This window comes from Rhipicephalus sanguineus, chromosome 2 (assembly GCF_013339695.2).
Source record: "Rhipicephalus sanguineus isolate Rsan-2018 chromosome 2, BIME_Rsan_1.4, whole genome shotgun sequence".
Classification (NCBI taxonomy): Eukaryota; Metazoa; Arthropoda; class Arachnida; order Ixodida; family Ixodidae; genus Rhipicephalus; species Rhipicephalus sanguineus.
This window is the reverse complement of record NC_051177.1, coordinates 170,866,663-171,010,841: the sequence shown is the minus strand read 5'-3', so window position 1 is coordinate 171,010,841 and position 144,179 is coordinate 170,866,663. Positions and strand designations below refer to the sequence as shown.

The 144,179-nt window shown below is 45.4% G+C and overlaps 1 protein-coding gene across 1 annotated transcript; it reads right to left on the bottom strand.

Annotated features, from left to right (window-relative positions):
* Window positions 1–42,376: 42,376 nt before the first annotated feature.
* On the bottom strand, window positions 42,377–129,850 carry LOC119382033 (protein O-mannosyl-transferase TMTC1-like). Its single transcript, XM_037649773.2, has 18 exons — window positions 129,081–129,850; window positions 92,810–92,987; window positions 90,996–91,069; window positions 79,852–80,061; window positions 75,318–75,396; window positions 69,190–69,293; window positions 68,249–68,450; window positions 66,724–66,899; window positions 54,584–54,751; window positions 54,138–54,251; window positions 53,080–53,223; window positions 50,307–50,518; window positions 49,584–49,719; window positions 48,395–48,539; window positions 45,627–45,764; window positions 44,169–44,291; window positions 43,307–43,384; window positions 42,377–42,890 (listed from the first exon to the last, which is right to left on the bottom strand). The coding sequence occupies exons 1-18, from the start codon at window positions 129,788–129,790 to the stop codon at window positions 42,762–42,764; spliced, it is 3,120 nt and encodes a 1,039-aa protein (XP_037505701.1). The 5' UTR covers window positions 129,791–129,850; the 3' UTR covers window positions 42,377–42,761.
* Window positions 129,851–144,179: the final 14,329 nt, after the last annotated feature.

The window sequence follows — 144,179 nt, the reverse complement described above, 5'->3', positions numbered from 1 at the left end:
TTAGCGATCTCTTATGTTCCAACAATCTCTGGTTAATGCATCTGCCCGTCTGTCCTACGTAGAAGCGGCCGCAGCTGAAAGGGACCTTATACACCACACTCGTACGGCAATCAGTGAATTTGTTGGTGTGTTTTACGAAACAATTATCGGTCCGCTTCTTGTCTTTTACTCGCTCATTCTTCCTCTGCACAGCGGCGCAAATCTTACCTAGCTTATTGGCAGCCGTGAAAACAACATTAACGCCGTATCTACTTCCTACTTTCTTTAGCCTGTGAGATATGCAATGAATGTACGGAATACCTACGACACGTTTCTTCCTATCACTTTCTGCAACCATGCTCGGACTTAACACAATAGACTTCTTTAAACGCTCAGCGACCGTGGCCACTGCATCACGAGGATACCCTACATCTAAAAGACGCGTAACCTGTGCGCTAAAGCTATCACTCATTTTGTGCTCACATGACTTGGTGAGGGCTGACTTAAGGCAAGACATGGCGATGCCGTTTTTTACAACCTTCGAGTGCTTCGACGAAAAATTTAACAGCGGTTTGGAAGATCTAGGAGAATACTGCCAGCACACGTGGTTCTTCTGGAACGTTAAGGAAATGTCTAGAAATTGTATTCCATTATTCTGAGGCACCTCTTTAGTGAAGCTCAGCCCTCCTCCGTTTAATTCAAATTTTTCGCTCACGGAAGTTACCACCTTTTCAAAGTCCTCATCACTACAAAAAATCAAGTAGTCGTCCACATAACGAAAAACCTTAATAACCGAATTACCTAAGGCGCCTTCCAAAAGATTGTCAATCTTGCTAAGGTATAAATCACTAAGAACCGGAGCAACCTTAGAACCAATACATATCCCTGATTTCTGCACATAAACGCCTTCCTTCCAACCTACCAGCGTCGACTTTAAATACATGGAAAGGATTTCTAGAAATGCCCCGGTAGAAACACCACATTTATCGGTGAAAACCGTCTGGTCGCCTTGTTCGTTAATACATTCATTGACACATTTTAACAAGTCCTTATGCGGCAAAGAATAACATAGGTCTTCAATATCCATACTAAAAGCTTTACAACAGCCGGGGTTCTCCTCTGAGAGGAACTGAACTAGCGCCTGAGAATTACGCATACGAAAAGGGTCTGAAAAACTCAAAGAGGTTAAGCAGTTCTGCAAATAACTAGATACAGCGACTTGCCAGGTGCCTTGCTCTGAAACGAGTGCTCGAAACGGAATCTCGTTCTTATGTGTTTTGGCTGAAAAAAACAATTCTAAAGTAAGTGATTTAGCCTTCTTGACATTACAAGCTATTCTCTCAAGATTATGTCTTAACAAAAGGTCGACAGCACGTTGCCTAACTACCGAAGGCTTAAGTTTTACCGTCCTAAAATTCTTTTCTATGGCTGTTAATGCTTTTTCTGAGAACAAACTGTCCGGCATAATTACAAAATACCCTTCCTTATCTGAAATTACTGGCCTGAGTTTCTTCTCGACACAGTAATTAACCAAAGGCCGGATAGGATCAGAACACTTGAGATGCATATTAGAACCCTTGATGCTAGCAACGCAGTCTGAAATGCAGTGAGAACGCTCTTCTTCAGAAACAAGTCTAGTGATTGTACGCGGTAAACTTAAAACGTCTATTGGTTTCAGGTTCGGCTTAAAACAGTATTTAGGACCTAAGGCTAGGGTTTTGCAGTGACTATCATCTAAGGCAGCTCCTCCAAGGACTAGCAAGTTATTTTGCGGTGAAACAGTAGAAATAATCTTCCTCTTACATGGTTGAAGTTCTCGAAGTTTTACCCTCCATATGCATTCCGCATGCTGGTTAGCTACCCTCATCCAGTCGGCGTATATCTGCTTCTGGCGGCGGTCGTCACGTGAAGTCGAGCAACGGACCTTGAGGCATTCCTGGTAAAATCTCACTTGACGCCATGATTCCGCGGTCAATATGGCACATATCCTCCTGGCATGTAAGTGCACGCCAAAATTCGATGAATGCGCAGTGTTGTACCGGCATAGAAATGAAGAAACGCGCCTGATGATTGAAGCATGGCATATCGAGAATAGTGGTAGCGCATGCGTGAGCCAACCGTCGATTAACTTGCATAAAGATGAAATCAAATGCCTTAACAGTTATCTTCTACGTAGACTGCCACGCGTGCCGGATTGATAGGTTCGCCGGTTGCGTGGGCATGCTCAGATAAGTTTTCGTGCCTTCTTTCTTTTCAGCCGTTGTGCGTCTCTTCAGTTGTTAGTCGGCGTTTGTGGTGTCCTGATCTCTTTCTTGTGTCCGTGTTTGCACGCCCTGTCTCTTTTTAGAATCACCATATGCGGTGCCGACGTATATGTTAAGTACTTTAGCTACCGCGAAGGTTGAATCATGATCATGGGCGTTAGTGGTCGGTACAGAGATGTGCCACTAGGCGTCAACGTGAGTGCGTCCACATAAAGCGATGCTATATCTGCCAAACAACAGTAGACATTGTACGAGCTCTCAGATACCAGTGCACTATAAACAATCAACTACTTCTGTGACGACACGTTTCATTTTCGTGTTATACCGATTCCTATGACAGAGGGATCAGCCATCTTTTGTTTAACTTCGCTACTCTTCTGTTACCACTCTTCCTCCCGGGTTGAGTACTCTCGTAAACAGCGAAATACTCATCCAGCAGATATGCTGCCCAAACTAAGAAGAGTCTCCATGCGTGCAGCTTGAAAGCAAATGATCCTATCAGGAGAGAACTTCGCTCTTGTCAGTGGTTCGCATGTGCTGCCCCTGACTTTTACTGAGGCGGTCGCTTTATACCCTCAGGTCTTACCGGGAGGTTGGTAGTGATTATGCAGAGAGACATTACTGGTTGAACAAAAACCAGAAACACACTTCGCAGTATTTTGTGTGGCCCGAATAACATAACGTCTGCGGCCGCGAAAGTGTAACAAAAAGAACAGGCCTAATAAAGAAGCTCCTCTACAAGAAAGAATTGTTCGGCAATTGCGTGCAGTCAACCGCGAACAAGGAAGTTCGGTTTTTGCGCCGTTCAAATCGCTCTGGTAAGTCTCTTCTCTATTTTTGTAAACGTCTAGAATTCCTCCAAAGTTAAACTGTGCGAGTGTTCAGGGCGGACGCAAGAAACACGGTGAACTTCGAAAAGAAACATTTCGTAGAGTAAGGGAAGAGCCCCGGCAAACACAAGAAGGATTCTTCCCTTCAGAATAGTTTCTTCAGCGTAAAAGAAACAAGCAAAGGCTCACGGATCCGAGGAAAGGCTCGCGGGCCCTAGGCGAAAGTTCGAAAACAAAAAGTGAGGCACTTGAACAAGCGTTCGGAAAGAACAAGAGATTTTTATCGTCCATGGGCGTAGGTAATGACGTTTGATAGCTAAATGATGAGATCAAAACTCACTACACTGAAGACGATAGAAGAAACTTGAAACTTGAGCCATAAGGGCTTTCCAGTCACGAAGTCTCGGAAGTAAAAAAAAAGCTCAAAAAGTCGTCGTTACAAGAAAGGCTTCCAGAATGCTGGCTTCCTCGCTGGACATCGTAATGTTGGTCTTCAAAGTACTGACAATTCCAGACGAAAAGCTTGTTCTTGATGCGTGTTTGTTCTTTATTTCCACCACATTGCAGTCACCGGGCTTTCATTTTTTTAACCCTATGAAATGCTTTGGACGTAAAAAACGGTGTACGAAGAAAAAGAAGTAAATTAATAGCCTATAATCTTAAACGCATAACAAAAGAAGTCAAGCATTCAAGTGTTCTTTGATTTTAATGCTAGTTTACGTGAAAAATGGTAAAAAAACGCTCTTATATTTTTTTCTTTCTTTGAAAGTGTAAGTATTGAAAATTCCGCATCCGAATACAAGATTGAAATTATTCCAGTATTGTACAAAATGTTGTAAGCTTTCAAGCACACTGGAAGAATACCTCGAGAGATTGCGAAGTACGTAATGTAAAACAAAGGGCGGCACGTGTCTTCATCTGCATAGGCCTAACCTAGTCGGCGCCATAGGGTGTACCTACACATATACAATTTTAATCTGGCAAAATTGTCGGCATCTTGGTCAATGTCTCATCATAAGTATGATGCCACTACCAAATAAATTATGTTCTGACGTCTTGTTCTGGTTGCTTTTTGAGGACATCGCATGACATCGTTGCTTGATCTAAAGTCGGGTGATCCCGGACAGGGCTGGGCAGAGATGCTTTGAAATTGTATCGCGATACGATACAAGATACTCGGGCAAGAAGTATTTGAGATACAGATACAGGATACTGCGGCAGTAATCGTATGCGATACGATACTGTGCAATTGTATCTGAACATACTTCGATACATTCGCGAATTCGTTTTTGTAGGTCTATACCGGCTGATCAAAATTAAGCTTTATGATTTGCTTACAGTTAGGCACTGGGAGGTATGTGTAGGCCACCTCTGCAAATAAGCTGTGCGGTCAGGGGTACGCAGTGTGACATGGTAATTATCACTGTCAGGATAGGAAAACTATCCTTTCGCGAATTCGCGAGGACCCGTCTCCTTGCCTTTCAGCGGCCGAGGCATTCCCTTCGCCCCAGCATCACCCCGTTTGTGTACCCGACACTTTACGGGAACAAGTGACAGTTTCCTCGATTCCGAATAACATTAGTCCACTCTACCACGGCTAAAGGCTAGAGCGAGACTACTCACTAAACGTTTCGGCGGACACCATGACGTCATTTACATGAATGTCGCCAAGTGCGATCATGGACACATTCTAACGGCTGTAAATTACTCCAAACACTGGATTATAACAATCTCAGCCTCAGTGCGCAGCCATTGTTCGAGCACCCAATGCAATAGCTTTAGCATTTAGTCAATTAGCTTTAGCAGTTAGCGGGAACTCGATAGCAGACATGACATACTCGCAAGCGGCCTGCCGAATATTCATAAAGGCACGTCTACCGCGCATAACCCTCAAGCTACTAGGCGAAGTAGACTAAGAAAAAAAAGAGTCAAAAGAGGGTCACGGCCGCGTGACTCTCTTCGGATGTTCATTTGACCCGTTTTGGAAGGTAGATTAACAGAAAGAGAGTTAGCATTACAGCTGGAGTCACGGGACTCTCCTGAAGCGCGTTTCGATTGGCTTCCGTGATGAAGGCGCCGTCGTATGTGCCATACGTATCGCGCGTTTGCCGTTCGGCGCCGTTTTGTCGCGATGGCTCGCCTCCCTTGCCGACGGAGCCAGCCGGGCTAGCGCCGCGCCTCGGCCTCGGCCTCCTCTCAGTTTGCTCGGTCCTTTGGAATGCGTTGCGTCGGTTGCGCGGGTTGTGTCAGTTGCCTGTCGTGCAGTTTTGTGTTCGAACAAAAGTGCGCATCTTCGGTGGCGTTGACTCCAGGCTCCGTGCTCGAATAAACGTTTGGAGTGCGGAATATTCATGGAGCTGCTCGACACGGAGAACATGCGCCCGTTAACGGCGAGTGTACTGCTTTCGTAGGTACTAATTATACAGCTTTAGCTGGGCGTCTGCAAGAGCTCTGCGGAAGTTATCTGCGAGCCATTTCCAACAGCAGCCTGCGTCCGCGGGGCTGTTGCGGATGCCGAACTAAAGCTGTCAGTTAAAGGGTTGACACCGTTATGCGCGTTGTTGTACAAGCTCCCATAAAATGAGCGATGCAAATAGTTATCAAGGGTCATTTTATGCTGATCGCACATTGTGTCTGCACTGCTGTAGGTGCAAGATGTCGTTTTGAGATGCGTTTTACTCTACTTCATAACATTTCAATCAACCTTGAGTGTACCTATCATTTATTCACGATTCATGAATGAAATAAAGCCGGGTTGCCTTCGATGTGGGCTCCCGAGATGTAATCTACAACATATGCTGTGGCAATGCTCCATGCTGCGCGCGGCTGCAGGGTCTCCAGCCCCTGAAGAAGAATGGACCACTCTCCTCACCAGTCCCCAAGAGGACGACCAATTTCGGGCTGTCCAGAGAGCCCACGACCTGGCCGTCGAGTTTAACCTCCCGGTCCCGTCGTGGACGCGGCCCGCGGACGAGCCCTGACTCGCTCTTCTCAGGACCAAGTAAACTTCAGTTCAGTTCAGTTCACCTTGAGTGTGCAGCGTGCTTGCGCGCTTGGGAACGTGAAAAAAAAGCCCGCCTACAGAACGCTTAGACGCGCTATATATTCTGGTTTTTCTTGGCTTAAAGACGGTAGTTTCAGTATAGTAGGATGCTTCCAGCACGTACGCGTTGACACGCCTCGCCGGTAAGGCGAAAAAGCTAGAGCCTTTCGATGGCGCGCGTTCTTGCGGTCGCAGCCGTGCACTTTTTAAAGACGATAGCCTTTCTTGGGAACTTAAACGCAGAAATCTTGGTCTGTCTTTCTGTCTGTCTGCCTTTCTGTTTGTCGGCACGTCACTCGAATCAGCCACCCGGCCAAAGTTGAACCACTTGCCCAAGGGCCAGCCATCTTGAACGGCTGACTAGGTTCATACTTGTGCACATTGTTGATCGAAAAGGAAACATTACGCATATCTGAGGCGCCACATCACTAGGTAACTATTAGGTGGTGTGTTCCTTTAATAGAACATACATAGATACGTAATTCTAGAGACCCTAGTTTCTTAAGCTGCGCTGAAAATGCGACTGCGCTGAAACTTGCCTTCATCCGTGCCCTCTGCACGAGCACATTGTTGTGTTTCGGTTTCGGTTCAATTTTGCACTGTACGAATGCCATGGGGCGCCGCTCTGGCATTCCTGTTTTACCCAGGTGACGTGTAAAGAGCGTGGGGAGAATACTCGTTGAGTGCGGACGTTTCTTCTGCTTCGGCGCTTCGCGCCAAACCGCGTGTTCGTACGTGTTCGGGCTGGCTGGCGTCCCCGCCGGTCGCGTTGGTCACCGCCGGTCTTCGCCTGCTGCTGCACCGGGACTACCAGCCTGCAACACAGCACTCATGTTTCCAGACGTATTGCCAGATGGCCTTCATATCTCACGCAGCGCCTCTTCTATCGTCTTTAGACGACATTTGCAGGGAAGCACGCAGATACGCGGCCAATTTTTTTCTTCGTTTTTGTTTGCTGTTTTCGTAGTTTGCCAACAAATGTGATGATGCTATAGCATAATCAAGTGAGCTTACGGGATTGTGAGAGTTATGTGCGCTAATTCTAGCATATGACATGCCTCATCTCGACGTAGACGGCGTCCGCGCGCACTGGGTGTCGTTCGGGCGCTCGTACTCGAATGTGTTTGCTGAGTATTTAAGGATGGGTTACGTTTGTAAAACATGCAGTCAGTAACCCCTCACGGCGTGCCCCTGGGTGCCGGAAGATGTGCTTGGGTGTCGGAATATGCTGGCGCAAAGCCCTGCTTATTCTGAAACCAAATTTTTAAGCGATTTCTAAAAAAAGAAATGCTTTCATTCGTGCATAGCCGGTGCCTATTGCAAAGCGATGTTCCCGCTGCCTTTTACGTAAAAATTTGGTTTCGCTGGGAAATTATTTCGAACGAAACTCTCGTGTAAGATGTGTACAGTAATGGTTTGTTGAACAAAGGGTGGTTTTAGATACAAATAAGCAGTGTGTATGTTGCGGTTATTCCCAGAATCTCGAATCACTTCTCCCGCTTCTTCACTCTAGTTGACAGCCATATTCGGGGAAACGAAGGTGTCGCTTGGTCTGGCGCCTCACCGCTCGTGATGGTAAAATCAACAGCGGCGTTCTCCCCGTCACCCGAAAGAGGCCGTCTGTCCTACATTTCCTTCGGTTGGACAAGACGACGTAGGAAAAGAGGTGAGTGGCACCCATGCAAAGGAGCCTAAACCACTTTCGTTTGTTGTTTAAAAGAGACTCACATTATCTTGTGTTGCAAGTTTGTCGCCAAGTGACTTGTTACAAAAGCTACTATTTGCAAGTTGTGTTTTAAACGATAACGGCAAAAAAACTTGGTTCCTTACCATGCCTGTTTGCATTTGTTGTTTTGTTGTGAGCCTTCATTATGTCCGTGTGAACTACTTATTGTGTAGATTTTGCAAACATTTACTGCAATTTCATTTTGTCATCATAATATCACCTTCTGCTTTTCAGATATCGTTTTTATGGTGCTCACGCTGAACAGCACCGCCAGCCTAGCAAGTCACAAGACTGATGCCTCCAGCCGTCACCACTTTTTGATTTATTCTTGATTATAAGGAGTAAAGATAGAAACATGATGCCGATTTCTGCAATTTATTTTGCACCACATAACACTATGCACATCAGTCACACATTTTAGTTGGCTATACTCATACAAGCATGTAAATGAGGAATACCTAAACTTCCTAATTGGAAATCACAGACCATCTTTCCGCGCTTTCTATATTTGCTGCGAAAGGTATGTTGTTTTGACGAGTTTTATTCAAAGAATGCTATAATTGAACTATTGTTTTTTTGCAGTCGCTGGGCAGAACGGCAAGTAATATTGGACTTGCTTAAAATTAATACTTCACTATTTTCAACAGTAGTCGCGCAAAAGTAGAGCAAGGGTCAAATGCGTTGCTTAAAATAGTTGTGGAGTCGCTTGACGCTTCGGTGTGGGTCACTTGACCCTCGTAGGAGCGTTACCGGCAAGAGTCGTCTGACTCCCTGTAAGTGGTAACGTGATCATTCGGATAAGAGTCCTACCACTCTTCCTTGAGGGTCAGGGAACTCTCCCAGATCGCGCCGACACTGATCCACCAAAAGAGTCACCGTGACTCTTTAAAGAGCGTCCTATATACGTGGCAAGTCAGAACTATCCGAAAAGAGTCACGTATACGCTTTTAAATGCGAAGCATTTCTTAGCGAACCTCAGGCACTTTGGCCGTTTCTATCTACGTATCTATCTATCTATCTATCTATCTATCTAGCCGCCTACGTCTGGGCGCTCTCCTGGTCGTCTCCATAACTTGTAATATACCACAATTGGCATAGCGGGGGATCAGTGTATGACGAACACGATTCACTTTCAGTCACGTGTGGCACATACAAGCAAATCAGGGTTAATGTTACGCGGGTATGTGCCACAGGTAATACAGAGTCTCAACCAACACAGTAACCTCGAAGACACACACACTGACACGAAAGGAAAGTGATAATAATAATGGTTGGGGGTTAATGTCCCATAACTACGATATGATTATGAGAGACGCCGTAGCGAAGGGCTCCAGAAATTTTGACCATCTGGTATTCTTTAACGTGTACCGAGATCGCACAGTACACGGGCATCTAGCATTATGTCTCCATTGAAATTCAACCGCCACGGCCGGGATCGAACCCCGACCTTCGTGTCAGCAGCCGTGCACCGTAACCGCTACACCACCACAGCGGACGCAAGGAAAGCGAGGAAGCTGAAGACAGAACACCACTGGAAGACGCTCAACTACCATCCACTCGTCCGCGTGGTCCGCAACGTGGACCACGTGGACGAGTGGATGCTTCCTATAATAAATCTGCCGAGAGGCTCTCATCATTACCGGTGGCTTCATTGATTTATCATGACCCAACAACGCCTGGTCCTTATACTGCGTGAAAGACGGCTTGGATGTGAACAGGGCATCAAAACACCTCGCTGCCACATCTACACTCTTAATCAAATCCTGGCTAACGCATGCCCTGTAGGCGGGACGCTTCAAAACTCAGGAAAACTCCCGGCTATAGTAGGCTTTCGAAAAGGAATTAGCCATGACAAGTGTATATAAAAAACGTGCACGCTTCACCGCCGCCTTATAGACGGCCTGCAGTATTAGTCGCGCGTCGGTGTGGGCCGCGTAAGTGAGAATCCTGGCTACAGATCAGCGTATGCTCCCGCGTGTTATAACTTGTCGGCGCAAGCGTCGGTGTATACGCATGCGCTGACAGCGTCAGCCGCAAAGGCGAGCTATGCTGCGAGGAGGTATACGCATGGAGCTAACTACGCGCTCTCTCTTGCGTGCGTGAGAGAGAATAGGGGCTGCAACATTCTCCATTGCACTCCGCTTCTGCTGTTTTTGCGCAGAGAAAAGAAAGGAAGGAGGTAAAAGTGAGAGTTCGAAGATATTGTGCGACGGGAAGGGGGTTGCGTTTTTGGCGCGAGTGGTTAGTTTTAGCGCGTTCCACGACAGCGGCGGATGTTTAATAGGTTGGTGTGGTTTGTTGAGCGTGCCGCGTGAGCCGGTACTCGGCCGCCATGGAAAAAATTCTCTTATCTCAATATTAAGGGGTGTTGCGATGACATAGCGACATCCCCTTGCACGTGCCAAGGCTACACGCAAGCAGTTGACGCAGGATTACACGACGCTTTCGCGCCATTTCTGTCTCGCTGGTGCGCACACTGCGGACACAGCCCGGCGCATCGTACCCGCCTGGGTGAGTGTTCTTTTTTCTTCACATATATGCTCGTGCTGTTAGCGTTCACATTGTTGCATGCTTGCGCTGATATATATGAATGATGGTATTGAGCTGCCAGAATATTCTATTGCCGTCTTTTGAAATAACTATACGAGTATGCGTACAAGTAACTATACCAGTATATGAGTACTTATCTTTGTTGTAATCGTGATCCGTCTCTATAGTCGCGCACGTGTTGTCGTGCTGATCGAATTTATTGTGAACTCTTGTAGAGTTCAAAGGCTTTCGTCGCTCTTGGCAGGTGTCACTGAGATAATCAATTCGTGTTGCTTGACAAGCTGTGTAATTTTAGCTCTCGCATGGCTTCTTATCTTTCGGCTAGTAACTGTCCTCTGCATTTATGGTCAATGATACAATGCGGCAATCAAAGGAAGCATATTTTTGCTAGCAGTTGAATGATGATAGGACGTCCTTTCATGGTAGGTCGTTATACTTCGCATTTACATTTCTTTTTTTTTACCTTTGGGAAGCGGAAAAGTTTTCCCCCAATCAAAAAGTAATAAAAATGCACTTACGAGTACCGAAGACGTTAGTACCGTTTCATTGGATCAGGCGCTCATAGATACGACTAGCGGCATCTCTTGTTTTTAGGAGGAAAAATCTGCAATTTGACTTTCTGAATAGCGAGTCTTTAAAACGCTTTTTTCTGGCTAATTTCTAACAAGTTTTAAAGCCAGCCTCATTCATGCTCATGAATACATTTGCGTATTTACTCTGCTCCTTCACTGATTTCTGTGGTTTCGGGTCACATTTGCCCATTGGTCTTATGCAGTGCCAAGTGAAGTGTGGACAAGTACATCAGTGCATCATGCACCAGCGGTGGTGCCTGTGCAAATTGCTGATCTCGATGAAGGTAAAGTAATGCGTCATATGTAATTTAGACGTTATCTAGTTGATGGCATTTTTGTTCTCTCATCCATCATTTCATGCGATGCAACAGCGATATATAACCGTGGTTGTATAAAAGTATTGTTGTTTTCGTTGGCAGCTTATTATTAATGTTGGATTGCTCATTGTTAATGTTATTACAGAGAAGTGAAGTGCGTACAGCAGTCGTAATAAGGGATATAATTCTCGTTCATCCTCGTGTTAGTATACACAGAATTTGAATACGTTTGGAGGTGACAAAACCTTCTGACACAAGAGCCAGGCGCACAGTTTTATCGAGCAACTGGCCAGGAGCTCATACCTTGCAGGGTCTCCAGCAGCAGCAGCAGCAACACCGGCCGTGGTGTTGTTTACAATGCCGTAACTGAGCATACGATCTTTCTTCTTGTGTTTTTTATTCATTTTCTCTTTTTTTGCGTTTCACTCCCATCTAAAAATCTTATTTACTTAACGAATGAATCGTGAGTCTACTGTAAAACTGCTTTCCTTGTACGTGATTCTCATCAAATTACGACTGTGCTATGGTTTTCACTTGCAGCCGACATTCGAAACAGAGCTTCACTTCTAAAAAAACTGGAAGTTTCATGGAGAAGCTCAACAAAGTCAGTCATCAGACGTTCAATGCCCGCATGTATTTATTTCGTGGAGGTCGACGAGTATTTCTGAGGAACTAATGTTAAGCTTTCTTTCATAACTGTGGTAAGTTTATGGTTAAAATACTATAAGAAAGCTTCATTAGCAGCTTCTGAAAACACTTTTGTAATTTCCAACTTCTGTGACACTATTTATTTAAACAAAATTCGACAAGGTGTACAACAGAATGAGAACAACCGCTTCCCAAGTAGAAGTTTTTTTGTGATGGGCGAAAAGGGCAGGTGATCTAAGAACATAACGTCGAATGTGTCTTCTTGCTTTTTTTTTTTCGTTAGGATGACATGCCAGCAGCCCGCCCATCGCCTGACCCCGGAGTTTTGGAGGGAGTACAACAACAAGCCTTTCTACTGCGATCAAGTGCAAGAGAATTTGAAACGTTCGGTTGGCACAGTTCTAGAGAAATTTGTGCTTGATGATGTACGATACGATTATTTTGTGCTTGACAATGTACTATATTAAGGTCCTCACGTACCCAACTGGGTATGCTCAATGCTTCGTCTTGTGCAGAGTGCAATGAGAAATACCCAGTTGTTTCCCAGGTGTTTTGCCGTTGGGAAGCTGCTGAAGCAACATTGAAATGATCGAAAGAAATGATCAAAAGCACCAGAATATCGGATGTCACGTTTATCGTTTCCATCAGCGCTGAGCATTGCTTTTAACGCTGTTTGTATTTTTTACAATAAATACTTATTTTTACACGTGAGTAGTACCTGGTTCTCGCATGCTTATACACGCTAGACACAGCAGGTACTGTTGAACTATGAAGCTGATAGGGCCAGTCAAGTCATTCTCAACGAAGATGATTCCGCTGAACGATACATTTACGAGGAACATGGTGCATCCATGCTTTAACCGCCGTTACTGAAAAAAAAAGAATGCGAAGTTTTATACGTATGTCTAAACACACTTCATGCTTATAGTTTCCAAGTTACTTGTAGTGGTTACACTAGGTAACCATCAAGGGGAAAGTGAGCGTAAAAACTCTCCTATGTGATGTAGTCGGTTCACGTTAAAAAAATCCCAAGTGGTTAAAATTAGGCACTATTAAAACTCGGTACTCAGAGCTTCGTGTGCACAGTTTCTTGTGTTTGTTGCCACTGCGCATCTGTCAAAGACTAGACACTGGTATACGCACGTTACTTTCCGAATACGGTATAGCGTACGTGCCCAGCCAACGCAACGTCTGCGTACACAATTCTAAAACTCCATTAGCCAACAATCAACCACTACACGGCGTGCCATTTGACGTCAAGGGAGTCCGCATTAGGGATACCGCAACCTGACTGCTTTCTTGGTTCTTGTGCATTCCACAAACACACAAAAAATAGTAATGAAGACGCTGGATAGGATCAATGCGGGATTAGTGAAGAGACCTTCGCCCTCAAGTGGACATAAAATAGGTTGGTAATGATGAAAAACAAAATGCTTCCTTGGACAAATGCTCGAATCGTTTGCCGTGAAATGTATATATCTAATTTAATGTTCTACTATTACTAACCGCATGCTGTCGAAATCAAATGCAGGCTGTAGAGCTTCCACGAGGTGTTCTAGATTTCGCAATACCATTCACTCTTTTCTCCTAAATCCATGTTAAGCAGTGACTAAGTCTGGAAAACAATATTTGCATACTTAAATTACCGTCCTCTGGAACGTACATATGTGACAGCGCGAAGTGCGTACGCCGGTGGGTGTACCTCGTAGTAACATCGCTCCATTGGCCTAAAAAGTTCAGAAATTGTCAAACACCCTCATGTTCGACAAATGGCCACTCTACGTGAACTTTCTTGGGATAATATATCATAGTTTAGCAGTTTACGTTCCTCGTGACGACTGCCAAACTGAGGCGAAACCGCTTTGTATGTGCGCAATAAAAAAAATTTAAAATCCAGCTTGCACCAAAAGTTGCATCCTTCATAGACCATACGTTGTCTTTTAGCATCTGCGCATAGCTCTGCAACACTAGAACCTATTACACGATGGTGTCAAATTCATTTTCTATTAATGCACCACTATACTACGTTCTGGATTTCTGGTGTGCGCAACACCTCTCAGTAATCCGCACATAAAAAAAATTAAGTGCGTGTACACGTAGAAAACCCCAGAAGGCTATCCCATGCACTCTATAGCACAACAAACTAACAGTCGCGTGTACACTTAAAAAACCCAAGAAGGCTATCCCATGCACTCTATAGCACAACAAACTAACAGTCGCGTGCGCATGCAAATGCAGCTGTGTGGATGTAGCTCGCCAATTTTGCGTGTACCGCCGTATTAATCGCTGCGAAATATGCCAAAAATTTATTGAAAGGTGAAACTTGTATAGAGTTAGGCACTGCATGCCCATGAAGGTGCCTTTCGCACAAATACTGCGTATAGTACATTGCATGGACTCGCGCTTCCAGAAAATATTCCAGTAAACTTATGTGAAAAATATTGTATCATCCAGTGTGACTTTAGCGAATTCTCCGCTTTGAGACGAGTATGAGGTGATTTAACTTGCGCGGCGGGACCGCTATACCCGCATGAATCGAGATGTTCTAAAAAATATGGCCACTGATGGAGTCGTAACAGAACGTCGCAAATATTTCGGCGATAACCACTGCCGGATATAAGATCCTGTTCATGTTAGCAGCCAATTCCCGCCTGCGCACTGCGTGTCAGACAACGGCGAATGCCGAGCCGCCATGTCTTTGGCGTGGACAGCCCACTTCACGAGTCACGTCTGTCGCGCGAGTGTCGTCCAAAGTAAGCGCATGTGAGAGGCATTTCTTCCGCGGCGCAGTCCGCCGAGCGACCGCGAAGCTGCATGCAGTCAGCTCTACCTCCTCGCTTCCATGGTCGACCGAAACGTGGGCCGCACTTTCTGTTGAAGCAAAAATAATATCTTCGGGAATAGTGTCATTCGTTTGAGGGGAAGCGACGTGCACTATCCAACGTTTAGAACCAAGATGAGTTCCTTTACAAGTGAAGTTCATCTGCAGTGCCTGCGCGGCACACCGCACCTGCTCGAGCGTGTTCGCATATTATACATACTGCCGACAATACCACGGTTATCAGCACATGTTCATCTCAGTGTGCAATTATTACGCGGAGAGGGTCGAGCCAACAACGGTAAGAAGTAAAAGATCCTGGCGTATGAGCGTGAGCGCTTTGTTCTGAAGCACCGTCGACTACGGCTTCGAAATAAACTGAATAGGCTTAGTGACGATATCGGCTACCGGCCCGGTAACCATCGGCGGTGAAGCGGCCAGCGACGTTACTTAGAACACGGCTAATCTCCGTCGTTGCTACATCGTTGCTACGGCTACGTCGCTGTGCGGTTGGCACGGATGGATTCCGAGCTCACGTCCCACGGCAAGCGAATCTTGACGTTGAAAACTCGTTCAATCCACGAAAGGCAACAGGCTGGCGGCTTACGTGAACAGAACTGGGGTATTACGAACGCTAAGATTCCTTAAATGTCACTGAGGTGCCAGTGCCAAATATATGCGGAACAGTTTTATCTTTTATACCAAGCACGCAAATTCGCTTCAAGTATCCTCCGAACAATAACTTGAGTGACCCCGTATATATTTTCACGAATGTCATTTAAAAAATGTCTCCTTACGTATCAGTGAACGCTGCATGTATAATAACGATCTCCACTGCACTAATACGCCAGTGTGTAGCGACCTATTGGTACATATAAACCCCCGTTCTTTTACAACGCTGTCGCCGCGGCGTGATGTGGTATAGTGGTTAGCGTAAGCGCTTGCTGATCGAGTGTTCGCGAGTTCGAATCCGCGAGTGTTGTGAATTTTTCTGTGGTTTACTTCTGAGTGTAATATGTGTATATGGATTATGTATGTCATAAAATATGTGTCTAAGCCTCCAAATCCCCGATTAGAGCTTAAAAGGTGGCTTAAAATCAATTTTTGTTTCGCCGCTTCATACACCGCCTATAGCTAGGATGTGCCGTAGTTGGGACACACCGTAGCTAGGCTCACGCGGAGCGAGGAGATCTCCATAGCCGACCTCGTAACTAGCCGGGATTCGAGACGAAAAATCTCCGGCCTATTTGAGTCCCGCCTATGATACGAGCCGCTGAGAAAACTACTACGCCGCGGGACGGCTACGGGCGGCGCCGGCTACAGGTTGTGCCGGCTAAACAAACAGTCTATAGGCGTTAGATTTTTCGTCTCGTTTCCGGGCTATAAACTGCAACTTTAAGCAGGACATGATTAAGAGTGTAGGACAGGCGACGTCATAGATCATTTCATCGTAAGAGGCATCCAGGATTTACACCAATTTTACTTCACCTCGCACTTCACTGCATTTAGACCCCTCGTAACCGCGATCACGAACACATCCGATTAACAAGTCCGGTCGAACTGCTGGGGCTCGCTGATCACGGTGATGATGACTTTGTTCAAGAACTGTCAAGAACCCCTTTCATACGTGCGCACGGGTTCATGAAACGTGCGCGCGTTCTCCATCATAACGGACAAGTATGAGGATAACAACTGTAGAAATTGCAACTGTGACTGTAACGTACTTGCAGTGCGCCAGCGCGCGCCACTCGGCTGTGTACATATCTAGGGAAACCTTCCTGAATGAGGCTTAGTTGCGAGTAACGCCTGCCCTGTGCATCTGTGTTCCTTCTTTGTCTTGTTCGGATTTGCGCTATTCAGTATTGAAGAATATTGCTGTTGGCATTGTTACGTAACTGTATGTAAACAACTGGTTATAAAATATATATGCGACTCTTCAACATATGAGTGTGCGTATGCCACTTCCACATTTCTCTAGCGTCATTCGGTAACGTTTCGCCCAATGTGAAAATTAACCACAGTCACCATCTCGCGCATGCTTCGCATAACATCGATTCCCACGGTACGTGGGATCTGCCGAATTTTTTTTTCTTAGAGTGTACTCCGCGTTTCACACAGCATTACATGGTGTCCGGTACACTCCGGAGTGCCAGAAAACTGACGGGCGAACGCACTAGCTCGCGAAATAGCGAACCGAGCAGACGATGCCTCGAGTAAAATGCCAAAGGACCACAACCCGCACGACACCCTGGAGCACCAGCATCGCGAACGACAAATCTACATGTCTCCGCATCCGCAGCTCGGAGTAGGAGACGCTCGGAAATACAAAAAAATCAAGACAAAAAATTCGGCAGATCGCACGCCTTGTGGGAATCGGTTTCATGCGAAGCAGTCAGCGAGTACTTCTGTGCCTCATATTCCGGCTTTGAGCCAAGCATTACGAGGTGGATCGAGGTGTTTTATTGCAGTGGTTCTGTACACATCGTGGTCTTACCAGCCACATCGACAACACTGGCGTTCAAAGGGTAACTACATCAGTGGCGTAGGCAGAAATTCTTTTCGGGGGGGGGGGGGGGAGCAGCTCCTTGATTTCACATGGGGTCTGGCCAGATAAGAGTGGTCGAATGTCATTTTGTGCTCCGTGCCCCATGGGGAAAAGAGTTTCGGGGGTAGGGGGGGGGGGGGTCACGGTCCGGTGTGCCATCCCCGGGCTACGCCACTGAAATACATGTCTATTCAAAGGGTAAAGGGTGTGACGTAACGTCAGCACTCACGTTACAGTACATACGTCAGTATTATCACAGCGAAGTGCACTTTACGGTGCGATAATTTGAACATCACAGATAACTTTAGTTAGCGTTTTCCTCCGGAGTCGAGCAACGCTTGAATACAGCTTGCTGAATCATAGGAATACAACTTTGATGTTTATTGCTCTGCTATAAAAGCAGAGTCCACACTGGAACCACAGATGTTAACCTGACATGACGCCTGCATCCTAGGAGTACATATGTAGTCTTTATTGCTTTGTTATAAAATTAGGTAGGCAGCACCACAGCCACAGTTTACTTTACACCAACATTAAGCCCGGCCAGGGCTGGGCAAAGATACTTTGAAATTGTATCGCGATACGATACAAGATACTCAGGCGAGAAGTATTGGAGATACAGATACAAGATACTGCCGCAATAATTGTATCCGATACGATACTTGGCAATTGTATCTTAAGATACTTCGATACATTCTCAAATTTGTTATTATAGATCCATACAATGCAGCAGCAAACGCCTATACACGAAAATGTCTCCTTGAGAATTTCTTAACTGTGACCTATTTTGTTTCACTTGAATGAAATGTCAGTATCTCAAAAGCTTTGCTCTTCTTGCTCAAAGTACATTAGTTTCCTTCCAAAACAACTTATTGGAGCTTGTTTTAGCTTCTTCACAGGACAACTCTTCATACACTTCGCTGACAGCGGTTCTTGCTTGTCATTTTGCAATTGATGGGAGTCGCTGCTCAGCCTGTCGACCAGCGAGCGGGTTGCCATATAATCACAATAACGCCAATAAGAAGCCTTCGCACGACGGCGCAAATACCGGTGTGGAATTTTAGCTTGTCCGTAACAGACAGTTTGCACAATACCGTATATCCAGACAGGTGTACAGCAGCTACAACGCAGGTAGCGACTTTTTTTTTGGGGGGGGGGGGAGACATGGTGTTTACGGGTCTTGCGACCGTTCGCTAGCGGCCCGGCCGGCGGAACACATGACTGTCTCCGTCCCATTTATTTTTATTTTCTAAATAAGTATGTTCGTGAGCTACAAAGACATGACTGGTCTCAAGCATTTCTTTCGTGAGGAACATGTGGTCACCATGTGCTGAAAGATAACCGTGGAACAAAAACTCTATATCTCAATCCGCGTCCAGATTTCACTCGTTATGTACATTGGTATCGACGGTTTCACGAATCCTCACTCCAAATCCCCTTCAGAAATGACTTATATATGAGATATGGGAAAGGCTTCCTTTCAAATGGCAACGTCGTTTTGTTCAAACTCTCTCCGACCCCAGCAGCTTCACTGTCCCGACCCTTAAAGCTAAATTTCGCGACTGTGGCCCGCCGGCTATAAGCTGAGCTTGAGACCCCTGGTGTATACGTAGATGACATAAAACTGCAATGAATTTCCATGTTCTACTTAGCTGCTGGCGTAAGGGATTCTTTGTTGATATACTCACTAACGTGCAATCTTTTAGCAATTTTTCTTTAACGAGAGAACATGTTCAGCACAGAAATGTATCAGACTTATTGTATAGTCGCACAATGCGTCGAAGGACACCGCCTCTATTCGCGCTATTGCCGCTTATAGCTCCCATTACGTGGTGGTTAGTAATAAGACAAATATTTAAGAAGGCCTAAAACAGGAAAACAAATTTAAGTAAAACAGAGAGGTGGTTGTGTATCAAACATTCACATTGAATGAGTACAGAAACGCGATACAGACGGCGCACTGAACAGCTATGAGCATGAAGTATTGTCAGCTTACCTGTTTAGACAATAGAACATTCAGTGCCTATGGAAAATTGCCTGGAACAGCTCGTTGGGACGCTCATGAGTAAAACGCAGCATTCAGTAAAACAACATTTCTCTAATCCCCTTCCTAACATTTTAAGATGGCTCCTAATGATTTCCATTATTATAATGCAAACTCAATTTTGCTATCTTCTTAAGCGGTAAGCAGAATATTTTGTTCTGTGTACTCAAGGCACGCCCACATAATAATATATTTGTTTTCAAACTCGCCTTGGCAACGTGTAAATGTGTAAACAGTAGTAGAAATAAAGCAGACAGAAGAATAAAGCAGCGATCTTTTTGTGGGAGCGCGTTACAAAAGGCATACTGCAGTGACCAGACTGGAAAAACAGTGCAGAGACCTGGTAATGTATGTGATGCAAAATGACACCTAAGAAAGCACTTGTGCTAATAATCAAATTATGATTTCATAAATTCTTTGAATAAACGTAGATGGAAGTGATTTATGAAATTATGATTTCATAAATTCTTTGAATAAATGTAGATGGAAGTGAAAAATACGGTACGCCAAGATATTTTCTGTTGAGTGAACGCTTGCTCTATTAGATCTAGCATCAGTACCAATGGTGCTAAAGTTGTTAGAATCTTATTTGCATATAAGGTAATTCATTGCATGCAAGTCAAAACTTACATCCACGAGGTCCTTCAAATCGCTGATAGGTAAAATCCACTCTACGCAAAGCAACCCCATTCTTGCGCGCATCACATTTCGTTACGGAGCAAGACGCAAGAGAATCTTCAATAACGACACTGTAACAACATCAGAATTTGCGCGATAGACGCCGCACGCAGTTGAGTACGCGACGCAGGACAGTGGCTAAGAGCAAGTGTCGCGGCACTGGCGCAACTAAAAAGAAGAGAAATCGAGAAAGCAAAAGGTACGTGGGCTGGTCGTGGACGACCGCGTGCTAGTGTTGCTGATCTTCTACCCTCACTGGATGTCCCTGGCGTAAAAATAAAATAACCTCACTCCCTTTAGACTTATTCAGATGGCTTAGTGGCACCAGTACCAGCTTGAGAAGCGGATCTTGGCCAGCGAATAATGTTTCGCACGGTTGTGTTGCGATAGAACTATCTTGTATCTTAAGATACACGTTACATTATCGAATGTATCGGAAATACAGATACAGATACTCGTCTTTCGAGACGTATCGCGATACAGATACAAGATACCCTTAGAGTATCTAAGATAGTATCTAAGATACATGTATCTTCGATACTGCCCAGCACTGAGCCCGGCATAGGCTGTTATTACAAAGCAGTTTCTAGACCTGACCTGGCTCTGTGGTAGAATACCTGACTGCCACGCAGAACGCTAGGGTGCGATTCCTGCTGGGATCTTAATTTTTATTCTTTGCATTCGTCGGGTCAACGCTGACGGTGTAGGTTTCTCTTAACGCTCTCGCATTTCAATTACGAATGTCTGCTCTCGCCGTTCGTGGGTAGATATAAACTGTCAATCACCTGCGGCGCATGCCCATTCACCGCGGCCCATGGTAAACGGGTATGTGCTACACGTGTCTGGAGGAAAGGGTTTCACGACGTACGCGACAGGATTTTCACGTTGTTCGTGTTAAGACCAGAATTAAGCTGACCAGCATCCTGGTCAGCTTTATTGTTAGAGCGACAGGCCCGGAAAGACGTCGGCCGCGTGTTCGATCCCCGGACCAAGACTAATTTTTATTCAAGACGCTTTTCTTCGTGAGAAATTCATATGGATTCCATTGTGGCTTCGTGCTATAAATAGGCAGTTGTCAATTATCCATTTTATGACCCTTCTGTCACCTCGCAGGATTCCACAGAAACCGTTTGCAATCACTCGTTGAACTTTCGAGGCAAGGAACCTCTGTCTAATGTATGTACAACTAATACCTTGTGAATAAAAAAAATGATGGAATACAATCGAGTGAAAACAGTAGTGCGAACGATTCTGATGGCAGAGATTTTACGTTAGAGCCAGCTGGAGGATAATCATTACTCTTTCATTGCTTTGTTCTGAAACACATTTGTTGCCCCGACAGCCTCTTTCGCGCCGGGCATACAACTCTATCTGATTCCTTTCAGTGTGGGCTGCGTTCGCTACGGTAAAATAAAATCTACAGAAGAGGATACGATTCCAAATCCTAAAGAAACTGAAACAAAGGAGCCTCCATTCACGCTTCGCGAGAGACAGACTGCAAACGATAAAAAAGAAAAAGAAAATGGCGGACCAAGAATTCTTCCAAATTTACCGAACGGATACAGAAAGAACAAACTTCCATATCTATTATTCGATAGAGCCGCAGAAGGGCCCGTGATAAGTGACCATTCATGGGCCCCACCTATTGCATCGGTGGCGAGATGGAAGACGTGGTTCCATACAATCGAGATGAAAGGACTAGTGTGCAGTCACCAAACCGCTCGCGCAGTGGGTTTCTATAGCGAAGCGATGGAATCTAAGAGCGACTGCCGGGACTTTTTCCACGAGGAATACTCCGCATTTCCGTCGTACTTTCTTCTGGTGTCGCGAATGTGGCAGGCCGGAGAAATGTTTTCCCACTATTTTCTCTCTGTCTTCTTACGTCTATTCACCTTTCTGTGTTTTCCAGTGCTCTGTCGACTTTTGTTTCCGTTGTCGATACTCACAATAGATTGAAAGAATGATCGTATCGCAGTGGGGTGGAAAATAGTGGTTCTTTGAACGACGAAACCACTTTATAACCGCTGGGCGTCTTTGCGACAGGCTTCCGCGTGAGGCTGCCTACAGCAGTTGAGTCTATGAGGAAAAAAACAAATACAGTCAACGCTATAGATTAAGCGGGGTCGAAGTCAGCGCCATATATAAGCCTTACTTCAAAAGAAGGCGATTGTTTTCCACACCATCGAAGGAGCCCTCTCTGAATCTGGCGCAAGCGCGAATAGTAACATTGTTCTTGGAGAGCCATTGTGCTACGCAACGGACTTTTACTCTCGCCGGAGGGTACAGCATATCTGAAATCAGTGCAAAGCTTGTGCTCGTTTTCTATTGATCCTCTGCACTTTAAATATCAAATTAAAACACGATATTGTGGTGGGTGGCTAAAATATGGCTTGCAACACTCGACGACGCCTTTTGTATTCTCACGCGGTTTCTCGACGGCTCTGACTTCATTTCCCTCCATCTCTGTCTCTCGCTCTAAGTTTACTTTTTCGCCAAGACGTAATTCCGGCTTTACTGCCGTGCTGAATATAAACATAGACGCACGTGTTCGTTCAGGTTACGGAACTGGCTGGAAGAGGGCTGAGTGTTTGTGACAATGGTTAATTTAGTACGAGAATACAAGGAATGCATTTGATAGAATGCAGACAAACGTGATAATACAAAAGCAACCCAAGCGTCTCCGCATGCCCTTCCATGAAGACAAAAGCTGGATATGCGAAATTTACAGCAGCTCACAGAAACGTTCGGAACGCCGGACAGCTGGCCCTTCGCCGCCATGCACGCCGGTGCTACAGTAGAACCATTATCTGCGCGTGCGCGGTCTCCTTAGCAAGACTGCCTCAACTCCCTAGTGCATTAGGATCGGCGTTGCCTTTCGCCGACATGCTTGCGTTAGGTGCATCTTAGCGTTGTGACAGAAAGGCTGGGCGGATGGGGTGCGACGCTTTTTGTGCGCGCGCATTGTGGCATACGCGCTCGTGCGTTCGAGATCATGGGTACCTTTTACCCATTGTTCCGCTTGGCGCCAATTATCTCTCCGCCGCCACTATCATGTAGGGAAAGTGTACTTATGGTGCGAGACTGCGACTAGCGTTGGCAAAGCTCGGCGTTTTGCTTAGCGCTAAGAATCAGCTATAACGCTAGTCTTTTGGCGCAAGGCAACACTAATATAAATGCACTAGGGAGTGGTGCTTGATCCCTCGGAATATGTGGCGCACGCGATGACGTTGGCACTATTTTGCGCCATCGGCGCGCTCCGTTGGCGAGCGGCTTTCTGTCCGGCGTTCCGAATAATTCTGTGAGTACCTGTGCATTTCTTAATTTCGAAATCCAGCGTTTCGGGGGTGAAAAGAATAAAAAACAAAGAGTTCATGCGGTGAACTTACGGTAGTTATAAACACGGCGCAAGGGAGGCTCAAGCACGAGCGAGCATTACTCAATGTAAGGAGCTAGGAAAACATTTCTTTTTAGATACGATGGCAGTTCATCAGGAAGGAAGCATTCGTTGATAAGGAACGAAACGGGTATTATGCGTCTTTTGTGGTAAAAATCTATGCTTAAGATACCGTAGTAGATTGAAATGACTTTATTGCAGCCAAAAATACTTTTTATCCCTTTTGGGCAAAGTGTGCTCTTATGAGAGAGAAGGGGGCGAGAACGCTTTATTGAAAAGAAAAATGGCCGTCACGCGTATATTTTCTAACTTCCTATTCTTTTAGGAATGTACGAACTGCTGTGATGTCTATTCTACTTCCTCGTGTCTGTCTTGTTTTGCGCTACCTTTATTCTTTTACGGAGCTGTACCAAGTGGCACATGTGCACGGATTCTTCTGTTGTAGTAGAAATCTCTGGCTTGTGGCAGTTTTGCTTGCAACGTCTTCTTCCAAGTAATCCATTCGTTGTTAATGACCCTAAGCATCGATACTTTGAAAAGCTTATAGCAGGCGTTATCTAGAAAATGGCGAAACCTTTCTCGGACCTGTGCAAAAGGTAATGGCGTAATCCAGGGCGATGAAAAAACAACTGGACAGGAAATAGCGTCACGAACGAACGACGCTCTTTGCTGTCCTCTTGTTTTCTCTTCGCCTTGCGTTGCGTCATTAGCTTTTGCACAGTATGAACCAACTCGCTAAACAACATGTTTTATTGAGCTACATTTCTTCGACCTCTCTATAGCCATAACCATTTTTTAGTGTTCCTCGATGACAATGTCCCTGTGGCTACGACACAATCTAATGTGCGTCGTATACCTGCGCCTATAGCGCACATTCAGCGCTGCGAAATTCAGCATCTGTGCCTAAATGGCCACGTGTAGGGAGCTGCAAAAATGATAGCGTGTCTGTGTAGCTTATGAAGTGCCCAAGAATAACTCCGCAATATCCTTCTCAGTAATCTTTCGGTTTAAGCTTCCGCTGCAGCTTTGGCCACTGTGATCGTTTCCTTCCGCGTACTTCCGCACATTGCAAAAATATTTCTACGACATGAACCCTTATAAATGTACAGCTAAAGACGCGCACTATCTACAACTTGCCGCGAGAGTCTCAGCTTTCAAGCATTGTTAGCGGGGTATGATGAACAGCACAATCTTGAGATGGCGAAGACGAAAGAAATTGTGTTAGTGCTCTGAAGAACTGAAGCGAACGAAGCAAAGAACTGAAGTGAACAGAGAAATGAAAAAGGAAAGGAAAATCCGATGTGAAAAGCGGTTTCCCGAGAAAGAATCGAGGAGGCTGCGGTGCGCACTCCCTAGGGGCCGACGCGGGGCCAAAGAATGCGGCAATCCCGTCTCTACTCGCTTGGCTGACTGCCCGACTCGAGATTTGATGCTCGTCTTCTCTCTGTGTGCCGCGTGCACCGTCTACGACGTACACAAAGCACTGGATTGTTGCCGGTGCTTCTACGGCTGCTGCTCAGGAATACCGCGCGAGGGCTCCTCCATCTCGAAATGGAAATATGGAAACCTCAGAGGGTGAGCGGACCGTCATATCACGATGCCCGGCGGAGTGTTTTCGATGCTGCAGGAACTGTCGAGGAGGAAGCGCTGTGCGAGAGAGATGGCGTGCATTGTCGCGAATTGATATCGTAGAACCTTTATAAAGAATGTTTTTCGAGTTGAGATTTCGAGCCCTTTAAGAACAACCACGTTTTCTTCTAGCGTTGAGCATTGATGTTGAGGTTGTGTAAAGTGCTCATCCGAGTGTTTTCTTTTATGAAATTGTAGAACACAGGAAGTCACAAAACTCGGGAGCCATTCCACTCTTACTGCGGGTGACCAGAAAAAACGGTTTAGCGCACAACACGGAGGTGACAGAGTTTCGAACCACAGCAGGTCAAGCTCGCTACAATTAACTCCAAAATGACTGTCTAGAAAGTACCCTTTCAATTTCTGACTACATCCGAAATACCTGCCCGCCAAATCCCTCTTCCATTTAGCGTAGACCCCTCTAAGGTTAACAAAACACGATGTGGGGCTGGTTTGTTTTCCAGTTGAGCGACATGTGCCTTTTTGCCGCGGTGTGCGTCGTCTTGCCTGGCTTGCCGCATGCGCTCGGGGTTTGTGTGGCACATAAGATAGCGTTCGCCACCCGCGTGTTCCCTTCCTCATTCTTAGCGGACCAGTGGTGAGTGTGGAGTTTGCCCAAATGCAGTTTCCCGAACGTTTTTTAACGTGGATGTATCCCTCATTTTTAGTAAACTACTAAAGCATAGTGGGTTTTACCGAATTTCTGTGGCACACAGGTTTCAGTCGCTGGACGACGCACATGCCGCAGCCATACACTGCTGCGTCGCAGTAGAACACTCTTTTATCGCAGGTCTTTCAGTCGTTTAATCATTGAATTTTGCAGTCTTTTCATTGTGCCTAGATGTACCTGCTGGCAGAATCAAATTAATTCAACAGAGAATTAGGCCAAGGAAAGCATAGCGGATTATATTTGTCTTTTAATTGTTGTGCAATAATTTTGACGTAAATACAAATGTACTTACGTGGACAAAAATACCCTTTCCGTCGGCAAAATCCGAACCCGCAAACTTCGACTTACGCGTCCAAAGCACTACCTATTAATCTAGAACGCGAGGCGCTTCCCCGTCCACTTTGCTGGGTGTTTCTGCATGTGCAGTCCCTTGGAGTATCAGCTAGCGCCACTCGTAGCCGAGGCGGCGGGTGTAGAACACTCGGTTTGCCAGAGGGCGTCACGTGGCACGCTAGCTTTCCTCAAAGTGGTAGCTCACCAGTAGACTCTCGTGTACACTGAGACATTAAATCGGTCGGGACGGCGCCCTCGCTATGAATTTTGGAACTTTTTTTCGAGGAGTCATTTCTTTGTTACAGTTTACCCAATGAATCTAATACATGTTTATGCCAAGGAAAGTATCGAGGACACTAACTTTTTGTCATTTAACTTTAGCGTAGTAATTATGATGTAAATTGAAATAAATTAAAGCACACCGAATATCATTTCCGTCGGTGGGGTCTTATTGTATCTGCTATATATATAAGTATTAGAGGTGGCACTACAAGAAAACTTCATTTATTACGTCGACGTTTCGGCCAGTGCCACCTTCGTTCTTTCCGGACGGCCAGAAGGACGTCCGGAAAGAACGCACATGTATACACAGGAAAAGCGTGAACTAACAAATGTCACAACTGTTACGTCTCTGTGCTTGAGCAACGCGCTGCAAGCGTCGACAATGGAGAATCAGAGGTTCCTAAATATTTCTTTTTATTCTAAACTGCGGCGCATGGTTACACTGCTTGCAAGCATGCCTTTCACTTATTGTGGCTTTCTATGCCCACTGGCATTTATTCTTGTGTGGTGCCTTAAACAACATTGCTAAGTGGGCACGGTGGAAGCACGATGACCATGCATTTATCAAACCCCTTTTCGTTCTTTGTACAGACCGTGCTTGCCATCAGCTTGATCCCCTCGTCAGGCGGTACACGTGTGAACCGCTCTGGGCTGGGTGTAACGGAAGTTATCTTCGACTAACATACTGATACACGGAAGAATAATGCAGCCAATCTGAATATGCGCATCTGTACTGCACCATTCGGAAGACTACTATCGCAAACCTCGTCGACGTCACCGTGCGCATCTGGTATAAGGACAGTTGCCGCTACTAACTGGGCACGTGTGTACGGTGGAAGAACGGTCACCGTACATCCATGAAACCCCTTTTGGCTCTTTATACAGGTGAGAGACAACCGTTCAATTTACTGCTACAAAAGCAATAACGTGTGTCTGTTGCTTCTACCGTGCCAACGGTCATTGATCGCATACATGTTTGCCGCATACCATTGTTTTGTTGACTTGTTGCGGTGACGTAGAGAAAAACTCGGGTCCTAGCACGGAAGAAATGCTAAGGTGGTTGACGAAGAATATGAAGGAAATTAAAATGATCATGAGTGCTAGTAGCCTGGAATTGAACGAAACTACACAAAAGCTGACCTCAATTGAAGCCAAACTGGACAGCCTTTCTTCTACGGTGTGCGTTTATACTTTTAGAGTTGATGACCTGCAGAAGACGCTTGGCCAACTCATTTCGGAGGTAGGCGATCTAGAGAACAGAAGTAGAAGAAATAACCTTATTGCATATGGTATTACAGAGCCTCGGGGAGAACAACTCCAGAATCATTGCAAGAAGTTGCCAAGAAAATATTGCATGATATCTTGATCATAACGTTTAAATTGATAGCATTCATCGACTAGGGAAGCCGAATCCGAGCAAGTACCGTCCAATCAGTTTTAAGTTACTAGACACGAGAGAACACAAGAATGCTTATAATATCCGTGTTACACAGGCAAGTAAACCGCAGTTACGACCAACCACGGTTACCCGCGTTGAACCACGGTTAGCGCTGACCAGGGTTCGCCGATGTTACATGGCGCACAAGCGTCCTCGGTTAAAGCGGATAACGCGTCTGGCATGAATGGCTCTGCGTCTCGCGGCAGTCCGGCGTTCAACTCGGCTATTATTGGACAGATTTAGTTGAGCGTCCACAACAACGTACGGACGCAGCCTGCCATAGGAAATGGCTGGCAGGCTGCGTCCGTACGTTCTTGCGGACGCCCAACTAAATCTGTCTATTGCCGCGTCGACTTTCGCATTCCTTGAGGTCTACGTAGATGACGCAAATTGTTTTCCCAAAGCCTAATCAGGCATTCTGGGGTTCGTGCAGGCCAATTCGTTCGTTTTTCAGGAACGCTCGCGGCGTGCACACGTCCTCCACGGAGGCCGCCATTTTCACGGTTAACGGCCAAACCGAGGTCGCCAAACTCGGTTTGGTACAACCGCGGTTAGCGGCATAAACACGGTTTCGCATACCGTGTAACATAAGCGAACCGCGGTTACGCGTAACCGCGGTTACACTAACCGCGGTTTAGGCTGTCTGTGTAACAAGGGTATTAAAGATATGGCGGATCCATCCGTCATAGAAATCAATATAACACGAAAGTGAAACGTGTCGTCAGAAGTAGTTCACTGTTTATAGTGCATATATATGGGAGCTTGTACAATGTCTACTGCTGTTTGGCAGATATAGCACCGCTTCATTTGGACGCACCCACGTTGACGCCTAGTGGTACATCTCTGTACCGACGACTAACTCCCATGATCACGATTTAACCCTTGCGATAGCTGAAGTTCTTAACATGCACGCGGACACCGCATACGGTGAATCCCGCGCAAAGATGGCAACAAGCTCATAATAAACACTGTTACTCGATATGCAGTCCTCCAAAGCTTCGTGAAACGCGAACACAAACGCTACGCGCGTCGTGTCTTCCCTCTAGCCTGGCTGTTAATTATGACGTGGCGTGCAGGGAACGTGGTGCGACAGCCAGGCAAGCGTCGGAGAGCTATTTTAGATGCGAAGTATCTTAAGGCGGAGCTCAAATCCGGTGGTGGTGTGCGGCGTGACCACCCTTACTGCGCATGCGCATACACACTCCACACACCTCCTCTTCACTCCCCCTCACCATTGCCCCTGTCGTCTACCCTCTCCCATTTCCCCTCTCCCCTTCCCCCTGACTCACCCTCTCCCATTCCCCTCTCCACTTTCCTTCTCCACTCCCATCTCTCATACCCCTCTCCCATACCCCTCTCCCCCTTTCCACTCTACCTCTGAAACGCGGGCTAGACATGCCGTAATTCTCTCCTGCGCAACGCCGCGATGAGCTCGAGCGCATGCGCGTCCCCTCCCCTTCTCTCTCCTCTCCTACGCTGCTCCCTCTCGCCCGCCTGTCGACCACGTTCCCCGCTCACCCTGTGAGAATTAACGGCCAGGCTAGATGGAAGATACGACGCGCGTAACGTCGCTCTTCGCGTTCCACGACGCGAGCTCGGTAGCATGCCCAACGATCGCCAACGGAACGCGATCGTGCAAGTGCTACGGCTTCGCATCTACTCATGGTCCCCTTTGGCGGGAAATGGTGTAATTTTTTCGATATGGATGGATGCTATGAGCGAGGTTTGGGCTAAAGCCGCCTCCTGGCGGTGTTAAAGCTTTGACGAAATTACAGTTCAATTGCAAACGCGCCGAGTGAGACGGTCGTAGCAACGGGCCGTTTTTTATGTTATTTTCTTTTTCCAGCGTGGTGGCACATATGTGACCGCCCCATTATAAATGGGACGCTCATGGCATCCATCTATTCAAGAGCTCTGTGAGAGGGAAAGTGTGAAAGATAAAAGGTGCGTTCATGTAGCCTCTGCAATGTGTTTGGCGGTAGCTCGGTGGCCTAAACGCCCGCCAGCCATCGTCGCGGACCGAGAGGTCATAGGTTCGACTCCTGTCAACGGGGAACGCTTCCTTATAGATTTTTTTCTTTGCCATCTAATGGCGCTCATTTTGCTGACGTATTTCCGTCTAGGTGGACCCTGGCATAAAACACTTTCGTGTTGAAATTGTAGGAAGCTTAAAGGTATCAACTACAGCTGGAATACGAGCGGAACACCAGGTCAAAAACCTCGTTTTCAGGCACTCTGGTTCTATTATACCTGGAATGACACGATTCTTCCCTCTGTGTTGACTGACTGTGGTGACTAAAAAAACCACACAACGTCAGAGTCACCCTGCGTTACCCAGAATACGTTTTCGATTAATAATGGTAATGCAAGGAGCACTTTACCTAAAATAGCTGATCTTGAGGGCCCTCTTCTAGCATATAACTCAGACGGTGATTACTGAGACGTGTCTTCTGGATAATGTTTCTTATGGGCACGTCGTGCCAATTTCGCATAAGTTTGTTCACCACGACCGGGGAGCAAGGGGCGGTTTTGTTGCAGTTGTGCTGAAGAGAAACATTGAGTGCACGATGGTGCCTCGGAATATCAGCGATGAAATGTTATGGATTCGTGTTTGCCTGCGCCAGTACACTGTTCTCGTTGGTGCAATTTACAGACCACCGGATGCCGATCTTTGAATTCTGGAAGCACTGCATGACTTCATGTGAGCACTGTAAGCGCAATGCTAACGTGATCGTGTGCGGTGATCTCAACCTTCCCAATATTACGTGGGCCTACTGAGTATTTCGTCATCACGTCAGCATTCCGAGTTGATGCCAGATATTGCTTTTTTGTTTCTTCTGAAGCAGCATGTGATTCTGCCTACGTGTGTTGCAGCTACTTCTAGCAAAGTTATTCATCTTATTTTTTTATCGTTCCAGAAAAAAATTGTGCTCTAGGCTACATATCGTACTTTTCTGGATTATCAGATCACGGCATCACCCTTTTTACTGGTCACACGAAGGCCTTGAGGGTAAAAGCGAAAATGTAATTACAAAATTTCCGAGATTTAACCCTACTGAAGACCAGATTGTGCGGGACCTCATAGAAGATGATTTGATATTTTTAAGTATAAGTATGCTGCTGGAAATTCTGCTGTCGATGACTTGTGGAATCACTTCAAGACTACTGTGAATGAATGCATTAGCAATTCTGGTCCTACTGGGCAAAAAAGCGTAACCGTCTAAATACTTGGGTCACTCCTGAAATACTAAAATTGAAACGCCGTGTCAAGCGTTCATACTGCTAGCCCGTCAACAGAGGTGGGGTTTCGCTACAGTTGCTACGTGACCAAATACGCGCAAAGATAAAGCTATCCAAGTTCCTATTCGTAAGCGTGGGAATGCATAATTTTCTTGTGAGCGGCACAAAAAAGTTCTGGCTGCACCTAGCGAAAAAGATCCATGACAGTAACTGCATAGTCATTGCATTTAACAACTACTTTTCGCGTGTGTTTACTTGTGCCACCACTTAGCCCCCATTAGATTTGAAAACTAGTTTTGCTATTCCTGATATAGATATCAACGAAAGCGGCATCTTTTCGGCTCTACTTGTATTACACACGAAAAAGGTATCGGTCTGGGTGGTATACCGAATAAATCTGTACGTAAATACGCTTAATGGTGTCCAAAGTATCTGCATATATTTTCAGTAAATATCTACGGACAGCGGAAATAACTTTGGATTGGAAAATAGCAAAGGTGGAGCCAATGTATAAAACTGGCGACGAACTTAGAGTAAACAACTGCAGCGAAGTTTCGCTGCTATGCAGGTGTAGCAAAGTATTGGAGCATTTCGTATTTAAGGATTTCATATATAAACGCTCGTTCCATGTTGTTCTTCCCTGTTATGTATGGCTTTTTTCCGCGCTGTTTATTATCATTGAGCGTCTCTGTTCTTTCTTAGAGGACAACAATTGTTTTCTAGTAATAAACATGGCTTCGGCGCGGCTTATCTACCATAGCGCAACTCGTTCACACTGTAAATGATCTAATGGTAATACGTGACAAGGGCCCACAAGTTGAAATGACTTTTCTTGGTCTTGAAAAAGCATTTGACCGTGTGCCACACGGCAATTTAATGTTGAAGATTTGATGCCTTTTTGCCAACCGTCAGATACTACAGTTGCTCGACTGGTATCTTAGGCAGCAAGCAATTTGTTCTCATAAGCAACTCGGATTCAGATTTTGCATCAGTTCTTTCAGGCGTTCTTCAGGGTTTGGTGCTCGGCCCATTACTCTCTTTAAATTATATTAATAATTTACAGATTAAATCATCAGTGCGTTGCCGTATATTTGCAGACGACTGCGTTGCATAGGTGCATATTCAGTCCGATGAAGATCAATAAATACTAATCAACTTCTGAGGAGCGGTTAAGAACTGGTGCTCAATGTGACAGATGCGCCTAAACGTTTCGAGGTATGTTCACATGAGAATTACACGCAAGAACATGCCGTTAGTCCACACCGATAACATTCCATTAACTTCGGCAAACCAATCTAAATATTTCAAATTGTATATCATTTCTACGTTAACCTAGGGTAGTCATGTGCAATCTTTGGTCAGCAAAAATTTTAGAACTCACTCAGACTCACTCAAGAAATATATTTTGCTGTGAGAGCTCACTCGGACTCAGATTCCCCGAAAGTTTCCTCAACCGAACTCATTCAGACTCAGACTCACTAAACTTTTTAGGGGCGAAGCTCCTTAAAGTGGCACCCGTTCGTCCCCATCGTAGTGCGTAACCAGTCTTAACGCTAGTACCAGATCTTGACCTCCAAGGTGGTGCCGGTGGGAGATTATTCCTGTGCGTTGTTGAACAACAAAAAATTCGCAGCGTGCGCGTTAACTAAAAGCCGAATTTTTCTGTCTCTCATTCCCCATTAGCAGCCATTGGCATGTTCCAGTAGGAAACGTTAGTAGAAGTAGAAGTGTAAGTGTTAGCTAAAAGCCGACTTCTTCTGTCTCTCATTCCCATTAGCAGCCATTGTTTACCTCCAAGGTAGTGCCTTGTGAGATTTCTCCTGTGCGTGACTAAACAATAAAAATTTTGTTCAAAACGCCGTTGATTGATGAAATCCAACGAAAGACGCCAGATGTTTTCTAAAAGCAACACGAAAAGACGCCAGGTGTTTCTAAAGCGAAACGAAAAGACGCCAGCTGCTTAACGAAAGACGCCAGATGTTTTCTAAAGCAATGGTTTTCTAAACAATGAAAATTCACATCGTACATGTAAAATTAAAGTGAGCTGCAAGTCGTCATAACTCTCATCGAACCTTTAGTATAAACGCGCCCGATCTCACGTCGGTGATGATGTACTGGGCAGAATTCACGGAAGATTCACGGTTTACCGATGAACCTCCGCCCACTCATCATCATTCACTCCGTGGATATGCTGTGATTTTTTTTTCAACCGGACTCACTGGGACTCAAACTCACCAACATTTTGCTCAGCCGGACTCACTCAGATTCAGACTCAGGGCTTGACCTGAGCCTGAGACGACTCATGAGTCCGCTGGCGTGAGCTATTTCGATCATGGTGTAAATGCTCTTGAATGCCAATACCTCAAATAATGGGTGCTGTGCGATACGCCTTTGGGTCCTGTACCTTAAAATACTAGATTTCAGGGGTTTCAATCTAGTAAGAATGCTTTTATGAAATATGCGACTCACACGGCGCATCTCTATTAAGAAAGTTTCATGAAAGAGTTGGGAGGTCATGGCACCTCCCCCCCCCCTTGCTCACGCCTCCTCTGATCAATAAACATGGAGGTGGTGCGTATGAACGTTAGTGCGTTGAGACGTGTGGGAATAGACCTCAGCACGGCCGCTAAATAAAAGAAATCACAGCATATCCACGGAGTGAATGATGATGAGTGGGCGAAGCTGCGGAGGTTCATCGGTAAACCGTGAATCTTCCGTGAATTCTGCCCAGTACATCATCACCGACGTGAGATCGGGCGCGTTTATACTAAAGGTTCGATGAGAGTTATGACGACTTGCAGCTCACTTTAATTTTACATGTACGCTGTGAATTTTCATTGTTTAGAAAACCATTGCCTTAGAAAACATCTGGCGTCTTTCGTTAAGCAGCTGGCGTCTTTTCGTTTTGCTTTAGAGACATCTGGCATTCTTTCGTTTTGATCTTAGAAAACATCTGGCGTCTTTCGTTGGTCTATTTCATCAATGAACGGCGTTTTGAACAACATTTTGATTGTTTAATCACGCACAGGAGAAATCTCACCAGGCACTGCCTTGGAGGTAAAAAATGGCTGCTAATGGGAATGAGAGACAGAAGAAGTCGGCTTTTAGCTAACACTTACACTTCTACTTCTAGTAACGTTTGCTACTGGAACATGCCAATGGCTGCTAATGGTGAATGAGAAACAGGAGAATTCGGCTTTTAGTTAACGCGCACGCTGCGAATTTTTTATTGTTTAACAACGCACAAGAGAAATCTCCCACCGGCACCACCTTGGAGGTCAAGATCTGGTACTAGCGTTAAGACTGGTTACGCACTACGACGGGGACGAACGGGTGCCGCTTTAAGGAGCTTCGCCCCTAAAAGAGGTGCGGCCTGCCGAATGGGTGCGTTTTCAATGGGGGAACGCGTGACATGCAGAGTTTTGAGACGCTACCGTGGCGGCGCTGCACATCGGTATACCACGTCTGCTAGTAAGCGAATGCTCGGGGCGTTGGCTCAGGCGAGCGTATGCAAACGCTCTTGCTGGAAATGAGCAGCCGTACGCTTGCTTACGAGGTAGAAAAGGTGCGGGTTTTTTGTTGCGTTGGCTCTATCAATGAGTGCTTAATGTGATTGGACATTTCTCCATAACTGCGATGCCCAAGACCTGTCGCCGTGGTGGAGATCGGTAACTGCGAAGAAGTCGCACATTCACTTCGTTCACTACAAGCAGTACGACTTCAAGGTAAAGCGCATGGTGCTGCGACCGACAGCCGTGCCGACCATATTTTCATCTTTTCCAGCTTACAAGCTAGCCGCGTTCTCATTGAAATGTAGACCACTTGTTCGTGTTCTGCCTACTCCTTCCATATCGAACAGCAAACTATATTAACTAGACGAGCGCCAAAGCTCAAGAAAAGAAGTTGTCAATCCCTTGCGTGCAGAAGTTGCTGAAACATAAAGCGTGGTGAGTGGAATGACGTCGAACGCGGAAGGATTCTCTGTACTGGACGACCGCCTACACAGCCCAGCCGTGGAAGACAGCGTTAAAACGCGAGAGTTAAAACCCAATGAACCCTCAGTACGGTGTGCAGTGCTGTGTGTCTTTCCGCCATTTCTTGTTTTCATTTTTCATCTGCGCTATTTCTTCAGGACGTGAGTACGCGCCAACTCGCCCAACTTGCCATTTTGGTAGAATATGTAATGTAACTAAAACCAATGCACGCAGCCGGCTGGCCGCCGGTGTGAGCGGGTTTTCTTTACCGTTGTGCAGCGCTGCGGTGGCTGGAGCAAGAACTAGCGCTGTCACCGGCGCAAAAGAGCGTTCGGCAGGCCGCACCTCTTTTTTATTTAGCGACCTTGGTCTGACTATAAACGCAAGCCGATATAAGGCTGATAGTAATGCAGATAGCTGAGTGGATAGGATCACAGGTCGGTAATTAAGGGTGGAGATCATTCAGACTCACTCATGAAACATATTTTGCGTTTAGGGCTCACTCCGACTCACACTCACCAATATTTATCTCAACCGGACTCACTCGGACTCATACTCACGCAAATTTTCTTCAACCAGACTTACTCGGGCTCACACTCACCAAAATATTATTCACCCGGACTCACCCAGACTCAGACTCACAGCCCGATCTGAGTGAGTGAGAGTGAGTCAACTCATGAGTGAGTTTGCCGACCTATGCTTGCAATACATCGTTTCCAAGGCTTTGAGAGAACTTTACATGCTTAGAAATTCTATGACGCATTGCATTTATAAAAATGAGCCTGTATCCCTCACGACATTCGTTAAGCGGTTATTAGAATATATGGACGTAGTTTGGGGCCCGCACACCAAATGCGATATCGATTGTCTTTAACACGCTCAGAAAACAGCGCAAAGATTCATCTTTAACGCCTATGGCGGGCATCCCGGCCGCTCCGGCCGTATTTTCGACGTAGGCGGAAATGCTCGAGGCCCGTGTACTTAGATTTATGTGCACGTTAAAGAGCCACAGGTGTTTGAAATTATCGGAACCTTCCACTACGGCGTCTCTCATAATCAAATCGTGCTTTTGAGATGTTCAACCCCAACAATTAATATTATTACTATGGCAGGCATGTATCTATTACTAACCTTAGACTTATAAGTGGTCTTCCCACTTTAGAATCGCGCTGGAGACTACACGGACTGGAAATGCTTGAAAATATTGTAAACAGGAAGATCAGAATGGGCTTCACTAGTTACATGCAGTATCACAGAGCAAGGCCATCGAGATGGAAGCACAATAAGACGATTGTACGACCATGAGATAAAACAAACACATATCATTCTTCGTTTTTTGCTCGAGCCTTAGCAGAATAGAATTAGCTTCCATGAGACGTCGTGGGCCTATCATCGCTTGATGCTTTCACAACTGCCATACATCTGTGTCATACTATGCAGCTCTTGTTTTTTTTTTCTTTTGTCTTTTTTTTTCTTTCTGTATTAGATTTTCAGCTCGTAATGTATGCGAGTAACTATTTCTTTCGCAGTATGCTTCCGTGGGAGGAAACTCTTCTTTAGTTCACTTTCATAAGGTTTGTTTCGTTGGCTGTTTCACTCAAGTTACCAACTCTTTAGTAAACTTCGAATACGTTTTTCGGATGCTTAGTCGCCCGCTCCTGAATGTGTTTTTGTACATCTACGGCCTAGCTCAGCGTATTATTGTAAATGCTCCTGGATTTGTTTTTCATGCTCGCGTCTTTAGTTCACATTCGGGCACATATGATTTTATTGTTGCTCATATGCGTTTTTGCTTTAATGAGCTCTTTTTTATTATCCGTTTGTCAACTTAAACGATTGTAATGCGTAACTATCAACGATATACACACTGCTGTCATGGCTCCCATAAAACAGCCGGCAGTATCTGATAAATAAAATGAGAAATAAATAGAGTGTGATTTTATTTACCCGTATATCATGTATGTCTCGTTATTCTTGCATGTTTCAAATTTCGTATTTCTCGTACATCGCACAATATTTCTAGCGTTTTCGCTAATAAAATTTAGTTGAAGTCAACGCCTCTGTTGTGTCCTTTCATGTGTCCTCATTCATTTTGTGATGTGCAAATATGTCGAAATTACTGACTAACACATTTTTATGCCTGGCGAGATGCTTTGCATCACCTTTCCAGATATAGTCACTTTGTTAGTGAATCTCCCATACACTTTAACCAGAAAACTCTTCTATTCTCGCCCAGAATTGCATTACTTTATGAGTAAAGCGACATTTACATCTCAGTAGAAGTAATTTCAAATAAAAATGCTATTTAATAGTGCTGACAACACTAATTATCGAGGATAAACCGTCAACTTCACAGCCTTCGAACGAAATTGACGCTGATATCATATTTTTTATTAGCTTGATTTCAATGCTTCGTCATCGATGTCTATTGTTCTATGTGCGGTTGGCAAGATCACTGTAAGTAGACAATAGCTCTTCGATAAGTAAGTTGTTCTAGATATCTCATGTAGAATAGCTCGGACAAGAGCTAGCTTTTGAGGCTCGCTCTCAAGACAGGCATTGGGCCGACATATAGATATGGGGACGCGCTCTAGCAACAAAACAAAGCGGTAACCAGAAAATTCAAGCGAAAACATAACAGGATTTCATGAAGTCTTCACTTTTGTTTCTAAGTGTGGGACAATATGACAGCATGATATATTGTACAAACTTGTTTGTGCTCAAATAACACTCAGACATTCACTTGTGAAACAATAACTCCATCAATGACACTCTGGTACACGAGGTGGCAGACGAGCATACATACGGATGAGAAAAACTGGTCACGTGAGTTTGTTGAGCTATAAAAAAAAATGTACAAAACGGAAATGCAGTTATTTGACGGTAAGAAAATCTAGAACTTCTCTCGCAAACAGAAAACTATACACAAAACCTCAAAGGGCTCGATGGCATCATTCCTTGTGGTCAATATAAACACTACTTCTGCTGGGACGATTCCGTCTCGGCAAGCAATATTATTGATGAACAACTTGTTCTTACGACATTTAACGAAACGATTCAAAAGGCGGAAAACTGCTCTAGAAAGACAACCATTGCTAGTATCTCGTAAAGTAAGGCGACGCGAATAACGGCTCTTTCAAGCTCAGCCAGCAGTGATGGTGCCGTTATGCAGCTATTGCGGAAGGAAGGCAACGTACTCAGTACGCGAAATATTTTTCGTACATTAAACATCCAGAGTACATAATCACACCACGAAGGTTACGGCGAATTAAGCTGCGCGACAATAGCTTAACGCTGACCACAATCTTGGAGAGCATGTTTGCACAAAGGGCATGTAAATACAATGTTAAGCCAATGAAGTAACACGGACGACAATTTTTGTGCAATCTCACAAGAAATGCGATGACATCCTAAGTACACTGACCAGAAAGTGCTGGCATAGCCTATGGAGTAGTGATGCAGAACTATCGATGGTACTATCGATATCTGAGACTATCGAACTATCGATGGTATAAAATACTATCGATAGCGCTATCGATAGTGTTGCTATCGACAGTATGAAATCAAGAGCGCGAACTCACTGCAGAATAAACTTGGTTCCATACATTACATTCTTGAGCCGGAGGAGAAGGCTGAAAGGCAAGAATTGATTGACATGCTTGTGTTCTTCCCCAGAGTGCTTTGCTGATTCAGCTGTAGCGGAAAGGAAGCCGTTACACGTGGTGAAACCGCGCGGCTTCAAATTTATATTACATTTTATTATTTCAAAAAAAAAAAGAACAAGAACTAAGTTTGTTATTTGTAAGGTGTAACTGGTTGCTTTTAGATGTGAATTTATTGATGAACATATTCCGCCATTTTCACTGCCCATATAATTAAGCGAAGCTAATAGCTATCGGAAATATTTTGGCAATATGGCCGCCCAGCAACAACATCATTATTCGCACCACTATCGATAGTATTGTCACGTGGTTGTGACGGTGAAAATGCTGCAGCAAGACTGGGAAATACGGAGCTCTTTATTTGGGCGAGCTTCTGCCAAGAAAATCAAAACTCAAAATACAAGCGGTACACGCTGCGCACTGATAGCGGCGAAAAGGGTCCGTGGCCGTCGATTAATCTGATCATCAGTGGAACACATCGTCTTTTTACACCAGTCATCGAACCTTCCAGCCGCTGGTGCTCGCGTAAGCTGTCGATAAGCTTGAGTATTCACGTCCGGCGCGTAATCTTGACAGAATGACCTCAAACAACCGTAAAGCTTCTCAAACTTTGCGGCGCGGTCTGCGTCAAACTTTGCTAACTGTTTTTGTGGGTGAAACCCGAACGCATCACAACAATGCAATAAACACGCGTGGGAGTAATATCTCTAGTAATAATAACGATGGTAACTACCAATTGCACTATCGATAGTTTTTCGTTAATAGAACTATCGATAGTTTAAAAAACGCCAGGCCTGCGCTGAAACCGCAGCACAGTCACAGCGAAAGCAGAAAGAGCGGTGTTTCAAGAGCCCGCTGTAAGCTCTCTTGGGGCTACAATACACGTACGCTAGAAAGGTACCCACTATGCCATAAATCAGAATTTTTGTGAAGTTGGGAAGCACCTACTAAGCCATTAATCGTCATTCTGGGGAGAAGCGAGGCACCAACTACACGTCTGTACGGCATTATGTGCACTTTGTTGAAGCGACGACTGATGACGATGAAGAATTATGGCTCAGCCCTTTGTAATGGGTTGGAAGCTTTAAACGGCCCACCAGTTATGTAATTTGCATCGGGTGACGCCCGGTCGCTATTTCCCTCTCCCGTCATGCTGTATAACATATGTTGACGTGGGAGAGAGACGGGGGGGGGGTGACTAACTTTACTGAGACCCCGAGGAAATGGATCATGGGCTTATGGGCTTCCTTGACAACCAATACAGGTGCACTTGCGAGGAACCCACTACGCTCTAAATCATTGTAATTTTACTGAGACCCCGAGGAAATGCATAATGCGCCTATGGGCTTCCTTGGCAACCAATAGAAGTGCACTTGCGAGGAACCCACTACGCTATAAATTATTGTAATTTTTGAGAAGTAGGGCAGCAGGCACTGTGCCATTTTTCGTCATTTTACGGAGAGCCGTGGTACCTGCTAAACGCATGTAAGGCGTTATGTGCACTTTGTTGATGCTGTGCCTGATGACGATGAAGAATTATGACAGAGCCCTTTGTAATGGGTTGGAAGCAATCAACAACCTACTCGTTGCGCAATTCGCATTGTGTAACGCCTGGTTACAGAATTCGCGTTGTGCGACGCTTGGTGCTTACTTTACTCTTCTACCACGCTATATTGCATATGCTAATGTGGTTCCTTCCCGACATGAAGCCTGTATAGGGCCTTTTTGCAAAGCAGTTTCAAGCACCGGCATGGCTCAGAGGTTGAATACTGGGCTCGCACGCAGAGGGCCCAGGTTGGAACCTCGTTCCATCCTGGAATTGTTTTCTTATTTCGCTTTTTTTTTTCTTATTTCGAGCGATACTGGTTACGGACAACGGCGGCGGCGGACAACTACGGCGCCAAAAACGGCCGGTTAAATGATCTCATAACAGCTTTCGCTGTAAAACAACTGTCGATGCTATCGATAGTCAGTTTACCGACAGTTCTGCATCACTACTATGGAGGCCTATGTGCTCCTCCCTATCACAAGTTTGAACTTGAGCAATCATTCATTTCTCCAACTCGCCATGTTGAAGTAAACAGTCTTCCGTGACCATACGTTCTCCTTCCTTTGCGATGCCCCCAGCTCTACCAATGCAGTAAGGCCCCTGCCATGCATTCAAATCACCAGTGCAAATTCACACAATATGATTTAAACGTCTAGTAAGGGTTGACGTGTCCCACGACATGTGTTCATTTTCACACACTATGACATCACAAGGTTGTGAGCTTCCCATGTCAATTTGACAACCAGGCAAGCTGTTCTTCGCAGTTAAATGAACTGAAAATTGCGCGTACCTAACTTCTACAAATGATACTGGAGCTGCACCTGTGTAGCGCGGCTCTTGTGAGAACATTTGGAGGCGGCGTAATTTAGGTAGGCATATAAATTACTTTATTGAAATGTTGTCATTTTTTAATAAAGTTGCTCTCTCTGAACTAAGCGCTGGTTACGTCTAGTGAAATAATGAATTCAGAAGCCTTCATGAAACCAATATTTAAACGCGCTATATATTACTATTTATACGCAGGTAGCACAAAGTATTATGCATAACTGTCACATTTAATGCTGGGCGCTCGATACAGCGGAGTGTTCGTAATTGTCAGCGTGCTCTGTAGAGGTTCACATGACCTCACAAATGTAGATATTTGCAGTTTCATGACTTGAAATTGGTTTCGTACCATCCAGTTTTTGCGGAACTGGAATCATTGTACAAAGCGAAAAAAAAAGAACACAACAACGTTCTACCTTCAATTCATAATTTAGCCAGAACATAATAGTAGGGAAAACAATAGACAATTCGAATAGAACCTTCACATGCTAATAGCACAAAAATCAGAATGGCGCGAAGGTACAACAATTCAAAGAAAAGGAAATTCATGATAGAATCCAGTAGACATTTCTTTCAGTAGCTGAGCCCTTCTTCCGCATCACATTCCTTTAAACGGAAAACCAGTGAATTCACGGACACCTAGAACGGGCAAGCACACTTCATATTTAGACGCACTGCACTGCGATGACGACACCAGACATTACATTTTGTGATATCCCCGTGTACGCTTCCGTTACAGCATTCTGAGTTCGCTTCAGTCGCAAGCGTCCGTAGGTAGGTGACACATGACATCCAGTTAAGCAGCAACCACATCTGAGCAAATCTGGCGCACTTTGAGAAAGTCACGTTGCAATGTCGCACGCAGTAACATGAGAATCGGAAATCTAGGCACGTTTTTGCATAGTCTTCTGCCACTGTTCGAAGAAGTGGTATTTTGCTCTACAGTAATCTACAGAGGTTGTTATAATGAGGAGGTCACACAAGTGGGTTGACAAACATGGCACAATCAGTGAGCAATAGATTCGTATGTTAGTCTTTTTTCTTTCATTTTGACATAGTCTAAGGCCTACATGACTAGGGAATCGCAGTCAACATTCACTTTTGTCCACATTCGGTTTAAAAGCCCACAGCATTCACTTAAAACTTCCATTAATTCGGGACTCCGTGTAGAGTAACTTTTCGAGAGTAACATTTTCCTTGCCGAACAGAAACAAAAACAGCAAGTCCAGAAAAAACTTCAGAAGTCCTGCAATAAAGAAGTATTCTTAACTTCTAAAGATGGCACAGCAATTCGGCGCGACACCATCAGAGATCACACCACGAATTTTTCAGAAGCAAAGGTACCACATTGGGTTTCGCCAAATTGAAGCAGACAGAGTTACACGATTCCTGTGAAACACATTTAGATAGCTCTCAGCGTTTCCACCAAGAACAGCAAGGTTCACGGTACATTTGGAGGTGACGTTATCAGCACTTCGGAATGGGACGGGATGCTCCGATGCACAGTTTATGTAACACATACACCAAGAACATTTGAACTTCTAATGATAAGTCCACAAAGAGTCATTCTACGTTGCGACTGAATTAACCGGAATGTCCACACTCACGCTGGCAACGTCTGCGAAACGTAGAACGCGGTACACTGTGAATCCAGTCCAAAAGGTGCCGCGGCAAGACGAATCTCTCTACGCAAGAAATGCGGCACCATAAATGCATTTCGACGAAGCGTCAGCAGTAAGCGCAGTCCAGCGTTAGACGCAGTCGTGGAAAGGCCTAGTCATTCGCCGCCTCAACTTGGCCATGTTGTCTAGGATGAGCTTGTTCTTTGGGTCGAGTGACAAGGCCGTTTGGTAGTGCCGAAATGCAGTTGGGTAGTCACTCTGCAAAAAGAAAACAGGTATGCATGTCCCGATGCTATGGTACCAAAACCTATTGCCATTTTCACTATAAACTGTCACGCAAGACGGACAGAGAGAGCAGGGGGAATGCATAAAAATATGAAGAAAGCAAAAAAATGTGTAGAAACGACACGTTATTCTGCTAGCTTCGGCAAGTAACTTCTCCTGAGGCCACCTTTACCGCTGTCCGGGGCCCAGTGCACTTTGCCTGCGTACGATTACGAGACCATAGCACCTGCAGCAGATGCAGCTACAGCAAGCCGATCAATACGAGCGCTTGCTTTCCAGAATATGCATTGTCTTGTTAAATCACTTTTACATGTTTTATAGAATCGCTAAATACACGCAGGCTTTTTAAAAATGCAATGTTGTCGAATACACGCAATATGAACACTAACCTCTAAGTGCCTGATCACGGCAAGGTTCAGATGAGCATGAGCAAGGTCAGGATCCAGGCGAATGGCGACTTCATAACTCTGAAAGGTTGGACATAATTGAATTTATAAAGTTCCTCTCTTTTTTATAGATGTTGTCATGTGGAAATCAAATATTTGCAGTGGTAACAAGAGGATTTATAACACCTGCTTTAACATCAATACCTACCCTCCCGCCTGGGGAAGAATATTCGTACGGAAGTGGGATTTATTCGATATCTATTCGCGATTTTTTCGGACCCACATGCACAGAACGTTCTTCGACTTCCTTTACATCATTTATTATACAACACTATAGAGCTAACTGATAATAAGAAAATGATACTAATTGTGCCATGCAGAAAGCCATAAATCCTGAAATGGTTGTATTATTGTAAATTTTATTACGTTAAGAACAATGATCATAAGACTGCTGAAATATATATTTAGTGCAACATTACATGTTATTGTTTATTGAGGAAGTTTACATTCCTCGAACTTTAGGTTTGTCCGCACCGTGATAGCAGAACATTATTTAATTTTATGTCGAAACACAGTAAAGCATCATGATATATCTGACACTAGATCATGTTTTTCCATTATTTTCCTTTATTGGTTTCTCGTGTATTTACTCCTAGCTTCTTGATGCAAAGCTGTATCAAAGTGAGTGCAACGTTATGAGCTATCGCAGAGTATACGCAAGCTAACTGAGATAAATCAGATGCTTATGTGAAAACATGAGTTTTACTTTGGCTTTCGGAGAATCTGTCATTCTTGCAAGCTGCTTTCGCATATGCAAACCTGCCTTAATTAATTGAATAAGGAATATCACATTCATTGTGCAGACCTGTGCCGACGAGGTGATGTCGCCTAAGTCCTTGAGTATGTCACCATGATCGCTGTGTATTCTTGCACAAAGCACGTCATCAACACCGCACAGTTTCAGAGCTTTCAGTATGTAGTCCAGTGCCTGCAATATTATAAAGCATGAAATGCCCTCTTATCACTCACGTTTCGCATTTCGAACACAAGTACGAGGACACTCCGCAGTTCATCCTTTTATTTTAAGCGAGACAGTTTAGGAACTATCCGTGTATACATGAAAAAAGTACTTTTTAATAGACTGGCTCAGCCACGCCACCATAACAGCAACTGCAGCGTACGTACGTTACGAACAGTTGAAATTGGAACAAGTTAGGGCTAACTAAAACGCTTCCTTTTCTTTTTCCTTTCATTGGCAGGCGTAACGTTAACACGTTTCTTCCTTGCATATCAATTAGGGAGGCTTACAACATGTCCGAGAGCCACATGATTGGCGGCGCAAGGTATCATATGCCAAAATTGTTTTGCCTCGTGGTTTTTTGTTCGCGTCTCATTTGTGCATGACTGTACACGTGTAGGTCATGAAACACGCAATGCATGATGTTGAGCAGCAAGAAAATTTTTTAGGCGTAACGTAATTTGTACATTTGTAACATAGAGCAAATCCGAATTATAAGCGTTGGTAATTATAGCAATAACTGGAAGGAGGAAACGTGAAACAGCAAGGTGATGTGTGCATTGTACAGTTGAGGTATATTAACGTGTAAAATTTAATTCCACATGCACGTAGCGTATTTTATATACCTTTCTCATGGGGTAACTGAAATTCTTATGTAAAGACTAATTCGTATTTTAAGCCTGTATTGTGTTCTGTGCAACAGTACAGAAGTGGTAGCCTAGGAGCAGATACCATGAAAATAACGGAACAATACTCCATCAGCAACCGCAGATGCTTCGGAAGCACATCTGATAAAATACAATGCCATCCAGTGAATCACAGCTCCATCAAAAAATTGCTGTGGGAATATTGCGACTCAATGTCCCAGTGTCAGCTATTTTACAGGTAAGTTAATTATTTTCAAAATTAAATGCTACAAGTAGTACTTGGCGTCTACCGTAAATGTACCATAGACGTTCTCCATTTTGCTCACATTTTGTACTTAGACGTTCCCATGGATCATCTTCATATGCCCCGTGAAAATTATCTGCGTGAACGTCTGAGTGGAAAACATCAGCTTTTAAAATTCTAGTAAAGAGTCATGATATCTCAGTGGTACAATGGGTAACATGGGTACAGGCATTGCTGGATTACCTAACTAAGGAGAACCAGCAAGAGCCGGTTGCACACAGCTGCAAGCATTGCTATATTAGGAACGAATAATGGCGAAGCACATGTATGCTATACGAGGACGCCCGGGTTCTGGCATCCTGTTACAGACGAGCAAACAATTCATAAAGCAGTGTGACATATGGTAACAGCTACCTCGACGGTGCGGTTGATGTGGTTGTACAATAGCGCAGCAGTGTGCAGGGCTCCTCTGTCGGTGCTGTTGTGTTCAATGACATCCAGAAGGAGGTCCTCAGCCGCTCGAAAACTTCGAAGCCGAATAAGAAGCTGAGCCTGAGAATGAAGAAACAATAAACATTATGACGCTTCCTGCTTTCTTTAGGCCTTTTTGTCTAGGCCTGAAAGGTTGTGAAGGAAAAAATTGTAGCGCAAAGCAACACACGGACAGACAGAGAGGACGGGACTGGCGCTATTTTTTTTTGTCGCCAGTCCCGTCCTCTCTGTCTGTCCGTGTGTTGCTTTGCGCTACAATTTTTTCCTTCAGAAGTCATGAACCAACTAGCCCAACAAAACGTATTACTGAAAGGTTGGTTTGCCTTCCTGTAATCATGGAAGTTAGAAGAGTAGACACAAACGCCCTCACTCATTTGAGAAAGCCCTTTTTATATGTGTAAGAGCTGCACGGTTTAAACGGTTACGGTAGCCCTACCACCTCTACAGAAACGCACATGCAGCGTGTCCCAATATATACGTCGAAAGAAAGTTTGCGCAAACCTCGACAACTTTGTGTGCGAGAATGATGTCTCACGTTTCTAAACTTATTCCCCTATCAGAAAATTTCTGCCACATAATAGTGATTTTGCTAATCTCTTCTGCTTAGCTGTCCCATGCAAAAATGTAAGTTCGTCGAATAGCAAGTAAAAATGCCTACCACCCTGATAGACTTACGTGACATTGCACAACTTCTAACAAGCAAAGCGATATATAAATACATATAAGCAATGAACTCTCACTTGAGTGAACTTCAAGGGACTCTGAGAAATAGTTTATTTATCTGAAAGTTCTCTTAACTGAATATTCACTAGAATACGAAACAGCATGGGGCACAACAGATGTAAAATCAAAAGTGTGAAATGCAGTTCATTTTGAAAAGAATTCTGAAATTTTCGTTTGGACTAGCGTCCTTAAAGCGCGAAAAGAGATAAAGCTGTCGAGATAGTACGTTTCTGTGCACTGCATCTGGCAAAGCTTGCTGCTGTGGAACGAAGTCCTGCAACTTTCTGATATATCCTACAGCCTCGGCTTGAGATACAGGATTTGAACCTGCCTCGGCCATTACAACTTCTTCGTCGCATTCTTCCTTTTTCGGTTCCGGACGAACACTGGAAACAATTTCCAAATCTGATAGTTCTGCGGAGATACTGAATCGCACGTGGCTCGTTTTCGTCTGCCGCACGGCCGCTTTGCCTCGGCGGCGCTGCATGCACAAGCCATGCTGCACCGCCGCCGTGGGTGGGCAATGTGCGAGCGGCTCGCATCGGCTACGCCCGTGCTGCAGAGCGCAAAGTCCGCAGACAAAGTTCGTTCAAAAGAAATATTCACTATTCGGAAAGTCGTTCAACAGAAGAATTTTTACATATAGTGCATAGAAAACCCACCGGGGATTTTGTAAAAGTTCGTTATTCTGAAATATTCGTTAAACCGACGTTCGTACAAGTGAGAGCTCACTCTATTTGACTTCATGTGCCAGTAGAACTCTCGAGGACAGGCTCGTCTACAAATTATGCTCCTTCAGTGGAACCCCCCATAGGTATTTTGCGGCTTTCCTACATTAAGGTGAAAGCCTTAAGTGCTTCATCAACGCGAAAATTGACAGTCGGCGTCCCGCGGCGTTGGGGGCAACACGAGTGATGCAAGAAGTCACGATCTTGTGATGACGTCACGACATGGCATTATCATGACGTCACAGGTCACCACAATTTGTGACGTCATTGTGACGATATCATGACGTCACGTAACGTGACGTCACACGATGACGTGATCGCATGACATCGTAGATTGGTCAAAGGTGAGCCGATAACTGAGGCAGTGCAGAACCAGGTGAGGTGCCTCCGATCCTGAAGGAGGAGGAGGAGGAAAGGAAAGAAACGGAAGGACATGCTGTGCAAAACCAAGTGAGGTGCAGAAAGCTTTCGGAAAGGGACGGGGCAGGATCGGGGCAGGATGAATGCATTGAATGAGAAGAAAAAAAAAGATGGCTTTCGCCTAGGAGCCGCCTTAGTGAGAACGCATAAGGGACCTATGAGTTTTTCACGTGGAAGAGAACTATAAATCCTATATCTTCCAAAAGTGAACTTATTAGTTTTCTGTCAAATATCAAGCCGAATGGTAAATTGTAAGAACAAAGGCGGAAGTGTTGTTTAACTAACATAGTAATGATAATTGGTTAGAAATGGTATTTTACTTGAAATACGTGGCGCAAGGTTGCAACTGAGAAGAAACAAGAAGAGACAGTAAGAACGCCAACTTGCAACTGCCAGTAGCATTTTCCGTCACAATTCACCTAAACGGCATGTCAATTTTGTGCGTTTTTACATTGAAAAAGACTTCCAAGGAAGTATTTTTGCATTCGGAAACTGATTTAGCAAGATTGGCTAAATTAAAACTCTTGCACTTTACTTCCTGAATAACGGTTCTCCTCTGCGAAAAGAAGTAGCTGGCGCTGCCTAAAAAGAAAGCAAAAAAAAACGGGAAAGGCAGGGATATTCACCTGTTAAGAATAGCCGATATGCTAGTCTACACTGGAGAAATAGATAGGGGATTTTGAAAGTTGGATGAGTAACGAAGGAGCGTGAGAAAGGAAGAGAGGGGCAACACTGCCTGAAGCCTCCAACGTCTACATAGAAGGTGTTAAAATTTTTTACTTGCACAAATAAAACCTCTGTTCGCGGTGCAACACTCACATGGTGAACCTTGTTGTCGCGGTTCTCGGGGAAAAGCCGATCGATTTCTTCAAATAGCTGCCTTGCTTCGTCCAGGCGACCAGCATTGACGTAGAAAAGGGCGAGGTTGTCCATCACCTGAGGATCTGGCTCAACAGCAAGGGCCCTTGCCGTTAAAGCAGAAAAAAAAATTATTATCAACGTCAGTGAATGTGTGAACGGTCGGCCAGGATACCTAATGTGTGTTGTTTGTATGGTGCTGCTTACCAGCAACATATCTGTAATGATGCTGCTTTTGATAAATGCACAAGCTGCTTCGACTAGCATCAGCTCCACGTCTGCTATACGCTGCCATTTATTTATAGGGTAGAAAAGCAACACTGGCAAGGGGCCTTGCAAGAAGAATATATAGGAAGTGAAGGGGGAACGAAATGGATATGTTAACGGCATAGATAAATTTTCCCTGTGACGATTACGACGTCATAGAACGGTAGAAATACCTCAGCAACTCGTTCGGTAACATGGCCGGCGCGGATATGAGAGTGACGTCATGCAGTGTTGTCCACCTAAGTACGACTGAAACACTCTTGAGAACGTTAATGCCCAAGCCCTGCTGTACCGGCAAACTCACCGCTATTCGAATGAGTAAACTGCAGGAGCCAACATCAACACGCAGATTTCACATTGAAAGCAACCATGAAAGATGAAAGTAAACTGCAAGGGAGCATTAGGTCAGGCAGGCAGCCTTGGAAAGCGAACTCTGTGTATAGCTGTTCCATTCACTTTTCTTCCTCTCCCGTTATGGGCTCATCGAGTGGCTTTTGATAACCACCGAGTGTGTGCCGAGAATGGGTGGTTGGCCATAGTTTTGAATTGACGCTCCCTTGTTCGGCCTTGTCATAGCTTAGCCTATGACAGGCACGCTTGTGAACGCAATTATCTGAGGCATTCCACATATGTATTCTCACGATGTTCTGATACGTGGTTCACGTGGTTCCGTTGCGGCGTTTTGGCGTAGTTATAATATACGTGGTGTTAAGGAACGCGCCTAGCAATTAATTGTGAATTTCGCACTTAGGCATATCCCAAATTTTCTGGTGATCTCTCAAGTCACTCTGGTAGAAAACGATCAGAAAAAGAATAAAGTTAATTATTTGACCGAATTCTGCGCCTTGGTGTGGGTGGTTATAAGCATGATCTTGTAGCTTACCTCTTGTAGAGGCTCTCGGCTTGCATGTTGAGGTTCATGCTGCGAAGGCTTCTAGCTGCGTTAAGGAGTGCCACAGTGTGGTTTTGCTGAAGGTGTAAAGCTTGTTGGTACTGTGCCACGGCCTCTTCACTGCGGCCTGCGCAGAAAAGACAGTGAAGTTACCTGAACAAGTGCAAGAAAAATGCAGCTTGGGCCCCAAGGAATCTGAGTCAAGTTGGCTACCTTACATCTGCGCCATTATTCCTCTCATAAGAGAACCCGTCTGTAACTTTAAAGTTTCGTTGTTTCTTTTTTCAAATTTTGTTACGTTCGCACCTTGAGCGATGCCTGAGGGCGTGCAGACTCCGAAAACAGAGCTTTCCCCTGTACTTCGATGCGCACCGTTCTTTCCTCAATATAATTAGTGCGTGAATATTTACTCCAATGTAGAGGACAAATTAAAGTGCGCGCTTTTTCTTGCATAGCTCTCTCATTCATTTCTACTGTTATTACTACTTCGACTTTCTGGCAGAACTGTGCCTAATTCTTCTCTTTTTGTTGAGGAAATGCTTTACTTTACAAGGTTGAAACGTGACGCCGTCACAGAATGACTGCTCGGAGGAATACTCGGCATAACACCTTAAATTCACAGACCAACTTCAGAGCTAGACATAATAACGCCAATTACATAAGCCTTAGACATATTTAAGATTCATAGATGAGTCGTTGCGAAGCCGACCTCACCGTGTGACTGAAGGAATGTCCCGTAGTTGTTCCGGGCGTCCGCATTTCGGTCGTCGCTGCTTAACGCCATCCGGTGCAGCCTCTCGGCCTCGGTAAGGTCTCCCTTTTCGGCGGCGAGTGCAGCAAGTGAAGAGTACGCCTCGCAGAAATCGGGCTCCAGCTCCACCGCGCGCTCGAGCAGGGTCTTAGCCACCTCTTTTTGTCCTCGTTTGCTGTAGAAGAAAATCCACGGTTTTGTTTCTTTCTGTGCTTACAAATTCTATACTAATTGCCCGATAGATTTACTTTGAATGCAGACAATCAGTCAGTCTTAGTCAAGATTAATATAGCGGTAATATCAAGCCAAAAGGAATGTGACACAGAACCCACGGTTGAAGGTTACGGCACAGAACAAAATGCCAACAAAGTACCACAAAGCCCCTTCCTGTCAATTCATTTCGACTCATGCTCGACAATCTGTTCGTCGCATGCTTAAGCTACGTTCAAACTGGTACCAGAGTTTACGATAAGCTTACGGAATTCGCGGCAATTGGCTAGAATACATACGATGCCCTTACATTCTTATTAGAGGGATAGCTTTGCTTCTCCCGGCACAAACTCAGAAAACGGTATTGTGCATGTGTTTGGTTCTGAGCAAACGTCAACTTTTCTCCTCTTTCTCCTCACACTTGCGTCGTCACAGCAACAGACATGCGCAGTGCCGGTTTTTTCTCCTCTCCTGCGTACGCCTCTCCTTCGGTCGGCTAGAGCCGCGAGTCAGCGGGCGCGCGCGCCTCGGGAGCTGAACATCTGTCACGTGACTCTCGTGCCGACAACACGTACGGAAATGTAGACAACGTGCCGCTGCTTGCCGCGCGAGGGCGCCGACGCACGGAAACCACCACGGCATGCTTTCCACAGTAGTTGCTGCAATCGCCCGACAAGCTGGATATAGGGAAACCATAGAGTTTCATACAGTAACCTAGAGAGAAAACTGGCACTACGATCATTCAGTCAACATGGGAATGATGGGGAGTACAGTCTTCGGATTCGATAGCGTTAGCTAGCGAACAGTCTACAGATCTTTTTCTACAGTTTCAGTTTCGTTCTTCGCACTGCGTGGGTAGGGGGTGCGTTACAAAGCACTCAAGCAGTGCATTTTTGTTCAAAGAAGCTGAAGACCACTAGGTCTCTTGGTTTGCTGAGACGTTGCAGCTTTACAAGCTGTATTTGACAGTTTTAGCAAAGCGTCGTCCACTCACCTCAGCGCATAGATGCAGCGTCCCATGCCAGAGCAGGAAATTAGGTAGAGTTCACGTTCTTTGATAAGCGTTACTTGTCAAAGCTCTTTCAAATGGAGTGCAAAACGACGGCGAAGCTAAGTAGACGCACAGTCACGCTCCTCTGACTCGACTTCACAACAAAACTAGAGATGCATTGGGGGCAGGCCACTTGGACAGACGCACCTGTTATCGCAGCAGACGATGCATTCCGTGTTTCTCACTCAATACAGTACTATTATATTCATAAATAGATAATGCGTAATTTCGAGGGAAAAAATTCGGCAGGTCCCACGCACTGTGGGAATCGATGTAATGCGAAGCAGCCAGCAAAGAGCTGCATACATCGCCTTGTTTGTCTTTGAGCCAAATGAAATCATTCATGTCATGGCACCTAGTTCACAATATATCGCATGTTTCCCATGCACGCATGGATGCTCAGTATGGTACATACCATGCTAATGAAACGTATATTCTGGTATATACAATGCATGCCTCTGGGCATGCTTTCCGCATCGGCTGATAGCACGTGGTATGGGTACCCTGCCAAAGCCAGGCACTCTGTTTGCTTCAGAAAGCTTGAGTCAACGGAGTGCTGGCATGACTAATCATGAACCAACTCGCCCAAGCAGCAGTTTTAGCAAATTTCCTGAAACTTGGTAGCCCCTGTCTCCTCAGAAAACAATGTACTTTCTTTTCACCGATTAGAAACTACGTGGGCCCTAGTAGACGCCGTGAAAATCTATGACGTCACGGCAAATGCTGCGGGGACTTGAATGTGGCGTCGCCATTCTCATTTACTTTTTACGTGTTTTCTCGCTTACCGAGCGTCTTCTCGCAGAAAGCGTGGTGTTTTTGGTATTGCGAAATAGTAATTTACTAATACAAAAAATTATTTTTTCTCTTTATTGTCCCTTTAGGACCTAAAGATATGGCGCTTTTATTGTGCATAGAAAACAGAGGCTGACTAGCGGAAAAACTAGCTTACTTAGCACACATGGCCTACGATTGAAGCAACCGTATTCACAGTTCCAGGAGCTTTCGCATTTACAGTCTAGCAAGACAAATTCGAGGCCCGCTGTGATATCATTGGCTAAGTCCACTGTAGCTGTGTTTCGTTCGGAACGCTGGCAAGCTTGCTGCTGTAAAGTAGTTATAAAAATATAGAAAACCTGCGTCTAGACGGGTAATTGTTCTTGTGAGCTGAGGTGTAAAATACGCCATACTCACAGTTGAATTAGAGGGTTTCCGATTACTGATGTAACATGTAATTTCCGTTCAGCATAAAATTAAACTTCTGTTAGGATTTAAAGATACCTGTATTATTGCAAATGCTCGCCAAATTGTTGAGATGTTCGCAGTAACCTTGGATATAGTGACAAAATTTTGTTCTGGTAGTGCTGTGCTTACGACGCAGTGTGATTCCTCTGGACTTAGCGTACTCAAAGGTGGTTCCGTGTGACAACTTGGCTAAGATAATTCTACATTTTGTCAAGTGGAAGAGTGGCACGAACCTGTAGATATTAGCGAGGTTGAAGTGAGCCCCTGGGTGGCTCGGATTGACATGCAAGGCGTACCGGAAGTGTTGTTCCGATTCTTCTGCTGACGTCAGAACAGTGCCCAAGTTATTGTGCGCGCTGGCGTGCTCTGGCCACAACCTGCGAAAAGGAGACATGTTACCTCTATGTCCACTCTAATCATGTGTGAATAATATTTCTTTTTAACACGAAAGTGTTTTATGCGGGGGTCCCCCACGGCTCCACTGATGTATTTCAGTCACGGATATGACTTTGTAAAGTATAAAGTTCGCGCTCATCCTGTGTAGGTTCCTTCCGTGCGTCCTTTCTGCTTGAGCAGCGCGTTGCAAGTTTCCAGCTGCTTGTCGTTCTTCGCGTGACATTACAATTTGTTGCTTTAGCATTCATTCCTTCGCCGTTGGGGTGAAAGAATGCCCAACAAACACTCAACTACGTCTGTGGAGACACGTTTCACTTTCGTGTTATGCCGATTCCTATGACAGAGGGATCAGCTATGTTTTGTTTATATCAGTTAACATTTACATATTAACAGTTCATAAATAGTTAACGTTGTTGTGAGCGCGCGAGAATGCCCTGATAAGAGTAATGTAACACGGTCCCTTACGCATTCACCTCAGACGACTCAAAGCGAAATCCATCTTTTTCGTCTGTTCTACACCCTCGGCCGCTCCCCCAAATGCTTTCTGCACATACTGTGGTTTTGCAGTGCGTCTAGCAGCGGCCTACCTTTGACAAAGGGACCATGCCATGTGATTACGTCATCAAGTGACATCATGTTATGTGATATCGTATTTAGGTCATGATGACATCACAAGTTTTGGAGATCTGTGACGTCGTGGTGTGGTCATAAGGTGGTGTCATAAAATCATTATGATTTTTTGCGTCACTCGTGTTGACGCCGCCGCCGCCACCGACTGTCACTTTTCACGTTTGATGAAGCATCTTAGGCTTCATTACGAGCAAGCAACGCTTTAGGCTAATTATTCCTACTTGTAAGGAGCGGCGTGCAAAATACATATTAGCAAGGCACTTACTCGATAGCTAGCCTGTAGTGTTTAATGGCCAGGTCAGTGTTACCGATGTCCTTCTGCAGATTGGCGTAGTTGTAGTGCATCTTTGCGTTTCCTGGAAGGTCCCTAATGCCCGATCTGGAATAAACATAGTACGTTGCTCATCTATGTACAGTCATCACCGAGTAGAAGCGCGGCATCTAACCTTTATGCATGACAACTGATACGCGTCATTGCTCCAAAAATCCGGTTCATGTTGCTACGATTTTACGGGTACAGGTGATGACGGCTGCTCGGGCACCGAACAGTTTCTCAGATACCGTGATCTGTAGAGTTCTTTGGTAAGTATATTACTAAACCCTAACTGACACGTTCCATTGCGTGAATACCGTACATAGATCTACACGTGAGCACAGAAAGGAACGCCAATCCTTGTTCGACAGGCGAAACAGGATACAAATTAAACTCACTCGAATAGGGCTTCTCTGGACGCCCAGGCAGCGTTCCGATTCCAGGTGCGTGCAGCAAAGAGCAGCACTAGAATGAAGCAGAGGCTCGTAGTGCACCACCGAAGCGCTGGAGAGCACCGCGTGTGCAGGCGGTGCAATCCTTCGGCTACAAGCAGAGTCACACCGATGCTGCAATAATGAGTATTCGAGTAGAGGGAAATCAGGAGCTTCTAACAGGCAAAGGAAAAACAAGCGAGCTGGAAATTATCACAGCAGGTTTATGAAAAAAACATTTATTTCATCAGTAATGTAAACCTAAGAAAATGAAAAACCAGTTATGCCCGCTGAAAGCAAGCTGCCTGCTTATTAAAACTAGCACAACGCCGCAGACAGGCTGTGGAGAATTTCGCGTTCCTATGCTCGAGTAAGCGGGTTCGACTTCAGCATTTTATGGGGGCTAAGTAAAAGAACACCCATTTACTTAAACTTAGGTTCATATCAAAGTCTCCTGACGGTCAAAATTTATGCGGAAACCAGCTCTAAGGTGTATCTAATAATAATATCGTGCTTAAGGCTGTACTTTTATCTGACTTTATTGACGCACGGTAATTTGGTGTGGAGTTGAAAGTATTGAAAGGCACAGGCGCTCGTAGACTAACTTTGAACGCTGCACAACCGGCCGCTCGCCAGAGGAGAGGGCCGGCGGAAAAAGACAACACTGATATGCGCGCTTGCGGTCTCCCTAGCAAGCAAGCCTCACTTCCTAGCGCATCTAGAATGGCGTTGTTGGGTGCCGAAAGGGAACCGCTTCATAGCGCTATGTCGAGGTGTCTGGGCGCATTGGGCTTGTAACACGCTGCGTGCTCGCGCACTATGCGCCGTAATCAGACAAGTGGTGCCGAAACGCTAAGAGGCGCCGAACACAAAAGATAAAGGCGTCCAAACACATGATCGCGCACGCACACGCGCTTATGATCTAACGCGCGCGCACGCGCGCACGCGCGCACGCAGCGCGCCATTAGAGAGTTTTAGTTTAGCGCGCGCAAACCTGTACGTACGCAACGGCCTGCGCGCTGCGTACGTTAGAGTTGAGGCTGTCTCCTACATTTTTAGTTTACCGTACGCAACAACCGAAACGTGGACTGCGTCTAGGCGTCAACACGTTCGTCTCGGCGTGTTTTTCTGCGCCATCCAGTGGCTAATAAATAAACTACAATAGCCGATCATAGTTGACACAAGTCAAGGCACGAGACAAGGCAAGATTTTACGATGGCGCAAATTTTGTTGAGGTGATCTGTGGTGAACGGTGACGGTTGGTACGACTTGTACGAGGCGAGCAGCAGCGAGGGAGGAAAAATGCCTGCCAGCATCCTTTCGAATCAGCGCCTTTTGGCCACTCTTTCATGGGAAGAGATAGACGATTTGATGCTCACAAACCGAGAGCGGTGGCTTTTGAGGGGCGACTGCAGTCTTGACGACATCGAATATCTCCTGCATCTTTGCAGCGATCACTGTCCACTGCACTGGGTCCGCGAACGGATTCAAGCTACTCACGTAGGCAAGGAACTCCAAATCGAGGGCAATTCCGAAATGGACGCGGGATTTATTCGCTGCCATGACCGCCGTGCCGCTTGTGCTGCTGTCGGACGCAGCCATTTTGCTTGTCTCGACCTGTCGAGATCTCGCGAGAGAAGCGCCCGTAAGGTACGCAACGACCGTAGCGGGCGCAACGTAAGCGCCGAGATCTAGCGTGCGCATCTCTTGCGCGCGCAAACGCACGCATCTCTCTTAGGTTCAGCGCATGCGCAGTCTTGCTCTCTCTCACCCGTTGCGTGCGCAAGGCCGTTGCGCGCGCTAAACTAAAACTCTCTATTGACACCATCTGCCCAGCCGACCTTGTCACAGCGCTAAAAAAATCTGAAAAAAAATCACGCCATATCCACGGAATGAATGATGATAAGCGGGCGAAGCTCGAGAGGGGGAGATCATCGGTAAACCGTAACTCTCCCGTGAAAGTTAGCCCATTACATCATTAGAAAGACGTAAGACTGTGCGTATATTATACAAAATCAACTTTTATTTTGTTCTTGTTCGTTTGTTGTTTCGTTTCTTCGTTTGTTCTTTTCATTTCGTCGTTGTCATGGCGGCTGGATTGCGAGGTCCCTTCATTATGACGGCTTTGTAATCCGTGAAATGAAGCGAAAGAGGTTCTTGTACTGGCTGCAGTGGGAAGTTTGCAAACACTAAGTCTATGCACGTCTCTCGGATCGTGGTAGGTTGCATATGGATACATTTGAGTGCGTATTTGGAAAGCATGTGCTGCACGATCCAGTTGGCAATGAGGTCCACGTTGAAGTCCCCAACCAGCACAAACGGACGATTCTTGTACTTGTTGTCGTAGTCACGTAACGCAGTGTCTATAAACGACTTGACGTCCCCGATAGACAGGTTGGTTGCGAGGTACCCGGTCATGACGGCGACTAGCAGACGGCGACTGAATCGGTGGACCGGTGTTTTGACGCGTGGTGGCGATTCCGGGCTCGATTGTTGGCTCCGCGATGGAGTGCCAAGCATACGCCGCAACTCCACCAGGGTAACGACGTCGGATCGACGAGGACACGGAGCACGACAAACAAACACGCTTTGTCCATCAGAGAAAGAACTGCAACGTCTTCTTCGTCCCTGCGCTGGGCCAAGAACACTCGCGCTGCTTCGTTGCCATCACCACTGGCACATACGCGTGGCATAGGCGGTCACGTACGAGCTAGGAGGGACAAACCCATGGCTTTAGGAGCTTCGCCCCTAAAAAATGCCCCCACCTCCCCGAGGGAATCGTGAGGAAATGCGAATGCATTTCTTGCGCCGAGAGTACACGGCGTAGTAATTTTAATGGCATAAATTAATGACGAGACGAGGATTTGTACCGTAACCATTTATTTACACATTCATCAGCACCTGTTTGCGTTGTCATTGTACCTGACGGCCATAATCTCAGCCTTGCGGTCGCTAAAGTGTACAGTCAAAGGGTCTCTGAGAAGCGAGGACTGCCGTTGCTGTCGCAGTTCTTCGCTCAAGGGCAGGTATCGCTTGAGGAACGCGTCCACACCGCCCGCTCGGCGAGTGGCAACGGCGCGCGCGCACGCAGCAGCGTCGTACCGCCGAGCTCCCGCGATGCGAGCGCCCTCACAAGCCAGAGCGCGCTCCTCCTCTCCACTCACTCTCCGCTACTCCGACCGCACCACCTGCTCCGGTTGCTAGGGGCGAGGATAAGCGCGAGCGCCCGCAGCTGTTGCTATGGGAGAAGGAGTGAGAACGGAGAGATAACACCTGCCGGCGTGCGGACACCGACAGACGCCTGACATGCCCCGACTAAGAAATGCATTCGCATTTAAAATTGGTTGTAGCACTGCGGAGGCTACGCGGCTGCTTAACCAATAGGAAGGACGGCAATCTTGCATGATATACTTATTCGCGCGGCGTCGTCTGTTCGGCATCCCGATAGGCACAGTGCAGTGGACTTCTACAGCGTGATTGCAGCGCCAGAACGCACAGACTCGACGGGCTCGTACAAAATGGAACGCGATGCGCGCGTCTCCCTCCCTGCATGAGGAGCAGACTGTGGCCGGCCAAGAAAGGAACGCGTGCGCGCGTCCGTTTTCTGCGTGCCCCTAGCGGCCAATATCAGCAAATTTGGAACGGGTCACTTCAAGCAACGCAGCTCTCCTTGGTCGAGTGCACATACGCGTCGGGCAAGTGAACCGTGCACACGGTAGCAAACAACGCTCTTCACGTCCGGCAGCACTGTGTGGGCAGCAGCAGTACCGTAAAAAAAGAAAAAAAAGGGGACCTGACAGCACCCATTGAAGCTGGCTCCTTCCACTTCGAATTTATAAATTCGTGGTGCACTGTGTCGCCTGTACGTTCCAAACCGAAGCTTGTGTTGCGCTATCTTTGTGTCCAGCTTACTCTTCGACGGCAATGTATTCATGTATATTTTGCAAGGTTTGCCGAGATTCATACTAAAACTCTCGGGCACAAGGCTTTGCGGGCGTGGCTGAACAAACAGGTTATCTTGTCTTGTCTTGTCTTGTCGCCTAGATCTTGGCTCATACCCACAAGGGGGATTGGCCACACTGTACTTTATAATGTAAATGGTTTACACAACGCTTGCTAAAAAGTAACAAAAAAGAGAGAAATTAGATAAGAACTATAATAACATTAAATCTTTAGCGTTCCCTCTTGACTGCTTCTTTCTTCACTGCCGAGTATTGGAGCTTCATCTATGTGCTTAGCAGCACAACACTTCACTTGTTGCAGGCAACAATCGACGATCACGCGTTCATGTCCTGGCAGCAATAAATTGTGGCGACGGGCAATGACAAGTCACTTCGTTAAAAGATCGCATTGCCGTATCAGAAACGGTTGATTGCAGACAGGCTCCCGATTGAGAGAATCAAGTTTCGAAAAACGGCACATACAAACATAGGCGTGCGCAGGGTTCCCCATCAGGGTGGGGGGGGGGGCGAAGGTTCATCGCAATGCCCCCCCACCCTACTATGTCAATGTATGGGGTAGATTTTGCGCCCCCCCCCCCGTCTTAGGTGACTAGAAGTGTCAATGTACGGGACAGATATTGCGCCCCTCACTTAGGTGATTAGGCCTGCCCCCCTGTGCGCACGCATATGCATACAAATACGCGTGCGACCGGCGAACCTTCGAGGGCGTCATTTTTTTACGCTCGCAGGCACCGTTTTTTTTTACAGCGCCGAAATCTGTGAGTTATAAAAGATTCGTTTAAAGATGTAAGTTCAACTTTGTCGATACTAAATCTGTGCAAAAAATTAAAAAACTAACAGAGTTCTTTATGCATTCGCGTAACACGACTCGAAGGCGAAAGCCATGTTTTTCTTCTCAGTCGATAAATGTTGTTCATGGCCTGTTCATGGCCCTTCTATTCGAGGTTCCCCTGACGTTGTTACTAGTCATATATGACTTTAAGCTCAGGGGAACGGTTGCCCAGATGTTGTTTTTCGTCATATGTGACTATAGGCTCAGGGGCACTTTTTCCCTTGAGTGTAACGGCCTTGTGGTCCGTAAAGTAAAAAGTTAATGGCTCTTGCTGCAAAGGTTGCTGCTTGAAGTTTGAGAATGCGATGTCAACGCACCCGTTTCGCTTCGACTTCGCGAGCCCGCCGCTCGCGAAGTCGAAGCGAAACCCGCCGCTCGCTGGGGAGCGGCGGGTCTCTGGGGAGCGGCCTGTCTCCACGACGCGACGCCGGGGAGACAGGCGTAGTGGGTACCTTGCATGAATGACGATGATTTATGGCGTCGTGGGTACCTTGCATGATTTATGGCGCGAATTATACTAGAGCACGCGCCCCAGTTCAGCGAGCGCTCTATCACACGTCCATATGTCAGGTGTCAGGCAAACATTCCTTTCTGCACACCATGCGCGAGCTCTCCGCTCGTGCGAAAACTTCGTTCTCTTCTTTCTTCCATATATCTAGTGGCACTGTTTTCTCAGGCAAAATTCGTTTCGGCACACCATGCGCGAGCTCTCCTCTCGTACCAGCACTTCGTTCTCTTCTTTCTGGCACGCGGGGCACTGGTCACGCCGGGGGGACAGGCTTCGTTCATAAGCTGCTTCGAGAGAGAGAGAGAGAGAGGTTTATTTATAGAAAGGCAGAGAGGTCGGCCTGAGCGATAATATGCTCTAGCCTGCTACTCTACCCCGAGGGTGGGGAAAGGGGAGAAAAAATCACAGCATATCCACGGAGTGAATGATGATGAGTGGGCGAAGCTGCGGAGGTTCATCGGTAAACCGTGAATCTTCCGTGAATTCTGCCCAGTACATCATCACCGACGTGAGATCGGGTGCGTTTATACTAAAGGTTCGATGAGTTATGACGACTTGCAGCTCACTTTAATTTTACATGTACGCTGTGAATTTTCATTGTTTAGAAAACCATTGCTTTAGAAAACATCTGGCGTCATTCGTTAAGCAGCTGGCGTCTTTTCGTTTTGCTTTAGAAACATCTGGCGTTCTTTCGTTTTGCTTTTAGAAAACATCTGGCATCTTTCGTTGGTTCATTTCATCAATCGACGGCGTTTTGAACAAAATTTTTATTGTTTAATCACGCACAGGAGAAATCTCACCAGGCACTACCTTGGACGTAAACAATGTCTGCTAATGGGAATGAGAGACAGAAGAAGTCGGCTTTTAGCTAACACTTACACTTCCTCTTCTACTAACGTTTCCTACTGGAACATGCCAATGGCTGCTAATGGGGAATAAGAGTCAGAAGAATTTCGGCTTTTAGTTAAAGCGCACGCTGCGAATTTTTTATTGTTCAACAACGCACAGGAAAAATCTCCCACCGGCACCACCTTGGAGGTCAAGATCTGGTACTAGCGTTACGACTGGTTACGCACTACTACGAGGGACGGACGGGTGCCGCCTTAAGGAACTTTGCCCCTAAAAAGAATGATGGATGACGATGGTAAGTAAGAGAGGTGAGTATGTACAGTCCCGTCTAGGTCGTGCAGTGCTATAGCCGCGCATCCAGTCCAGTGGCTTGTAGGAAAGCTGCAACCGAATCTAAAAAGAAACGCGCCGTTGCTTCGACCGTCCCATTCGGCGCGTTTCCAATAGAAGTCTCGCTCATTGCCTCACTCATAGCATACATCCATATCGAAAAATAGTTTTCCGACGCTCGCCTGGCTGTCACACCGCGTTCCCCGCTCGCCCTGTGAAAATTACCGGCCAGGCTAGAGGGAAGACACGACGCGCGTAGCGTTTCTCTTCGTGTTTCACGACGCTTTCAGTGAGTGCATATCGAGTATCAGTGTTTACTATCCGCTTCTTGATGCCATCTTTGCGCGGGATTCACCATATACGGTGTCCACGTATGTGTGAGAACTTCAGCTACTGCAAGAGTTAAATCATGATCATGGGCGTTAGTCGTCGGTACGGAGATGTGCCACTAGACGTCAGCGTGAGTGCGTCCACATCAAGCGGTGCTCTATCCGCGAAACAACAGTAGATATTGTACAAGCTCTGACATACCAATGCACTATAAAGAATCAACTACTTCTGTCATGACACGTTTCACTTTCGTGTAATACGGATTCCTATAAGAGAGAGATCAGCCATCTTTTTCACTTGAGAGCTCTCCGGCATATTTAAAACGCTAGTGTGGCCTGTAGGCTTAAGATATAAAAGTGTAAATGATAATTTCAAATCGTCAGTATGACATACCAATAAGAGTACATTGGGTATTGAAGGGTTAATGTAGATGTATGTGTATTATTGAATGATTTTAAAATATGACTAGAAGACTCGTCGGCGCATGTTTTCGGTTAGAGTTCGACACATTCAATATATCTAAAAGAAACACACCAGGATTATTTTTACAATTTTGCATTACTGCGAGTTATCAAAGACATTACTGCGCTGAAGAGGTAATTGGGCGACCTAATAAAAGCGTCATTAGAAAGAACGAAAAAAAAGAGAAAAAACCTAACGAGAAATAAACATTCGCATTAAATTTCTCTCGCTAAAGCATAAGATACACATACTACAGACTATTTGGACAACTGCTTCCATGGTAACGCCATGATGTTAATCGCGAACATTACTATCATCCTACGCTATAAAGTCAACTTAACAAAGCTTAAACAAGCAATCGTGTTTTTATACGATATTCTTTGTTCTGCTGAACACCAGTCAACAGAATACAAAAAGACCACTTCACTCCCACGCGATGAATTGATGAGAAAATGTTTGCGACTACATTTTTTAAGTATGTTTGTAGGAGATACACGAACTAAGCAACCAACGAAGCGCAAAATGAAGTACTAAGTAAACAAAAAAAATGAAAAATTTGATAACGACTTGAAGCGAATTATTGCAGAAGACTCGTTGTTGCCAATGTAAAGTAAGAAATACCAAATCGATAAGTGAACTAGCAAAATAGTCGTGCATTGTGTCAGGTTGCCAAACTGATGCGAAACGCAGTAATTGTTTCAGAGTAAACAAGAAGAACGAAGCCGCCTAGCAATCAGGACAGAGCAGGGGGGTGGCTTTAAGCGGTCACAAACTACGTGGTGTAAAATAAAGACTGAAACAATATCAGTGAAGAAACATACAAAAAATATCATAAATTCTAAACAGAAAATTAGGCGCGTTCACCCGCAAGCCGCGTCCGTCTTTGTTTAAGACAATAAAACAATCACCTGCGCGATGGATAAAATGCTGCAGAAAATATCCCATAAGAAAGAAAATCATGCGGTGGGCAATTGCCGCAAGCGAATAATTCTGCTGCCGAGAGTACACAATGCATTCAGAGGAAATGGCTCAGAAGCGGTTCACGAAAAAAAAAAAAAACGAGTGAACGCAATGGCACCGAATGACCATTGCGGCAATTTGCTGCAGCAGAGATTCAATTAGGTGAGGACTCGCCACATGTGGAAACTTTTAGGGGCGAAGCTCCTTAAGGCGGCACCCGTTCGTCCCTCGTCGTGCTCGTAGTAGTGAGTAACAAGTCTTACCCTTTGACCTCCAAGGTGGTGCCGGTGGGAGATTTCTCCTGTGCGTTGTTGAACAATAAAAAATTCGCAGCGTGCGCGTTAACTAAAAGCCGAATTCTTCTGTCTCTGTAGAAGTGTAAGTGTTAGCTAAAAGCCGACTTCTTCTGTCTCTCATTCCCATTAGCAGCCATTGTTTACCTCCAAGGTAGTGCCTGGTGAGATTTCTCCTGTGCGTGATTAAACAATAAAAATTTTGTTCAAAACGCCGTTGATTGATGAAATAAACCAACGAAAGACGCCAGATGTTTTGTAAAAACAAAACGAAAGAACGCCAGATGTTTCTAAAGCAAAACGAAAAAGACGCCAGCTGCTTAACGAAAGACGCAAGGTGTTTTCTAAAGCAATGGTTTTCTAAACAATGAAAATTCACAGCGTACATGTAAAATTAAAGTGAGCTGCAAGTCGTCATAACTCATCGAACCTTTAGTATAAACGCGCCCGATCTCACGTCGGTGATGATGTACTGGGCAGAATTCACGGAAGATTCACGGTTTACCGATGAACCTCCGCAGCTTCGCCCACTCATCATCATTCACTCCGTGGGTATGCTGTGATTTTTTCGCCCGCCTCATGCCGTATAAGGGACTAAAAGAAAAAGCTATACATGTAAATATGATTCTGAAAAATAAACTATTCAATTCAGTTCAGTTTACGCTCCTTTGCAAAGAGGCGCTCTATACAGCGACTTGTCCGAATACACGTACAATAAATGCCGGCAAGGCATTTGCTGCGTAAACCTAGTACAGGAGCTCACAGGATGATTCGGAATGCCGTACAGGCAGCCGCTCGACGGCGGAGTGCTCCGCAGGAGAGGCGCCTGGAAGGGCGGGGGGGGGGGCACGTTCTCCAGTAGACTACTATGTGCCCCCACCCCATCCCGCCATAGAGCAAACATAATCAAAACCACAAGTTCCCGCCTCCATGCTCCCCCTCATCGCGGGTGCCCCCCCCCCCTCCCCCAACTCGCCTCGCACTCGCAGTAATATAATCGTGGCGCCGGCCTTGGTGTGCCATTGGAAAAATAGTGCCACGGTCTCCTCGTGTGCGGTCTCAAAGCTAAGGAGAGGCCCTCTCCACCTGAGCTGCATTGCAAAAAAGTGTGGCGCAAATCACGTGCTTTTGCGATGGCTACTGGGATTCCGTAGTCGCGCCGTCGTCTCATGAGTCACCACCGATATGACAGTGTTGTTCACAATGGCGCCCATGTAGAGTTGCGAATTAGCATTTTTATGCAATGGTTGCGTTTCTCTGATGACGTATAACGTCTAGGAGGCCTACAGTGAGTGTTGGTCTTCACGGTTGCGTGTTTCCTCCACTCAACATGCCGTCGTAAGAACTTGTTTTGGAAGCCCGTGAGAGCTTCGTCGAAAAGGCATGGCGCTGCAGATTCGGTGTTCTTTGGCACGGTGCGGTTGCGCCTCTCAGCGTTGGAGGGCTATAATTCCAAGTGGAAAACACTGACACTGCCAAGAGCGTCGGCTGCTCGGCGCTACGCGAGATCGCCTGCTCGCCTTGTTCGTCGCGGCGCTAGCCGCGCATGCGCGAGCTCACCGAAACGCAGCCAACCTGGCAAGAGGGAGCCCTCACAACCGGCTTCAAAAAATGTGACGTGACCGCCTCTCCTTTGGTTCCCCTCCTCCATGCCTTGCTCGATTTTCCATCTGGACTAGAATTGTCTTGCGCCAAAAGGTTAGCCCTAAATGTCCCTTAGCGCTGCGACAGATGGGGTGGTGGCGCGATGTGTGGGCGCGTTGGATCCTTAGCATTCGCATGTGCGCATCCGTGTTCTTCGAAGCCTTCTATCATTTGTTACGTTGGGCGTCATTTATGTTTTCTTCAGCACTCACCAGATTGGTCGTTGTATTTACGCTGCACGACTATGACACCGGTAAGAGGCACCTAACATAAGCCTTTTCATGTAACGCAACGGCGTTCTACGTGCGCTATAGGTGCAACGCTTACTTGTTAGCGATAACGCGCACGCGCAGACCATGGCTGTATTTTTCCGCCAGTGCGGTCTGCCGGCGAGCGGTCGCCTGTCCGGCGTTCCTAATTATTTTGCGAGAACATGTACGTAGAAACGAAAAGCTAGACGCAGAAAGACAGGAAGATTGGCCATTTGATTATGATTCTTCGCACGGTATAAAATAGCACAAAAAGAAAACAGACGCGGAAAAAAGTAATAAAACGGCAACACAGCGCTCTCTTGTGCACCGCACATTGTAGAAATGATACATACATAAACGTATATATAGCAAGCTCTAATGCATCAACAGGCTGCCACGTAATAACACTGAGCGCCTTTTGCACTCAGTCAGGCACAAAGAGTTTGCCGTATATTCGAGTGCATGTCCACGCAACACATTTAGTTAGCTCAGATGCACAGAAAGGTTTAAGAAAGCGTTAGAACATAAGGCTCTATACATTACTTTGTATGATATCTGTCCAAGTCAAGACAATCCATCTGCACACGTGCTGCTGTTTTAACGCAGACGCGTCATGTGAAAACGGCGGCACTCGTTCGCACAAAACGGACACTGTGGGAGGCAATGCATAGAAATTTCGGGCGGGTGTTAAAGAGGCTAACACTACGTTGACCATTTCATTGCTTAAGCATTACAAGTATCGTCGTGACCGAAAATTGTGCGAAAAGCTTTCGTGAGTGGTCCGTTCACAGTAGCTGAGCCCACCAACGTAACACATAAGTAGTCCAACGAACGACTAAATAAATACAAATTAAGTAAAATAAGAAATACAAAATTATTCAATGAAAATTTCAGTTTCGTCGGCGAAACACGAAGCACTGATGGTCATAGCAATGTAACAAAGCACCACCGCAAAGTGACGATCGTTGTTTTATCCGTTTTTTATATTGATGTAAACATTCCCGCAATACTTTATTTGTATTAACGTCACATGACATGCGAACCCGTTCACGAGCTCTTCCGTGGGAGGGTGATGTTACAACATCTCAGAGCTTACGCGTTTTGCACAAACTTTCCTCGAAATTGGGAACATTGCAGAGTTGCCTGTAAAGGGTGCTTTGTTCAGCTAACGCTTTTATTGTGGGGAAGCTGTCTATCGTTGGAGAACTCTGTTTTATAATAGGAATATAAGAAATAAAGAAAATCCCCACCGACATTTAACATACGCAGTACGCACGGAATGGAAAAAAATATATATATCACATTTATAGGTTTCCATAATTTTCTTTTCTCTGTAATCATTATATATAGATTTGATAATTATTTAGAAGCTTCTCTGTGGACGTAGCGGCAAGGTCTTAGCCTCAGAAATATTAGTTTACACTTGAAAATCATGCGGAATGTAGGAAAATATTATCTGAAACTTTTTTTTGTAGCAAGCGGCTTTTTTTCAAATAAATTAGTTATTAGAAGGTTGTTTTTCACGAATTCCATTGGATTAAGACATCGCGCTATTTGAACAGCCTCCGTCATAAGAAAAAAATACACACAAAAAGATGCTACACCTATGAATTACGCTACAGCATAATTGATAAAAGTTTCGTCGCAGTTATAATACATGTTCCTACAGGTAGCACTGTTACTTACCTGGGAATGTAGAGAACTCTTTCCGCTACAACAAAGCCGACGGTGACGAAGAGATTGGATGCCGGCAGGAAAGGCAGCGCGGTCAGCAGCAGTGGCACTAGTAGTCCCCATGAAGGCTCGCCCGGTCGCTCGACGTTGTTGTAGTAACAGAACTGCTCTCTTGCTCCATCGGCATTCTTTATGGAAAAATATGAAACGGTACGCGGTCGTTCAAAATGTTCGCCCTAGTTTATGTACTGCTGCTAACAGCAGTGCACGTAGTGTATCTGACGCCAGTGAGCTTTGCATGAACTCCCACACGTACGCAATAAAAAATGCCCCCACCTCCCCGAAGGGAATCGTGAGGAAATGCGAATGCATTTCTTGCGCCGAGAGTACACGGCGCAGTAATTTTAATGGCGTAAATTAATGACGAGACGAAGATTTGTACCGTAACCATTTATTTACACATTCATCAGCACCTGTTTGTGTTGTCATTGTACCTGACGGCCATAATCTCAGCCTTGTGGTCGCCGTTGGCGTTTCACAGCGGCGTCTCGAGCACACATTTCTTCTTGAGAGGCGCCCAGCCAGCGGACGGGAGAGTGGGGCGCAGGGAGGAGAGAGAGCGAACGGCGAGAGAAGGAGCGGCGAAGCACTGCCCCCAATGCCACCTAGAAGAGCGGTGCGGAGCCGGCGCGCGCCCGCGCAAACCGCGGTGAGGAGGCGGAGCGCGCGCAGTCACGTGGGGTGTGACGTCGCTGCGCCGTTGCTACAGACGCTCCTCTCCGCTCCTCGCGCCGTTGCTATGGGACGGCGGATTCAGGGTCGCTTATAAAGTGCATTCGCACTTAAAAAACTTTAATGAACATACGTACCAAGTTTTAACACCATACTTCGAGCTTTCCAATTCATTGTCGTGTCATGTAGCAAGGATGTTGTATTTGAGTCTATTTTAAGATGATCATAGTCGTGCGCCTCAATATAGGATCTTTGTTTTTTAACAGTACATTAAATTAGAACTGCAAGCTCGGCCAGTTGGACGTGCTGCATGTCAAAGACTATATACAAGACAGCATGTACATGTACTCAAAGATTTGTATCATTCACGGTTGGTGTGAACAGCCACCTATCGTCATTACTTTTTTTTTCATTTATGACAAGCTGTTGACCCTGTGCCCCTGTTCTTGCTTTGTTTCATGCTGAATGCATAGAATTTCTGGTAGGTCTGGAGAAGTAAAATCACTCTACTGGCTTTCTTATAGTAATTAACATTAATTTTCCCACAAAGTGAAGCGTATGACGGTCTCAATATTGAACATTTTAATGTGTTCGAAGTGCTTGTGAAACAAACGCTACAGTATTGAAATTTCTGCGCGCTTAAATATGGGGCGATGTTTAGCCTGATACGTGATCTTATAACTAATGCGACCACCACACAAGAGTAGCGTACTCAGAACTCCAAGCAACCGGAAAAACCCGTGCAGTCAAAGGTCATTTGCTAGTGCATTCAGGAAAGCAACTACGAAAGGTAATTTCAACTCACGCTCCGTTTCGTGTTTGAGGGGGTCAAAGCCCGCCAGGCGAGAGCTAATAGCGAGGCGAATATCGCCAGTGTGGCCAGATTCCTGGTGTCGAGTGGTGACGTCACTAGAGGTATACTGCCCATCTGCCAATCGTATGACAGAGTACGTGGACAAAGCACCAGCCAGGCGTTGAAGGCGCATAGGTAGCTGTACGTCAGCAGCCTGTCATGGAGGAAACAAAATAACGAAGATGGTCGCCTGTCTGCAAGTATTTTGTTAACGCTTCACTTTTTCTTTTATGCAGAGCTCTGAAAGCGTTCTGTTGTTCCTTTGAAGTGGATTTGGCACTTACTGGATCTGATTTAAGCATCAACGAATGGGATGTAACTTTTGCTAAATAATTATTCTTGCAGTTGATCACAATTAAAATACCTTAGTTTCTTTTATTACCCAAAATCTATGCAATCATTGAACGGAAACAACAACATATTTCACAAAAGTTATTGGGGAATTGCCGTCTCTCGAGAATTCTGTATTTGTTGTTTCCGGAACCGTAAATGTTCTGTGCAACATTTCCTTCTTCGTGTTCATTACTGCTTTTCCTGTGCGACTTTCCTCCAGTAGCTTATCTGTATTGAAAATTCGTGTTCCTTGTACGGGACAGAGAAGCCGTTTTTCGGGATATTTCGAGACTCCCTTTTGAAGAGTAAGTTTCTTCCTTAAAGTGTTCATGAACAAAGCAAGCTATGAAAAAATGCTAGCCTCCCTTCATAACAAAGTACGTTGAGCGTTCTAATGGCAGAGCACTGATCAACTCGCTATGATATTTTATTAATTGAAGGGTATCGAGCCCTTAATACATTTATTAGTTCAAAGCCATTAAAGCAATTCCATTCAAACTACCTAATTTAAGACACTGTACGTATAACTACTACTAGTCCAGTTTCATCACTGTGGTTACCTGGTCGTGCGCATCGACGAGAAGGACGCTGGGTTATCCATCTCGGAAAACTCGGGGAAGCTTCCCTGTAATATCCATAGCCTGAAGCATAAGAGCAATGTCGTCTGTAGAAGGAAAAAAGACAGAAAATAATACAATGGGATTTACAGGCATGTGCCTTTTTTGCTCTTGTTTTCGCTACTAATTGCATCGGACACTTAACCACTTAGATAATTTCGTGGAAGAAAAACGCTTGTCATCCACCTAACAGCAGCTCAAGGCCCTACAGAAAAGCAAATGCACGTTTTTCGAAAAGTAAAACTTGGCAGCTAGAGACAAGGTTGCCCTGCTTAATGGAGGAGCCGTGACTTGGTGGGCGAGACGCTTCTATAGTTCCGAATCTGCGACTTCTAAGGCGTATATTATGGATGCTACAAACCCTAAACTCTTACTACGGGAATCTTATGGCCTCATTTTTGCAAACACCGTCAACACTCTTTGCTGTTTGCTGACAATAATAATAATAATAATAATATTTGGGGTTTAACGTCCCAACACCACGATATGATTATGAGAGACGCCGTAGTGGGGGGCTCCGGAAATTTCGACCACCTGGGGTTCTTTAACGTGCACCTAAATCTAAGTATACGGGCCTCAAACATTTTCGCCACCATCGAAAATGCAGCCGCCGCGGCCGGGATTCGTTCCCGCGAGCTTCGGGTCAGCAGTCGAGCGCTATAACCACTAGACCACCGTGGTGTGGTTTTTCCTGACAACTAATAGACAGTTCTCGTTTTATGACATTGTATTTCCTTACGCAACACGCACATATAGAAGCCTCTACAATGCGGTATGTTTCCCTGTGAGCATGCAGAAAGAAAGAAAGAAAGAAAGAAAGAAAGAAAGAAAGAAAGAAAGAAAGAAAGAAAGAAAGAAAGAAAGAAAGAAAGAAAGAAAGAAAGAAAGAAAGAAAGAAAGAAAGAAAGAAAGAAAGAAAGAAAGAAAGAAAGAAAGAAAGAAAGAAAGAAAGAATGAAAGAAAGAAAGGCGTGAATCATCTACTGAATGACAAATCTGCAGGCTTTTGCTTCCGAACTAGAGGCGCTAGCAACAGCACCCGGGTGAAACAGAAAGCAGGAAAGAAGGAAAACATTAGACGTGAATGCCGGCGATGTGGACAACTGCTCCACTCTGAGTATGACGTTATCGACCAGCAACTTCCGGAAGTAATTATGCAAGGCTCTCACATACAGGACGTACAAGAATCCAAAGCAGGCATGTATAAATAGACACAGAAGCACAGACGAACGGATACTCAGAAAAAAAAACCGACAAAAAGAAATGATTAATGCTTTGCTTTGTTCCACCACTTCAGCATAGCGCGGTAACCTGATCGATGTGAAACGATGCCTTCATTTGTACCTGGTGAAGAAGTTCCTTGCCTATTGATCGGCATTCACTGCTTATGAAAGGTTGAAGGCCCCCCACATGAAAAGAAACCGGAGCGCTCATTTTGCGTAAATTATTCTTGAGCACTTCACTAGCGGTGGTGACATTTCTCTGCGAGTTTAGACGACATCGTGCATACAGGTACGGAAACGCGATATGTGTGTACATGTTAGAATAAATTGTCATGTCATGTCCTGTTTTTTTTTTTCGTTGGTGTGAGTTAAGAAGTTCAGAACGCGTTGAAAACATGTCCCGACAACGGCTGGTGATACCTAGTAGAACACGTTGTTGGCCTAGTGTGTTACACATACTTGGAAGTGGTATCCTTTAGAGCGCTGCTCTAGGATGCCCGTTCCTGCGTTGAGCGGCGTCGCCGTCGTCGGCGTAACCAATACAGCGAACGAGAACAAAAGAGAGCGAACGCGGAGCGCAGCGAGTCGATATATTAGCGTCTGCTATGCCTCGTGACGGCTCGCGCTTCTTGTGACAGCGCAACGCATGCCTCTGGCGCACAGGCACGAGAACGTGGGTTGACCTGCGAGGCTTGGAAGAAGACGTGCGTAGGTCGGAGGGACACTGTGTGTGGAACGCTCCAGCGGACTCGAAGATTTTGCATGTAGTTTCCTGGGCAGAAGTTCGCCCATAATAAACAAGTTTTAGAGCGAAACTCTTGGGCGCGCTTTCAAATCAAATCAAATCAAATCAAAATGTGTTTATTAAGACATGTATACAAAAATGCGTACATAATATTTGGACCAATAGCCTGCGTGGCTAGTAGCTGGTCCAATAGAGAAAATACATAAAAGTTAGCAACGCACATGATTGGTCATGAAAATGATTGGTTTTATACATATGGAAGTTTCAGTGATGTACAATCTACGTACGGAAAGGTGATTACAATTCATTAGACAAGAAAAAGCGTTTGCAAGAAAGGTTGAAGTTACGCGTAGTTTTTATTTCCAGAGGTACAGTGTTCCAGGTTAGAGCTCCGAAGAATTCTAGCAATCGTTCGCCATAAACGTTGTTACAGGGAGGAAGATTTAAATTTAACTGACTTGTTTGTCTGGTGTTTGCACGCGGGAAGTTGAATATGGTGTTAGGTAGTGGAAAGTTTGTGTACAGTATTTTGTGAACTAGGCAAGTTACCTTATAATTTCTTAGCGCCGTAAATGAGAGAATGTGAAGATCATTGAATAGAATGCCACTGGGGTAATGAACGGGGGAAAATGTTATTATTCTTAAAGCACGTTTTTGTAACTGGAGTATAGGTCTTAAATAAGTTTTGTATGTTAGGCCCCAGGCCTCGCAGCAGTAGCCAAGGTGTGAATGAAACAGAGAAAAATATATGCAACGAAGTAGAGAACGAGGAAAATATTGGCGGGAACGGACCAGTGCATAACAGCTAAAAGCTAGTTTTCTACACACAGCATTGATCTGGTCTCTCCAGTGCCCCCCCCCCCCCCAAGTGATGGTCAAAAAGAATTCCTAAGTATTTGAATGAGTCGACCCTATTGAGAGTTTGGTTGGCCAGAGAAATATTAAGGCTGCTGTAGTTCACTATTTTCCTGCTTGAGTGAAATACGACGTACTGAGTTTTCTCAGTATTTATGGCTAGCCTGTTTTCTGTAAACCACTTATTTATTATTGTCATTTCTTTCGATATAACGTCTTGCAGCGAAGGAAGTGAGTTACCTGAGTAAAGTAATGCTGTGTCATCAGCATACATTAAGACTTTTGTGAACATAAGAGCTAGCGGTAGATCATTGACGTATAAAGAGAAGAAAATGGGACCCAAAACCGATCCCTGTGGTACTCCGCATGTGACGTCAGCAAAAGTAGAGCAATGTTTGTTAACTACTACTTGCTGTCTACGTGCGTGGAAATAGCTCTGGATGAATTGAAGCGCGTTTCCAACAACTCCATAAGACTCTAACTTTTCGAATAGTCTAGCATGAGAGATTGTGTCGAACGCCTTCCTTACGTCGAGAAATATTGACACTGCAACGTCCTGCTTGTTTAGAGCGGTGTTAATGAATTGTGAAAGTGTTGAAACGGCGGTTGCAGTAGATCTACCTGCAATGAAACAATGCCCTGCTGCGGGCAGATAATGTTATTGTTCTCAAAGAATGCATTTAGTTGTTGAGCGTTGAGCGTCGTCGTAACCGGCAGAACAAACGAGGACGAAAGAGAGCGAACGTGCTGGCTGAAAGACGGCGATAGCGAGGAGAGCGCGAGAAGGAGGTAACGACAGTGGCGAGGCGACAGGTTCTGCGGCGGCCACCCGCCATCGTGCGGTCGCCGATGACGTAATCACTAAGGTATGCGGCGAGCAGTCGCGCCTCAACTGCTCGTAAAATCAGAGCACCTAAACAGCTGCGCTCTGAATTCGCATTAGGCAGTATCGCAATCGTCGGTGAATTTTTTTTTTACTTTCAAGCTGGTAATACCTACTACGATGCATTCCCCAATCAATAACTTATTACCTTTATAATACTAGCCTTAATAGCGTCGATAGCGCGTACAGAAAAAAAGCTTCTAACATATAGAGCAAGCGACATTGGTAACTTCCACGTCAGAACAACGTGACAGATTTAGAAAGGATCGCATTTCTGTATAGTCGACGAACCCTTCGCGAACTGCCTGTCGATTCAGAACGCGAGCTGCAGATAAGGGCCTTCCATCTCGTCACGTCGTTCGGGCCTTTTCATCAATGTCTGCCTCATGGTAACGCACCGTGAAGGCCTGCAGCGACTATATGTTTTCGAATTCGTTCGTTTTGTTTTCGTGTGTTGTCCCTCAAAAGTAATGTGCTATGGTGAAATGCAAAGGCGGGTTTTTTAGTTGATTCTCCGAATCGACGTTGCCTAGTTACAAATGAATGTTTATAGCAAACTGCTGTGTTTTTTTTACTTCAACGTCTGCGCTCGAGGCTTCGGAAACACCTTCGCCTGTGTGATATGTTCTTCTTTATCATTCAATCATGCTATCCCTTATCAAGGCATGTCGTTGGGCTAGTGAGTTTATACTGCGCAAAAACATAATGAAGCAACGCAACGGAACAAGAAAGAAGAAGGACCGGAAAGATTTCAGGAAATGCTGTGGCTATCGGATTCGATGTTTTTTCAAAAACTTGGGAAGGCACCATGGCAACCGATAGCTTCTTCGACGGTGGCTATAGTAAATGGCGTTTCGGAATAGAAACGCAGCCTCAAACTCTGCTTTATCAAATAACTGAATCAACGTCTGTACTCATCGCTATTGTACCCACTTGCGCAGTTCGAGCAACGTGCATGCTCTCTTTAATGTTCCATTGCAGCGCATTGACAGGGAAAGCCTTGCCCTGCGGCCCACAACCCAAACTTCTGCATATGATGCTATGTCGAAAACAAATCAGTCACTTAGTAGGGTTAAAAACATTGGTCCCATGCTAGATGGAAAATATTTTGATCTGTTTACTACTTACATTCGAAATATTTATCTTTTACAATGGTGATAGTAGGTTAATAGTTAAAACATCCCTTATACAGGTGGACGAAAAAGCTGGAAGTGTGCTTCTATACCAAAGGAAAGTGAGCGAATCGTGGAGCCATTTCCAAGGATATATAAGCGACCGACGTGCACGCGTACGTTCCATGCTTCGAGCTTTGCGAGCTCCTTCTGGCCATACTGTCATCCGCGTCCGGGCCGCATTTACTAGGGCGATTGGAAGGAGTGCCTGAGGAGCGAAAGAAGACAACATCTAGCGCTGCGACACATTTATGTCAGTACGTCTACGTGCGCCATTGCACATCGCAGGCAGTTCGTATTTCCATCTGCGCAATATCTAAGTGAGAGAACGCGCGCGTTTGTCTGCGAGTGTGTGTGTGTGTGTGTGTGTGTGTGTGTGTGTGTGTGTGTGTGTGTGTGTGTGTGTGTGTGTGTGTTCGTGCGTGCGTGTGTGTGTGTTCGTGCGTGCGTGTGTGCGTGTATGTGCGTGCGTGCGTGAGTGCGCGCCCACTGTTGTCGTTGCTGCTTGCTTAGCTTTGTCGTAAACCATTTGCCTAAATCCATCCGTGGCCATACGCTTATGTGCGCATAACACGGGTATGGGTACACAAGTGTATACGCACGACTCGCGCATATTCCCACGTATGTTTTAAACGAGCCTGGCTTCACTTTTGAGTTCCAGCACTTCGCTGGATGGGCGAATTGCGAAAATAGGCAAAGCATTTCCAGTGTTTCATTGCTAGAAAAGAACGGCTCAGGTTTCTCACGTTTTGCTGTCAGTCATACATACGGATTATTTTTAAATAATCTGAACAATATGAAATGGTCAAAGAATAACAAACAAAGCCTATGATGCAGCCTCTAGCGATCGCCTCCACATGCGCTCGGCGACTGTGTTGCACAGCTCTACTCGTGAAGATCAACATTGGGCTGCCCAAAGGCCGAGGAAACCGTCAGGGCTCAAGAAACCTCAGCCGTCACCTAGGCGGGACTTTATTTCCATCCCACAAACTCGCAGGATCTTTATATAAAATTCTTTGACCGACCGACAGACCGAGTGAACACTGTTTTGGCGTGAAGAAGTTGCAGCGTCACTACGAATGCAGACGTCCTGCAGTCTACGGTTTCAAGTTTAGTATCCCTTTTTTTACTAGACGTTCGTTGTACAGTGTGCCTTATAACGCAAAAAAAAACATGAAGAAAAGTGCAACTCACCAATGACGCGAGGACGATAACATCGCTATCCGAGATGAATCGGTAGACAACGTCTCGTATGCAGTGGCTGTAGACTGGCCTGAAAGTTGGAGGTACGTACTTTTCATGTGCTTGAAACTGGGTTTGTTAAATTCTACGCGTTCTGTATTTTTCATGAAGACAAACCAAAGTCGCCTGGATACTGTGCACCATTGTAGCTCAGTATTTCAGCGCGCCGGTTACGATAATCTTAGAGAGCAGTATGGGTTGAACTGTTTGGCTTGTGGATTCAATTCAATTCAAATCAGTTGTATTTTCGCACCTTGAAATACAGATGGATGGGTTGTGCATAAAAGCTGCGCAAGGGCAGCTGGACGTGTGCAGAAGCTTCATGTTTAGCAGGGGAGCAGTACTAGATCTTAAACAATTGAAAGCAGAAATAGGTACCAAGGAATCACCAAGGAATACACGAAATAGAAATATGTATAGATAATTAATCATGGTGGCGTAATTTTACCATGAATCAAAGAAAGCAAGGAAGTCTGCATCCTTCCAATGTAGGTTCATTTTGAAAATTTTCATTCGGTCACGAGCAGCAGTTAGAAATTTAGAAATCAACAAGCTCTGAGCTCTCCAAAGCTTCACTGAATAAGTTCCCAAGGGTAGAGTGAAGCCTTGAGAACTACGTAGCGATGCTTGGTTATTGGCACGCAGTATCTTAGTTAAGATATTTATTTACCTGAGCCAGTGAAATGTCTTCTATTAAGAACATTTCCAGTGCACTCACTTGTCTTTAATGCTGTTAATTATAAGACCTTTTTAGTCAAAAGAAGGAGACACAAGAAACGAGACAGGTTAAGCGTTTCCTTTGGTCTCTAGTTTCTTTTGAGATTAAATGTTCTACTAGTTCGACGTAGCGCTCCGCGGAACTATCCTGGTAGTCACTTCGCAACATTAAAGTAGGTCGCTAACTGTACCACCCCATCTACGAGAGTGAAAAAGTGAAAAAGAAAATGACCATTTTCATAATACTCTGGCGGCTAGCGAGACGATTCAGAAAAACGGGCAATCGACATAAACTTCGATATCTTGAACGTGGTTGACTGAAGCTGGTGCATATCGACGTAATCTCCTGAGAGACACTAACATACGCCTGGTTCGGCAAACTGGGAAGCATTGTAACGGGAATAAAGCGCCATTAACTCTTATTTCCTGCCCTCGTTCTCCTTCGCTGTGCTTCTAGAACCGAAGAGGCACAATTTTAGAAGTTATTACGGAAAACGATTACGCCATCAGTTCCAATAGGCGCTGTAGCAGCGGTTTTCGGAAACGTATTAGCCAGCATCATCCATTAAGCTGCTAAGTTTTGTTAGCTGCGTGTATATTTTGAACAGCGAAGCTGTTCAGCAAATCGTCCTTGTTCACACCGTACTGAAAAACTATCATCATCATAAACGCGTATGCACCACACAAATTGGGCAAATCCCATTGCTCACCTCTGGTCCAGGCAGTAATGAAGAAGAAAACTATCATCATCATAAACGGGTATGCGCCACACAAGTTGGGCAGATCCCATTGCTCACCTCTGGTCCAGGCAGTAATGAAGAAGAAAACTATCATCATCATAAACGGGTATGCACCACACAAGTTGGGCAGATCCCATTGCTCACCACTGGTCCAGTCAATAATGAAGAAGAAAACTATCATCATCATAAACGGGTATGCACCACACAAGTTGGGCAGATCCCATTGCTCACCACTGGTCCAGTCAATAATGAAGAAGAAAACTATCATCATCATAAACGGGTATGCACCACACAAGTTGGGCAGATCCCATTGCTTACCACTGGTCCAGTCAATAATGAAGAAGAAAACTATCATCATCATAAACGGGTATGCACCACACAAATTGGGCAAGTCCCATTGCTCACCACTGGTCCAGTCAATAATGAAGAAGAAAACTACCATCATCATAAACGGGTATGCACCACACAAATTGGGCAGATCCCATTGCTTACCACTGGTCCAGTCAATAATGAAGAAGAAAACTATCATCATCATAAATGGGTATGCACCACACAAATTGGGCAAATCCCATTGCTCACCACTGGTCCAGTGAATAATGAAGAAGGAAACTATCATCATCATAAACGGGTATGCACCACACAAATGGGCAGATCCCATTGCTCACCACTGGTCCAGTCAATAATGAAGAAGAAAACTGTCATCATCATAAACGGGTATGCACCACACAAATTGGGCAGATCCCATTGCTTACCACTGGTCCAGTCAATAATGAAGAAGAAAACTATCATCATCATAAACGGGTATGCACCACACAAATTGGGCAAATCCCATTGCTCACCACTGGTCCAGTGAATAATGAAGAAGAAAACTATCATCATCATAAACGGGTATGCACCACACAAATTGGGCAGATCCCATTGCTTACCACTGGTCCAGTCAATAATGAAGAAGAAAACTATCATCATCATAAACGGGTATGCACCACACAAATTGGGCAGATCCTATTGCTTACCACTGGTCCAGTCAATAATGAAGAAGAAAACTATCATCATCATAAACGGGTATGCACCACACAAATTGGGCAAATCCCATTGCTCACCACTGGTCCAGTCAATAATGAAGAAGAAAACTACCATCATCATAAACGGGTATGCACCACACAAATTGGGCAGATCCCATTGCTTACCACTGGTCCAGTCAATAATGAAGAAGAAAACTATCATCATCATAAACGGGTATGCACCACACAAATTGGGCAAATCCCATTGCTCACCACTGGTCCAGTGAATAATGAAGAAGAAAACTATCATCATCATAAACGGGTATGCACCACACAAATTGGGCAGATCCCATTGCTTACCACTGGTCCAGTCAATAATGAAGAAGAAAACTGTCATCATCATAAACGGGTATGCACCATACAAATTGGGCAGATCCTATTGCTTACCACTGGTCCAGTCAATAATGAAGAAGAAAACTATCATCATCATAAACGGGTATGCACCACACAAATTGGGCAAATCCCATTGCTCACCACTGGTCCAGTCAATAATGAAGAAGAAAACTACCATCATCATAAACGGGTATGCACCACACAAATTGGGCAGATCCCATTGCTTACCACTGGTCCAGTCAATAATGAAGAAGAAAACTATCATCATCATAAATGGGTATGCACCACACAAATTGGGCAAATCCCATTGCTCACCACTGGTTCAGTGAATAATGAAGAAGAAAACTATATTCATCATAAACGGGTATGCACCACACAAATTGGGCAGATCCCATTGCTTACCACTGGTCCAGTGAATAATGAAGAAGAAAACTATCATCATCATAAACAGGTATCTGCCACAGAAACTGGGTAAATCCCACTACACACAAGTTCCACTAAAAAGGAAGAAGGCAACAGTTAGCCCAACAAATGGCTGCGAAGCGACTGCGGCGAGCCGAAGACCCCGACTACGTACAAGGAGAGAATACTAGGGAACGGGAAAGGCAACGGCGCGTGCGCGAAGACCCCGAAGCGATGGAAGGCCTAGGCCAACGACTACGTGCCCCCAGATCTATGAGGCGTGCGAACGCTTGGTTTCAGCGCGAGGTTCTGTCTCTGGTGTTTCGACACCCTTGTCGTGTCTGTGACTCTGTGTGCTTTAAATCGAACCTGTCTGCGCTGAGACTCAACGTAGAAACAACCTAGCAGCACCTACGTAAAGCCTAGCTACGACCTAGAAGCACCCTACAAACAACGTGCATCACCTATCTAAGGCCCAGAAAGAGCCTAGAAGCAACCATATTAGTCTTCAGAAACGTCCAGTTTGGCTGTTTCAAGCCTTGCGCGGATCAGTGCAAGCTTCGCCTGATTCTTTTCAATTATCTTCAACCTCGCCTTCTAGCGTCATTTCGGAATTTTGCAAAACGAATGGGTCTACATGCATCTGTCGATTTTTCTCTCTAGATCGTTCGCCTGGGTACCTGCTTTTCCTACATTCCGAATGCTATTGCGTTAAAAGTTTAAATAATCAATAATGCTAGGCGCCAGAATTTTGGGACGGACGTCTCATATCAGGTACGGATGTCTCATGTCTAAAAGTTTTTGCACCAACTAGCTCGAACAGTCACGTTTTCAAGTTATCTTGGATGCCCGAAGGATTTTTTCAAATGTGCTCTTCTTAACTAGTAGCATGAACTTCGAAGAACATCACGACATTTCATGATTTATCCATGTAAATATATTGATACTGAACGCTGTTAAGACATGTGATGCACAGAAACATTGTAAAAATAGGAGGCTTTAAAGAACGTCGTTTTGTATACCGCCCACTTAGTCACTGTCGCTTATCAATCATGGTTGCCGATATGAGCCACTTAGTAACTGGAGGCGATGCGGAACCAAATTAAGGGCGTATCTTTGATCAGCCTGAATAGCGTCCACAAGTATATCACCCTGTCATCTCAGTGCTGACAGAATTTGTACTAGAAGGCGAATTTTTTTTATTATATCACAAGAAGCAGAGGAAGAACTTACCATCTTCGACGGTGGGCTTTATGTAACGGCGTTTGTAGCTCCGGGCGCGCACAATCGACAACTAGCGTGTGTATCCTGAGAGCCATGCACAGTGGCAGTACGGTGATGCCCTGTTCCTTGGAGAGCAGCGCACACACAGACAGTATACCGCAGGTTGCCAGCCACTTTGTCCTTCCATGACGTCCTTCGCCATCACTGGAACTTTGGTAGCTGTGAAAGAATATTTGGAATGCGCGTATATGACTTGCCATCAATAGGGCGATTTGTTGCTGTTTTATACGAAACCAAAAATATTTCGTACCATTTTAGGATTGCTTTCTGTGTACGAATTGTGCTTAGAAGATTTTGGGACGGCGGAAGTGTCTTTCACTTCAGGCGCTTATTCGCAATGCTCTAACGACCATTGGCCATCTTTATTTACATAAGAGAGTTTTACATGCCGCGCAAAACCAGCATAGGTACCAATAATTTATAATGTTCCTGATGATCAGAGGCGCACCGTCCTGCAATGAAGAACATTAGGCATGAGCTTAGTTGATACCCTTGCTGTTGGATTGTGTGTTGAATTTGTGTGATGCGTTGTCAGTGCGCGCCAAGATTTATTTTCGTGGAGCATCAGAACAGGTCTGGAGAAACGGATGTAGTGGGTGGTGTGTTTATATATGAATACAGTCACATGTTCTCGAACACAAGAAAGATATATCTAGAGCTCAGTGTAACAAGCGTGCGCGAGAGAAAACAGCTTCAGCGCCATTGTACGGCAGGAGTGAGAAGAAAGAACAGCGTTGGGCTTACTTGAGCCCAGTCAAAATGTAATCGATGCGACCAGCGGACGATGCGTGTGCATGTGACGATATGCAATGCATATTGCAAGTCTTAACAAGATAGTATACATCCTTGAATACTCTATATCTGGGCTTCGAACCTAGTAAACTTGACACCTTCATCTCCGCGGGTCATCTGGTGCCGCGATTGGGCTGCAATGTGCATAGCTTGGAAATATAGCTGCATCATTCATCCAACAAGATTGTTTCCAAGCCGGCTTCATTCCAACCAAATTACAGCGACTGCACAAGCACACACACAAAAAAAATTAATTTCTTGAACAAAGCAGGATGCAATTCGCCTTTTATCTTGAAACAGGGTACAGGTGGGATTGACGTGAAGTCCATCAAAGTATCGCCACAAGTATGCACGTAAGGATTAGCATGACAGTACCAGCTCTAAAAACGGGGTTTAACACATTCATAAAAACGGGGTTTAACACATTCATAAAAACGGGGTTTAACGTCATACCTTAATGCATTCAGGTATGACGAGCACTAGGTAGTCATCTACCGCAGCATTGGATTATCATCTCTTAGTGCGCCATTCACAAAAGTCCTAAATTTGCTACCGGAGCTCGTAAATCCGCACAGCAAAAACCTCACTGTAGTGTCTAGTTAAAAAACAAAACAAGCAGAACAATGAGAACGCTGAAAAACCTAGTAATATTGCTTTTCAGTGAACTTCTTTAAAAAAATTAAGAAAATGAAATATTAAAATATATCGTTCTTTTCCGAAGCACAACTGCACAGATTGTTTGATTTAAATAATTTCGCATCGGCCTCCTATTCCCTTTCCCCACTGCAGGGTAGGAAACCGCATGCGTGCCCAGTTGAACTTCCTGTCCTTCCTTCTCCTCTTCGCTCTCTCTTGGCATCACGAGACGCCTCGTTACAGCACACTTATGTAAAACGTCCAGATTATGCTTTGCGCTTGCATATCAGCTTGTGGGACGATGTCCTTTATCAAGAAAAATCGCAGCCGCTTGTCATTTTTAAATGAACAGCACACTGTAGGTTGTATTTCAATTTCAACATGTTGTAAGCGCCGTCCTTCTTTCTGGAGCGCAAGCGCAAAGTGGTCTCACTCAAGAGAGCACATGAGACTGCGCTCATACGCAGCTTGCGCATCTTCTTCTCCGTCCTCCTCGTTTCAGAAACAGACACAAAAGGAACTACAAACGATAAAGCTTGGTCTAAAACCCCCATAACCGGCGTTTTCACGAAGAGCGGAGCCTACCCTTTCGAAACCCAAAACTTCCATCCAGAATTAAGGAGTCCATTAGGGCCTCCTACTCACGCAAGGTACTGTTTCTAACTAGCGCTGCTGTTTCCCCGCTGAACGTCTCCCCAAATCAATTGTACTTTATATAGGGAGCAGGCGGCAACGCGCGAAACTGCGGCGTCAGCCTCTAGAACCAATTAGCGAGATTGCTGAAACAGCACGCGCCTACGCCGCTTAATACTTTCGGGGGTGTTCTTTTCGAAAACAACGTGCGCGCGCACCAGCAGCATTGTTGCCGCGTAAGTGCTCCGAACATTCACCGAGCCCTACACAGAGTGCCATTCCTGTTAGACGGCAGAGCCAGACAAGCACATGCGGCGATCGAAAACGTATCGTTCAGCCAGCAACTGGATATGAACGTTTCAAAGCGTTTTTATGTCAGTTTTGGGTTCGTTCAAACGCTCTCGGTATTCTCCTCTTTCTTTCGTCATTTCTTGTTGAATAACTGCTGAAAGTAAACACACTAATGAAGTCCGTAACACTAAGTTATTCCACTGAATATCAGAGCCCATACCATCCCAAGCTGACTGCTATCAGCTATGTGTGCACTCTTTTCTTAGTTCGTTACAAACATACGAGTTGTTTGCTCATGGTCTGAAATTCCGACAAATCACTGAACTTCTTTTTGATGCGGAGTTAGAGGTCAGCGTTTCATTCCGTAGTTCTGATTTGAGCGTTATTCATGCTGCTGAAGTTGAACACGACTTCAGCGGGAACATTTTACTTGGGAAATTGGCGCGAATTTTTATTACCTCGAGAGAACGGAATAACAATGTCAAGACATTGAGTGCGAAGCAAGAAAAGTATAATGGAAAAGAAACAAATATGGGTAAACTAAGTCACACACACACACACCACACACACACACACACACACACACACACACACACACACACACACACACACACACACGCACACACACACACACACACACACACACACACACACACACACACACACACACACACACACACACACACACACACACACACACACACACACACACACACACACATGGCAGCATTAGTAGTAGCCTCGTGGATTTACGCCCGCATAGGTACTCAGTTTGGCTGAATTAGAACCTTCAGGTTTATTCTTGGCGGCGATTTGTGAAGCAACTACAGGTTGTCGCAAAACACCTTTATATATTAATCAGCCTTTCGGTATGTGGTGTCTATATAAAAAATGTGACTATCGCATTACGCAACTTTATGTCGCGTCTTTTCTCTCTAGTTTATACGACGATCCAAGCATTCTGAACCGTAAACCAATTAGTTCATAAAGACAAGCGCAGGGTAATAGCTTTCAAATAAGAAACTTATGAAACACGTAACAAAAACATTTAGCGGGATGTACAAAAGGAAAACGCATCCAATTCGTACGCGTGCTGATCAAATTCTTACACCACTTGAAAGGTATTTAGTATATCTCCTTTGCAACGTTTAGGCGTAGACAGCCGCCCCAATCTTGCCTACATTTCCCGAGAATGCAATTCGCGGCCCCCAAGTATCACCCCCCCCCCCCCACGCGCGATGGGAGCAAATACTAATTAGGAGGCGCTGGAACAAATCATTTGCTAGCTTAGAAATCGAGAGCGCACAGGCACTACTGGTCAAAGCTCAGCGCGCCACAGAGGCGAGCGCAGCCCTGCACTTAGAGCTCAACAATCGCCCTTCAGTTGATTCGATGTAACAACATTTTACCATGTGGCACTACTACTACTACTACTACTACAACCACGAATACTACTATTACTACCACTACTACTACTAGTAGTACTACGACTACTACTACTACCAGGGCTGGGCAAAGATACTTTGAAATTGTACCGCGATACGATACAAGATACTCAGGCAAGAAGTATTGGAGATACAGATACAAGATACTACCGGAATAATTGTATCCGATACGATACTTCCCAATTGTATCTTAAGATACTTCGATACATTGGCAAATTTGCTCTTATATATCGATATAATGAAGTAGGAAACGCTTATGAACAAAAATCTTATATCGGAGTTTTCTTAACTGCCACCAACTTTGTTTAATTTTGAGAAAACATCTCTTTGTGTCCCCAGATTTCTGCCTTACTGCTAAAGATATATTAGTTTCATTCAGAAACAACTCAGCTTAACATGAGAGCTCTTTATACGCTGCGCTGTCAGTGGTTCTTGTTTGACACTTTTGTAACTAATAGGGGCCGCTTCTCTACTTGCCGACCAGCTAGCGGGTTGCCATCTGAATATAACAACGTCAATAAGAAGCCTCCGCACGATGGCGCAAATACCGCTGTGCAGTTCTACCTTGTCCGTAAGCGTATAGATGGCTTGCACTGACGTCACTGAAACAGCCACGTTGGAGCGCCAATATGGTGGGACGTGAACTTAGGGATGTCACGTTAGTGTTATCAGAACATCGCATGCTGTTTCCTTGGTTATTCATGTACAGAGCCCAAATAACGTTCCAGCGACGTCGTTATCACAGTGAACCAGGTTAACCACCGCGTGATTACATCGCCTTGACGTCATCTAAGCCGCCATGTTTTGCGTTCATGACGTCACGTGCAAGCTATCAGTTACCGTTTTTGCAATACCGGATCACCGGAAATGCCGCAACAACGCTGGTAGCGATATTTTTTCGTGACGCATCATGTTTACATTGAGGAATTAAAACTGCAATGATTTGCATATTCTACTTATCTGCTGGCGTAAAGCGTTCGTTAGCAACATATTCACTAACGTGCAATCTTTTGAAATTTCTTCTCCGAGAGAACTAGTGCCGTCCAGAAATGTCTCAGGCGTATTGTAGTGGCACAAGGCGTTGTAGGACACCACTGCTATTGTCACTTATGGCTCCGACTATTTCGTGATTTGCAACAGCGAGAAACTTTACGGTGACCTCAAAAAAGAAAACCAATATATTTTAGTCAAATAGCAAGGCGGTTCCGTATCAATCACAGTGAATACGTTTGCAGGTCGTTTCACGTAACTATAGAATCAAATATCTAAAAAAGTGGTTAAAGGGACAAAAGGAGTTTTCTCGTATTAGTAAACTACTCTTTCACGATACCAGAAGCACCACGCTTGCTGCGAGAAGACGCTTAGTAAGCGAGAAATCGCGCAAAAAGAAAATGTGGGTGACGACGCCACCTTGAAGTTTCTACACCATTCGCCGTGACGTCACATATTTTGACGGTGCCTACTAGGGCATGCGTAGTTCTTAAACGGTAAAAATGAAGTACACTGTCCTCTGAGGGGGCCATGGAGTTAGCCTACCAAATTTGAGGAAATTTTGTTAAGCCAATGGCGCCAAAACACGATAAGTACACATTGAAATCCGTGACGTCACGCGTGGCGATTGTGGCGCGAAATTTAAAAACGATATTTTCAACTTTATTTCCTCATTTATTAATACACATATGATGGTGAAATTAACGACATTATAGTTCTGAAAGTACAATTTATCAATCTAAATCGATTCATTGTTTCTCTTTAGTGTCCCTTTAACCGCGACTGAATGAAACCAGTGGAGTATGGTTTACCGTCATGTGGCTCTCCTTATGATATGTTTTATATTGCGTTTAACTGGCTAATTAACTGAGCTCAATTATGATTACCTGAGGTCAAAAAATTATTTTTAATATTCATTTACGACAAAGTGGGTGTCATCACGTCGTAGAGGGCATTCCAAAACGACCGGCCCAATTTTTGGTGGCGACGTCATTCTGCGTGGTGATTTTTTTTTTCGATTTTAAAGGAAAGCGCACGAAAGATCAAATGAAACCACGTTACTGCGCCGCTCGTGCGCTACCATACTTCAGCGCTCTGAAACGTGCTTCGAGTATAACAACCGGCGCGAACTGTCAGCATATCAAGGAAGACTGCGTTTCCTTGCCGTGTGCGGTCGTCTGAAATGTTGACGCACGGTGAAGCATAAGGCCGCGGCCGGTAATTTCGCCATGGTCCACGCGGCGGTTGTTTCCCTCGAAGCGGGCTTGAGAGCCCTGCAGTACGGCAGCGGACGACGGCAATCACGTGGTCATGTTTCGCGGGCTTTCTTTAGATGTGATGCAAACGGAGGACAGAAAAAATAGCACTCATGGTGACAATGAAATTATGATCAAAATAACCACTTGAATAATTGAGCAGGAAGAACAAAGATACAGTACACCAAGATATATTATGTTACGTAAGTGCTTGTTCTACAGCATCTAGCATCAGCACCGGTGGAGCGACAGTTTTTAGAATCTCATCGTATGTAAGTTAAACTGACATCATTGAGATCTTTTAAATAGCTGTCCTGTGAAAGCCGCGAGACGCAAAGAAACCCCATTTTTGCATTCTTCAGACTTCGTAACGAAACACTATGTATACGCAAGGGAAACTTCGTTAACGACACTGTAGGAGCGTCAGAATTTTCGCGAGAGGTTCGTACGCGTTAGAGTACGTAGAACAGTACAGTGTTTACGAGGAAATGTCATGGTACCGACACGAGTAAAAAGAAAGGAGAATTGCGAGAAAGCGAAGTTCGACTGCTTGTAGACGTTCGCGGGCTTTTGTATGTCGAGATCGCGCGAGCGCCACCACGTGACTGTGCTCCACCGATAGGGACGCGCTGACCTCATCGCCTGCCCTCGCTGGAGAACTCTGGCAGATATATAAAAGAATGTCACTGTCGTTAGTTTTATTCAAGTAGCTTAGTAGTAGCAGTATCAGCTTGAGAAGCGTAGTTCAGCCACCGTTAATTGTTTTGCTCGGTTTTCTTCAGTATCTTGTATCTTAAGATACACGATACATTATTGAATGTATCGGAAATACAGATACAGATACTCGTCTGGCGAGATATCGCGATACAGATACAAGATACCCAAGGAGTATCTAAGATACTATCTAAGATACATGTATCTTCGATACTGCCCAGCACTGACTACTACTATATCGAATAATGTGCACCGTGCCTAACATTGAACCGATGAACGTCTACTTTGAGCACTCACAACTAACTACATCGTTGTCAATCAATCAATCAATCAATCAATCAATCAATCAATCAATCAATCAATCAATCGATCAATCAATCAATCAATCAATCAATCAATCAATCAATCAAATTTTATTTTTTCTTTCCTTTGAAAGAGAAGGAGGCGGGACTAAAAGCCGCGATTACGGCTTGACAGTGGTCCCTGCCTCCTTGTTTCTTGGCATGGCACAGCATGAGGGTGGATACATGGTGTATACATTGTGCATAGCGCACTGTTTACAATACTGTTTTTCGGAAATACAGTTAAGGGTACATTTCAATACAGAAGAAAAGATTACACAATGTGCTCTAACGAAAATATGAAGTGACACTGTAAAAATAACACAATTACAAAGTGAAAAGAAAAACTCAAACATACCTAAATGGACACTTGCATTACAGAACAGAAATATAGTAATAATTTCATAATACACAGTTAACAACAACGCACCAGTGCATGTATTATCCGTACACTTCAATAAGCCATTTTCGATAAGAAAAAACTAATGTCATTTCTTGAGCGAGAAAACAGGTCAAATTTTTCATGATGTAACATATTTAGTAAATGCGGAAGGGCATAAGATAAAGACTCTTTATTATAGCTAGCTCGTGGGGTGGGTATATGCCATAATTTTTTGTTTCTTGTATGCTGTATGCGTACAAGAAACATGCGTACAAGTATGCTGTCCTACATCGAATTAAGTAAGATCCGTGGCTTCTGTAGTTTCGTTTCGATAGTGTGGAATACAACCTTGTACGATAAGCTGAGAGTCACTGTAATACCTAGCTAGTTCTGTTGGCCCAAAAAGTCGGATTGTTCACCCGCTGACTTCTTCCCCTAAAGGAACAGCTCTTGCAACAAGCTCCACATAAGCAATAAAAAAGTGTTCTGTTTTCAGACATACAAGTACGATCGCAAAATAATGCGCTTCTCTTATGCAAATATATTGCCCCCTGTAGAAAGCAATCTCCAGTAAGTTAGGAAAAGAAAGAGCGACGGTCAGCATTAGGGCAGTCTATCACGGAAGCCTTCCGTAAATCAATAACGGAGAACACTGTCTATCCAAAATAACAATAAAAAAAATAGCTTGGCCGTCAGTGACGTACGAGCAGAGAGGTTCATCCTGCGCAGCTTGTCTCACGAAGAATCGCGGAAAAATAGCGATGTATTGTTGAAGTCGCAAAATAACTAAACAGGGAACTCATAAAATACGCATTGTTCTTTCGTTTCCACAGCATTAGGATCCGGAACTGAAAAGTTTGCTGAAGGTAAGTGATTCTGTGATGGCCCAAAGGGGCAGAGCGTTGTAAATGTTTTTATTGAGCGATGACATGCAAAGATCATCGTGTGAGTCAACTCTCGTATGAGAGGCAATTTAGAAGAAGTCTTGAAACCCACCCGTTAACTTGTCGGCTCCGAAGTCAAAATTATTTAACGCAGCAAAAGAAACGCTACAAACTCAGTAGAAAGAAAACACAGCGTGAAGACACCTGCACAAAGGAACCTCAACTGGCCGTTCAATTTACAAGCATTGCAAAATGGGCTGCCCCACAGACTAATGTGTTTCGGGAAAATGCGTGCCAGATATCGACAATCAAGAATATCGAAACAAATTGAACAAGAATGGTAATTGCTCTCATGTTGCCAACATGTTTACATGTTTTTCTTCCTAGGCAATTCTTTGCCTGCATAGTTATGTTGATCATCTCATCGAGAACTCAGGATAAATTGTGTCATGATTCGGGCTTATCTACAGAGCTGCAGTGATAATCCGCTGTATTTATAATTATTTTCCTATTTTTCATTCTTGCTATTATTTACTGAACAAAGATATTTAGACTGTTTCGTTCCCCCTGAAATTTCACTATTCGGTATATTGAGTATCAACCGCGTTGTAGAAGACGTGCAGGGTCATCTTTTGACATCACGCACTTTGCCTGCGAGTAAGACGAAAGCCTATGAGTACTGGAAATGCCTTTGTCCCACGAAAAGATTCGAAGTCCTTGAACAAAATCTGCATGTCAGATTTTGTTCAAGGACTTCGCCAAAGAGATTTAGCCCAAAGAGATAGAATTTCCCCAAAGAGATTTAGCTTTTAGAAAAGTAGCGTTCCAAAATTTAACCTTTCTCAAATCCCGTGAACCAGGTTAGCTTTAGAAATATTTGTCTCATTTAGAGGCACAGGGTAGGCCCTATACCTGCCATGTATTTTAAGGCTTTTTTAAGACCCATTTTCTTTGAAACTACTATTTGTAGAACAATCCGGTTCGTTCCATTTTATTCTTCGGCATTTCTTCTTGCAGTGGAACCAGAATCGCAATAATATTTCAAGTGCTGACATTTTTAAAATTTTTTAGCAAAGCAAATATTTTTATCATGATTTTTTAAATAAAACTGCCAAAAAAATGTTCAGTAGCTTCGTATTGATGTTTGGTATATTCTGGTAAAAAATCAGCCTTCTGTTTTTTCAAGTTGTTTTGATAACGGGACAAAAGTAGCAAAAAAATTATTTCGAGATCTTCAGAATTAAAGAGGAAAAAACAAGTTTATTTCATGTTTTGTTCAGAACGAAGGTGCATTGTAAAATTTATTTAATAGCAATCTGCCATATAGTTATCACACGAATCAGTTTTTCGCTTCTTTTCTTGTTTTCTTGGTTCCCTGGCTTGTTTTGTCAATATCTTCTGCCTCAGTGGGAAGGCATCCTTCGCGAAGGCGCCCCCGAGGTCTGTCGGGCGCTCGTCCAGCGGGCCCGGGCTATCGCAGAGGTTGCCATAGGAGTCTCGGAATAGGGACCCTCCCCGTTTTCTTTGAATTTGAATAAAGGAATGTTTTCATCCATCTCTGTTGACCGAATACTCTGGATGGCGGTCGATCTCATTCAACCATATCACAGGGCTGCGCCTCAGTGATATTCGAAACTGCCTTGAGAACGTTTACTCGGGCCATGCAGGCCGTTTTTAATGCTAGAATGGTTTCAAAGTGGCAGTTCTGAGGGTTTCCATTCGAAGGAACACGATCCATGGTGTTCTCTACGAGTGCCACGGTTCCTCCGCATTCTGTGCCTACACAGTTACTCGTAATCACGCTTCTGTAGGTACACCATATCAGTCAAAGCGTTACCATCGCTACTACAGGTAACATTTTGTCCTATATAGCGGCGACGTGGAATGAATACAAAGCTTACTTGCTGAAGTACTCCCACGAGTGCTGCCGGTCTCGTTTCTGTTAGTACCAAGGCGAAAACAGCGCGTAAAGACGAATACGAACAGACACAAGAAAAGGCACAGACAAAGGCGCTGTGTCTGCGCCTTTTCCTGTGTCTGTTCGTACTCGTCTCTATGCGCTGTTTTCGCCTCAGCATGAACAACCAACTAGCTCGAAACGTGTTATTCTGTTAGTAGCCGAAGCGTCGGAATTTCCGATTCTAGTGCGCTTTCTAAACAATTTCTTTGATTTGTCAACACCAGAATACATTTTGCCGCCGCAACAATATGTGCAAAGGCGCAACTACACTCAATATCAATGCGCAGAACCGCGTCTCCATGCGCGTCTCACACACATAAGGCAAGTGTAATCGGCAAATGACACGCGCGTTAAAAAAACTGCACCATGTGCCTCTGAGTAGCCGGGATATACATTTTTTAAAAAGCTGCTAAGCTCCGAGAAACTACCAGTTTCGTTTTTTTTTTAAATACACTTGAGGCAGAAAGCTCAGGTTGAGCATGGTCTGGCTACTCATCAGTTGGTCTCGAAAACCTGGTCTTTCTGGCTCAATCAAAACGCGCTAAAATTTGTGTCGCACTGGATATTGTTAAGGAAGGCCTTATCATTCCAAACAAGCAAATAACCATATTTCGATTTTTTTTAACTTTTACTCTTCTCTGTGTCGTTATCGCAACCTGCCGATGACATTATTGCACACTCTAACATCACAGTATATAAAGGAAGTGTCATGTACACTGCTATCATTTGTATGAGTGCACAACCACAGGCCGCTTACACGTCGTCTTACCTGTGGTAGCAGAGGAAAGACAGTAGAAAGAAGAGGCAGCACAGAACTTCGGCCCGGCCCACTATACTCGACACCTGCGCCAGTGTGACAGAGGAAATCGATCAGGAAGAGGGACACCTATCCGTCAAGACACGCATCGCATGCACAATGCAGCACATATAACGGAATTATACAATACAGACAACGCAAAGACAAAAGAAGGAATTGAACGAAACGACAAAGGTTTGTGAAAAAACCGCCGTCTAAATTCATTGACTGGGACGAACACAAAACTCACAAGCTCCCTTATGCAGTCTCCTAAGACGACTAGGAGGTGAACGCCAACAGTTATGTCTACTCTACTGTGGACTATATCTCACGCGAACGTCGCTTCTTTATTTTTTTTAGCCACGCAAACACCGCAAAGACGAAATGAACACTCAGCTTACGCGCCACGAGGACAGCGGATGGTCATCGCGCACCTTGTACCACAAGGTCGCTCAAGGTCACATTCGCATGAGACATATAAGGCTTCCGACTTAATAACGGAAGCAAACACACGCATAGTAGAAACAAAAAGTGCAATGACGTATTTGAAACGAATCAGGTTAATAAATTTGCAGTGTCAACGATGATCCACTTCTGTCGAGAAAGAAACAAAGTTCACAAGATCGTGAAGCAAGTGCGCAGTCACTGAATGGGGATCGCAAAGCGAGTATATTCGTATCCGTCCTCGAAGCATTTCGTTCCGAAACAGGTGTGTTGAGCAGACAGGGTAGGAATTGGGAGCATTTCTTAGTTTTAGTACCAGAAGTTCACGAACAGGTAATACATCGTCTCTAGAGCGTGAAGAACAGCCAGCAAAACCACGGGACACGAGAAAAAAGGCAGACGCACACAACGCTGGAACAAACAACCGCGCCTTTATGGAAGGAAATCGTTCAACCAGGAAACCTCACAACGCATGTGCAGTACACGACTATCGCCGGCCACGTCACGAAATGAAAGAAAGAATAAACATGATATTTTTTGACATCGTTGCAAAATACTAGATTCTTCAGTATTTCTTGGCTGTTCTTCAAGTAATATGAACCAACTGGCTCAGATATCGACTCTTCTGCATTGGACTGAAGACCTACTTTATGAACTTAGTACCGAGTAAATAGCATCTTTCTAGTCAATTCGGTTATAAATATTCATGACCATTATTCGATCGAGTTGAAACTTGAATCGTAAGTTTGGCATGGCGTGTAAAGCACATATGCGAAATAGTTAACACACACATGATCTTAACTGCAGGAGTTCAGTATTGTACGGAACGTACACTACAATGCTGTCTTTTATTTACGCTACATGGCAACCTACTGAAAATATGTTACCAGCAAGCTCGCATTGCATCCCTCGTGTACAATCACGTGGCGGGATAAAGTGATTGGTATTAAGCCAGCGAACGCGCGATCATTCCTTTCGTATCTCCTGATTGATTGTCTAAGTCGTTGCAATGAATGCTTGGAACATGTTTAGCTTTGAACGCTTCTAAACGCCACGACCAATATCGATATAGAATACTGTTCTGTTCAAACATTTAAAACAGGCTGAATTTCCATATTCCTTCCGCGAGTGAAAGAGGAACTTCTATCACACATCTTATCTTTTATATTATATCTTATCCTATATCTTACATCATATATCATATAACTTATATCAGGTAGTGGCTATTCTAGAGAATAGTACAATGGGACTATTAACTGACGCACCCACTTGAAGTATGCCATATCACGAAGCAATCAGCACAGAAGTAAATGGCATGCACACTAGCAAAAGCAAACACTCACAGCCTCAGTATGCACTGGATGAGCCGCGAACAGCGTCGCAGCCAGGCACGCGTGGAGAGCAGTGATCCTCATCACGCGTCGTGCGACTATAGCCACCAGCACGGAGCATGCGCAGTGCAGGGCTACGTTGACAATGTGGTAGCCACGCACCTGGCGCCCGTTTGCGTAGTAGTTGGCCCTGCGTGAGAAGGGGTGAAGATGCCCATGAGGGAAAGATCTCTGCGTAACGCATCAGTGCTTCACCGTTAAAAAAAAACGCTTTGAATACTTTACCACACTAATCTTGATAACGTTACAGCTGCCTTTCCTGTGAAGCTATCCTTTTACTACTATCGAACGCTTCTACACACTGCATAACTGCAGTTCAGGTATATGGCTTTCTAGTTGCGTTGATGAAACGACATCTAGATAGCTGAACGCCACTCGCCACGGTAATGCCGATTTAATAAAATTACTTTGAAAACGTACAAATTCTGGTGAGAACAGCTTGCTTTTTAAGCGCGAATTATTTCTTAGAGGACCAAAGGCACTTTCACCATATCTATCTATCTATCTATCTATCTATCTATCTATCTATCTATCTATCTATCTATCTATCTATCTATCTATCTATCTATCTATCTATCTATCTATCTATCTATCTATCTATCTATCTATCTATCTATCTATCTGTCTATCTGTCTGTCTGTCTGTCTGTCTGTCTGTCTGTCTGTCTGTCTGTCTGTCTGTCTGTCTGTCTGTCTGTCTGTCTGTCTAGCCGCCTACATCCGAGCGCTCTCGTGGTCATCTTCTTAACATGTCATGATCATGACATCAATAACGTGACATGCCTGTCGCGTACGTCGTTTAACCGTTTCCACGAGTTCGCACATACCCGCATAACACAGGCCGTGTTATACAAGTATGTGCGACATCTGGTTCACAGTTTATATCAACCCAGGGGCAGTGAAAATAAACTGCAAATCAGCACGATAGCATTAAAGAGCCCGTGTCGCAGAGAATTTGGTGCCGGCAACGGCAGCGCTGTCGGTGAGCGGAAATTACGCGGTGGACGCAAGGAAGGAAGGAAAACAGGAGAGAGAGAGAGTGCAAGGCACGGGCGTTAACCAGATTAGCATAACCGGTATGCTACCCTGCACAGGGCAAAGGGACGGGGGAGGTTGAAAGAAGAGTAAAGAAAGAGAGAGGGGGGGAGCACGCACACGGCGTCATACTCCGGCACTCTTATGCTGTATAGGGCATGACTATTAGTCTACAGCCGCTCAGCAAGTATGTTGCCCTTAGATGTGTTAACAGTGCATTCGTTGCGGTAATTCTCGATAGACACAGATAATAAATATCAAAGTTGTTGTCGCAATCGAAGCCAAGCATTCAGCATGACAGTCAAATGTCCTACTACGGTGCCACGCCAGTGGTGCTTAGGTAGAAGACCCTACACAAGCTTCATGTTGGGGCAAAGCCAATAGTGGCGGCAGTGTTCGCTATCCGCGAACAATATAATGAACATCTGCTACCTAAGGTGTAGTCAAGAGCTGCTTGTATACGTCCACGACCGCGACTTTTGATTTGCATATCATCGTACCGCAGCGTGCAATTCGTGACGACACAACTGACACCTCTACTGTAACGTGAGCCCGGACGTTACGCAGGACTATGAGCTACCGTTTACATGCCAGTGCATCGACGTGCCTGGCAAGCCTACAATATATGCATAGCTACTAAATTTACGCAAAGACGTCTATCCACTTCTTATAACGCATGGCTCTAAGCGAAAAATCTGGCATCTGTTGTGACTCGCTGACTGGTTCGCATAAAATCGATTTCCACAGTTCCCGGGATTTGTCTAGTTAGTCTAGACGCGGAATTTGTATACTTAGTGATTAAGCAGCTTAAGACATGCGCCGGTCTGTCAAGACTTTCAATAGATGGCACAAACACTGCAGCCTAAAGGATCTGCAAAATCCGGGCTTAGTACATATCGGTGATAGAGAATGCCAGCCCCCAAAAGAAACACCCCGTAAGTCCTACACTATATTTTCCCCCACTCATTCGCGTGCATATGTATATTTTTTTATAGTAACATCTCCCGCCGCCTGACTCGTGTACTTAAAGAGCCAAGTTCTAAAAAGAAGCCCCTCTGAGAATTACGATGCCTGAGGATGATGTCTGCTATATATTTCGAGCGCACTTCCTTCTTTTTGAATATTCTTATTCAAGCGCTATCAGCCGAGGCCAGACCACACATTCTAGCTGCCTTGGCTTATTTTTGTTTGGAGTGCTAGTTCACCCTCCACACGACTGCAGCAGCAGCATGTGCTAGATCTTTGCTGGAACTCCGCATGTGGGACTCCGCATGGGACTCGGCATGTGCTAAATCTTTGCTCAAAAGAACGGGTGTCGCAAATCCCAGCAGTGACTCACCAAGAATGTCACTGAAAATATAACAAATAAGGGGTCTCTGCGAATGATACGGGTCAATTTCCGCCTTCCTTTTATTTTATTTTTTTCCAACGTGCATGTTTCAGTTATGCTAGCTGCTATATTTTTGCATTTCTACTTACATCATACTGCAGCCCACGTGGCCCAAGATGAGGGTAATATCGGACAAAAAATACACTTACAAAAGGCAGAAAGTGCAAGACAACTCCTTATGAAAACAACAAAACCCTTAATATTGTGATATTAGCTAGGGAATACTAAGATTGTGAGTATGATGTGATTCAGAGCAGTTGAGACGGCGAAATGGTTTGAAGTTTCATTCTCTCCTTGTCCAAGGAAGACAAAGGAAAACTTAAAGTGGCTTGTCCTGGCAACGTAAGGAGAGATAGTGAGGGGGGTTTCTGTCTGTATATTTGCGCCTGCGAACACAGAACGCGGAATAGAATGCATATATAAATCGCGTTGTCACAACGCTGAAGCATGCGTAAGATAGAAACTTCAGAATCTGTTCTATTTGTTCTGACGCTTTCTGTGGTGAGGTTGAGGTATATATCCTCACACACACACACACACACACACACACACACACACACACACACACACACACACACACACACACACACACACACACACACACACACACACACACATAAAAACGTAAACACGCGTGCGCACAAAGGCACGGTTAATTACCCAAAAACGAAAATGAAGAAGAACAAGATCACCGTCCAAGCAATTCGTACAGATGGTTAACCAGCAAAGCTGAAGCGTGCAGCCCCGTTGTTTAGCAGTGGGTGAATCCCGATGGTGCATTGAGGCGTTTCTCAATTATTGGTATGGTTTCAACAGTGAAATTCGCCGGTATATGAGGATGTTGAGGATGACGTCGAAGAGTTTGTTGACGTATATCACACACGCCTCAGTATCATTGTTCCAAAGTTTGACGCGTTAGAGGAAGGCCATCTCCTGGACGCACCGGTGCTGCATGTCGTCGCCGTGCACCATGATGCGTTCGAGCAGCTGAATTAAGTGGTCCCGGTGAACTTCGGAGGCAGACAAAGTTAAAAATGCCGTTGGCTTGCCGCGTTGCCTTGTCATAGCGAACACCCCCTTCATGCGTTCCTGACAGCGATGGACCGTGTTTGGGACTCCGCGCATGAACGCCATGTCTCGGGCAAGCGCATCTCTCACGAAGTCACCGCTCTCCAAAGTTGTTGACGAGTGATGCATGGCGCTCGTAACATCGTTGGTACGGAATGTGACGGCCTTTTCGACGATGTTAAATGGAACCACTTTTATGGTCCTGTAAAGATGCTAGTCGGTTCCCCGCACCGACGGTCCGAGTACCACATCTCACTGGTGCCTTTGGAGAACGACGTGGCGTATGGACTTGTCATTTTTCACGGATAGTCGGAGTATATCTGCCGAAACGAGAACTCCCCGGCGTGTTCATCGTTGAACAGTGACCGGGGAACCTGCGCTTCTCCGGGAGCGATCGCTAGGTAATGCTTACCGTCAACGAGACTGGTTGAGTTGACTGCTGCGTCGTCGAACACCGCCATGTGGCTCACTGTGTGCATGGCAGACGCGCACTGAACTGGATCATCCCAGCCGAAGTGCCGCTAGAGAAACTCCCACCGAAAGCGGGCGTTGGTCCCGGCGATCACGTTCGCACCATTGCCACGTTGACGCTGCTCTGCCCGCGTCGCCGCGTGTGTCGCAAATTACGGCTCGTATTGTCTTGCAGGAAGACTGGTCCCCAGTTGTATAACTTACTGCATTATCAAAGTGGCAGTATGTAGCTTTCGCCTTGAAATGTTACGGAGATTGCAACATGCTCCCATTTTTTGTTTTTTTATTGTAGAGGCGTTCGCGAGCATCCGGAATCGCCCGTATAGCTATTGCGTTTCGGAAAGATTTAGCATGTTAATCTTTCCGAAACGCTACACCACCAATAAGGGTTACTACATCGTGTCTCATAAACAACATAGGAAAGGCCCTTTGAACAGATTGCGATTTCCAGCGTGCACGCAGATAAGCAGTTGTGCCGCGTTATTACATTTTTTTTTCTAGTTCGAGTCCATCACGTAAGCTTCCAAGAGCGCCACAGAAAGATGATCAGTCATATGCACTCGAGTAGCTTTCTCCATGGGGTATAAGCTTCCAAAGACACCGCAGTCTGAACAAAAAAACAAGCAATTCAGAAAAAGAATTTCTTCAACACTTCCTAGCTTATTAAGTGTCCAGAAACGTAAAAAAAATATTTTGGAACAATAATCCGACTTTCGCAGTAATACGGTCGCTTTCGTAAAGATCAGTGTAACCATTCGTTTTCTTCATCGGTAACTTTTTTAGTGCCGTTTAGTGCATAGGTGCAGCTGGCTCCGTACACCAAAGTTATGAGCGCAATTTCCAAACTCCTGCCTAGCCTTCTTTTTATTTTAATGACTTTTTCAAAGCGAGACTGCAATCTTTCCAGCCTATTGCTTTTTTTACGGAATTAGAAATTGGTTATTTTTATTACCTTTTTGACACCCCCCCCCCCCATCCGTTCAAACATAGAAGCTGTAGCAGGTTTCTCGTGTCGTGCTAACATCCTTAACCTTTCTTGAGAGTCCCTAATGCCTGGCGCTCAAGAGCCTATCGCGCTCCTGCGAGTAGCGGGTAAGGAGGAAAGGGGGAAGGGGGGCGGGGACGCCTCCTGGGATGGTGTAGATGCGAGTACCGAGGACATCGATTAATCCCTGGGCACTTGTTATAAACGACGACGGGGTTCATATCGAAGGCCTGACCTACGAGCACTCACTCCCCCTCCACTTCCCCCTAGACCTGTTTCGTTCATTTTCCTTTCTCTTTTTCTTTTACTATACCGGGACATTAGCGGCCTGTTCGCCCGGATATTGTTCATTACTTCTTGGCTTATAGAGAAATAGGCTTTTTGAAAACATATCTGTAGGGAGCACTGAGGGAGCTGTGGCCCACAGAGCAGACCGGTGTAGGGGAGAGCGAAAGGTCGGTATCGATTTCGTCTACGACTTTCCGATGTCGTTTCTATAAAGATATCGTTTTTCTGGGTAGCAGTATTGTCGTTTTCCAGTGAAGTCAACTACAATTACGGTGTGCGATGCGTTCCATTAAGAAATATGAGTTGCATTACATTTTGTCATTTAAAGCGGCATATACGGCTCTACTGAGCAAACCTCGTTATACAATAGCCGGCAGTATATTTTAGGAAGGTGTGGTTCATATGAGCGCACTAGAAAACGATTGAGACAACGTTTTGCGGAGTCGCGGAAGCATTTCAAGAAGTTTGTTCCACATCGCAGGCTTCGCTATATAGCAGGGACCCACTTAGCTTTTAAAAAATGGCTGAGGTTTAACTCTCGTAAACCCAATTATCGCGAGCGAAAAGTATGTGTGGCCGGGTTTTGGAGAGACTATGCACACAGTGTTTCATTGAAGTTAGCTTTTCTTGCAAATGTGATGGTGGGTCTCTGAGTTTCTTGAATGCATACGAAGACGCTCTTGTGGTCCGTGAAGTAGTTCGTAATGCTGGAAACATTACCTTCTCTCTCGCGTGCTGATTTGGCCTGAGTTTGAGCAGGCAACTTTGCCATTGCTTGAGATCTCGCAGCCTGCCGTCTAGCTATATCTACTGGATGGCTGGATTTAGCCTGTCACTTGCGCTGAGTCGCACGCACGGACGGTCCAGTCGGCGCACCATCCATGGCGAGACTGAGCGGAGAAGCACCGGAGAGCAGCCGCTAAGCCTACCCCTGGTCACGTGCTGCCGCAGCAGCGAGGCTCCGAACGAGCGTAGCTGCGACGCCTCTCCGCAGCAGATCACGTGTCGTGACGTCACACCCGTCACATTTGCGCTGCGGCGGCTCAAGGTCATTGCGACGCGATGAATGACCCTGCAATACATGGGGTAGCAGAGCTTTCGTTGTAAGATCTACAAACGGCGATTGCGCGGCTTGTTTTCACAGCAAAGCTGTTTTAGCCCGACGTAGTTTGTGCGGTGTTGCAAAAAAAGAAAAAAAAAGCTGCACGCGTGAGTATGCTCACAGGAAATGGACAAGCCCCACCACCTAGTACAGCAGGTGCGAGCGTTAAACCAAATCTCTGCTCGGAGAAGTGCAGCGCGTGAAACACGTGAAAGAGGGAGAGAGAAACAAAAGTATAGAAAGAAAGCGAAAATAGAGAGAGAGAGAGGGAGAACATGAAACGAAAGAGAAAGAAAGACAAAAAAGATAAAGACATAGGAAGGAAGACACAAAAAGGACAAAGAAAGAGAGAGCCAAGGAGAGAGAGAGAAAGAAAGGGAAGAAAGCTGAATATACATAGAAAGAGATAGAAAGAAAGCGGAATAGAAAGAAAGAACTAGAAACAAATAGATACAAAACAGAGATACGAGAAACAGAGAGAAAGATAAAGAAAGAGATGAAAGAAAGAAAAAAAATAAATAGAAGCAAGCAAGGCCCCACAGCTGCTCTATTCATTATGGCTTGATACCACTAGTGCGACGCTGCAATAATTTTCTTTTTCCTTGCTATGGCGTGGTTTTTCAGCAAGAAAATTTTTATCTCGACTTAACCAAGTAGCCTCCGCAATACTTAGAAGCTATTCATGGTGTCGAGCCCCTGTATGAGAGGACGCAGGTTCGATTCCCTGGTGCGGCGGCCACATTTTGATACAGGCGAAAGGCAAGTATACGCAAGTAAATGCAATTAAACTGGCCATATTCCGGGGAGTTGTTAAGAAAAAAAAGATGCACGTAGCTACGAACGAACTCGAGCGCCATCTTGTTCGTAAGCTTCAGTAGCAGAAAGAAAACAAAAACACGGTCCCTATACTTCAAGCTATCCTCAGAAACTGACATGTCATTTCAGTACTTTCAACGTAACACGCACTGGTCCCAGTAAGCACTTGAGACCAGAATAGCAGTACGCAATTAAAAAAAAAATAGGTCACACGCCACTGCAATGCAATATATACGGAGGAAAAGTTCTGCGGAAAGTTAGGCCATACTAACAATAAACAAACGTCCGGATAAAAACGGACGAACGTGGACAAAAAATTGCGATAAACGTTGCCATAGTGAAAACCACGAAAACAGGACAAATGGTTGAAGTCTGAGCTCAGCAGTCTAGAAGAACCATCGAAGTCAGCGCCTTCTTCCCTAGGGAGACGATGTCTTCCACAGATCACGTCTGCTCTCGCGTCCTCCCCGCTTGCCAGGGGACACGCCAGCTGCAGCAGACACACCATTCTTGTTTTTGTTTTCGTTAACCCACGAAGTGCCCCGCACATCCATTCTCCATGATGGACTATGCACTCTAAATCTGTGCACACAAAAGTGGAGGCAATATCTTATAGCCATTCTTTATACACAGGTGATTCAGCAGTTCCGGCTGAATAACAGCAAGGCACGTACATATATTGCTAGCATTCTGATATGGAACAGTGCTCGTAGACTGCGGGAAAGTTTTCGCTAAATCTCTCGTCTAAGGACCGACACAGTTGTTTTTACTGGCAACAAAAGCGGCGAACTGAATCACGGCGCGTGTCTGAAAGGCGAAAGCTCCAAAGCGTACTTGTTCCTTTTCTGCTTGCACTTCACGACGGGGCCTCAGCTACCATTAGGCAGGTGGCCCAGGTTTGTCCCCTGGTGCGTAATCCCAGCACACACATTGGACTGCCATATATTCTTTCAGGGCTGCAGCACCGGAGAACGCAGTACGCACAAGTGTATACATATAGTTGTGCGCACGTATATAAATAGTTCAGGAAAACTTTCGCAGAAAGCGTTCTTGAAGGGGTTTGGTGGACTAGTTGCGACAGTGACATTTGACGCATTTCCAGCGGTTAACAAAAAGAGGAAACAAAAATCACGCAGACGCTCAAAGACAGGGGACAGTAATAACAGTAATATTTCAGTGTTCTTGCTGCCTTTTGCATGCGAGTTTTCTTTTTGTATGCGGTTGCGGCGGAACTGTCTAAGGCGTCGCGTCGCGGAGTGATGGCTCGGTGGTTCGAATCTTCGGTCGCATGGTTGAGCAGAACTTTTTCAGCAGGGCTATTTCGCTACGTTTGGTTGCGGGTTGTGTGTATGCGCGTATATATATATATATAGAGAGAGAGAAGAGACACAACTAAGCGGTTGTCTTAATTTTATTTGCCAACGGTTTCGACCGGAGGACCGGTCTTCGTCAGGGCTTATGAGAAAATATAGGTATTTGCTCATAAGCCCTGACGAAGACCGGTCCTCCGGTCGAAACCGTTGGCAAATAAAATTAAGACAACCGCTTAGTTGTGTCTCTTCTCTTCCCAAGTACGTTTGGCCCATTGGAAAAGCTTCTTCAGTATATATATATATACATATATATATATATATATATATATATATATATATATATATATATATATATATATATATATATATATATATATATATATATATATATATATATATATATAATATATATATATGACAGCGTTACGAAAAATTCGCCTGGATGACTCATGTCATTTCCATCACAATAACATAAATAAAGAGAGAACCTCAACCACAAAACCCTAGCCGCGATGTCTCCAGCATGGCGCATGCTTGCCCGCAAATACTACGAGATTGCGAGCAGCACGTTATTTCAGAGTATAGAGAGAGGTCCTTCACGCGCTGAGCGCTAGCTGGCCTGTTCGTGCCAGCGTGTGTGGGTGGCGGGCGGTGAATGGTACGCGACAAGCGAGACAAGGAAACGGTCGAAGCCCGTCTCCGCCCTTTGGTGGGACTAAAGCCAGAGGAGGGGGCTCAATTGTTCGTTGCGCCGCGCCTCCCTTCGCAAAAAGCAAAGGTAACAAGAGCGGTGTGTACGTTTCTCATGCTTTCTTTATTTCCTGTAGTGCAATAGGCCCGATTCATGTAGCCAGGCGCGGACTGCGTATTTTAAATCAATCTCCATCACGATGCAGGATGAGTGTAAAATTAATTATTAAAGTTAACGAAAAGAGATTGGAACCTTTTTCTTTTTTTTTTTGACAACCAACAACCAAGCACATTGTACGACGGCACAAAGGAAGCCTGTTGCGCGACGTCAGTTCATTCTTTTAAGTGAAGTATCATTGCTTTTTATCGTCTATTGTTCGCGACAAGTTTATCGTGGTGAAAACACGAGCAAAGCCTCATTCGTAAGTGTGGAGAAGTGCGGGACGGAATAGCAATATACAACAGAATTTTTATTTTCACCTTTGCCCTCCATTCTTATCAGATAGTTCTAGTTCGTCCGTAAGCTTCTTAACGTTGGTAAATAATCGGTCACCGGAGCCATTGACAACATAGCAAGAACAACTGGCCGCGACATATTCTGGCGCTGTGGTTGATTGCAATGCATTTCAACTTTCAGCGTTCTTGTCGAAAGAATAAAAATTGGAGCTGGCCCTAATTCTTGACTTAATTGTCTGGTGGTGTCACTCGGACGTCGGCGTTGGCCTCGCCTGGCGTATTCGTTGGATGAAATTTGTGTTTCGCGCGTTGCCGAAGCAGATCTCAGAGGCCACTTCGAAAGGATCGCGTGGTTGAGACCTGCTCCGCCAGCTGCCGCAACGATCTCAGCTCCTCACAATTCTTCAGTGCACTCAATCAGTTATTATTCATTAATTATCCTGACACTTACTTGACCTTTATTTTAAGTACGTTCATGTTGCGGTATATTTTGTATCCAACTTGAACGAGAACGACCGATTTCTATTTTTTAGAAGACTGTTTCTGAATATGCAGTAAAGCGGACGTGCTCGACCGGAAGTTCTTCGAAACAAAGACATCGCTCGGTGCTTGTGCCACTAATAATGAAAGTTCTGTGATTTGACGATAATATCACTGTCCCACTGGCTTTATGCCTGGAGTTATGTAAAACGTGTAAGTTGATCATTGCAATATAAGTATTGTGTGTCTCTGCTTAGGCTATGATCAGGTGTCGCTACTAGGAATCGCTACCAGTCACGTATACTTCGACGGTAACCCGTAAACCGCCAATGGTAAACAGCCCACGTACAAACTAAAAATCTATTAGCTAAAGCTCGCACGTTAAGAAGGCGTCATTTCGTTCTCGCGTAGGCATTTTGCTTGCAGACGTAAACACCATGCCATCTGCCATCTGATGACCGCGCCAGTAAACGGTGAATGCTGCCTATCTACTCTGCTAACCAATCTAAGGAGCTCTGCTAACGGGAGCATAGATATTTGGCTGTTTTATCATTCTTTTTAGTACCTTCTTGAAAACGATTTAAACCAAGCTTTACGAACAATCACTGATGTAACAATTGTCGGAAGTTTCGTTGGTCAATGCTGTTTCAACGTTAAGGTAAGCGTGAAAGAACTGTCATGCAGTACCTTCGAGAATTGTAGAATTAAAGGGTCATATAATATCCAGATGGTATGTTTCTCATTAACCAATATTTTTATTGAAAGAGAAAAACGGTTCGCAATATTTTTTCTTCATATTACCTAATACGCTTTACAAAAGAAAATAATATATTCGAGTAACTCAGATGCTCCAACATATTCGTGGGCTACAATAAATAATATTTATACAAGTTTAATGAGAAATTACTCTTATCAACTACGAGACAATGCACAGGTTGCTACTCATCATTTCGGCATTACCAAACGCGCTATTAAAAAGCAACGCATATGAGAGCGCTATTGTTGTTTTGTTGGTTTTTTTTTTCACATCAGCCGCTGAACGTTCGTGGGATAGCAGATAAAACAGAAATAAATGTCATTTCGCCTGTTCACAAATACGAAGCCATCCAACACGAAACACCCCTGCACACCCTGCACAGAAGCGAAAAGGACTAGAAGTACCAACGTCACGAACCTTTAAAGACTTCTCGTTAGTCCTTTGGAGGCTCTGCACATAAATGCGCAAAGGAAACGAAAAGAAAAGAAAAATTAATAATGCATGGTTCCTTGCGGCTTGCACGGTCGTGGATAGCCTGTCACAATGACAAACGCCATCACGCCTGAAAACGCGGTAAAGCTTACGCATCGGTACGTCGAGAAGTTCGCTCAGTGCGGAACACCTGCCCTCGCCTACAACTCACTCTCTCCTTTCTTGTATTATACCGAAATGGCAGCAAAGATGCAAGCGAATGAAAGCGGTCCACCATTGCACGGACTCATACAAAAGAGGCACAAAATCATGATCTTATGATCAAACAAGCAAGCTGGCACGATCAAAAGGCCTCCTACCGGACCTTCGTGTGGGGTCCCACGTCGAAATAGGGGGACGAGGAGTGTAGAGTGTAATGCAGAAGAACGTGTTGTTGGGCGAGTTGGTGCTTGTTGAATGACATAATGCAGCGCTAAAAACACACACACCACAAAGTAAGGAACACAAACCGACGGGACAGGCGCTACTCACAACTTTAATGAAGACTACAAGATTGTGGCACATATATACACATCCCAATGCGCAAACGCGACGTCACAAACCATAGGGGGCGTATCATATCAAAGATTTGAAAAAATTGTGTTCCGCATTGTACAGGGAGACTGACGTCTGACTGACGCAATCATCATTCTTCTCTTTGATGTAGAAAGCCTCTTTGTGGTGTGTGTGTTTTTAGCGCTGCATTATATCATTCTGTAGAGTGTAAAATAGCTAGTATTGAGGCTTCGTTGTTAGTTGTTTGCCATGACATCACGAAAGGCGACAGGACGCCTGAGGAGACACACACCCTACCACTCCCTTCTCCCGCGCGGCGTATGGATGGGACGACACACTCTGATTTTTAAAGCTGGACGTTCTGTCGCCCCTAGTTTGGTGGGCCCCCTCCCTTTGCTATAAGACAACTCTCCATTGTATGGTGTGGTCTGCCGCCGACCGCTGCCGCGCGCGCACTCGATATCTGGCTTTGGTGCATCCAAGTCACGAAGCATATAAAACGGCGCCGTTTTGTTTTTGCGCTATGCGGTTTCTCGGCGTGTGGTTCCAAATTGGGTGTAAGGCGAAGCACTCGGGAACAAAAAGGAAAGCTCCTATTCAGCCTCGCTAGCGCGGGCAGTCGGTCGCGCTGCGTGAAGTACGGCGGGAAATGCGCGCTGAATGGTAACGTACTGCAATGTGGAAAAAAATTTTGTACAAAGCGTGCGAGACACGCATATCACCTTACTTCATCAGCTCTGTTTAAGATATAAACCATGCGGCAGTACGAAGTCTAGAGTGACGCACTTCTATCAAGTAGTGGTGTACGCAATCATGATAGAGTACCTGTAAGGTAAAATACTTGTATGATACCCAGGTAGCAAATCGGCAAAGCAGGAAATCTTAGTCGAAATGGGCATAATTTTAACCAATATTACAAGTGCACATCCCACCCATCAAACTCGCTGGCATGGTCAGAACAGTCAATGATCATGGCGTTAACGGGTGCTAATTCTGAACACCTTGCGGGGGCTGCATTGTAAACACCAAACACGCTTTACAACAGCGGAACACGATAGCGCTAGGCTAGTGATTTGCGATGACCCATGTATAAGAAGTTTATCACCGAGGTGAGATCCAATATCTGCCCTTATTTGTAGGCCCACGTAGAGGTAGTTTAATATATGATTCGGCTTGCCTTTGCACACTACTCGATTGTCTGCACGTTCCTCTCCCTAGTAATGCGACAGGAAGCAAGGAGCTGAAACGCGCTTGTGCGTGGTTGTCCTTTGCATGTGTGCTCCTTAAGAACGTCCATAATGTGCTGATACAAAACTGCCACGCACCACTTGCAGCATTATAAAACTAAAGGTCCGCATTCTTCAACCGGAGACGACTGAGAATCAAGACAAACTAACGACGACTGCCTAAGCGTGGAAGACCAGCGACAACTCGTCGCCACGACCAAGACGGAAGCCGAAGTCAGAGGGTTCCTAGACTAGGGGGTCCTCCCAGCTCAGGTTGATATCAGGCATCGCTCGAAACACTGTTTCGATAATAAACGTTCATTTCTCTCTCTCTTAACGTTCGCGCGAGAAATCGGTTGCGATATTACGATACGCATTTGAGAAGATAGTTGCTTCACTTGTATAAGCAAAGGGACCTCTGTGGCGCTGCGAAGCTGCTCTATAGCTTCCTCATACTATGAAGTACTTATTCATGCCTAATGATGACAGAAAATATTTGATTGTGTTTTACGTGCCAAAAACACCATATGGCTATGAGGCCTGCCCTAGTCGGGCACTCCAGAATAATTCCGACTACATGGAGGGCTTTAACGTGCACCTAAATATGGGCATTTGCATTTCGCCCCCATAGAAATTCGACCTCCGGGGCCGGGAATCGAATACGCGCTCCTCGACCGGAAACATCACACGTAACGGCGACAACCAAGGAAGAAGCGCCGAGTAGCGTGTTCCTGCTTACTTGGGATACGATTTAAGTATTTGTAAACACGCTAGCTCATCACTTTCATTTAAAAAAACACGCCATCTCCCGCGAAAGGGGACCGTGAGGCGATCCGAAGCAGCGTTTCGGCATGTCGAGCCCGCGTTTCAGAGGGAGGGGAGAGGAGGAGGGGAAGATGAGAGAGGGAAATAGGAGATGGAAGCGGTGAGGGGGATTGGAGAGGAGGAGGCAAGAGGGGAGAGGGGGATGGGAGAAGAGAAGTGGAGAAAGGAGGGGGGAAAGGGAGTGGAGAGGGGAAGTGGAGATGAGGTGTGCGGAGAGGCTTTGCACATGCGCAGTAAGGGTGGTCACGCCGCACACCACCGGTTTGAACTCCGCCATAAGATGCTTCGCATCTAAAAGCTGTCATCATTTGTGAGCATATATTGCATCTTTGGATTAGAACTGCAGCTCCGAGTAAGATCTGGTGGTGTTGTTTTTTGTCGTTTCTTGTTAGCAGCTGTTAGGTTATTCTTATACGCTTGGAATCGTCACGCGGCCTTATTTTATATTTCGCCGAGCTTCTAGGACTGAACACTTTTTTGTAGAGATTGTAGAACATTGCGTAAGGCTACTTAAGCACAATTAGTTGAAAAACGCCAGATTATATCTTTCGTAAGAGCGGCGTAACAGCATAACTTACGACTTCAGAGAAAAGAAGCATTAATAACTGACTCACGCTTGCAATAATTCCAAAAGTAACTACAAATATCGTAAGAGAAAAATTGGCGCGTCTTGCTCTAAATTTTCAACGACACAGAAATAAAAAAAATGAATCCATTAGGCACGTATTTTCTTCATCATTTATCCATCCACTAGCAATAAAATCTCTGTCTACGTTCTTTACGTTTATCTGCAGAAGCAACATTGCGGTGCTTGCAACGCATCCCACGTTAAAGATGCGCGGGAGACAAACTTGCGCGGGTGGTAGCACATTGCAAAAACATATATTTTTGGCACCTCGGCATGTTTTTTTTTTTATCTTCTGTGGTAACTTTCTGCCCTCAAAACAAGAGTGGACACCGTGCAGAGAAGAAAAAGCACTCCGCAATGAGAGAGCGGCGGATGGAGTCGAGGAACCGACATATGCTTGCTAGCGTCGCCAGGCCACGCGTTCATTTCCTGCCGGAACTAGTTCACCCAGCAGCCTTGGTGAGAGGTCTCTCGCGGCATGTTTGTCATGCAGCTTGTAATCGTTTGTCATGCTGTGCGTGGGTGGCATTTCTGAGTACTCGTTTTGTTTATTCTGCTTTCTCCTCTCTTTCGGAAACTCACGTTGAGCGCAACGCAGCTTATGCGTTATAGATAAGAAAATCAAAAGCAGGCGACGGTGACTTCCACATCAACGCAGGCCTCCTGCCGCATACTTCGCAAAAGACTGGCGACAGCCTGGAATTCTTATAGTAATGACTGATAATATACGTAATAATATAATAATATGTACCAACTAGGCCCAAATGAAGTATTATTGAAACGGCCGAAGAGTCGGCCATTCAACTACCGCGTTCATGTCACACATTGTACAATGTGAATGATTAATACGTGTGAGAGCATAACATATCTGACCAAGATGAAAAGACGACAAATAAAAGACAGAACAACGATTACGAGAGGTTTATCAATACTTAAGTTTCAGCTCGAACGTGGGAGGTAATATAAAAGCCACCTTTACAATTGTTCGTTTCGCTTTTCTAACTCCCATTCTTCTTCCATATTAAATAAGGGGCATTGGTTCGAGCCGAGCTCGCAGCTTCTGCACCATAAAGAACCTTTCTATCGCTGTTGTACTGTCTCCTGTTGCTCGCTCCCTTCTGACCAGGGTCTGATTCATTAACTCGGCCGTTTCGTTAACTTGATATATACAAAAATTGCTATGTTTACTCCAGGCTCATCAGTGCTATACGGTGGACTGTCTCGACGCATTGGTCTAAAGGCGCATTCACACTTGAGAAGCGAAGAGAAAGCGAAAGCGCCAGAGCGGCCGGAAAACCGTTTTCGCGCGCGTCGGAAATGTTCACATTTGTTCTGCCTCTCTGCAGCATGCTGTCGCCGCCGCCGCCGCCGCCGCCGCCGCCTTCGCCACTTCGAGAATTCATTCTCTTTTCCCCGTTTCCTGAGCATTTAATTTCGTACCGAATTCAAGTTGAGCATGCAAAACACGGAAAATAAATAGCTTTCACCTTTTCAAACCACCGTTTCGGGAGATACACCAGCAGAAACTACATAAGCGGACACGGCAGCAGTGGCGGCGGCGGCGGATTCACCCGGCTTTGCAAGAAGCGAGACACGTTGGGGCACGCCGACTCGCTGCTGCTACACCTTTGTTCTACTTCCAGTGTTCTCGTCAATCGTAATCCAAACCAGGTTCTCGAGGAACGCGTCCTTGTCGAGGCTGTGAGTTTTGTCGTGATGCGCGGGTAGTTTGCAAATGCGCCGATATGCGGGCCACCGCCGATGCCTTGGCCGCCATGATGAATTTGCGGTCTGTTGTTTACGTCACGTGATTTAAGCTAGCGCAGCCAAAGTACGGCTTCCCGTGAAGCGGAAAGGCGATCCGCTTTCGCGTGGCGGAAAAATCGGTCTCGGACCGATTTTTTCGCGTCCGCCTCGCGGCGTGGTTTTCCGGCCGCTTAGGCGGCGAAACGAGTGAATTTCCGGTGAGTTTTGCCGCTTTCGCCTCCATCGAGGCCAAGTGTGAACGCGCCATAAGAGAGAAGCTACTCTGCCGCTCTATCAGGGGCCTCAAACGCGCGGCCCGGCCCGCACATGACTGTCTTCGTTCCACTTTTTTTTTGTCTTAATAACCGTGTTCATGAGCTATACACAGACATGACTGGTCACAAGAATTTTTTTTTCTCTGTCGTGAGGCATCCTATGCGGTCGCCATGCGTTAAAACATTGGCGCGGAACAAAAACGCTCTAACATTCTTCATCGTCCCGCCCCTTTCAGAAGACGAAATTTCGAGTACATGGCCCGCTAGCTAAGGTGAGTTTGAGACCCCTACGCTTTACGATAGTCAGTACCGCGTTTTGCATCAGGCCTCCCCAACGATATACGGTTGATTCCCTGAATTTCCAGTGTGGGTAGTTTTTAATGTCGACCGAAGCGAAAGTAAATTTTCCATCGATCTTCTCAAACAACGCTCGCCGTATGAACTGAAGAATTGTCGTGAATCCGGTGGACGCGATCATCGAAAGTGTCTTGCAATTTCTAGTTTATGATATCTTGCAGTTCGTGTAAGCACGCGCGAAGAGCTGAAATTCATCCTCAAGTCTCCAGATTGCGCTACGTGCCTGCGGCGGCCGTCGGCGTCTTGAAATCTCTGTGACGTTCAGATATCAGATCGAAAATTTTTCGAATTGTCTGTGTATGAGACCAACCAAGTAATTTCCAAGCCAGCCTGCTTACAAGCCGGCCAGAACACTCAAGCTTTTGCTAGCACGTACAATGGTCACTTATAAGAGAATCAGATTAATGTGTCCGACCGTGATTTCTTAAGCACACAGTCCACCACACTGCAAGGTGACAGCACTGGAATGGAGAACAAGAAGAAGCTGAGGGATCGTGTGAGCTATGCGACGCCATCTTGGTTGTTTGGCTTTTACTTCAATCCTCTGTCCGCTGTGTAAATTAACAAAATAATCTTAAATCGACTTTTTGTTGTGGCGATATCTGAAAATCAATCTTAAGCCGACCGCCGGGAGACACGCCTATTTTTTTCCGGCCAGGTGAAATAAATGAGAAGTCTAGACATGTTCACATTCCATTTAGGCCGCACATGTCTATCACCAATCGAACCGAAGTACCAAGCTTGGTGCAGGGGTGTTCACAGTTTCTATGGAAGGTGAGAGACCGACCCAGCCAGCCATTCACAATTCTTGGTAAAAACGGCTTCTGGCACATCTCGCGTCTCTCTAACGCGAGTTCTTGAGGAGCTCGCTCGTTTCAGTGACTGCGCCACATTTCGTTTTTATCAAGATGGAATTCGGGAGTCAAGAAAAATAACATAAAACATGGCAAAGAACAGAGAAAGCAAATGCGGCTTCGGTGATAACATATGGACGTGCTGAGACCGCAACCTCGCATCCCTCGCGGTCATGGTAAATGCGTCGGGCCATTTCAATGGACGTGTTCTCTTATCTGTCTCCACACTTCGTGGGCACGTTGGTCGACACGCAAAGGTCACGCGTTCGCGTAATCAACAACAACAAAAAAACAATAAATAAACGTCCTTCTCTTCGTTCAGCTGCTTCGCGCTTGCTTTCGTTACGCCTCGCTGGTAAAGCGTAGCGGTACAGCGAGCCGCAAAGAGCGGTACGCGCCGACAAAGGCACGTGCCGTGACAGGACTTGCAAATTGAACCCACTATATATTTCCCCTGAAAGCCTCTGCTTTCAGACAAACAGATGGAATCCTCATTCGGTCGGTCAATACGGGGCGTGCAAACATTCGGACAACAATGCGCGCGCAGTCCCTCTGGAGCCCGATTAATCTACGCTGCTAAAGAGAATAGGTTACATATGCTAAACGAAAACGCGCTGTTTCACGAAGCATGGCAGTGTGTGCGCGTCAATAAAGTTGTACGTGACGCGTAAATTGAAACGCTGCCCGAAACGCGTGTCGATGTTCACGAAGAGGGAGAGTGGCGGTGTTGGCTGAACGTTCTGAGTGTACATGTGGTTGCAAAAGAACCGCGTTTGTTGAGGCAGCCCCGTCCAACTCTGTTTGCCCGAAATCTCGTTACGGTCGAAGAAGTTCGAAAGGACTTAATCGAGTAGTAGAATTATAAGCGTATATTGACAAAAAGTTCTGTGCTGCCGTTCCGAATTGTTTGGTGCACGAAATCTACGGTTCTGTCGGCACCTTAAACACACTCGCATGCTACACCGATGAGACTACATTCGCCATAGGCAACGTTGCGCGGTGTCTTTGAAGTCTGTGTTTGTTCATGCAGAGGTAAGCACACAAAATAAGCAGCTCAATTCATGGCTCTTCCCTGCCTTTTCCTTTCGATTTATTTCTCTCTTTCTCTCGACAATCGTGGCCGTGTCAACGGATCTCTGCTACATACAACATACCTGCCAAGCCTCCCGGATTACCCGGGAAAATCCCGGATTTTGAACGTTTCTCCCGGTTGTACGGGTCATAGACAAATCTCCCGGAAATCCAGTTTTGCCCCGCACGTCCAGTGCTTTGTCTGGCCACATGAACAAAGTTGTCTGGCCACGTAGTAGAAATGATTCTTCTTTTTAACGGTGGTAGAAAGGTTCAACTGAGTTTCATTGCGCATGAAGTAGCTGTGCAATTTGCGCCGCAGTCCAGCACTGAAAAGGGTAGCCGTTACCGATGTCTGTCGAGATAGCGCGTTCGCCAGCGCTCGCGACCGTCCCCGTCTCAACGGCGCACCTTATGGTCCCTTGCCCGACGAAATAACTGGTATGCAAGCGACGACAGGCCTCGCACGCGGAGCGATGTTATCGCATGTGCCCTTCGCGCGACGGTGACGGCCGGGTCGTTTCATATCTGCTTCAACCGCGTTCATCCCTAGCGCCAGCGCGCATTTACTCGCACGTGAAACAGACGATGCGTAAGCGATGTTATCGGTCTGGACTCTGTACAGATCAGCGGCGACCACAAAATCCCGCTGACAGTAGGCAGTTTTAGGATTGCGCACGCTAAGTTACCGTTAGCGGCCCGCTATTTCCGTCGCTTACCGGGAGCTCGCAAGCGCTTAGCGTACGACGCACGTGCAGGGGCAGTCGCGCTGAAAGCCAGCGCAAAGCTTTGCGTACGATGTTCTAAAACTGCCTAATGTACATATAATTGCTAGCGGTCGGCATACTTTATAGCCCCTCCTCCCGCGGTCGCAATATTTTATACCCCCCCCCCCCCCCCCCCCGGTGAGTAAATCACCCGGATTCCGTTTCTCCAAACTTGGCAGGTATGCATACAACTTATTTCGATGTTTTTTTGTTTTTTTTCTTTTGGGGAGGGGGGCGGGGGGCGGGTATTGGAGGTTAGCATGCCGCATGAAGGCGGAAGGCTGTGTTCTGTGCAGTAGTTAACACGGATCCGTTTCATTAAGGAAGGAAAACAGGGAAGCAGAAGGCAGCGAGGTTAACCAGAAACACTTCCGGTTGGCTACCCTACTCTGGGGGATCGGGGAAGGGGAATAGAAAGACGAGAAATAGAGAGGAGAGAAAAGAAAAGAGAGAGAGAAGAGATGCAGTGAATTCACTGCAGCGTACGGGATTGCACCACAAGCGGCTGACCAGTATTACCTGTCTTTATCTGAGTGCTTCGAATATCCGCTTACGTAAGACTGCTTACGTCGACCGACGCCCTAAGCGGCGAGGAGCCAGCAGACCCTGGCGGCCTCCTGAGCCCCGCTGCAGGACTCGGTGCTTCTTGTCTGGTTCCCAGCTAAGCACAGCATGTTCCCAATCCTCGGTGTTTGAAATTGCAGACCATCGCGGCTGGAGGTTGGCCGAACAGGCTCATGGCACAGGATTAATGTCCGCACGCATATCGTGGCACAAGCGACAAATTTTAGAGCATTCGCTGCAGTATAAAACCGGGAATATAGCTATAGACCGGGGAATGTGACCGTATGCAAAATCCATGAAGTGACTTCGATTAGAGTTGTAAATCAATTGATGGTCTTGGATGTCAATTGATGACTCCAGCGTGTGACGTCATATGACATTATCATGTGACATCACAAATTAAAGGAAAGTAGACGACGTTTAAGGGCTCGTTTTTCTTGGTTACACACAATATTAATGAGAACAAACAGACAATAATGCCAAGGAAAGTATAGGGGACGGTATTGTAATAATTAGAATATAAATGTGGAGAAAGTAAAGTGGACGAAAAGATAACTTGCCGCCGGCAGCGACCGAACCTGCGACCTCCGAATAACGCGTCCGATGCTCTACCACTAAGCTACGGCGGCGGTCATCCTCCCATCCACTTTATGGGGTATATATCATGGCCAGGAATTGGGGACATTGACGTAGTTGAGGAAGTTGCCACCAGATGCCACCACAGAGGCTAAAAATAGTAAAGGGGCTTTATAAAATAGTAAACCTGCGCGCGCGATGTGTTGCCCGCGCCAGTGGGCTATGTATATGGGGTATGTATGTGCATTTAAACCTAGGAGTGTTAGTCAGCGCCGATCGCAGCCATGGCGGTGAGTGTGGAATGGCTGCGATCGCGCTGACCCGCCTCCATGGCTGTGATCGGCGCTGACTAACACTCCTAGGTTTAAATGCACATATATACCCCATAAAGTGGACGGGGAGATGACCGCCGCCGTAGCTCAGTGGTAGAGCATCGGATGCGTTATTCGGAGGCCGCAGGTTCGGTCCCTGCCGGCGGCAAGTTATGTTTTTGTCCACTTTAATTTCTTCACATTTATATTCTAATTATTACAAAGAACGTCCCGTATACTGTCCTTGGCATTATTGTCTGTTTGTTCTCATTAATATTGTCACAAATTTTGGCGATTTATATGGTCGTCGCTAGCTTGGAGACGTGGGTTCGTGGGTGCGGTCGCGCGATACCTTGCGAATACCTTGAGAGTGTCGCAGGGTCTCGCACAAGTTCTCGCACAAGTTCTCGCACAAGTTATCGCACGGTCTCGCACGGGCCGCAGCGCCAACATAGTCACTTAAGGCCTTAGCCTTAAATTGTCATGGCGAATACTATAGCGAAGATTGGATGGCACCTACTCTACGAAGTCTATCAGCGACCTCGTTTTCGCTGGTCCGCGAAATCGAACAGCGACATTACCTCGTCTAAATGTATGTTGCTACGTTTCACAGCAATGAAGTATGCGTACGAAATGTCTTCGTGATAACCTCGGCAAAAGCGCTGAGAAAATTCCATTCGACGGATGCTCGAGTAAACCGAGATCGACGGATGCTCGAGATCGACAGTGACGATCTTCTTCACCACTGAATAGCTTTAGTGTTATCGTCGAGGGTGGGTGATGATATGAACGCCCCTGGTAATGCCCGGGCTTGTCGTTTGACGGAGCACTGGCGCTTCCGGTCGCATCGCGATAAAAAAGCGTCTTCCTGTGCCGTTCACTTTGGAACGTCGATAAACTCGCGACTCATATTCGATAAGGCGAGTAATACCGAACACACGTCTCGAACGCGGAAAGGGCGTCTCCCAAGTCGTCAACGCCCACCATCATACAAGCATCCTAGATCGCAGCCTGGAGAATAATAAATAAATAAATAAATAAATAAATAAATAAATAAATAAATAAATAAATAAATTTGTGCAGTAACTTCGAAGGCTCCGAAGTTCGCTTTGGAAACTACCGCTATCAATATAACGACATGGGCTTTGCGACACAGGAAAGAGAGAGAGCGGATGGCGAAAAGAAAGTGGATGAGAAAAAGAACTACACGCACAAAAAATAACTTTGCAAAAGTCTTTGCTGATCGCTGTTCCCTGATTTTTCATCTATCGATTTCCTATTAAGCCCTTGTGTAGCACTAGTGCCTAAATCAGCAAATACAAAATAAAAAAAAGTTGAAGTGCGAGGCGAATGCGTTTAAACAGCGCTATGAGTTTGGTTTGTTTTTCTCTTTTTGTTTCGCTTGTCGGCACGTCGTATAGGAACTCGCTGGCATGGGCGTTCCGTTGAAAGGGCGGCGACGCTATGTGTATTCAGGATTGTTGCCTGTGTCGGATATTTGATTTGAACGATGGCGTTCCGAAAAACGCGGAAGAAATTAATTGTTGCTTCAGAGCTGTGCCGACGCGACTGCAGAAACTTTCTTCCCGTTTATGCGACGGGATCAGTTGTGAATATAAAGCTAAACGTCATTTTTAGAGATTGGAATAGGAGACATTCGATTTTCTTTTTGTAACCTACAGAAATTTAGATTGTTACGGGACCTGCGCTTCCAAAATACAAAGATAACTTTTCTGGTTGTGACAAAATAAAAAATTCCCGCTATATTCTCCATTCGTTTACTTTTCACTATATCTCGCCACCTCCCGTTGATATTAATCGCCAATAAGCAAGTATTCATAACCCACTGGAGAAGACAGTTATCCAATGAAGTATATCAAACTCAGATAACAAAATCCAGAATAACCAGAAAGAAGTGGCAGCAGATCAAACAAACTTCCCTGTTGGAATCTACGTGCAGCAGAGCTTTGTTCGTTAGCTACGCGCCGTAGTAGCTTAGAAGGTAACGTGTTGCGCTGCGAGGCTCGAGGACGAGGGTTCGATTCCCGGTCACGGCGACCGCATTTGTGCGGGGCCGAAATTCATGAACTATCACGAGCCTAAACGAACCCCAGCAGATCGAACGCAATCTGGCATCCCCCGCTACGGAGTTTCTCATAACCATATTCCGGTTGCCACACGTAAATCCCAATTATTTGGTTTCTAAACCTATTCAAGTTGTTATTTCCCTTCCCCAGCGCCACACTTCTTTTGCGTCACCTTCTGTTGCTCCGTGAGGTATTGTTTTTAGGTTTTTTAATACACCTTTAAAGGAAATTAGACATGCTTTTGTTGCCTTTGAACGCAACTGGCATCATCTAACCGGTGTTAGGTTTATGGCGAACTCATATTTTCTTTTTAAAATATTTGTTTCGCGTATTAAGCTTATGTGTTCCCGCAAAAAGGCTTGAAACTGGTATAGAAGAATTTTAGTCTTTTGTGGCCTGCGTCCAAGTGTTTGTGCTATTTAGAGCAATAATACTGTGATCGGTGAATTTCAAAAAGGCCCGTTCCTTACAGATTCGACTGCCGATAGCTTCCGATCAAATGTAAAACCCGAATGGGTGTGTTCACTTTATGTCTTGAAAGACTAAGGCTTCGAAAACTCAATGTCAGAAGAGGCGCAGCCAGAGCCATACCTAAGCACTGACGTCTCCTTAAATACATTTATAAAAAATGCATTCACAGTAAAAGTGATGATTCCTGGCCCACCGGGACATTTCTTTGGCACAGTATGGCTGTTTGGTGGATAAAACAAGCCCCCCAAGTTACCCACGTTCTCGAAACTTTGGTCTTTATATTCTGTCACAATGCTCCCAATGGTTACGACACTGCCTGACAGGAGGCAAACTGTCATTCCGACGTTGGCTTATATTAGAGAAATGTGCAAGTGTTCAGCCGCAAAACACGCGCGAAAGCTCGATGGCAAAAACATAATATGGCTATAGACGCAATTAGAACGGTGACTGAGGAAGAACCGAGGAGGAAGCGCACTTACTAGTAACATAAAAGTTTTATTTAGGGAAAAAAAGCGTTCTTACATGCGCGGAATATACTTACAACGCCTCATCACAACGCCAGAGTTATTGTCTAAAATAGCATGATTGTACAGGTAACACTAAGCATGAAACGACTGCATGTGGTCACAATGGACTCTGGAAACTCTTGAAATCAAGAAAAAAAACCCATGATCATGTCTCATCCACGAAGGCGAATTACGAGTTTGATAGTAGTACAGGCGCCTGGCTGTTATATCTCCTCCATTATTAAAGATGAATGCTTCTATGATCTCTTGGAACATTACATTGCCAGAAATTCGTGATATCTTCATATAAGTATCCTGGAACATTATCCATATTGTTAGACTCTCTGGTTGTACAAATCCTTCCAAAGTTCGCGATGGTTATATGTGTTGCCTTATTTAACCGTTGTGATTTTTTATTACATAATCTGTTTTATATAGCAAAACTGTTTTTAAACAAAGGTTCCCTGCTATACCAATATTCAACAATTTTCCGCTAGCGTGTATCATCATTTCTTGTGTACCTTTTGTTCAATCTCTTTCTTTTCACTATTTTTTGTATTACGCACAGTCTATTGCTGTCATTCTAAGGGGGCTGTCACCCCGTCAAGCTACTCATTGCAGTAGCTTTTTGTGACTGCTCCTCTCTTTCTTTGACAGGTAAATAAAGATTGAATTGAATTGAATTGTTGGCTTTTTATGCTTGTCAGTAAAGATCGTGTCCCTTTGTTTAGGCTTGCACTTGCACTCCTTGCAATGCATTGCGAAATGCGAGTACGGTGCCCCCCTTGGAGAACATTAATGTTCGGGAAGGCGAATGTTTAGAAGGCCTTTTTTTTTTCCGCATGTGAATGGAATTCTGTACACGACATCTTCTTTTGCACTGTACACATTAGCTGCCACGCTTAATGTCACAGCCATCCTTTTGTTTTCTGCCGCCCCTTGCCCTGCTAGGCATATCATTGCTAATTTATTTTGGGCAGAAAACTCAACCCCCACTCCATACCTTGACACTACTTTCTTCAAGCGACGTGGAGTGTTATGCAGGCATGGAACAACCGCTAGCCTATAAGCGCTTCGTCCTGTGCTCGTCGTTAGTTCCCGTTCTAGTTGTTCTGTTGCCATGGCGAACTTGTAAAAACACGTCCTCAATCTTCTAAATGCCAAGCTTAAAATCGACGATACTACACAACGAGAATTCCCGATCGATACGGACGACTTTAGTGACTGAACAGCAACGGTATGATAATATTTTTGGTTCCACAAACGACGGAACAAACGCAAGTGTGCAAAGTACAGTGCAGAAATACAGATAGACGGTGCACGCGCACATGCTTGCAAATGGTATTCAAATATCCAAGTGTACATAAATGCATTACGCAAAGGTTGGCGCCTTCATAAATTTGACCGCACGATTCACCTGTCGCAACAAGAAATATGAAACCCTTAAGCAAAGCGGTGTAGCTGAACGCAATGGGAACTGAGCTATCGGTATAGTATGCGCTCCTGGCTTCATATTCATCTGTCATGAGTCCTGACGGCAGGCAATGAGCCACGTAAATTTATTACGAGCTTCGATACTCTATCCTTGTGCGTCTAGTCGGGAAAAAACGTACGTACGAAAGCACGCCGCTTGTTCTCGCGAACTAAGCACGTAATAACTATGAACAAAAATATTGGCCGCGTATCTGCGTGCTTCGCTGCAAATGTCGTCTAAAGACGATAGAAGAGGCGCTGCGTGAGATATGGACGACGCCATTTGGCAATACGTCGGGAAACATGAGTGCTGTGTTGTGGGCTGGTAGTCCCGACGCAGCGGCAGGCGAAGACCGGCGGCGACCAACGCGACCGGCGGGGACGCCGGCCAGCCCGAACACGCGGTAGGGCGCGATGCGCCGAAGGAGAAGAAACGTCCGCACTCAGCGAGTACCCTCCACAATCTTTCTTATTTACACGTCGCCTGGGTAAAACAGGAATGCCAGAGCGGCGCCCCCTGTCATTTGTACAATGCAATACTGAACCGAAACCGAAACACAACATGAGCTTGTGCAGAGGCCACGGAGGAAGACAAGTTTCAGCGGAGTCGCATTTTCAGCGCAGCTTAAGAAACGAGGGCCTTTAAAATTGTGTATGTATGTATTTTATATTAAAGGAACGCACCACCTAATACTTACCTGTTGACGTCGCGCCTCAGATATGCGTAATATTTAATTTTTGATCGACAACGCTTACAAGTATGAACAGCCGCATCAGTTCAAGATGGGTGGGCGGTAAGCAAGTAGTTCAACTTTGGCCGCGTGGCTGAATCGAGTGATGTGCCGACAAACAGGAAGATAGACAGACCAAAACTTCTGCGTTTAAGTTCCCCAAGAAAGACTATCGTCTTTAAAAAACTTCGAACGCGCTTGACGCAATCTATCCCTATTGTCAAGCTAGCGTTTTATGCAAACCAGGTTTGTCGAGGTGCCACTCACTGCTAAACTAATAATATACGTTGCGTATGCCTTCTCTGTTTGTTTGCGTTTTGCATTCGGATGCTTTGTCGCTAAGTGCCGGCTATCTCGTATAAGAATATGCATAGTAGCCTCGCGCGCTCAGCCTAAAGACATCTGCTCAGGCAATATAGATAGATAGATAGATAGATAGATAGATAGATAGATAGATAGATAGATAGATAGATAGATAGATAGATAGATAGATAGATAGATAGATAGATAGATAGATAGATAGATAGATAAAAACAACATCAAAATTCTCACGTGATGATGGAACATATTTCAAACCACAGGGAGTTGGAGCGAAGCCCCGAGAACCTGACGCCGCGTTATGGCCGCTCCGAGATATAGTTCCGAATTCCCAAGAGATTGACGCCAGGGGAAGAAGGCGGCGGCAGTATGGCGGCACATTGAAGGTAATCTCTTGACAGCGTCACCACCGAGCATTGCGATAAGGCAAAAAAGCAGAAGGAGAGCACAGCGAAAAAAGAAACTCATCGCCGCTTCCAGGAACAAAGGCTTCGCTTCGAACGAAGCCGTGCAGGTAGGTCTCTGAGGAGGAAACATCAGATGCTATCTCTGTTATTGATTCTCCCGAGGCTTTCGATGAAAGCGACGTCGAGGCACTTATTAGGGACGGCAGCGTCGTCACAAAGGCGTGCGCGTAAGGAAGAAAACACGAATCGAGGATTCTTCAGCACAAGGGAGTTTGCCGACGCAGCTTTAGCTTTGTCCGTTGTTTTCATGCGCGTCTTTCAAGATGGTGTCGGTACGCACCGTTATTTTTTATACGTTCCTCGGGCGCCACATTCTCTTATTCTACTGTAACGTGCTCGACGGAGGCACGCATCGTCATGAACAAAAGCAATATTTGACGAGTGGAAACGGCGGAGCAGGACTATATTATAACACGCAAAAAAGAAAAAAAAAAAAAAACGTGGAGGACGCTTGAGCTGCGCCTTCAAGAGTAGAACGCGACAGAGTGATCGGCCCCGTGCGCATGGCGTTCAACCGTGTTGCAAGAAAAGAAACCTTTGTGCGTGTAACACTGGTCGTTTCAAACCATCCTGAAATGCCTACTGCAAGTACAGTGGCGAAGTGTCCACTACGCCCAATCCCTCTTCCTTTTGCAAATTGGCGAAGTATCCTCTAAGCGCCCGTAAGGTGCCACGCGCACCTGGGCAGCTGCACGCTTTGCAATGGGTAGCCAGCTGTAAACCAACCACTACTTGCGCAATTCACATGCTCTGACGCCTCGTGCGACTCTAGGGCACTGCCACGCAGTATTACATGCGTTAAGGAGACTCCTCCCAGTACATGGCGATCATACAGCGGTTTTTTTTCTTTTTCAAACGGAGCAGTTTCAACGACTGGCGAGGCTCCGCGTAGAACACCTGCTTGCCTCGCAGATGGCCAGGGTTCATTCTCACTCGGACTGTAGATTTATAATTATTATTTATTTATTTGAATCTATCTTGAACTTTCGCTCGTGGACAACGCCCATTTTTCGATCACAACGAACGACGTCGCCGCCCACACCGGAATTTCTGAGAAACGAGCTCTTTTACGCTGTCGCGTTAAAAGGCTAATATTACAAGCAAGTGAATGAACACCCGTATCACACATTAAGAAGAGTGTTAAGCGAGAGGCCTCTTAGTGACCCGTCCCGCGCCAGTGTGCGTTTCCGGGACAGTGTTTAAAAACCGGTTTACGGGACAGAGTCTAAAGCCACTAAACCCGCTCCATTCTTTGACTAGGGGACTGGAACTCCATCCAATATACGAGATACGAGCGAGCTTCCTCGCTCCATATTTACAACAGTTCCAATTATGGGACTGTGCGGTGCTTCGTGCAGCAAGACTCGACAGGTGAAGTAGTGTTTGGTTTGGCCCCAAGTGCGCAACTATTTCACTGTGACTATATAGGCAGACTGTCTTGTTGGGTATGTATAAACACACCACATTGTAGCAGTATGGGAAAATGTGCGATGGTCTCATAGCTAGCTATACATATATTGGACGCGAGTATTTATTGTATATATATATATATATATATGGTCTGTGTGCGGACACCTTGTTATCTCAACCTAATTCAGATAAAGGGCATTCCGTCCTCACTGGCATAGTACTCATGAACACTTACGCACATTTATAACTTTCCCTACTGCGGTTTTGCTTTCGCTAACCTGTGTTAAAGTCTGAACGTGAGCACATATCTCGAGCTTTTATTACTTAAGTTCGTTACATATTGTTCGGCAATGTCCCAGGCAGTTTCCATTTTCAAAAGTCCATTCACGTGTTCTTCCTCAGCGAATTACCTCGTAGCAGATCAATAAGCGTCCGGATGAACTTGTAAGCAAAGGGCATTCGGCAGTGTAATCCGGAGAGAGGATACACCAATCCGCACAGTCCACCATAACGCACGATTCTAGCAGACAGGCGTACGGCTACCAGATCGTAGCAGACGCGGCTGAGCGGCACGTTTCCAGGGCGTTTCTCGCGTGGTTTCTTTTCTTTTTTTCAGTGACTTGGCCAAGCCACGCCCGTGGAAACGGACTCTGCTCCTCACGAGGTCGTTGGTGTTTGCGCCAACAGAGTGACCAGGCCTCACGACAGCGGGACCGTAACCGGCAATCGTTGCGCGCACGGAACTCCGCGCGTTTTCTGGAAAAAGGTGGAGTGTGCCGTAAGCCTGCAGCATTGCTTATTCAGTATACACTTAATGTTCGCAAATATTTGTGGAATGCTTTTCTTATTGATCGGCTAGAAATACTGATCACGTATTATTAGTACATTAGTAATATTAGATTTACCGAAGCACCACTCCTATCGGGAGAAGACGCTTGGTAAGCAAGAAAACGCGAAAAGAAAAGAAGAAACACGTGGAGACGCCCCTTTGAAGTTCCCACTCCAGCTCGCCGGGAAGTCATAGATTCTGACGGCGTCTGCTGCAGCCCTACGTAATCGTTTATGAGCAAAATTTGTTTACATTTCCTTCTGAGAGACTCAGCGTCGTGACATAGCAAGTTCCAGGAAATTTCATTATACCGATGTTCCGAAAGTTGCAAAAAAGACCGAAATTCATGGCGTCACACTGAGGTTGATTTGCTGAATTTTCGGCACGACAATCACAAAAGAATGTTTGACCTTCACTGCATCTTCTAATCAATGTCCTATGATAGCATAATAATGACGATACTATCCTGAGGGAATAATTTGTCTCTCTAAACTGACTTCCGTGTCCCTTGAATGACATCGTGCTGCTGAAACCCAAGTAATATGTTGGATTCCGGCAGCGGCGGCCACATTTCGATGGTGAGGGTATAGAAAAGAAAAGAAAAGAAAAGAAAAGAAAAGAAAAGACGAAACTCCAAAGTACCCTGGATTGAGTGCTGTTAAAAAAAACCCGGCAGTCAAAGTTAATCTCTCGTAACACAGTACCTGACACCGAGGTCAATGTATTTTAACGTGATAGTGTTAAAGAGCTCGCTTGGCAGAACTTCCGTTGTCGGCGGCGGCGTCTTTGGTTGTGAGCGAAAAAGCAGAGTTGTCCGTGAGCGAAAATTCGACGAGGATGCAAAGAAAGATATGAGCTGGAGGTCGCCCGCACTATGACTTTTCTTGAGGCAAGGTTTAGGTCTCCACCGAGAAGCGAAGGCAGACTGACGATTGGGAAGGCGATACGAACACGGCCCAATTACGCTATCGCGTTTACTCTTGTTGCCGCCGCCTCCGAGAGACACGGGCGCGCGGTGTGGTTGCACCATCTCTTGTAGGCGTTGTGATAGTGCGCCGCAGTTTTCCCGCCGTTACCGAGAGATGGCGCGACCACGCCGCGCCGACGTGCCTTTGCAAGCACGCAGTGGTTGCATCGCTAGTCACCCATAACAAAGGGCGCACACATTCGCGCGCGCATTCTCTTACACACGCGTAATGGGTTCATCGATGCTTCGAGAAAAAATGAAAGTCGCGCGCATAGACGTTCCCACACGCCACCGCGCTGCTGACACGCTTGTGATAGATTATGTGCATTCGCAATGACTTTGACTGCAGTGATTGAGTGTCAACGCAGTGTGCGTGCAGCGAGTGAACTGAACGCGTACGAACGCAGAGAGAACGGAGGCGCAGGGCACTGTCTATAGTTTGCTCCAACAGTGCACCAACGGCAAATACTCGCTCGTGCTTTGGACACACAAAACTCTGTTGTCATAAAAGTGCTGTTGAAGAGGGCGGAAACCTTTACTATAGGTAGGTCATGTGTGTGTGTGTGTGTGTGTGTGTGTGTGTGTGTGTGTGTGTGTGTGTGTGTGTGTGTGTGTGTGTGTGTGGTGTGTGTGTGTGTGTGTGTGTGTGTGTGTGTGTGGTGTGTGTGTGTGTGCACGCGCGTGCGTGCGTGCGAATATCGCTATCGCGCTGAACTCTTAAAGGGAAGCATATGGTCCCTCAGTTTTTTTCCACGCAAAACAAAATTATTTTATTTTTGTTTTTCTCTGTGTCGCGGTATCTTTGATATATAGTAGCGCAATTGAGGCAGTTGACGCAAAAGTGCACCAAAGCAGCAACTCGAATTCAACTACGCGATGCATGTGAATATTACGGCTTATACTCCTCCTCCTGCGCTTAGCTCTCAATCAATGGCCATGTGCCGAGGACGTTACCTGAAGTTGTGGTGAACGCATCTGCCAAATGGAACAGAACAGCACTTTTCCCTCTCATACCGCAAGCCAGCCTCTTCCTCAGTGCCACGACTAGCCAGTGACCATTGGATACACGATAACAGATTCCGCAGAACTTAACCTCAATTCGCACAGAACCACAGGCTTGTAAACACACACACACACCACCACACACACACACACACACACACACACCACCACCCACACACACACACACACACACACACACACACACACCACACACACCACACACACACACCACACACACACACACACACACACACACACAACACACCACACACACACTGTTAAGTTTTCATGCCTGTACAGCAAGTCTGAAGTGCAATAAAAGAGATCAGAAATAAACTACCGTCGATTCGCAAACCTTGCTTTGGGGAAAAGTAATCCCACTACGCGCCGCTGGCGATATGAAAGTTTAAGTGCATGGCTTTGTTTTGTTTTTCTTCATTTAATTTGTGTTTTGTATTCGATGAATTCAGCGCCTTCCAACCAATACGTGGGTGAGAACGGCGACAAAAATCTGCTACTGCAGTGATTCTTTCCAAAGTGGGAAACACACAGAGACGAAACAACCTCTCGCAAGTTTTCGAGGCTACAATAGAAGACCTTTGAGCAGTGTCGAAAGTTCAATCGTTAAGGTGAAAAAAAAAAAGAACTGTCACAGCAATCGAAAGAGGACACGCTGAAGTAAAGGCACATGCACTAATAAAATTGCAATCGCGTTTTTATCAGTCGATGTTCCTTTCTCCGCTCTCAAAGTGGTAGCAATTGTTTCCGTTTCATGGAAACGACTTCGCAATCTCCTGTAATCCTCGGTAGATCTTATATAGATCGAGAAGTGTTTTCTTTTTCGCACGCGGATCTTTCGTAGCCCCCTAGCTTTAGCTTCTAAAGACTTGCCCAGCGAACGACGTCAGCCGTAAGACCGGGAAACGCTCTCTAAATTACCTCAGTTGGTCAACACTTTGTGGTAGCTTACGCGCGAAGGATAATAGGTCACCATTAGCGTGGTTCGGGGTGCTGGTCCATCTTGTTGGCTCTCCGCAAACCAATCAGAGATACGAGGCTGCATTGCTGGTTTTTTTCTTTGTTTAGATATAACTATTTTCATTTGAGTATGACATCCTTGCTTCTTGAAAAACGTAACGTGGTCAACGTAATTGGCCTTCACTAGTTGATATTTATTTATTTATTTATTTATTTATTTATTTATTTATTTTTATTTATTTAAAAGTACGTTACAGCCCCTGGAGGCATTGCTTAGGGGAATAATGCAAAAAAAATGTTACATTTGAACAGTGTACAAAATGAACGCGTTATAAATACCTAAAAATACATAGGAACAGGAAAAATGACGAGAGAAACATATGCGGGAGCGTAGTGAGCATATGTTTTTTTAAGGCATCCAGCATTCCCAAATGACATCATGTTTATTACGTGGCTTCGTATACCGCTTAGGTTCGTGTTCACTGTTCAGCACCAAGTGTCAAATCTAGAACACCTGATGTACAGAAGAAGAATGTGTTGTGCTAAACCCCATCGTGTTACTGTATTGGTGAAATGCGCCAGTCAAAGGCAGAAACGCCGTTGATCAACCTCGCTCATGTAAATTGGTTTTCGTATGTTTCAACAAATGAAATTGCGCGGAAACATAGCTGATAATAGCAGTTTGTCATTGCTGTTTTTTACTGCGTCTGTAAAGAGAATTTCAATTATATGTAATATTTTCCCGGCTTCCTGGCAGCCAAGCAGCAGTCACTTGCTTTTCGACATCTGGAAGGAACTAGTAGAAATCACGAATTCAAGAAGGAAACTGCTCACTTTCTTTATTGTTCAAAACTCTAGCATTCTTAGAAAGACAACTCGCACGTCCAGGCATTGATATCGGCATCGCAAGTATGTGTTGTTTGTGACGACAAAGGACATCACCCATCGTCGAGGCCAGAATTTAGATATTGTAGTGAGAACTCGTTATCTAAGGGCTTTGCGCCATCCCGTGGTGATGAAATAGCTTTGCGAAAAGTCGTCGATTAGGTTGCCGCAATTTGCACTGCCACAAAAGGGGAAAAAAAATATATGGCACGCCACGTAGGAAGTTGGCTGTGACCTCAGTTTGGGGGATGAGCGTTTATTGTTTGTGTATCGTTTTTCCTGGCTGGATGTTAAAACGGTACTCAAATTAGATACTATTTTGGTGAACCTTCGGGGCTACTGGCACATCTCGGCATATATGTCATGCGTGTAAAAATACAGCAATTTTATTCGAGGATTCGGGCGCTACATTCCCTGAAGCTTCACTCGCTCCCCGCATTTTTGACGCTCTAGGGCACGCCGAGAGCTGCTGCTAGAAAAAGAAACCCGTACTTCTCTCAGTCTGCCGGCCTTCTCCCGCCTCCTTTAGCCTCAAGAAAGGAAATGTTTCCGCTACGACGCCTGGCTGGCGTGACCGGCCAGCCGCAGCGGCTCATTACGCGCGCAATGGGCGTTTCAGCACTGTTTCTTCCTCGGCGCCTTTTCTTTCATCCATTTGCTTTTCGTCTCTGCTAAAAATGCAAACTTGCATATATAGAACAAAGGTGAAAGGTCAAGCGCCCTATTGAACGCTTGCCAACGCGCGCTTGGGTGCTTGAAGAAAAGAGAGCCCCTATTTGCAATTCATATATGCCGGCGAGTATGTCAAGCCTGTACCGTATCGCCTGGACACGGCCTTGCAACAGGGAGGCTAGACTTGCGCGCGTGTCCAAAGCTGCAAAGAGCGAGAATATTAAACTAAATCCGCACATCGTTCTAGACTGGCGCGAATAAGAACATTTTAGCCAAAGAACATGGTATGTATTGTTAAACATTGGCCGCTACACGTCGGCTCATTGGAGTGATGCCTAAGCGGAAAATACTGGCAGCACAATGGGTACTGGCGCTATACTTCCGTACTCGTTTTTTTTTTTTTTTTGGCGGAGCAAGACACGCCGTTTACCCATTACCGCATGCTCTCAGGTGCTCGTTTGCATACGCTTTCAGAGCATCGAAAAGTAAAGCAGCAGTGAAGTACTATCGCAATCAACGTGCTCCAAGATTATATTTTCACGCATCGGGAAATTTCCTTTGGCAGTGACTATATGGAGCAGTTTTTCTTAGTGTTTTCATAACACAAGTCCCGCGTATTTAATTCTCTTGAGCTTTATCGTATGCTGTTTATCGTAACTGTAATGCGAAAAATAATAAACACATTATCTGAAGTCTTCATTTAGGAGTTTTTTTTTTATTTTGCCAGACAAATCCTGTCGGCACTAAACACACTCGATCAACGTCCAACGTTCCTAAGTTTTCTTATTCGCATTTTCGGACGTGCACAAGTTGTACTGCTATTCCTATTCGACTGTATTGGCGCAACGTTTCCATATTGTGTTATTTTCGCGACTGTTTTCATGAGTACTTGGCGTGCATGCACTTTCAGTTGCAGAAATTTTCAGGCTAAGGTTTTTCTCGCAGTTTAAGTGCGGTTAAAAGAATATCATCTCCGGTCGCAATCTTCGTCATGAAGTTCACGTGCTCGGATTTCCAAGTTACGTAAAAAGCAACCGTCGTGTAATTTAGTTTAATAATCTTTATCTCTTTACTACATATCTTAGTGAAAATATATTCGCACAATTTCCGGGGAATAATGCAGGTGACATCGCCTTCAATACAAAATCATTGAAGCAACTGTAACATTCGATGGTTTGAGGGATTAGTATTATAGCTTAAAATGATGCTTCTCTATAACCTGCCTGATTTTGATTGATAAACTATCGCTTTCCACACCCATAAGCCATAATGAGAGTATGCCAAAAGTCCAGTGTATTTACATGGAAGGATGTGTGAAACTCTCAAGCATCTCGGCTAGGCCGTTTTGCTAAAACTACCCTTTGTGAAATTCCATGAATGGAAAATTTATAGACTCTCTTGGTGGCAGCAATCTTCACCCCAACCATTCGTTCTCACAAACGTGAACGATTTTGGGAAGCATAGGCTGGCGCCCAGGAAGGGGAAGGGGGGGGGCGCCAATTCTGCCCCGCACATTTACTCAGTCGGACCTTCCACGTCACTTTTTAATGCGCAAGGTTATGGCTACGCATGTTTTTTTTACGGTCATGGCGGCCAAGGACCCCTGATGTTGCATTCGAAGACCTGTTTACTTCTCACCTTTAGCCCGGAAACCGGAGAGCCGGGCACCAACGGCCGGTCTTTGTAAGAAGCACGTCATCGCTTCGTTTTCATTTTTGCAACCATTGCGGAGCTCGTTTTGTTTCGGACTTCGCCCAACCGGGGGGGGGGGGGTGCGGTGAAACTCGCCACCTCCCCCCCTCCTATTGAGAACCCTGCGGGCGCTTATGATGAGAAGGTCCAGGTTTCTTCTTCAATTGTTTTTTATATGGCATGCTAAGCGAGCCCCCACATGACGAGACATTTGAGTGTTTCAGCATTTCTTTCTGGCGTAACTAACCATTGAAGAGTACAAGATAAAGAGAATAATTACACTTCACAGAGAAATTCAAATAAGGGAGAATTGAATTGAAGTATACACATCACCTGAAAGTAAATGCGAAAGTGAAGTAAAGATATGTTGGCTACTCGTAAATTAAATCTACGGGGTCCACTATCGCATTACCAACTGCGTTTTAAGCCGGTGCGAAAGAGTTTTTGCGACGGCGGTGCACGGTTGCGGTGTGGCCAATAGGCGAAAGCATTGGAATTTCGCCCCTCCACTTCACGTTGCACAGATGCATACTTAAGCCTGATTTGACTCATTTTTTTTTCCACAATTGTCTCACATACTGATAGCACAAGCATTTTCATGTTACCGGCTATTTGTTCTGGCGTTTCTTGAGAAACTCATAATACTACAACAAAACGTAAAGATACTATCGTATACTCCTAAGCGCAAACACTCTTACCTGAAACTTAACACTGTGAGGGGCCGGTACGACTTATGGCTGCGAGGATCCGCCATCGGTCGCCCCCAAAAATCGTTTATCCAAAGCGACGACGAAGACGAGGACGCTTGTGGCCTACTATCGCCAGTGACGTCGGGATTACCCACCACCGCCACCATATCGTCGTGCACGAAATCACCATCCAGCGAGTTCATGTAACACAGCACAGCCACGATCCCGGCACACAACGCGGGCATCCACGCGGTCCAACACCACTTCGGGCCGACAGCGCAGTCGACGCACGTCGGTACTTTGGCGCCGGCTTCACATTCGCGCCGCTTTTGCTGGTGTTGTCGCTGTGGGTACTGGCGTCTTTGGCAGTAGGATGATGACCGCCGCCGATGCTGCTGATCCTCTTCTGGCACTGTTCTGGAACTAGGGACTTGCAGTCTCTTAGGATGTTCGCAGTAAGACCGCATCCTCCTGACTACAGACGAGCACACGGCGCTGAGGGATGAGCTTAAAGCACGCACCATGTCGGCAGCGCGCGTTGGTTTACTAAGACGAACTGAGAGCAGTGTGTCCCTGTGGCACGCTTTGCAATTGCTATTCGACTGATTAGAAAGTCCCGTCGTGCCTGCCGTGGACGTGAACGCACATCCAGATGACTCCACGTACGCGCGAAGCAAAGAGGATTCCGCTCTTCCGGTCAACCAGCCTCCGACAGTCATTGCAGAGATCCACGCAAAACACAGAGTTTGGCGCAGTCAAAATGCGGACGCACATATCGCGGTTCGGGTACATATATTTTCTGGATTCGCGCTACGCATTCGGGTGGACTACACAGGAACACACTAGCAAACCGAAAGCGTGGTGGGCGATTCGGCACTTCCGAAGCATGTGGGGCGTATGATGGCTTGCTCCCGGCCGCCAGGGTGGATTGAAGAGTATGTCCTCTCACGACGGTCGTCTTGTTCGACCCTCTCCGTAGCGTAGCATGGTAATCCTCGGTAAATCCATTCAAGCGACGCGATCGCCGGAGAGTAAAGCAAACGTGTGGTACGACACGACGCCGATGACATGTTTGCGTTTGGGCATACCAACGCCGGCCACATGCTTTGCACACCAACGGCGCAAAGACGACTTGAATACTGATTGAGAGTAAAGCTGAAAAAAAAAAAAAAAGAAAAGGAATGTATATACTACTTGTACATCATTTGAAGTGCCAGCTTCTCTCGTTGTCTTGACAGTACATGAGCCGATGGGAAGGCGCCGGAACAATTAGGTGATGCGTGCACCAAGGCGCGAGTTCATCTAAAACTACATCTCCGTGATTACTGAAGCGTCTCTGTAACTCCGCACTCCTCGACCTGACCATATAACGGGATCATGAAACGGAAACCTTGATACGACGTTTCAGGTGGGGCGTTAGATTGAAGTGAAAGGTTCAGATTAAGGGGATAGTACACGGCATGACACGGCGCAATTTAGATTCGCGCGCCGGTTTACCCACCCGCGACCGTGTGCACGGGATGCGTCCGGTGCCCAAGCGACTAAACCGGCACTGGCGCAAGAACGCATAGGAACTGGCCAACCCCGCAAAAAGGGAGAACACCGGCGCGACTCCGCGCATGTCCCGTGGGAGGACTAGCGCTGGAGAATCGTTCACGTTCGCGGGATCCCGCGGCCGAGCGATGCCATCTCCCGGCTGGCGCTGAAGGCGGGCGTCGGAGGTGCCGTAAAACCTCGCCTTTTGTATGCACGCATTGGAGGTGCTGGAGCTGGTACAGCACCTCAGGTCTCGTTCGACGTGGGGATGCGCGAATATCAAATTTTCAACTTCGATTAAATTCGAATAATGAAATGCAAGTTTTAATGGAATCGAATATTTTTCTAATATTTTCGTACACGAATAGTACCACTATTGACTTTTGTGAAAATTCTTTTTTTTCACCCACTAGAGATGCAAAAGCAAGTTTCCTCTACGGCCAATGTTGCACAGAAAAATTATGCATTGTTCAACACTATTGCTCAGTAGTGCCACATCTGCAGTTATTTATAGTTGTCATCATCAGAAGACGTGCCGCATGGTACAATTCTAGACCACGGAAACAGCCGCTCAATCAACGCACTAGTGTTGATGTGTTTTCACTTGTCATAATTTATTTCTCTAATCCTGCTGCCTCAACATGGACACGCAGTTACAAGTCATCGGCATGATGTTCAGTGCAAGTGCTTCGTTGCAGGTGAACCCTAAATACTACGGGGTTTTCTTTTTTTTAACATTTCATTTTCATGTAGTAATAGTTGCCTATTTATTTCTGCGGTATCTTTGAGTGTAAGTTCGGCACCCGGCGTGCTCGGCCGCATACAAATTGCTACGCTTTATAAACTGCATCATAACACATTTGCGAAAGTGCTTAAAGGTGCGGGCGTGGCAAGTGAAACCAATTTTATATTTGTGTAGCAAGTTTTTGAAAGCAAACGTGAATAGCTTCGTGGCACTTCTGAACACCCCGCGAGTGGCATGCTACAAGCGTGGTCATCCCAACGTCATTTCCTGGGAAAAGGTATGGATGATCAGCTGAAAACACACAAAAACACAAGCTCTGAAAACCACCTCCTCATTTATTTCTGTAAAATTCGCTGGAAAAATTGCTAGTAACGATGAAAATCGACATCACCACTGGTTATTCATCACTGGGTACTTAACTTCTTCTTACTTTGGTTTTATTTTAGAATTGTAGTCGTACTTTCACCTTTAAGCAATGCTCGGCTCTACGTATGCTTGAATTGTACCACTAGTGCTTGCTGACGGCACTTCATCTGTTATCGAAGTGCCTACTAGCTTGTCTAAGGAGTCACCGCAGGATGTGCTTGATCGCGGAGTCTGAGATGCCGACGCAAAATATTCTTGGTCGTGCAGTTGCGGTTCCAACAGCTGCTGTTCCGAAGAGTCGATTCACGATGCCGCTCGTAATGCAGTTGAAGCTGCCAGCGGGAGAAGCGTTTAGCCGCAGGTGCTTGGGGTCCGCGTGCGATCTTTTTGATCGCACAAGTCAAGGCGCCGTTGGCGACCGATGCGCGTCATTCCTGACGGCAGTTGTGAGAGGTTCTGCTGCGATGTGCTTCCTTGCTTTCACCGACTTGTGCACGTTCATTGCTCTTGGTCATACAGACAGAGGCACCGATTCACAAATTCTCTACTGCTCGTTCGAAGAGTCTGTACGCGATGTGTCTGACAGTCACAGAGAAGGAGCGATTGAGGGGCCGGCCACGCTTCCGTTATGTTCGCAACAATAAAGTCGCGCTATTTGAACTGGCGATTTCCCTTTCTTGTTTTTTTTTTTTTTTGCTTTAGAAGAATTTTGTTTACGGCTATCAAATTGATGCGCAGTGATTGTAGGTCGGCGATGACGGAATGAGTGTGAACAGGAAACTATGCAGCGCCCATTTCGACAGCCATAAACCAGTGCCTTCTTCAACCCGCGAGGAGCCAGGAGCGCACGTCGACGTCGCTCCCGCGGTGAGGGCGCCGGACCAATCGAGAAGCGCTACGTGGCGGATTCGACAATTCGGAGAGCTTGGACAGCTTTGTGTGTTTGTTGTGGTTGGGTGGGTCTGGCCGGATCGGCATATTTTAACACGGAGGAATGTGCTTTGTGGCCGAAATAGGAAGGCTGCGGAGGGAGCGCTCAGCCGGGCGTTTGCTGAATTTGCGGGCCGTTGCGGGAAAATTAACAGACACACACACAAAAAAACGAGGTCTTCCTCCTCACTTCTCCGAAATTATTCGCCACCTTGATCGATAAACCGTTTTTACTGTCGCTTCTGCGCTATCAAAACACGTGTTGAATATACTTTAAAATTTTGAGGTATTCGAATATTTCGAATAGTAAAAGTGCTTTTTAAATTGAAGCAAACAACAAACTATTCGAATCGAAAACTCGAAGTTCCAAATATTCACACACCCTCAGTTTTAAGTGCTCCGCGAGGTCTGCAGCAAGCGCGGCCATGCGCCTGATGGCCGAGAACATGAGGGGTACAAAACGTGCCGCAAAAGCTCGGTCGTTGGATGCAAGAATTTGCATCCAACAGCTTTCACGTTCAAGGAATCCTGCGGGTGTTCCAGCAAGGGACACTCTCTTGCGGCTGGCATAGAAGACCGAGCCGATGGTACTGCAGTAATTTGGTCGTTAGATGTACGCACTTCAACTGTTCAGCTGGAGTCTAAACTGGCTAGCGGAATGAAACAAGAGAGGTACTTACAAAGCAGAGTACGTATAAGAAAAAAGGAAGCAACTGGGAACAATATAGAACAAAGCAGGATCGTATAAACAGCAACGGCGTTCACAAAACTGAGTAAAATAGGAGAAACCTATTTCTTAAAATGAACAGAAAGAAAGTACGGTGATACATGAAAATGAGAATAGTGTTTTCAATAGCCAGAGTGCTGAAACAAACAGTTGGGGGAAGGGAACGTTCATTGAAGAAAAAGCGCGTAAAAGCATTTTTGACCGTGCTCATTCCGCAAACCTCTGAAACCTCACGAGATAAATTAGGGTAGGGGCGTCAACTTCGATAAGCTGGCTTTTCAGCTCAAGCCTGTCTCAGATGCTTCGAAAGAAAAACAGAGAGGGCGAGGTGGGGTGGTGGCTAGAGAAGAAGGAGATCAGTGTACAGTAAAGAAAGTAAATTAGATTGAGGTGGGCAAAGAACCAATAACAGATAAAAGCAGGAGAAAAAATAAATCATTTACGAAAGACAACACGCACAGACGAAAGCAGTCAAATACAACAGAAGGAGTACATGACAATTACGTGCAGTACCAGGGAAAAAAAGAACAGTGGCAAAAGAGCATTCAGCGCGCACGAGGCATACCTATGTGCTTATCTAATTTTTTAACCCTGATTGTGCTTGTCTTTTCCCGTAAAACAAAGACAAGTAAAGCTAGAAAAATGCATCTCATATCTCCGGCAACTCAATTATTAAAGAACAGGCGCAAAAAAAAAAAAAAACGCAAGAGTGAACGAAAAATAAGGCTGTTATTAAGGAAGGAATGTTGGTAAATGAGACGTTCAGGTACATGTCACGCTCCAAATCAAGTAACACGAAATACTTCCCTGAAGACACGTGAAAAGGCATATTAGGAGGCTGATAACGAAGACGGAAAGACTGCGACCTGCGAAAAAAAAAAGAAAAGATCCAGAGCGAATGCATAAGTGGGAAAACGATTTAACGCTGAAGATAATATAAAATACAAGTACAGCTCGTCGCATGGTCTCGTTTACAGCGTAAGTTTGTGAGGTGGAAGTGTAGAACAGTATAAAAGATATTTGCAACGGCAAATGAAAGCGCGCTTCGGTTTACGAGACTATACGAAATAAAACAAGACTACGCCTGCGGCACGTGTGTACCACATAGAGATAGCCGCCATTTCATTCTATCCGATTACAGTTGTAGCTGCGATCTACCTCTCACAGGAAGGCATCACTATCACGACAAAATAAAGGCAATCTCAAGTTATTGACAAGAGTTTTGGGATGAGGGCATTATATGACCGTTTATGAATTATAACGGTTGAGTCCGACAGACTTCTTCACTTATAGGGGCTCTTCACGATTGCATATGCTTTTATATTGCTGCGATATTTATTAGAAAAGGACGTGGCGCGGACGGGCAGCGATCGGAAGCGTTCGACCAAGCAGCCACTACGAGTTCATGCGGTATCGGTGCTGACTGAGAATGTGACAGTCTTGCGCACTACAATATGTTCAATTACACTTGCCGAGGTAGTTCAAGAGCAATGGCGTAGAATTTGAACTGAGCTGAAATACATAAACATGCCAGTAGTCACTTCTGAGTGAATGATAAAGAAAACGTGAGTATAAATATTGTTCTGTGGTCACCTAATCTTGAGTCTTTCAATACTCACATTTTTGTTTTACCACATAAAACAATGTATTTCAGTTTAATTTTACCTTATTCGTGTCCAAATTGCGTAAGATCAATGTTGTTCGACTTATATTTATCCTGTTATGCATCAGAATGTCGTTGGTTGAGAAAAATTATATTTAGAGGAACAGCATAACAATTTAGTCCAAATCTGATGCTACATATTTCAAAACTACCTCGATCTTCAGAATGTTTTTTCCTTGTGAACACTACTTGATTGCCCGGCTACAATTCTAGGAGTGCAGTATGTGCACGCTACAAAATTTACGGGTTCGCGATTTCTTTTTTTTTTTGGTGTGAAATATAAATTGCAATTGTGCAAGTAAATGTCCGCCACTTAGAGGCAGTCGTGCTCGTACTGCCTCAGGCTGTTTTTAAATGTTGTTTGCTCTGAAAAAAAAATAAAAAATACGCCTGCAACATCTTTATAACGTTAGGATTTTAGAAGTTACTAGAAATTCTTCTCGTGTATTGCGCGAAATGGTGGTTGTTTGGCAAGGCTTGCTTTTGCAACGATGACCTGTTTAGCAGCTGTTGCTGCAGAGAGCAGCTTTTATCATGCTTTGATTGCCAATTTTTGCGTTTGATGAGGCATCCAAGGTTGTCGCCTTAAAAGTAATATTATCCCGTATCAGCTGGCCTGCTAGTAATATTTCACTGCACTAAATGAGTTTTCAATCTTTTTTTTTGTGGCATAAACCTAGAGAAGTAGTTTAGCAGTACCACTCCATCTGAATTTTGCCACATGCCAAGTGTAAGTCAAGAAAAACCACGCTTTCTCGCAGTACAAGGTACATCCAAGCACCATGGCAGGAAAAGGGCTAAGCTCGTAGGATGTGCAGTTACTACGGAAACGTTGCGTGTATTTGTGTCTGGACGTTGAAGCCGACGAAATGTACGAGATATATAGCCTGATACGGACTTAGCAAACCAAGTTTAGTGTACTTGAAGCAATAGAAGAGCTATGTTTTTGTTGCTGTTGTCATAGTTGTTAGAGAGTTGTCATTACTCGAGCTTAACTGATAGGGAGCACGTCCACTTTCAGCGCAGACGCGTATCCGTATGTTTGCAACGTTTGTCTTTCTCCGACAGCACCGTAATCCACGCCATCTGAGTGCAAGAAAGTACGACATGAGCTAAACTAAAATGATCCTTCTCGTTTGCTTCCATCTGATTACACTGCATACGCGAAGCAATCCACTTTTCTTTGATTAAGAGACGTTCCAATTTGTGTGCATAATATTGAAACATTTTTTTTTTCCTTTCTGGCTACGCAAGGAAAAATATAAAAGACAACGAAAGCACAGGTTATTACTGCGCGTATTCTTGTAATATACTGTAGAGATATTCGCCCCTGCAGCTTTCTCGGTCTCAATGTTTCATCTGTTTCGGAACAGGAAAGAGCAGTGTCGCGCACGGAGCTACTCCGACTCGCTTGAAATTGAGAACCGAGAACAAATTTCCGGAAGGGCAAAATAAGAGAAAGAGAAATGGTAATCAGGCTCATATCTACATTCCTGCTCGGTGCGCAGAGGACCCAAACGGAAGCAATTTGCCTCGGGCTTCAAGTGAGCAAACATGTCAGCGCTTTCATTTCTCTCGTTCGCTTTCGAAAGATAGAGAGAAAAAACAACAAGAATCTTACGTTTTGCGTACCCTGGTGACAGTCTATTCGTTTTGTTTTTCCTTTCTTTCTCGTAGAGTCAGTATTTTCTGCAAATGATTAAAAAAGCTGGAATAATTTTCCTGCGATGTATAACTCGTTTTTCAACTCTCGCGTGCGCTCGCAGGAATGAAGTACAGCGCCAGAAATCTGCCACAAAGCTTGACGAGTGCCTCACGACATACCCAACTGTCCTTAATTTTATGCGTACGTGCATGTATATGCGTGCGGGGTACGTGTAACCATAGGTGTGTTCAGCGCAAATATAATGTATTGGGGGGGGGGGGGGGCGTTTCGTGCGCACGCCTGTGTGTGTAACGCTCATGATGAGTGACGCATGGCTGCTGGCGCAGAACGCCTGCACCTCACGAGTACTTGCGGCACAGTCTTTACTCTCTAGCGCACTGTCTATGATGAGATAAGATTGACGCAATGCATAAAGAAAAAAAGATGGTTTGCTGAGGCGTACGTCCTTCTTGAAAATGCTAGGTCCTTTAAGGACTTTGAATGTCCTAGTAGAACTAACATTGCAGCTGGCATAAATTTGTTCGTTTCAATTCGAAAATTTAGGACGTAAGTCGCGTTAATTTGGCGAGGCATAACGTGTATTACCCGGAATCCTAATGTTTCACATACAAGCGCTCAGTGAAAGACGCCGGATGTTTCACATTATTCCAGTAATTATGAAACTCCTGTAGAATAATAATCGGAAGTTTACACTAAATAACAAGAACACCTTATTGCACGTGGTTAGTTCGATTAACCTGCGTGATCCGAATTGGGGGTGACGAAGTAAATGTGAACAGGCATAAATTTCTTTCACCTATGGTCACACTTTCTCAAAAAAGGAAGGAAGGGAAAAAGAAGGACAAAACGGGAGGAAGGAGAAAAAACTGATGACGCTGATGGGCAAAAACAGTTTCGTTTATTGCTGCAACTATCATGATGGGAAACTGGGTTTCGTTTTGTATGGTTAGTCCTTTTCGTCTCGAAACGGAAACACTAAGTGGTAAATATGATAGCTAAGCGTTACTCCGATGTTCCCGTGACGTCTCACGGGAAAGTAAGATAGCCATCAGCAGCAGTGACTTGAATACAGCTTCGATGCTTGGCCATCAGGGAAAAGAAAGAACTTTACCGTGACACCGACGCCAGAGTAACAGCTGAAAGCCTCGCCTCATAAGGGGAGAAAAAAGGGCAGAGAAATAATAGAACCACGTAAAGCGTGACGCGCATCTGCCGCCCGACAAGACGAGCGTCCATTACAGCGCTCTTAGGAAGCGCTCGTCTATGGGAAACCGATCCGGAAAGCAGCGAACGGCAATCACAAAGGAAAAAGCGAGGAAGCGTGTTGGTTCATCGGTGCAAAAGAAAGCAAGAAAACGCTATACTAGGACGTTCCAAACGTTGAGATTGCCCGCCCCCTCCTTTTCGCCATCTCCCTCCATGTTTGCCGCACTCCCGCCTCCACTCTTCCGGTAGTCGCCGACACGGTCCGTCGGGGCGAAGTGATGGAGTGACGTCCTCCTGAACGCATTTGGGACATACCCTCCCTACACTGCTACGATCATCAGGGCCGCCGTTGAGCGGCTGATGCTCCGATGCCACATCGTCTCTGCCGATCCCGGAGTGAGGCGCTACGGGGTTGCGAAATGGCCCTTCTTACTAAAAGTCCCCAATGGTCGTTGACCGCGCGCCGCAGCCCGAAACAAAGTAGACGAGTCTCTGCAGGGAACGGTGTGGCGATTTGGAGTCAGGTCGCACCAAGATACGAACACGGCTGTGCCCGACTCTCACGTATGGTGAGCAACACTGGAGAGCTAAGTTAGGATAGCTGGGGCGTATTGCAGACTTAAGATATCTGTGATGATCGCGAAAAAAGAAAAAAATACAAGGCGTCAGAGGAAACCGGTAAACAGAAAGGACACATCATTGACATTTGAAGACAAGAATAACTATACGCGTACGTTCCGAGGGCAAAAAGACAATACGACTGCGTTCCCTATCATTGACTCTACTCAAAAGCTTGAGCCATTCCAATCTGTGAAGGTGGATGACAAGCGGAGCTGACGGGCGCACTCCCGCCTCTGCTCTCGTCGGCGTTCTTCATACTTCGGGCGTTCTCACAGTGCACGGTCGACCCGTATACATGCCACGCACGACCACGTCGACGCATCGCCTGTCCTCGAGTGGCACTGCGAAAGACGCACGAAAGCGCACCGTTCAACTTAAGTTTCTTGCGAGCCTCTGGGATCGGCCCACAGTTTGCACCGGTCGCACTACTCAGCTGACGTGACTCAGTGGGCGTGTAGAAGTATAGATAATTTATTTTGTAAGCTATGTATTGCCGGTCGTTGCTCAGTTGGGAGACATCGTACTCAAAGCCTCACCCCACAAAACACTTTTTCCTGGAATCAATAATTTTTTTGATAATGAAAAATGATCTTTCATACAGGCATGCGTGCTGTTCATGGGAACATTCCTTCCCTTAAGCCTACTGAGAAGTTTTTAGCACGTTTTATTGTTTGTTAAAGCATTCAGGCGATTGAGGACCGAGCTGCAAGCAACCCGTTGCACACAGGTCGGCCATATTGGTGCGCAATTGTTAACTTGTGACAATATTTCGGTGCGCCACTTCGCGAATAAAATAAAGTTCCCTAGATTTGAATTGACGAGCAGCTAAACTAAACAGAATGAAGCACATAGACTACAATGTAGCTCTCCAGTGCGCACAGCCTCTCTTCTGGCAGCTTGATGTTGCTGTGTAAGAAGTCCGGTGCGTTTGCTAAAGCAATAGCTCTACTCCTCCTACCGGCAACAAACCCAGAAAGCGCCTCTTTGCGTGAGTCAGAACTTCACGGTCAGCGATGGCGAACGCCGGCGCGAAAGCTACATCGCAACACAAGTGCATCGCGTTCGCGAAAACGAAAAGCGGCCCAAGATGAAGCTTTCATACCGCCATCGCCAGAGCTTCAACCAAGTTCACTGTGGGGTTGCGCCTAGAGCGGCGAAGGCGCCTAGCAACGTGAGTGTGTTATCTTGTAGTGCAGCATTTTGGCTCCCTTGTTGCGGCGTTAAATCGAAGCCTCTACACTTATCGTCGTCCTTACCTGAAGGCATGCTATAAATTTAAATCTCTCGAAACCAATGCTCTCGACCTTTCGCAAAGCAAGCAAGATCGAGCTATCGATCGACAAACTTGGTTTAACCGCGTTCTACGCGACATTCTTTTTTACTTTGTAAACTGCAGTTTCTTTCCAATTGTTTCAAATAAAAGTGTGTTTTTCATCGGACGCATTTACAGTAAGTGGGCGTTCTCTCCTCTCCTTCCTGTGTGTTTCTGGCGTGGTGTTTTTGTTGTAAACGCTCCACTCTGTTTAGCGTAGGTGCTTGTCGAACCATATCGCTCGATTTAACAGCTTGCACTGCTATATTGCGTTACAGCGAAAGCGAAGAACAGTACCTGCCACCAGTTTCCGTGTTTCCTCCCAGGTGGTCCCCAAAAATAGCGCCCTTATATACGTAGAGTTCTCATGCAAGAGTTTGGCCACTTGACCCAGCCATTGCCCGTTTTACAATGCACTTCTCAAACTGCGCACCACCACGCAGTAGCGCAAGGAACACTGACGGCGATAGAAGCACAGCGCTCGGTATGGTTCTTCGCGCTATATAAATTATGCCCTACCAACTAGCAGATCAGCCTCAATTTTACAGCGAAAGCTGTTATGAGATCATTTCACCGGCCGTTTTTGGTGCCGTAGTTGTCCGCCGCCGCCGCCGCCGCCGGTGTCCGTAACCAGTATCGCTCGAAATAAGAAAAAAACTAAATAAGAAAAAAATTCCAGGATGGAACGAGGTTCGAACCTGGGCCCTCTGCGTGGGAGCCCAGTATTCGACCTCTGAGCCATGCCGGTGATTGAAATTGCTTTGCAAAAAGGTCCTATACAGGCTTCATGTCGGGAAGGAACCACATTAGCATATGCAATATAGCGTGGTAAAAGAGTAGAATAAGCACCAAGCGTCGCACAACGCGAATTCTGTAACCAGGCGTCACACAATGCGAATTGCGCAACGAGTAGGTTGTTGAATGCTTCCAACCCATTACAAAGAGCTCTTCCATAATTCTTCATTGTCATCACGCACAGCATCAACAAAGTGCGCATAATGCCTTACATGCGTTTAGCAGGTACCACGGCTGTCTGTAGAATGACGAAAAATGGCACAGTTCCTACCGCCCTACTCCTCAAAAATTACAATGATTTATAGCGTAGTGGGTTCCTCGCAAGTGCACTTCTGTTGGTTGCCAAGGAAGCCCATAAGGCTCCCATGATCCATTTCCTCAGGGTCTCAATAAAGTAAATCCTCTCTTTCTCTCTCTCGCTCTACGTTTCTCTGGTTAAAGTGTGTTATAAAGCGTGGTGGGACAGTTAAATAACGACCGGGCGTCACACAATATGCATTACGTAACTAGTGGGTCGTTTAAAGCTTCCAACCCATTACAAAGGGCGCAACCATAATTATTCATCGTCATCAACCGCCGCATCAACAAACTGCACATAATCGCTTACATATGGTACCTCGCTTCTCCGCAGAACAACGAATAATGTCGTGCTGGGTGCTTCCCAACTTCCCAAAAATTACGCTTTGTGGCGTAGTGGGTACGTTGCTAATGTACCTGTATTAGTAGCCACAGGAGTGTTTATAACGGGCTCTAGAAATTCCGCTCTTCCAGCTTTCGCTGTGACTGTGCTGCACTTTCCGCGCAGGCATGGCGTTTTTTAAACTTCGTTGTTTACTCTTCACAATTTTTTCAGTGATCACTTTTGTTATAGAGCGCTGCTCTCAGGCGCCCATTCCTGCGTTGAGTGGCGTTGCTGTTGTCGTCGTTGGCGTAACCGAAATAGAGAACGAGGACAAAAACGAGTGAACGCGGAGCGCAGCGAACCGCTGTGTTAGTGTTGCAATTAGGGGTGTGCGAATAGTGAATTTTGGAACCGAATCGAATACGAATCGAATAGTGATGACACCGAATCGAATACGAATAATAATTGAATACTTTTCGAATAGTTTTCGAATAGTAAGACAACCATTCTCAAAACGGTCCTAGAACTCCGCAGCGTTTTTTTTTTCTTTTTTTGAAAGAAATATTCACGAACTTTCACCAAAGAGCGTTGCGCTTACTTTTAACTGACTCAAAATACCACAGTTATGAAATCTGAGGTAAGCTCGTATACAGCAGCGACCACAACCTTCGAAATATTTCTAACTGTAGGTTGAAATAAAGCAGTGACTGCAGATGCTTTGTCGCCTGCTTTTAAATAAAACTGAGACATAAAATCTAAACAATTTTGAACCGAAGACTACGCATACAGCTAAGGCGGTAATGAAACACATAAACCTGCCATCGCAACCTGGTCCTCGGTACTGAAGGCATGTAGACATCGGTGTTGAAAGCTGTATCTGCAAGAACAATTTACGCAAACACAACCCTTGCATCTATTGCTATTCATGAAGCTGAATGCAGGTGCACCTTCAGTTCTTACAAGATGAAGACAGGAACTGATTAATGCTGCGATGCAGAGGCAGCATAGTAAAAACTGAGCGGGTATGGAGCTTTCATAAAAAAAAGAACGCCTTCATCCGGTAATCAATATAGCGTCGCTAGTTTCGTAAAAGCTTGGGCTGCATGCATACTGGTAATTTAGTGATTAAAAGAAGAAAAATGGCCTTTAACTATTCCAAAGTATCATTGTTTTGGGGTTCTCCCGTCGGCGCTAATTATTCGAAAACTATTCGAAAAATATTCGGTATTTCGAGTATGTACTATTCGATTCGAGTACCGAATCGAACAGAATGCTATTCGATTCGTTATTCGAAATTTTCGAATATTCGCACACCCCTAGTTGCAATGCCTGGAATGCCTACTCGCGTTTCTAGTGACAGCACAACGCATGCCTCTCGTGCACGGGCACTAGAAAGTAGAGTAGAGTAGAGCAGATTCTAACAACTCTGTCACTCACCCACGCTGGGGGATTGGCCAAGAACCGAATGGTTTTTAAAATATAATTCTTCAAGTAAAGCTTAAAATTTTTCTATTTCAGACGAAAGAAGTAAAAAAATAAGAATAGAATAATAGAATATAATATAAGCAATGAAGTGGAGAATTTGAAAAAAAATAAAAAAATAAAGAAATTTGGAAAGTAGAAAAACAACAGTAAAGCTTGATTATATAGCCTAAATCTCTGTGAACCTCTAAGAAACTCCTGCAGGGCATACGGAAAGAGGGTTGACCTGCGCGGCGTGGGAGAAGAAGACGACGTGCGTTGATCAAAGGGACACTTTGCGTGTGGAACGCTCTAGTGGACTCCTAGATTTTTCATCTATATGTCCGGCCAAAAGTTCGCCCATAATAAACGAAGTTTAAGGGCGCAGGTCTTAGGCTCCCGTTCCTGCGTTGAGCGGCGTCGGCGTCGTCGTAACCGGAAGAATGAATGAGGAAGATATAGAGCGAAGGCGGAGCGCAGCGGAGGATGAAAGACGGTGATAGAGAGGAGTGCGCGAGAAAGAGGGAACGACAGCGGCGAGACGGCAGGTTCCGCGGCAGCCACCCGCGGCGCCACAGTAGTGCGTGCCGTCGCGCGGTCGCCGATGACGTCATGACTAAGGTATGCGGCTAGCGCGTGCAGCGATACCATATACGGAAATAAAGCGTTGCATGAACGGAGGCCTGTCTGCGGCAGCTGTTGTGGAATGCGCCCACGCGCTGCCTTCCGTGGTCTCCCGGTTAGCGAGGCAGTCGCACCTCAACTACTCGTAAAATCAGAACACCTAAACAGCTGGGCTCAGAATTCGCATTAGGCAGTATCGTAATCGTCGGTGAATTTTTTGTTTGCTCAGTTGTCTCGTTGTAAAGACGTTATTGCAATCTATTATGTTCCGCGGAAAGAAAAAAGAGAGCCACAAAGTGGGACGTGCAATTGTCTTAACTCAATCACATCGCGCAGCATGGGGGGTTAACAGCAGCCTGTGTACGGCTTACGTGATCGCATTTGTTTCATTATGTGCGCGCAGTGCACGTGTTTTGAGATGAAAACCAAAACGCGATGCTTTCCATGGCTTCATGTGAAGCGTGTTTGAGTAAGGCTGAGATTCAGCGTGTTTCAATGATGTCCATGTCTTGAGGGTACGATCGATGCGCTAGATGTTTAGCAAGCAACTCGCTTAGTTTAAAACGTTTTGCGGTTTACAACGAATGGCATACAGCTGAAACTGACCTTGTACAGGACTATTCAATAAAAATAGTTCTCTCAGTCTTTCCTCGGCATGTTTTTCTATTACAGCAGAGCTGTTACGCTAGAGGTTTGCCATGTGTCGTAGATAAATAGATTATCATCACCATGAACCGCCACGCGCTGTCTTCATCCTCTTCTTCATCTTCGTCCTCTTCTTTTTCTTCTACTTCGCCCCTAGAACACGTGCGCCGATTTGTCGGGCTTCGGATG

Bases quoted from the DNA above. Each gene is read 5' to 3' on its own strand.
- LOC119382033 (XM_037649773.2), bottom strand. From the start codon at position 129,790: ATGACTGTCGGAGGCTGGTTGACCGGAAGAGCGGAATCCTCTTTGCTT. The intron at 66,900-68,248 runs GTGAGTTGAAAT...TTTTCCATAAAG, and splicing joins CCTCAAACACGAAACGGAGC to AATGCCGATGGAGCAAGAGA. The intron at 53,224-54,137 runs GTAAGTGCCTTG...TCCTTTTCGCAG, and splicing joins CACTACAGGCTAGCTATCGA to GTTGTGGCCAGAGCACGCCA.